The sequence below is a fragment of the Maniola hyperantus genome, chromosome 11 (assembly GCF_902806685.2).
Source record: "Maniola hyperantus chromosome 11, iAphHyp1.2, whole genome shotgun sequence".
Lineage (NCBI taxonomy): Eukaryota > Metazoa > Arthropoda > Insecta > Lepidoptera > Nymphalidae > Maniola > Maniola hyperantus.
The window spans coordinates 14,656,396-14,799,478 of NC_048546.1; the positions used below are offsets into that span (position 1 = coordinate 14,656,396).

Sequence of the window (143,083 nt, forward strand, 5' to 3'; positions counted from 1 at the left end):
CACACGCCACGGTCTTGCGCCATCTGGATCCAGCGGCTCCCTGCGAGTCGTCTGATGTCTTCCGTCCACCTAGTGGGGGGTCTTCCAACACTGCGCCATCCGGTGCGAGGTCGCCATTCCAGCACCTTGGGACCCCAACATCTATCGGTTGTACGAACTATGTGCCCTGCCCATTGCCACTTCAGCCTCGCAACCCGTTGAGCTATGTCGGTTACTCTAGTTCTCCTACAGATCTCCTCATTTCTGATTTGATCACTTAGAGAAACTCCAAGCATAGTTCTCTCCATCGCACCTGAGTGACTCTGAGCTTTCTTATGAGGCCCTTGGCTTCAAAAACTACAAATTTGTTTATTTATTTTTAATGCTGTAAAAATTAAAGATATTCTTAGGGAATTACGAGAGCCAAAACACGATTGGCACAATTTGTCTCGATACAAAAAACTCGCGAAGTTTCCGCAGAATACGCATTTTGTATACGACCATTGGGAGAAAAACCAGTTTTATTCGATTGATATAAAACCAATTTCAACAGAATTTCGTGTTTACATTCATTGCCTAATACACTAAGGGATAACGGTATTATTTTATTTATTATATTATAAGTATTGATTACATCGAGCACTGTCCAAAGGTCGCGTCAAGCAAAAAAAAATACATATATAAAATCGCATGAATGTCGCGTCAAGCACGTAAATGCTTGACTCAAACGTCAAGCAAACTTTGTATGATTTTTGCCAGTGAAAAACTTTAAATCGGAAATTTCACTTTAAAAAATGTATAAAAGACACTTAAAATCTTATTATTATTTAAAACTTACACTTACACTTATTATTTAAAATCTTAGGTTCCGATGTAATCTTGAATTTTAAGCCTAAAATTGTAATTGGTACTTAATAGTTCTAATAATTTTTTTATTGGATTAATGATTCTAGACTAATTTCGTGGTTTAACGATATGAATGTATATGTAACGGGTAATATGTAACGGGTCACGATAAGCAAGTTTAGGTGTCGATATGTCGACCCAGTGTCATGGTGGATATTGTAAATTGTTCTTTAAATACGTCTTCCCTTTAATGATATTTGGGTAAAATCCATTTTTTCTTAACTGATTTATAAGGTAAACTGTAGCCTCTCGCTAAAACTCGTATGAGGCGTATAAGTCCCGCAAATTGCTATTGCGCTGGAACCATGTCTCATTAACAGAAATGATGTCATTTTGACGTCAGCCGAAATAAAAATATACCTTCGGCTCGAAACTTCAGTCTAGTGCTGACGTCACTAAAATGGCGGCCACGCGCATTAGCAATTTGCGGGACGTCTACTATACGCGGCCTGTAATGAATAATTATTCTTAAGCCGCTCGCTGTATAGATTTTCATCAAACTTGTTATGTACTTTAACCACCACTAGGAAGAAGAAAGAAAGAAAAGACGTTTATTTACAAAACTGTGCCACACATCACATCTTAAAACTAAGAGCTGGTTATTCCACTAAGCAGCGTCGGCTCTTCGCAAACAGACTTGGGGATCCAACTCTCCACCTCCACCACTCGGCAATCACAGCTTTACCCACAGAATACATACAGATAAATATTAAATAAGTAGAGATCGTAGATAGAGTAATAAAGGTAGATTGAAGTACTGTGTAACCGCGCATGAGATAGCGATAGCACGACGTAACGATGAATAACACGACAATTATTACCATTGTTAAGTAGTCAATATTAGTATTAACCGATCAACAATATTTGTATTAAACGTTTTTTATGTGAAAACAAGTAAATAACTAATGAGAAATACAATTACGCCACGAATTCTCAAAGTTTGTTTTGCAACTAAAGTTGCATTCCTTGTATGTATTCTTGAAAAAAACCAGTTACACGATAAGGGACAAAAAATAGGTTAGCTGCGTCTCTGTTTATCACATTAGTAACTTTATCTGTGCTCTCTTTTTAGTGTAAATGAGAAAGCAAACGTTCATGTATCTACCTTTATTACTCTATCTACGGTACAGATTCAGTTTTGCCTATCTGGAGTTTTATTCTTTGATTGTACAGCATAAAAATTAAAACAGAGAACAACATTGACATTTAGTGCGACAAGGCTATCTTGGCGCGTGGCAAAAATCGGAACTAATGTTGCCATCAAGTGTCCCCTTTGTTCTTGTTTGAATAGTCTAAGCCTTTGTTCTCCAACAGCGCCCCCCTGTCAATGTCACTCAAGTGCCAAGAGAGCCTTGTCATACTGTACTATGTATAAAATTGTGAGAAGTAACGAAATAAATAAATATCTTGACGTTAATTTGCAGATGTGGAAGTTAGCCCGAAATCGTCTTTTCCTAGAATTTTTAGAGCCTTTTAGATGTCTTTAATCTTGTAGTAAATTTTCACTTCTATGGGTCCAAAATAGATTGCGTTGTTGGGTACAGGGATTAGGGGTTATTCACACTACGCCCTGCAGGCTAGGTATTGTCAATAGTTTATGATAGTTTTGGACGGACGGATGTGGGCATGCCTATGGTTTTATATGAACTATTCATGGAGTATGAATAGTTTATATAAAACCATAGGATAAATGGGATGATGGCTGATGCCTATGTAAAAATAAATTATTTCTTACAAATTATTAAACAGAGGGTCTTCCAAAATTCGTAAAATCCACGTCCGGTGTTGATTTTATGTTTGCTAACCATTTTAAATTTTATTATCGATCTAACTACAAAAGTACGTCAAATGTGTATGACGTCACATCTACGTATTTCATACAAGCTCCCATACTAAGCGATCGGTTTACGTTTGATAAAAAGTCGCTGATTTGACTAGTAGTCATCATCCCTATTCACTGGTTCGATCCCTGCGTAGTATATTATAAATCCACCCTTGGGATATGGGATTTGTGTGGGGTTTTGTGTCTTGTGTGAGGCGCACGTTTGGGTCAAATCGCGTTTTATTAGTATGTTTCTGCCCTTACTATAAGTCATTTTATTAGTTTAAAAGGCCAATTTTTGTATTTTTTATTTTAACTACGGGCCGGTTTTAAACTTTTCTTTGGATTGCGGCGGCTTCGTGGAGCGTTGTCTCTATCACTCATACCTATGTGACGTTTTGTCGGTCTCAATGACAGAGACAATGCTCTACGAAACCGCTTTTTCTAAAGGTCGATGTACAATATTTCAAGCCTGCTATAAGTACATTTCCTAACAAAAATTTAATTTTCATGTTTCTATTAGTTTTAGTATTTAACTTAAGTTATTATAATTAAGTGATTTTATCGAAATATTGTGGAATGGTAAATAGGTTTGATAGATTAGGGTTATAATTATTTTACTAGATATTTCAGAATTGTTTCCTAATTTTTAAAACATACTTAACTAAGCGTGTTTCAGTGTAACGGCGGATACGCACTCATCCGATCCGAGTCCGTAAAAATACGTTCCCATTTTTTTAGAGAATTGCTGGTATTCTCACGGATGACGGATAGAACTCAGAAGACTGAAGTGCAGTGCGTAATCGCCGCTACTCGATAATCTGAAAACCAATTTTTCTTTTACAACATAATACAATAATAATACTCATTATGTTCTTTATATGCATAGAAAAAGATACCTACGTACTAAATCCACACTAATATTATAAGTGTCTGTCTGTCTGCTAGCTTTCATGTCCCATTCATGTTACCGATTTTTGTCCCGGAAAAAGTTCCCACGGGATTTTCAAAAAACCAATTATCCACGCCGACGAAGTCGCAGGCATCATCAGTACGCTTAGTACGAGATTTTATGTTGATAGTACTCGAGTGTCGAAACACTTCCGAGTTATAGTAAACTGGATCTTAACTGCCTTGTTTTAAAGCTCAAGTTTGTCTACACATCCACAGCCAGCGCTCCAAGCGGTATCGTTGCGAAATTAAAATCAGTGGCACCGAATTTTTGACTTCAAACTCTTTAGGCCCATTTTACTTTGACGTTATTGTGTTTCGACTCTCGAATTCTAGCAACGTTGGTGAAACCTTAAATCTTATACTAAGCGTACAGTAATATACAAAATTCAAACAATGTTTACAACTGTATATCGTGTCAAATTTTAGGTCAAAAGTACGATTTTAGTCCCTATTCTAAAGGTGGAACCGTACGTTTGACATGACAGTTGACCTATAGAGTTAAAATGGCGCGTGAGAGGTAATTTGGTACGGACTATACTACCGTATATTTTGGTCGCTAAGTTCATGCAACATAATAATATTTTATTATTTCAATGCAACAAAATATTTTTTAACGTTCATATCGTTCGAATGCAACGCTAATACATTCCTCTTATCATTTTAAATAGGTACCTATACCTATTAATTAAGTTTTTTTTGATTCTAAGATTCTTTATTTGCGGAAACATTTTATATCTCCAGTAGAAAAAAGTATAGTACGCGACAGGTTGAAATGGCAATCGGGAAGGGAACGCCACGCACACCCGCACATCTCCCGCGTCAACCCGGTGCGGGTGATGTGCGGGTGTGCAGGGCGTCCCCCCGCCTCATAGCCCGATCGCCATCTCGACCTGTCGCGGACTATAATTAGTTTTAAGTTTTGTAAGTTTTTTAGATGCTTGGTGAGTGTTCCCTGTGCCCCTCGTATACGTTGGCCTATCGTTTTTGGAGAATGCATTCGGCGAATGTGTGCAGGGCACTTGACGTAGGTGTTTGCCATGTGTCAACATCAATGATTAATGAATCTTTACCCAGTACGGAATTGGCTCTCACACGTTCAACGAATACGTTGGACCAATGTTAACAGGACGACGAAAAAATCTGCGTAGATGTTACGAATGTAAAAATATGACCGTTCTATTATACAATGAACCAAAAGCTTAATTTGCTATAATCCGCTGAAACAGGTAGAATCTGTATGGATGTTTCAGCGGATTATAGCAAATTAAGCTTTTGGTTCATTGTAATATTTGGCATCATTTCATTTTAGTCGTTTATGATACTCGGTACAGAGATACCTACTTTTTATTCCGAAAAATCAAAAAGTTCCCTCAAAAACGTAAATCCACGCATACGAAGTCGTGGGGATCATCTTGTTTTTAATACGTAAATTGCAGGCACGGCAGGAATCTATACTAATATTATACTAAATATCGATGTTAATTTTCACGATTCATTACTAATTAAAGCGTGAACCTGCAAACCAAACCGGACTAAATCGATGCTCGGGAACTTTGCCCAGAGGGGCTATGGAAAGTGGAGATACCACTAGAACTGAGACGGCTTGATCCACTTTGCGAACTTTGCCACTAAACTCCTGTAAATACACATTAGCCCAATGCGTTCGGCAAGTGTTGGCCAACGTGTAAACGTTGTCTCCTAATTGATGAAAATCTTAAAAAGTTCGCAAAGTCGGAGAGCGCTTGCATCACGGTAAATATATGTACGCCAAGTTCGCTGCACGGGTTCGCCGAATAAATTCACCAAGTGCGTTGGGCCTATGTGTTCAAGGCCTTTAGCATATTATAGTCATACACAAACTTACGTATAAAAATATACCTAGGAAAGTTTTCACTCGTTAATGCTCTGAGGCTTAGAATGAGTTTGCATATCGCTTGGCACTATAAGGTCAGTGGAAAATGAACCTAAACCATCTTGTTTTAAGGTTCGATTTCATCCATACATTTACAGTCAGCGCGCGCCCCCAACCCCTTCCTTTTTGGAAATCGGTTGTAGCTACTGAATAAACGACTTTAAAACAAATGTCAGGTACTGATTCTGATCGCAACTAAATTTTAGAGTGTAGGTACGCATCTTTTTCTTACCAATGTAATAAGAAAAGGACAGACAAACTTAATTTAAAACTGTCAAACCTCGTGACTTTAAGTGCCGTGTTTAAATTTGTAGAGAAGCACTATAATTTGGAGTCTAATTTAAAAATCATTTTCCGTCCCTTTTATAGCAATATTAAAAAGAAAAAGATGCTATAAATTAAGTCTAGAGAAAAACATCAGATTAGACGCCAATATTTAGGTCCAATGTACCCTGACGTTTTTGTTTCGATAGGTATTCGAATCGAAAACTGACCACGTTGTCGAGATGCGAAAACTCGTTTTAAGACTAGGTGAGTATACCATGGGTATAGTTGTGCTCTAATTGATACCTTTTGTATACCTTGTATAGAGACGCAAGTACACTATATATAAAATAGCTGTTGTATATAAATAATTCAAAGTATAGAAATCTTTATAATTAATATAACTTTTTAAACCTGTTGTTCCCTGTGTACACTCTAGGTAGATGTTTTCGCATTTGATGTTGACTGTACTGTACATAATATATAAAGTTTGAACATATAATGTAAAAGTGTAATAATTATTATGTTACATAAAATGTTTGTTTGATTTTCATATTCCTTATAAGTTTTTCTTAGCTGTTGTGTGGCTGTTATATGCCAAAGCAGGCAGAGAAGTGTAGAGTAACAAAAGTATTAAGCCAAGCAATCTTCCTACCTAAAGTAGGGCAAAAGAACCGGCCAAGTGCGAGTCAGACTCGCGCACCGAGGGTTCCGTACCTACTACAGTAGTATTTTTTCAAAATTTTGCACAATAAATCAAAAACTATGGTGCGTATAAATCTGTTTTAGAATGCACAGGTGAAGCCCTTTTATATAATACCCACTTGATATAGTTATCTTAATTGAAAATTGAAAATACTAATATTTGTTCATGAACACATTTTAATTTTGTTCTGTGATGTCACCACAAATTCACGGTTTTCGGATTTATCCCTTTACTTGTGCTATAAGACCTATACCTTCTAACCTACCAAAGGAGATCGCCCGTGAACGGGCCCTCTTTTGTGGCGTCGTGTCAAAACTTAAATTAATTTTTTTTTAATGTGTTATTTTTTTACGATTATGTTTTATAACGACTTTTTATCACTCTATTATTGAAAATATCCACAATTACAGTTAGAATCGTAAACATGCATTTATTTTGAAGAAGTATTAATTAAATATAACCTCAATATCAGCAATATAAAAAATAAGATTTCTTTATAACCAGGGTGAATAAATAGAAATCGTTTGCAGAATATAAAGAGTTAATTATTTGTCTACAAAATAAAATTAAAACCATGGTGACCAAAAGTTCCTAAGAAAATGGGCAATCTCTTTTCATGATTCTAGGTCAACGGGAAGTACCCTATAGATTTTCTTGACAGACGATGGACAGACACAACAAAGTGATCCTAGGGTTCCTTTTTTTTGAGGTACGGAACCCTAAGAAGGTGAAAAGCTAAAGATTTGTAATGATGGAGATACAGAGTACATTGGTAAGGTTAATAAAATAGTCCGCAACAGGGTGAGATGGCAATCGTGGTATGAGGCGGGGGGATGTCCCGCACACCCGTTACCCGCACGGATTAGCTCGAGGGCTGTGCGGGTGTGCGAGGTGTTCCCTCGCCGATTGCCATCTCGACCTGAAAAAAAAACTGATTTCGACATTTTTCAAGAGCTGATCATACCTTTACGAAAGAATACTTATTATTCGATTGGCACCTCGATAACACTATCCAGATGCCCTCGTACTGAATTTCAAGTAAGTACCTACTTACAATAGCACAAAAGTATATTACACTAGCTTATGCTCGCGATTTCGCCCGCGTGGACTACACAAATTTCAAACCCTTATTTCACCCGCGGATGCCTACGTCATAATAGCTATCGGCATGCCAAATTTCAGCCCGATCCGTCCAGTAGTTTGAGTTGTGCGTTGATAGATCAGTCAGTCAGTCACCTTTTCCTTTTATATATTTAGATAAAGAATACATTTTAAAGATTTCGACGGTCCAGGTTCGACTTCCAGCTGCGTTACTAACGATCCAAATTCGTTCATTTTCACCCGACTGCGGCGAAGCCCTTAGAAAGGAGGGTTATGTGTTTGAGCTGTATGTATGTACGCCCGTTCCTATCTCCGCTTGTAACTACTGAACGGCTCAACCGATTTTGATAATTCCGGGTTAGCGCGGGGACTGTGCAGGGCGTTCCTTCCCGATTGCCATTTCGACCTGTCGCGTACTAATAAAAATCTGATTAATAATTAGGTACTTAGATAGAGGTCGCTGGTCATTACTCGTTGGCTTTATTTTAGCGTTCGGGTCGCCATAGACGTAAATGACGTCATGAGAAGTTCAAAATGGCGGACGTGAAGAAAAATGAGAAAAACTGCCCAAGGAAAATAAGTAGGTACTTACTGAAGTATGATTTCAAAATACTTTCTGTTGTAGAATTATATTTTTGAAGTAAAACTTAGAATTTTATGTAAGTAGGTGGTGCTTTAAGTCGCTTTCCAGTTTCCTATTGGTATGATTTACCTACACTATAAAAATTATTTCCTACAAAGTAGCGGAATTGCCGTAAGGCTATCAAGAAAGAATCCATAGTAAGTAATTACTTATTCTCTATTATGAGGAAGAAGGATGTCTAGGAAGTTGACGAAATAGTGACAACGGTAGGTAAGTTGATAAGACATCCAAGAGACAGTCAGTATCATAGAATTCCTTGCAGTAGGACAAACAATACGTAAAATACCTACTTAGTTAAAGAATTAAAGACTCAGACATTTTATCAGATAAATCTTATAAAAACATGATAAGGTTATGTTTTCAAACAAATAACAAGTCTCGCTTTATAAGTGGACTCTACATAAAAATGAAAATTAAAGCAGTTTTTATACCCATATAAGGGTAGGTACAGCACGCGGCCGAAAGTAATGTACATCGGCCTTTAGAATGACATTTCGGCTTTGTAGAGCGTTGTCTCTGTCAATCATACCTCTATGATGTTTTGTCGGTCTCAGGTCTTAACGTTGGGACAGCGCTCTATTTGCTATCTCCTTCTAAAAGTCGATGTACATTACTTTCGGCCGCGTACTGTACTTATATACCTACGGATAATATAAGAAACGAGATCACAAGAAAAAATTTAAAAGAACAGCATCATAGCATCATAGCAGCATCAGCAGGTTCCCGTCCATGCATAGGTAGACTACGTCTAAGTACCTACAATTATTTATCTCAAATTTCACGTCAAAAGTACGATTTTAGTTAATGACAGTTGACCCATAGACGTGAGGAGTCATTTTGTACCATTTATTTTGTACCTACGGACTGCATAGTACCTACGCGACAGGCCGAAATGGCAATCGGGGAGGTAATGCCCCGCACATCCGCACAGCCCCCGTGCTAACCCGGTGCGGGCGAGCGCGGGTGACGTGCGATTGTGCGGGGCGTCATGTAGGCATCCCTCTACCTCATATAGTCCGCCCGATTGCCATCTCAACCCATCGCGGACTATAGGGTATAGGTATATTTCCGGGAGAATGCAGAACATGACAAAGAAGTTCTGTTTATAATATTCTCTATGATGATAAGGAAATGTTGACAAATGACAATATGGTAGACAATCACAAGTTGATAAGAACGTACATATCTACGAAAAATTTCATAAAGATTTAATGCATTTTAGAGATAAATTTAATAAAAACGCGAGACTATATTATTATAATAGTTGAACCCATTACTTCTATTGAATTAGTTCTACATAAATAATTAATTTTAAATAACTTTGGTATACCTAACTGATGCCTACGTAGTGATAAAGATCGCAAAAATAACATATAAAAATAATATATTAGTTTATGATAAAAATACACCTTTCCCTATGCACAGTAAATAAAAGCAGGGCTAGAAAAATTAGACACAGAAATGTGAAGTGCCAGACAAAAGCCAGACTCTACAGAAAACTTTTAGTGAAACCGTGAACAACAGGAACATAATATTTAGGTGAACTATAAAGTGCCAGACATAAACCAGATTAAACTGCTATGAGTGATGCCAACATACAGAGGCGATGTGAACCTGGACGAGATCCTAGTGGAGATCAACCAGTACGGGCGCTACCAGATGCAGAACTACCTCCTGGTCCTGGTGGTGATCATTCCTTGCGCTTTTCACAGAAGCCAGTTCGTGTTCGCCGCTGCAGGTGTTAAGGCAAGGTAAGAAAGACTTTGTCCAGAAGGAACGAAGTCGCCGTGAAATGTTTTGCACGTATAGGTAGTACCTACGCGACAGATCGAGATAGCAATCGGGGAGGGAACTCCCCGCAAACCCGCACGGCCCCCGCGCTGACCCGGGGCGGGCGAGCACGGGTGTGCGGGGCATCCCCCCGCCTCATACAACGATTTCCATCTTATCTGTGGCGGACTATAGTATGTACGGGCGTGCGTGTAATATAATACGTTATTTTTTATTTATTCAAATAGGTAGGTACAAATTAACACTTGACAGCAAGCTCACCTGGTGGTGAGTGAATAGAATAGAATAGAATGTTTTTTTTATTCATGTAAACTTTTTAAAAGTGCTTATGAATAGTCAGGTAGTTTTAATTTACCACGAAACACTCTGTGCCCAGCTGGCACACCTAAAAGCCAATAATTGGGAATTGAATTGAATTAATTTACCACTGGTTCGGAATGCCGTTCCTACCGAGAAGAACCAGCAAGAAACTCGGCGGTTGCTGAAGATGTGAAGATGCAGTCTAAGCTGGTAGCGGGCTAACCTGGCAGGGGTATGGCAACTAGCACCGGGCGCGCGGCGGCACCACCTAAGGTGGTGAAATAGGGGTTTGAAATTTGTGTACTCCACGCGGACGAAGTCGCGTGCATAAGCTAGTATGGTATATTAATCTTACTTTGAAAGTTGAAAATATTAATTATTTGTTCCTAAACACATTTTAATTTTTCTTTATGATGTAACCACAAATTCACGGTTTTCGGATTTTTCCCGTGTGCTATAAGACCTACCTGCTTGCCGAATTTCATGATTCTAAGTCAACGGGAAGTACCCTATAATAGGTAGCAGACAGATAGACAGACGACGAAGTGATCCTATAAGGGTTTCATTTTTTTATTCCTTTTGAGGTACGGAACCCTAAAAAATGTAATTAAGTTAGTAATTAAGATATTCATAAAAAAATGAGTAGGAACACTCAATATTATTATTATCTCGTACCTACTTACTAGCTAATCTTCGATCTATCATCGTTTTATCGTCAAATTGCGACCAACGCCGAATACCTGGCGATTATTTCGCGCCTACCGTAATCCATCCTTGAATTAGCGCATTGCTCGTCAAGTCTTCAGTCGGCGTGATACTGACAATCCACAGGTTGCCGCCAGTCGTCGCGGACGAAGGTGTGCGAAACAGTGCAAAAAATATGCTAAAACGAAACTCATAACATAAAACAAACTAAAATTATAACATAAATTTATCATCAATATGAGAAACTTACCTAATTTAATAGGTATTATCAAGTGTTAAGGATTTAAGTAAAAGTTACAAAAAGTCACAGAAAAGCAAGAAAAATTCAATAACTAAAATACTTAGTTAACTTTAAAAAAGTGTCGATCTTGTTGCGTAGGTATATTGTGTCGGACGTGTAAATTATAATAAATTATCTACAGCCGCAAAAGAAAACCTGTACAAATATTAACATACTTAACTCGATAAGGAAAAATTTGTCCTTATAGAAATATTACAATTAAAATACTTGTATTAAGTGTAAAAAAAGTAGCAAAAAATCCTCAAAATGAACTAAGTAAGTAGGAATATTCTCGTAAGTGTTCGAATATTATCATAAAAAGACGTGGTTTTTACAAAATTGAAGTGCGATATTTGGAAAAAATGAGTAAAGAGAAGATAATAGACCTGGACGATATCCTGCTGGAGCTGGGGCAGTTCGGGAGGTACCAGCTGAAGAACTACTGTCTGATCCTGATACCGATCATGTTCAGCGCGATCTACAACAGTCAGTACATCTTTGCGGCTGGCAATGTGCCTTATAGGTGAGAACACAATACGTATTTCCATGAAAATTAGTGGCCCGCCCGCCCTGGCTTTTCTGACTTAGTCAACCCAAAAAATCGACCAAGAGCAAGTCGGACTCGCACATGAAGGGGTTCGTACAAGAAATAGCACATTTTTTTAAATTTTCATGGCGGCCTTTTGAGATTCATATTGTTTGTTGTTATAGCGGCAAATGAAATACACATTCTGTGAAAATATCAAGCCTTTACCTACGAGTATTGGGGCGAAGCCACGTAACACTGCGGTGCGACACGCGAAAGTGTGTTTGTTTGTTGGTTTGTCCTTCAGTCACGCGCAACAGCTCAGTGTTTAACATTTTGACGACCTCCCTGGCGCAGTGGTGAGCACTGTGGTCTTATTAGTGGGAGGTTCCGGGTTCGATTCCTGGCAGGGGTTTGGAATTTTATAATTTCTAAATTTCTGGTCTGGTCTGGGGGGAGGCTTCGGCCGTGGCTAATTACCACCCTACCGGCAAAGCCGTGCCGCCAAGCGATTTAGTGTTCCGGTACGATGCCGTGTAGAAACCAAAGGGGTATGGGTTTAATAAAAACTGCCATACCCCTTCCAGGTTAGCCCGCTATCATCTTAGACTGTATCTTTACTTACCACCAGGTGAGATTGCAGTCAAGGGCTAACTTGTACATAATAAAAAATAAAAAAATTCTATGAAAGCCAACGAGTTCATTTGACATTGGTTGGTTCTACATTGCTGCTTCACTGAGTGATATTAAGACATTTTTTTGTAGAAAACCTTCAATGGATAAAAAATAAATGTAAGCTCGGTGGCTAGCATTCAGTTTTAGACACAGTACTTTAGTACTTTTTATCCCAGAAAATCGAAGATTTCTTACGGGATTTTATAAATCCACACAGATGAAGTCGTAGGCATCAGCTGGTAGGTAACAAATAATAACAAACTATAAGATACTAGCTGACACGCCCCGGCTTCGCTCGGGTGGAGTTTAGAAAATTGAGGGGGAGGTTGAATTAAATTTTTCTCCCCGTAAGAACCATCCTCGTACTTCAAGGAATATTATAAAAAAAGAATTAGCGAAATCGGCTCAGCGGTTCTCGAGATTTGCGTTGACCAACACATTTAATGATTCATTTTTAACCGACTTCAAAAAAGGAGGAGGTTCTCAATTTTTTTTTTTTTTTTTTTTTTTTATGTATGTTCCCCGATTACTCGAAAACGCCTGGACCGATTTTGAAAATTCTTTTTTTGTTTGAAAGGGTATACCTACTTCAAAGTTGGTCCCATTTCAATTTGGTGAAGATCTGATGAAAATCTTCGAAGATAGATACTGGAACTCCTCAACGGATAAGAGTAAATTGCTCGCGATCAGTGTAATAGCTTAGTAAACAGTAGATTTTTAACCAGTCATAGCATAATTCCATGGAGCCACTAAAAATTGTGAAATAAAATTTTTTTACAAAAAAAATAAAAACCGACTTCGTTACACAAACACTAAAATTGAAAAATAATTTAATTTATTACCGAATATATTATGTATACAAGAGTTAATATAGTTCCATAATAATATTTTTTGGGGTCGGTGCCAATGAGGTGCCATTGTGGAGTCCCATAAAAATATGAAGTCTAGACGATTCGCGCAGCTAAAGCTAATTGGCACCGGCACCAAAAAGTATTATTATGGAACTATATTAACTCTTGTATACATAATATATTCGGTAATAAATTAAATTATTTTTCAATTTTTAGTGTTTGTGTAACGAAGTCGGTTTTTATTTTTTTTGTAAAAAAATTTTTTATATTATAGATTATAGACATTGCTAGACATCAAACAAACAACTCTAGGTATCATATCAGTCATAACAGCCACTCAAGTAATTAACTAAGTAACAGAAACTTACTGGATTTTTATGGCAGATTAACTTCCTTACATTGTTGAAGTTAGTAATTATTTGAATTATTTTTATGTAAATTTTATACTGTGAATAGATTAGTTACAAAGATTGTTGCAAATATGTGGAAATAATTTTAGGTATTCTTTAAGTAATTTTTCCAGCGTTCAGTACCTATAGTATAGGTGTAGATAGGTATAGTATAAGTATAGATAGGTATATATAATTGTTACCATAACAAAAGAAAATTAATTAATTAATCATGTATTTTCCTATTCAAATTCAAGTTCAAATTTTTAATTCAGAATAGGTAACATGTTACGCTTACCTACTGATAATCAAAATTGTTAATTTGTAAGATGATATACTTAGTGGTGATAATAGGCTACTTGACTCATATCTAATTTCGTCCAATAAATGATTATTTATTATAGTATTTTGCTTAAGACAACGAAATATATCAATAACAATTATTAAAAACGCAGGATGGATATATAAATCCAATTTAAAAAAATACAATTTTTATTTTTATTTGAAACGCAGAAAACGCTGTCAGTCATGATGTGACAAAAAAGAAAACAAAGAAATGTCATCCCTATGTCACGCGGGGACTAACGTAGTATCCATATATATAAAATTTAGAGTCCTGACTAACTTATATATCAACGCACAGCCTAAACATCTAAACAGCTGGTCCTAGATACATGAAATTTGGTGGGTGTGTTCTTTGTAGGTAAAGAGAAGGTATCCACTAGGAAAGGATTTTTTGAAATTCCACCCCTGAGTGGGTTAAATGGAGGTTTGAAATTTATGAAGTCCACGCGGGCGAAGTCACGAGCATAAGCTAGTTTTTATATATTTCTAAAAACTCATAGTAAACGTAAAAAAATATCGTTTTCTCGTTATAAATTGAATAAGTTATTAAGTAAGACTTACAACAAAGTGATCTTTGCAAAAATAAATTTGGGTTGAAGTCGTTAGTCATATAGGATCCCTTTAAGCAAGTCTTTGCGTGTTACGTACCTATATTTATTTCACTGGGCACTCTAATTCACAACTTTCCTGTGGTCTTTATCGATGCGTTTTTTACATTCTTGGATGATAGGTACAATAACGATAATTACTATATTTTTCATGTAAACTAGTATAGAAGTCATGTTTATTAAACTTTGGGAGGTTATGCTGTTGTTTACAAATGCATGACGTCAGAGCACAGATAATCTATCGGCCAAACATGGCCGACAGTGTTTTTACCTGTCTAAGAAAAAAATATTTTTAAATTAAAGTTTTACGGTTTTTAGGGCGCAAAAAAATATAGTGTTAATTTTTTTGATATAATAGGACAAATATTAACCATTTAAGACCAACTTAAAAAAAATGTCAAGTAGCCTATTATATACTTACGTAGGTACTTAAAACTAAAGCTACGAGGGTTCTAAACGCGATTTTCGATCACTGAATAAGTACAAACTTGAATCAATTTTCAAGCAAAACGGCCTAAAACTACTAAAATCTAGTCCAAAGATCGTGATTTCAATCACTGACATAATATATTTATCATCACTGATTACAAACTTGAACTCATTTCCAAGCGAAACGGCTTAGAACTGAGTCCAAAGTTCGTGATTTCGATCAAAACGGTATACAAATACAAATACAAATTTCTTTATTGCGAATCTGGGTAAACAGTGGAGATGTTACAAAACAAAAAGGTACAGCCAAATTCTGCCTATTAGCATGCAATATGTTATGATATTCCTAACAACGTGTACATAGTTTTGATAAAATTAGCCAAATTTAATACTTAGTCACAAAAGAATAAAAAAACAAGATAGTACTTAATACAAAATATGTCAAAAGGTAACCATCAATACACACTAAAGGAAAAAATGACATCTTAGATATTCGTCAACACTATAAAAATATTTTTAATTAAATATTCGAATAACTTCTTTTTAAGACTTTCTATTTTATTTATATTTACAAGTTCTCTTATTTCCAAACGGTACAAATACAATTGCAGTAAAGTTGCAACAGCTTCTATTCAGTTTTTTGCTCCTCCTGTAAAATTTTATTTCGTGCAAATTGCAATTGCTTACCTATTACTATTACATTTGTCAACTCTTCAAATTGTACAGTACGTGGCTGAAAGTAATGTACATTTTTGTACAAAACAATGTACTTTGTAGAGCACCGTCTCTGTCGTTGAGATCGACAAAACGTCATATAGGTTTGAGTGACGAGACAACGCTCTACAAAGCCGAAATGTCATTCTAAAGGCCGATGTACATTACTTTCGGCCGTGTACTGTACCTACCTAACTAATACGTTGATAACTTTTCCCATACCTAAGCCGAAAGCTTTTAAGTACACAAGTACTTGATAATAATAATAATTAAGTATGTGGGATGAGGGAGTTCAATAGATACCGAACTTCATTATTGAAATTTGACGTAGGTACTTGAGCATTCGGTACCCCGATATACCTACCTTTGTACTGCTATCTGCATAGGCTTGATAAACAAGGCTCTGTCATAAGGCTTGGCGTCCATTGTCAAACTATTAAATAGAGGGTCTTCCAAAATTCGTAAAATCAACGTTCGCTAAATAGTTTCAAATTTGCTAGCCATTTCAAATTTCAATAAGATTTATAAATTTAATTAAATAATAGGAAGCCAACGGTATACAAAGATTTTTTTTTAAATATCTAAATTAAAAGTAAAACCACAGCGTTAAAAATATAAATTAAATTAAATCCTTAAAATAACATTAAATCTAAAACCTCATCAAGACCACCGCAGCGAGGCACTGTACCCAAGATGCTGAGTGCTGGCAGCATTACCCCTTTGGATGGCCAAACTAATTTTATGACCAAGGTAGCTGCCAGCTCTCGGCTCCCCGGTTGACTCGATAACCCTTTTCGAAATTTCCTCCAAAAGACTTTTAAATTGTAAATGAATTTACCTTAATTGTAATTGCCTGATTCTTTTATTTAATTTTTATTTTATTTATTATAGGAAAATCAACAGCGAAATAATACAATAAGTTTCTTAAATGCTACTTACAGAAGTATGGCCAATTACAGATTTTCTCGAAAAATTAACAATATATAAGAGTGAGTTAAAATTATTTCATACAGAGGAACAAAATTAAAGAAAAAAAAAACAACAAATATTGGCTAAGTACATGACATAATATCAAAACTAAGTGGATGAAGGAAATAAAAACATAGCTATCCTTGGAAGCCTAGAGTAAAAAGGAAAAAATAAACAAGTAAATTATGAAACAAATATAAAGTGTGTGTGCGTGTGTGTGTGTGTGTGTGTGTGTTCAGTGTATGGGTAGCGTTAATTACGCGTCCATGTATGTGAAGTTGAAGAATATCCTTTCTATCGAGGAGAACCAGCGAGAAACTCTTTTCAAACACTCTATTAACAATGTTATGGCATGTAGGTACGTACCTACGTACTGTACCTAATTGCTGTCATAAAGTAAAGTAATTGCCTGCTCATGTGTGCCACCGTGGATATTTTGCACATGCCGACTCTCATGCTGTCGTCCCATCGCTCATCATTGACTAAATTATAATATTTTTGCACTAACACTACTTAGGATTACTTTGGTAAAAAGATAATGGTTAATTATTTTTAGATACCTACCTACTTGAATTGAGGAATGCTATCAATCAATACGGACTGTTATCGAATGATGTTTTATTTACTTTAACATCGTTATTGTCGAGTTTATTGATCTTAGGTTTACCTAAGTACCTACGTACCTGCATCTTTAAAGTGGTTTTGAATAGTTTGTGATTTATCGGTCGATTTGTTATAGTACCTACCTACCTATAACTAGTACTTTTTTTTTATTTTTTTTTTAATCTTTTATTAACAGGCTTTAACTAGTACTTTGGTGTACAATATTACCTATTGTGTTTTGACTTTTGATGCAACAGAATTACTTATTAGGTATGTCTAGTTCATTGAATAAGTAAGGATTTTAAAATTTAGGAAGAATTCATAATTTGCTTGTATTACCTAGATACATTACTTTATCTAAAAGAACGAACTATTTATTATCTTATTTAATTAATTAGAAAGATTAGATATCAGTCTGTTAGGAAAATAATTAGATTTTTACACGTCAATAATTATTTTACATATTTAAAGTACCTAGATAAATAAATTATAAATCGTTGGCAATTTTAAATTCGTGGTTTTATAGAAAAGTGGTTTAGGTTATAGTCCACCACGCTAGCTCAGTGTGAATTGGCAGACTTCACAAGTTCACACACCTTTTACTCACGATATATTCCTTCCCTATTAAGGCATGTGACCTATTTGATTTTTTAGGGTTCCATACCTCAAAAGGAAAAAAGGAACATATAGGAACTTATAGGAACCTTATAGGAACATTTTGTTGTCTGTCTGTCTGTCCGTCTGTGCGTTGTGTCTGTCAAGAAAACCTATAGAGTACTTCCTATTGACCATATATATCACAAGTAAAGGAATAAATCCGACAACCGTGAATTTGTGGTTACATTACGAAAGAAAATTAAAATGTGTTCATGAACAAATAAGTACCTAGTTAGTATTTTCAATTTGCAAACTAAGATAGCTATACCAAGTGGGGTCTTAATATTATGAAAGGGCTTCAGCCGTACATTCTAAACCAAATTTTATTTATTTTTATGCATAATACCTACCTTCTTAGTTTTTGATTAATCGTGCAAAACGTCTGTATTACGGAACCCTCGGTGCGCGAGTCTGACTCGCACTTGGTCGGTATTTTAAAACTATTAAGTACAAGCGGATGCCCACGACTTCGTTCGCGTGGAATTAGGTTTTTTAAAAATCCCGTGGGAACTCTTTGGTTATCCGGAAAGAAAAGTAGTCACTCTACAGGTCTTTGTCTATACCCATGCAAAAAATCACGTCAATCCGTTGCACCGTTGCGACGTGATTGAAGGACAAACCAACAAACCAGCAAACCAACAAACCAACAAACAAACAAACAAACACACTTTCGCATTTATAATAAGGGTACTGATGGATCTACTTCGTTTTATCTGAAGCCAGATATTAATGTGCTATTGTTATAAAAACGTGCCGATGACCCTTTATTGCATCGTTATTATCGCCGATGTTATTATCCACGCCCTAACTTTTATTGCGACTACGATAATTGCATGAAAAGCGAAGCGATAAGTCAGTCGATGATAATTAATTTTGTTCTTTTCGGAGCGTCGAGTCTCGCGTCAGTACCCGTAGTACAAGATTTTACGTCTCACCAAACGAAACCAAATTCGAGAGTCGAAATACTTCCGCGTTACAGTAAAATGGACCTAAACAGCCTTGAATTGAAGTCAAATATTCAATGCCACTGATTTTAATTTCACAATGTTTCCGCTTGGAGCGCTGGCTGTAGAAGTGTAGACAAACTTGAGCTTTAAAACAAGGCATTTAAGATCCAGTTTACTGTAACGCGGAAGTATTTCGACTCTCGAATTTGGTTTGGTTTGGTGAGACGTAAAATCTTGTACTACGGGTACAGGACTCAGGACGTCAGTGGCCCCGTCACGAGTAGATATCCCTATAGAGGGGAAGCTTCCTATACTGTTCAAAATTTTATATCTATAGGGTTGTCACCTGTTGCAAGTGAAAGATTAAAAGAAAAAAAAAAACTAAATATAAGTCCCGCAAATTGCTAATGACATGACAGACAGACAGAATGACAGAATGACAGACAGACAGACAGACAGACAGACTGACAGACAGACTGACAGACTGAATGACAGACTGACAGACTCATAGACAGACAGACTGACTGATAGACTAACAGATTGACAGACTGACATAATGACAGACTGACAGACTGACAGACAGACTGACAACAGAATGACAGACCGACAGACAGACTGACAACAGAATGACAGACTAACAGATTGACAGACTGACAGACTGACAACAGAATGACAGACTGACAGACAGACTGACAACAGAATGACAGACTGACAGACAGACTGACAGTACCTAGGTAGTAGGTACTAACTTACTGTAGTAAAATGAATGAATTCTCTCGAAAACACGCGCACGGCCCACAGCCCTGACGAACCGACCACCTCTGAGCCAAATCGTCACATCGCATCGGCGTAGCGTCGTCCGTGACAACGCGCGCCGGTGAGCGCATGTGTGCGTGAGCGGCCGCTATGAGTGAGTATACCTACAGAAAACCGTTTGTATGAAGCTTCCTCTCTGGTCTACTCTGTGGCTTGAGCCTCCCTTCGCTGCATGCCTGCCACGAGTTTAGGCTTTGGTTCTCGTCCTGTCATCAGTGCTGGATTAAGCCAGCGCTGATTCTGTAGCAAATTCTATCAAGGGGCCCTTGGATTGCTTTAGGTTATCAAGTTTACAGTGTTAAATAAAACAAAACTGTTACAAACAAACTTTTCTGGATTTAGATTGGCCGAATTTACAAAGATTACTTTTCATATCGATTTCTCTAAGTACATCGTATTCAATAATATTCATTAAAAAAATGAGGTGAATGAGGTGATTAAGACGTTTTTGGCTCATCGTGTTCCTTGACTAATTTTTAACAAGTTTTAATGTTATGAAAGACGTAGTTACATACTTTTTTACGGTCAGAAAACGTTGACGCGCGGGGCCCCCAAATGTGCGGGGCCCGTAGCATTTGCTACTTTTGCTACGTGGCTAGTCCGCCACTGCCTGTCATTTTAGTTTAGTTTAGAGATTGTGTACAGCAGAAACAGCCACAGAGGTTGTTGATTGCAGATGCACAAATCAATAGGTAATATTGATCGTTTTATTTCTAGAAGTCTAGAACGCTAAAGAGACGTATCTATTTCAAAGAGATGTCTGACACTCAAGGTGACGGTGAGGAAATTGGAAAAGGAAGTGTTTATTTAATGATGTCCACATTAAGATCTATTCTCATGGCAGGCAAGTGTCGGAAGGGCTGAGTGGGCCAAGGCGTTATCCTTCTCGTTGCTTTTCCGTAGTTTGTGTTTATGGAAAGACTATAGCTGATGCCCGCAACTTCGTACGCGTGGATTTAGTTTTTCAAAAATCCCGCGGGAACTCTTTAAATTTCCAGAATAATAGTAGATTATTCAACACGGGGGGTAATGTAATGTCTTACGTCACGGACGCCGGGATAAATCCCAAGCGTAACGAGGGATTCTATAGAAACTCTAAGTAGACGAGGACAGGAGAAGGGAAGATAGGATAGGAAGATAAAGATTACATTGATATTACCTATTATAATACACCAAAATTAGGTAGATAGGTATGTAATTTTTTTTTAATTTATTTATGTAATATTACAATAAAACTTAAAGCTAGCCTTATCTAATTACTATATAAATCATGACCGCGTGGAATGGCGCCAAGAATACTGGCTGCATTTCCGCTCTGGACAGCCAGGCTGATCCGTTGCGCAAAAAATGAGCCAGCCCTTCTGTCACCAGATGAGGCTATTAATCGCGGTGAAATGTCTCGTAAAAAATTTTTAGCACTAAGACTCCATGGCCCCAGGGTCTCCACGGCAAACGGCACAAAAATGTAACTCTCTATAAGAGAAGCATACTTGCGCCGTAATGTAATTTGATGAGACAGGTAATTTAGTAATCGGTAAGTTTGCATGTGAAAATGTAGAGCCAGCCAGAATAACCATTTCGGTAAATAGACTGCTAAAATCATAACCCTTCTTTTGGCTTTGCCGTAGTCGGGTAAAAATAAAAAAGTCACAGTGGTCTAAAAGCCTGTCGCTACCGTTTGTAGGTATTCAACGAATTACGTTTATTGGAAGTACAAAGGGAAGAATGACCTGCAATCAGATTAAGAGGTCAGATTCATTACAAGTATCGTCCTAACCACTAGGCTATCACAAGCCGTGATCTGAATATCTGCCAATCCGCACTTGGCCAGCGTGGTGGATAATGGCTTTCTCATACTGAGAGGAGATGGCTATGGGTTGATTACCTAGTAGTAGACCAGTTATGACCTAGGCCCGGTTGTAGATGCGTGGATGACAATTTAAAGATTTTTCTTGCAGTTGTAAATGATTTATTGAGCGCAGACCGTTGGTTAGTTTTTAACAAAAAAGAACAAAGGAATTTATGAAAACGTCAATTGATACAACAAATATATAGAAAATTGCGGGTGGTTATAAAAATATTATGTTGCATGAACTGACATTTGGAAAAGATAATAAATGTGTGATTTTAAATTATTAATGTTTGATTCCAAAATATTAAACATGAGTTATAAAAGTGACTAATTTATATATATACAATAACAAAAATAATATAAAGAAACAATTAAAATTAATTAAGTGAACGATAAATAATAAGAAATAAACAAAAAAGCATATTATACAGTCGCAGACTATGTAAACGATAAAAAAGCTTGGATTTGACTCGCTCCAGCAATGCACGGGGCTGCAATGGCTTGTATAGTACGGTATAATAACATTGTAAATTGAAAAATTAAAAAGAGCAACCGCCGAGTTTCTTGCTGGTTCTTCTCGGTAGGAACGGCATTCCGAACCAGTGGTAAATTAAACCTGACTATTCATAAGCACTTTTAAAAAGTTTACATGAATAAAAAAAACATTCTATTCTATTCTATTCTATTCTATTCTATTCTATTCTATAAAATTATGAGTCGACGAATTGGTACGCATTTGCTACGAAGATGTTGTAGGCGCTTCAACAACGGTACTACCTCGGTACGATGCCTTGCAGAAATCATAAGGATATTGATAAATAACTGCCGATAAAGAAATAAAGGGGCTATTGGCATTCAGGCTAGCTATAACTTCTAGCGTCTTAAGTATTAGATTTAGCAGTATAAGTACCTACTACTTAGAATCTAAGTAGCATACTGCTACTAATAGTATCTTACTCTTAGATACTATAACCACATGAGATCGCTACCATGGCATCGAAAAAACTAAATTGTTGTTACAATATTTACCTACTTTATCAAATAGTTATCTCATTTCATTTCAGATGCAAGGTCCCAGAATGCGAGTTAGACCCGCCAAAGTTCGAAACGAATGGGTGGGGCAACTGGGCCCTGCCCGACGGCAGAGGGCGCTGCGAGCGGTACGTCCCGGTCGGCACCTCCTGTGCTGCCGACTCCTTCCATCCCACCGACACCAAGCAATGCTCCCGATGGGTGTATGAGAACCACGACACTATTGTATCCACTGTGAGTTTATCTTTTACCTTTCTTGAGGTCGTCCTTACTGACCATCGATGTATACTGACCCTTGAAATTTTAATTGGACAGATTGAACGGTACCACTGGCTGATAGATAATGCAGCTTATATTATACTAGCTTTTGCTCGCGACTTCGTCCGCGTGGACTACTTAAATTTCAAACCCCTGTTTCACCCTCTTAGGGGTTGAATTTTTAAAAATCCTTTCTTAGCGGATGCCTACATCATAATAACTATCTGCATGCCAAATTTCAGCCCGATCCGTCCAGTAGTTTGAGCTGTGCGTTGATAGATCAGTTAGTCAGTCAGTCAGTCAGTCAGTCACCTTTTCCTTTTATATATTTACTGCATGCCAAATTTCAGCCCGATCCGTCCAGTAGTTTGAGCTGTGCGTTGATAGATCAGTCAGTCAGTCAGTCAGTCATTCAGTCAGTCAGTCACCTTTTCCTTTTATATATTTAGATACTGGACGGTTCGGGCTGTTTAGCATGCAGATATCCATTATGACGTAGGCACCCGCTAAGAAAGAATTATTGAAAATTCAATTCCTAAGGGGGTGAGATAGGGGTTAGAAATTTGTGTAGTCCACGCAGACGAAGTCGCGAGCATAAGTTAGTCCTACATAAGCCGGTATATTTCCCAGAATGTCAAATATCTTAAGAAGATTTCCCCTATTAACAAAAAAATTTAGGCAATAGGCTAATTTATGAAAATATTTTCAGTAATAGTTTCAACGGCGTATAACGTTTTGGTTTCCACATGTTTCAGTTCGACCTGGCGTGCGAGGAGTGGAAGCGGACGCTGGTGGGCACGCTGCACAGTGCGGGCATATTCCTGGCTCTGCCGCTCACGGCCTACATCTCTGACAAGTGGGTTTAAATGTTGTATAGCTTCTAGATAACATGGATGTCAAAAGGAGGCTCAAAAGAACCAAGCCGTTCGAATTAGTGTTAAAAAGTACATAAGTGCAGCGTTTGTGTAATAGTGCTTGTGCTACTTTATTTTTCTAGGTCACAAGAACATAGTGAACTGTAAGTACGTGTTAGAATAAACTAAGGACAGTTATTGGACTGTAAATTAGATTTAAAAATTAATCATAAGTAGAAGTTTAAGCTAGAATAATATTACTTATTAGCCCATAGGCTAGATGGTAGTAGTAATAAAGCTGCCATTTTATAATGGTGCTTTATGGTAGGAAAAAAAAAAATGTTGTATAGAAGCAGGCGTCACTTTGCGGAAGTCCATGATATACAATGAACCGAAAGCTTAATTTGCTATAATCCACTGAAATAGGTCGAATCTGTATAGTGCAACATGCAGCATGTGAAATGCACCGCGGTGTCGGGGCGAAACGTGCGTCGAGTGTGTTCTGGGATTTGTGTGGTGCTGCGTGGTGGTGGTGCGTATTGCTTGCTGAGTGGCTGCTTTTCCTGCATGGTTAGCAGTGGGGGGGCGGGCGGTTGCATTTCGCATGCTGCATGTTGCATCATACAGATTCGACCTGTTTCAGCGGATTACAGTAAATTAAGCTTTCGGTTCATTGTATAAGTGGGTTTAAATGACTTATTGCAATGTAGGCACAGTACGCGGTAAAGTAATGTACACTGACCTTTAGAAGGAGACAGCAAACTTGTAAAGCACTGTCTCTGTCGTTGAAACCGACATAGGGTAACATAGGTATGACGTATGAGTGACAGAGACAACGCTCTACAAAGCCGAAATGTCATTCTTAAAGCCGATAAGACAGAGAACTCATGTCCATTATCATGCGAAGGAAGCTCGCTTTCTTTGGACATTTCCAAAGAGGAGCCCAATTCTCATTTCCAAAATTAGTTTTGGAAAGAAGAATTGAAGGCAAAAGGCCCTCAGGTCGCCAAAGACGCGATAAGGCGGTGGACAGAGCCCGAAGTTAAAAGAGCCGGCTTTAAATAGAGAAGCTATTCGCATGATGACGTCCAAACTTAGTTTCGAAGAAGGCACGCGATGATGATGATGATGATACTTCTTAATAGATACCTACTTTTTCACTTCCAGTTTCGGTCGTCGAGTGGCCTTCATCCTGACAGCCGTGGCCCCGGCGGCCGTGGGGCTGGGACGTTCCTTCTCCCAGAACTACATCACATACGTGAGCTTAGAATTCTTTGAAGCTGTCGTTGCTGCTGGTGTCTACAGCTCTGGCTTCATTCTCGGTAAGTCATTATCATCATGACCAACCCATCGTCGGCCCACTACTGAGCACGGGTCTCATCTCAGACTGACAAGGGTCTGCCACATTGGCCAAGTGGGAATTGACTGACTTCACACATCTTTGAGAATATTATGGAGAACTCTCAGGCTTGCAGATTTCCTCACCTTGATGTTTTCCTTCACCGGTAAAGCAAGTGATATTTAATACCTCGACCTTTCAAATAAATTCCTAATACACTTTCGCATAATACTATAAGTACGCAAAATCCTCAACACAGGAATGATCATAATTGCATTTTTAATGTTCTTCTACTATTCGCTTAGTTAGGTTAGTACACACGCAAGCTCAAAACATACATTAAATTATATGTTTTCATTTCAGCTCTTGAAATGTTGGGGCTGAACAAGCGGGTTCTGGGAGGCAACCTCATCTCCTGCACCTTCGCAGTCGGTCAAGCAGTGGTCGCGCTAGTAGCGTGGGCTGCACCCAAATGGAGAACCCTCACCAGAATCCTCTACGTGCCTTCCTTCCTCTTTATATTCTACTACTTCCTAATAGAAGAGAGTGTCAGGTGGTTGCTCAGCAAGGGAAGGAAGAAGGAAGCGGCTGCGATTATTTTTAAAGCAGCAGAGGTTAACAACAGAAAACTTTCTCCTGAAACTATCAAAATGTTGACAGACGACACACCAACGACAACAGACCATGTCAAAACGCCAGCGGAACCTGAGGAGAAACAAGAAAATCTTGCGTTACAAGTGTTAAAGTCCAAAGTGTTAATATCGAGGTTGTTTATATGCTCGTTCTGGTGGATCACAGTGACGTTCATCTACTACGGACTCTCGATAAACTCGGTGTCTCTCGCGGGGAACAGCTACGTGAACTATATCCTCACGGCGTTGATTGAGATCCCTGGTTACTGCATCAGCGTTTTAACCCTGGACCGTTTTGGAAGGAAGAGTTCGATTATGACCGCTTTCTTCGTTTGTGGAATCTCTCTAGTTTGCTTGCCCTTCATTCCTGATCGTGAGTTTGCAACTATTTATGACGAATAATAGTTTTGGTAACTTTTGCAAATTTTATGTAGTAGTATTTTCCACATTAACTTCGTATTTGTAGAAAGTCATATAAACTGAAATCGTGTGCCAATATTTTATATGATGGTGTTATCATCATTTTTATTTTTATCATTTAATTTAATTTCGTCTTCGTTTATCTGCATTAATTTATTATTTAACTTAAGTGCACTTACAAACTTTATATTAAGTACTTAATTATTACGTAGGATGTAGATATAAAACTTTAGCTAGCTTATGCTCACGACTGCGTCCGCGTGGACTACACAGATTTCAAACCCCTCTTTCACCTCTTAGGGGTTGAATTTTCAAAAATCCATTTTTAGCGGATACCTACATCATAATAGCTATCTGCATGCCAAATTTCAGCCCGATCTGTCCAGTAACTGGTTTGAGCTGTGCGTTGATAGATTAGTCAGTCAATCAGTCAATCAGTCAGTAAGTCACCTTTTCCTTTTATATATTTAGATTTTAGGCAAAGTTTTTGGAATATAAATGAAAACGTAATGTAGAATTCATTCTTGGCAAATTCTTAGAAATTTTGTTTCATTAGTTTCTTAGATTATCATGTAGAGTGGAAAGTAGCCTAGTCATCACTTTACAGATCTGCTATGGCTGCAGACTTGCCTGAACTTGCTGGGCAAGCTCTGCATCAGCATGGCGTTCAGCAGCATCTACATCTACACGTCGGAGCTGTACCCCACCACGCTGCGGCACAGCCTGGTCGCCGTGTGCTCGATGGCCGGACGGATTGGTCAGGTTGTCGCACCACAAACACCTCTTTTGGTCAGTCCTCAATTTTTTTATCATATCGATGTTTTAATAACATTTAAGGTATTAAAATTTTTTCATAAGTACAATCATCCAAAGTGTGTCTGTCTGTTACAGAGTTACCGTTAAAAGTCACAAAAAGTTAAAAGTCACGACTGAATCAATCTAAATAGAATTTAGCAGATGTATATTATAACTGCTGCGCGATTGCGGGAGAATGACAGCTACAATTTCACGATCTCTGTCGAATCTCTGATTGGTTAACGCTCGCTCACTATTGGCTACAATGCATTGTTGCAACAAGAATCGCACAAATTTTATTATTCTGAACCTTTTGACAATGGGGATTGGCAGAGAGGTTTTGAAATTTTAACTTTGCTTAATTTCTCGCTTCTTGGGGCCTCTATTATGGTCGGGGCTTCCATATCCATCGTCAAATATGGATTACGAATCACGTGCCTTCATGGTGAATTTCGATGGAGTCTTCAAATGTGATTGCACTGAAATCAGCGCTGACCATAGAGTTGACGATGATGAGCAAGCTGTTCATTAGTATGGTACTTGCCACGTAGGCGTATGTCTGTCTGTCAGTTGTCTCATCACTATAGACTGCCCTTGAAGTAGGTCCTCAGGTGTGTGATGAGTTGATGACCAACAGCGGCGCTGACGGTAGCGCTGACGATGACGGGCAAGCTGTGCATCAGCATGGTGTTCGGCTCCATCTACATCTACACGCTGGAGCTGTTCCCCACGCAGGCGCGCCACTCGCTCATGGGGTTCTGCTCCATGGTCGGCCGCGTCGGCTCCACCGTCGCGCCCATGACGCCTCTGCTAGTCTGTTCTGACTTCTGATACCTAGTATAATGCAGCAGTAGAGATTCGTCTAGCCATTTCTAGTGATTTGATCATAATGTTGCCTACAACATGGCCCTAGGTGCCTTGACCCTAGGTCAAGAGAGTACACCTGCAGTGGCGTGCAGGTCATAGAGGCATAAATGCACTGCTTACCCCAGTTGTAATGGCTCAATGCATATTTTCATTATCACCTGCCAGTAAATAGGTTCCTACCTAACTAATGCTTACCCTGGCTTCAAACACTGTGCACGCCACTGTACACCTGTATACTTAGTTCTGTATAATGTAGTGTACTGTATAGTTAGTAAGGTAGTGTATATTTAGTTCTCTATTCTGGTAGTTAGTTGGTATGCAGAATGTATTAATTAAAATTATTGTTATTGCATTACCCGTGGGTACTTTTCTGGAGTGCTTTTGTGTACCGCTAGTAGCCAGTGGCGTGCAGGTCATAGAGGCATAAATGCACTGCTTACCCCAGTTGTAATAGCTCAATGCATATTTTTCATTATGACCTGCCAGTAAACAGGTTTCTACCTAACTAATGCCTACCCTGGCTTCAAACACTGTGCACGCCACTGCTAGTAGCTCATAGAAGACTACGTAGGTAGCTATCATTCATTTAGTTTGTTCTAGTATGAGCGCATAGTACCTACCTAGCTAGGTTTTGAATAGATTTAGGAGTTTTTTCTGGTAACATGAAGTAGATAAAGGTATTTTTTTCGTAAACCTACCCCTGATCTTACGAGTCAAGACAAAGCAAACTGCCTTGGCCAACCTAAAAACAATAAAACTAAGGTATTGTTGGATAGCAGGATGTTGGATAGGAAGTAGGCGAGACTTTGCAAAGTCTGTGATATAATATAAAGAACTACAAGCTTAATCTATATTCTATATGTATAAAAGGAAAAGTTGACTGACTGATCTATCAACGCACAGCTTAAACAACTGGACGGAGCGCGCTGAAATTTGGCATGCAGATTGTCTGTTTCACCAGATGGCGTACATGGAATCGCTGCCCTACCTGCTGTTCGGCGTGATGGCGGCCACTGCAGGGCTGCTGATGCTGCTGACGCCGGAGACGCTGCACATGCGGCTGCCGGACACCGTGCGGCAGGCCGAGCGCATCGCCGTCGTGCCGCGCTCCACAAGAACCACCGACGTTATTGTGGACTAGACTACACATACCATAACTATGAAGACAGTTGTTGAAATGTTCATGGGCGGCGGTAATCACTTAACATTAGGTGACCCGCCTGAACGTTTGCTCGCTATCTCTATTTAAAAAAAAAATAGAAACGCCATGGAACTCCGCTGATCTAACCCTATCTGACACGCACAACTTTTACTTAGGCTATCATCTATAGACCAAAACTACTTTGTTTCAATTAAAACGCGACGATATATAAATTTTAGCTTGGGAACTGTTCGCGGCCATACATAAATCAATTTTGTATATACTGCTATACCTAGTCTATAGTCTATACCTAGACTTGGTATAGTATATCTATAACTATACCTAGTCATTTTTAACTTAAGTTGATTAGTTAATTTATAATACAAGTTAGTAGGCACCTATGTATACTACTACTTTATAATGTCATTTACTTATAGATACTACGTATTAGTTAATTTTCTTTCTTAATATTTAATAGTTTTGAATAGTGTAAAAATACTAAGGAGTAAACAAGGATTACACAAAAATATTTCAAAATAAAGTATTTTAATTTAAGTAACACTTTTCCTGTATTAATTACCAGCTAATGCGACTTTCGTGTGGATTTAGGGTCTTTAAAAATCCCTTGGGAAGTCTTTGATTTTCCGGGATAAAAAGTAGCATATTATGTCCTTCCCCGGGATATAAGATAACTCTGTACCAAATTTCATCAAAATCGGTTAAACCGTTGAGCCGTAAAAAGCTAGCAGACAAACAGACAGACACACTTTTGCATTTATAATATTAGTATGGATTGTTCGCTCAAAACTAAGTATTACCTAGGTGCATCCGTTTGTCTTGCTATTATTTAGATTCAACATTGAAAGAAATATTAAATTACAGCCTCGAAATATACACCAAAATGACAACTCTGGGCATAAATAAATAAAATTAGGAGTATGAAAATTCTAAAACAATTTAATTTTAAACATAGTTTATTTATTTATTAGTTGAAATACCTTCACTTAACAAACATACGTTTAGTAGTTTTTTCTCAAAAACACTTTTCCTAAACCCTTTTCGCGCGCTTGATTTCGGTGAAAATCATCGTGCCTCTCACCTTTCTCATACAATGTTACTTGAAAAGCAAACAGGTTACTCACGTGCGCCGCCAATTTCGGTCGAGCGTACTGCGTCAGCGTTCAAGAAGCTTCGAGATGTCTTCTTGTCCAAAGTTCCTCAGTGCTTGAAGACCAAAGTCTTCGAACAGTGAGTGTTGCCAGTGATGACGTCAAATGGATCCGAGACATGGTCGCTAACTATGGGCCTCATAAGAAAGCTCAGAGTCACTCAGCGGGCGATGGAGAGCTATGTGCGGAGTTTCTCTACGTGATCAAATCAGAAATGAGGAGATCCTTAGGAGAACTAGAGTAACCGACATAGCTCAACGGGTTGCGAAGCTGAAGTGGCAATGGGCAGGGCACATAGTTCGTACAACCGATAGATGTTGGGGTCCCAAGGTGCTGGAATGGCGACCTCGCACTGGTAGACGCAGTGTTGGAAGACCCCCCACTAGGTGGACGGACGACATCAGACGAGTCGCAGGGAGCGGCGGCGCAAGACCGTGCGTGAAAGTCCCTACAAGAGAGCTATGTCCAGCAGTAGACGTGTTTCGGTTGATGATGATGTACTGCGTCACCCTAAGCCATGGCCGTGGCCTCAGCGACGGTGTCCGGCAGCCGCCGCCGCAGCGTCTCCGGCGTGGCCAGCGTCAGCGCCGCCGCGGACAGCGAGGCGCAGCCGAACAGCGCTGTGGGCAGCGCGCGCCACCATTCACTCTGAAACAAAACAGTATTGAAAATATAGAAAGAAATAACCGGCCAAGTGCGAATCAGACTCGCACATGAGGGTTCCGTACTACAATCGTATTTTATCGACATTTTGCAGCGATAAATCAAAAACTACTTACTAGATCTCGTTCAAACCAATTTTCGGTGGAAGTTTGCATGGTAATGTACATCATATATTTTTTTTAGTTTTATCGTTCTCTTGTTTTAGAAGTTACAGGGGGGGGGACACACACACACACGCACACTCACATTTTACCACTTTGGAAGTGTCTCTCGGGCAAACTATTCAGTTTAGAAAAAAATGATATTAAAAACCTCAATATCATTTTTGAAGACCTATCCATAGATACCCCATCCCACACGTAGGTATGGGTTTGATGAAAAAAAATATTTTGAGTTTCAGTTCTAAGTATGGGGAACCCCCAAAATTTATTGTTTTTTTTCTATTTTTGTGTGAAAAACTTACCAAGTTTCAAGAGTACCTATAGCTCTTATAGTTTCGGAAAAAAGTGGCTGTGACATACGGACAGACAGACAGACAGACATGACAAATCTATAAGGGTTCCGTTTTTTGCCTTTTGGCTACGGAACCCTGAAAAGTGACTTACTGACTGACTGATTTATCAACGCACGGCTCAAACTATTGGACGGATCGGGCTGTGGTATCTATCATGTCTAACTATCATGGTTCATGAGTTACAGTCTAGTGACAAATGGACAGTCAGGCGGATGGACTGCAGAGTCTTAGTAACAGGATGTTTCACTTACCAATAGAGGAGTAAGTGGAGCCAAAACCGTGCCCACTCGCGCAAGCATAGAGCAAGTACCAACTAGAGAGCCCCTCGCAGATGTGGGCACTAACTCTGACGTGTACACATACACTGCATTGAAACATGCCGATATTGACGTTTTCCCGATCAAGAATATTGCTATTGAAGTGGTTTTGTAATCTGAAACACAAGTACATAGGTACAGTATGATTATAGTACACTAGCTTATTCCCGCGACTTCGTCCGCGTGAACTACACAAACGGACCCCTATTTTACTCCCTTAGGGGTTGAATTTACAAAAATCCTTTCTCAGCGGATGTCTACGTCACAATAGCTATCTGCATGCCAAATTTCAGCCCGATCCGTCCAGTAGTTTAAGCTGTGCGTTGATAAATCAGCCAGTCAGTCAATTAGTCAGCTTTTTCTTTAATATACTTATTTAGACAAGGAGTCCATAAACTTAATGTTACTACCATAGCTGTGAGTTCTTTAAAATAAGGTGTGTGAAGTCAGTCAATCTCCAATGAACCAGCGTGGCAGATTATATGGCCTAAAACCCTTCTTATTCTGAGAGGAGACCCGTGCTTAGCTATGGCACCCATGCCGCGTTCATCGGCAACCTCCAACGCGCTTTTGGACAATAATGCTCAATGGGATCCATTCAATGACAGGTATAAGTTTAATGCGGGAGTTACTGAAGTAGGCGGAGAACATTGCATGAATATGTCATTCAATGTTCTCAGCGTACATCTTTTAATATTTTGTTTTTTGTGTTTGTATTTAAATTTACCATTAACTAGCTGACCCGGCGAGCTTCGTACCGCCTAACAGTCGATTCTTTTACAGGATTTTTAAAATTTTTCTCTCCGTATAAACCATCCTCGTACTTCAAAGAATATTATAAAAAAAAGAATTAGCGAAATCTGTTCAGCTGTTCTCGTGATTTGCGATCAGCAACATATTCAACGATTAATTTTTTTTATATGTATAGAGACAATCTAGTTAGTGTAGTGGCACTGCCGTCCCAATTAGATGTAAAATAAATAATAACAATATTACCTTGAGGAATAAATCCGCTAGAGACACAGCAAATGCCACAGAACACGAATCCGCCCAGCAGCGTCTTCTTCCTCCCGAGTCTATCCAACGTTATGACAGCAATGACGTCGCCGGGTATCGTGGCGAGCGACGACAGCGCGAAGTTGGTGAACTTGTTCCCCGGCAGCGCCACCGAGCTGATCATCAGCCCGTAGTACACGAAGGCGGCGGTGAACCACCACCAGGAACACACGATCACTCTGTTCAATATAAATACCTGCATTTACATAAATAACAATGGCAGAGAAGTCCACAAACTGATCACGAATGCCTCAAATACAATATACATACGATCTTAATAATGAATTCTAGTCCCATAAACTGCCGCCATACAAAATATCACGTCATTTTATTACTACAGTCCAAGACATATTGCTTTTAACTTGATGTCCTGTGCCTTACTTATTTTAAGAGCTTCATTTAACTTGATTGTTGTTCAAATTACCTAAGAATTACCTATCTAGTGCGTACAGTACCACCAGAACAGTTCCGTTGAATTGAACACAATGAATTCCTTTAGAGGTCATTGTGCAACATATCTTCTTTGCACCATTATTCTGCCTACTCCTAGGACTAGCTTTAAAGTTAGAGGAGCAAAGAGAAAAAATATTACTCGGTTTAGCATGGTTACCTTTGATCTTTCACTTGACTCCATTATCATAAATATTTACCCATGCATTTTATGAGTGCCATAAATAACTGTATGTTGCTTCTCACAGCCTAGCTGTTGTGAGTGGATAAGAGTCTGGTAAAAGAGCCAAACAAGAATTTGACTATATTATCAGACGCTGATAGGGCATTTAAGAACTTGGGTAGACCAGCTTTTAAACCACTTTGAAATTAGTTTTAAGTTTCAGAAATAGCTTACTTACATTAATTCTTACTGTAATCAATTTGCCAAAAAAAATTATTGGTGGACACTTTTTAAAGATCTGTAGACATTCTTCTCTATTCTATGTACAAAAGTAGTTAAGCTTGTGGTTAAGCCTAATAGGTAATTAACGATTACAATTACCTTTTGAGTAACGCAGGTGACGAGAACAGCAATTTTACATTAAATTTTTCCGTAGCAATGTTCCGACTCGCTGCCCCTTTCGACTTTTTTGTGATTTCATCGATCACTTTATCTGATACTGCAAAATGATTCCAGCTGGCAATTTTCTGTAGAACCATCACAGCTTCTCCACTTCTCCCGTTAGTTAGCAACCAACGCATGCTTTCTTCTAGAATGTAAGGGTATAGGAGGAAGATTGGAGCAGGAGAGGCGACGAGAAGTAGAAAATGTCGCCAGTAAGGAATGTTCCATACAATAAAGGTGAGGATTAGTTCACCGACTGCTACCGAAATACCCACGCAAGCAGAACCGATGGTTCTTTTGTCGCTTCCAATGAGCTCCACAACTAGAATTAAGAAAAATTTTTAGAGACATAGCGCGCATTTTATATTGTTTTGTGACGATATTTTCCTTTACCATTAAAAATCCCGTGACACGTGGAAATTTTTTTTCCGTCTCCAGGATGCAACGTGTTTCTATGCCGGGGTTTGAATATTTTAGCATGGAGCCTGGCCTACCTACTTGTTTGCCATTTCCTTTTTTTTCAAAATAGTAGTGGTTTAGTCTCATACTATAGGTACATGTTTGTACTGATGCCAGCTATTGATTAATACTGGTTTTATGAAAAAACTATTTTGAAAAACTATTTTTTGTCGCTATTTTGAAAAAATAAAATGGCGGACTACTTGGGTAGGCCAAAATTTTCAAAGCCCTTTTTTCGTCAAGAATGGTTCTGCGATTGAGCCAAGAACAGGTAACAAGAAAACTACTAGCCAAATACCCGTGACTTCAACCGCCTGGATTTACGTATCTTATAAATCCCGTGGAAACAAAACGATCACAAAAAAGACTCTTGAGAGATATTTAGACTTTCGGAATTATAATATTTGTATGGACTATCTAGCTCACGACAAAAGTGCAACGGGTGAAGTTTGAACTGTCGACCAAGATTGAGCTATTGACGCTCCATTCAAAATTACTTTTTTTTTTTAAATAGAGATACCGAGCAAACGAGCACCGGTCACCTGTACCCGTAGTACAAGATTTTACGTCTCACCAAACCAAACCAAATTCGAGAGTCGAAATACTTCCGCGTTACAGTAAAATGGACCTAAACAGCCTTGAATTGAAGTCAAATATTCAATGCCACTGATTTTAATTTCGCAATGTTTCCGCTTGGAGCGCTGGCTGTAGAAGTGTAGACAAACTTGAGCTTTAAAACCAGGCATTTAAGATCCAGTTTACTGTAACGCGGAAGTATTTCGACTCTCGAATTTGGTTTGGTTTGGTGAGACGTAAAATCTTGTACTACGGGTACTGATGTTAAGTGATTACCGCCGCCCATGAACATTTGCAGCACCAGAGGAACCGCCGATGCGTTGCCGGCCTTTTAGGAGTTTGTTGGTCCGCCCCTTGAATAACCCCATGTTGTAATCTAGTGACTTAGTGATTATGAAAACTTACTCAAAACGAAGCACGTGGTGTAAGTACCAGTCACAAGAACAGCTTCGAGAAACTCAATCAGTATGTACGTGATGTAGCCATCCTGGCCAGTTCCTGCTAATATCTTCAACGCTCCTATTCCGAGGCATATCCCACTCACACCTATCGCTTTCCGACGACCCCATCTGAATAGAATAGAATAGAATAGAATAGAATGCTTTTTATTCATGTAAACTTTTTAAAAGTGCTTATGAATAGTCAGGTAGTTTTAATTTACCACTGGTTCGGAATGCCGTTCCTACCGAGAAGAACCAGCAAGAAACTCGGCGGTTGCTCTTTTTAATTTTTCAATTTACAATGTTATTATACCGTACTATACAAGCCATTGCAGCCCCGTGCATTGCTGGAGCGAGTCAAATCCAAGCTTTTTTATCGTTTACATAGTCTGCGACTGTATAATATGCTTTTTTTAGGAGCATACTTTTAACACATTTTTTAAACTTGTGTAAAGGCAAGTCTAAAATTGGTTGTGGAATTTTATTATAAAATATTACACTCATTCCCACAAATGACTTTCGCACCTTCCAGAGGCGGAGCGCAGGCCAGCTTATTTCTGTTTCTAGTTTGCCTATCATGGAGATCACTGATTTTTTTGTAACTGTGAATGTTTTGTCTTACAAAAATTATATTATTGTAAATATACTGAAAAAATGGAGTTGTAGTTTCTAAGTACTTCCTAGTTTTTTAACGTTGCTAAAAGCGGCGATAGCCTAGTGGTTAAGACGTCCGCCTTCTTTTCGGGAGGTTGGGATTTGATCCCGGGCACACACCACTAATTATTCGGAGTTATACCTATGCGTTTTAAGCAATTATCACTTGCTTTAACGGTAAAGGAAAAAAACCGGCCAAGTGCAAGTCAGGCTCACGCAATGAGGGTTCCGTACTACAGTCGTATTTTTTCGACATTTTGCACGATAATTCAAAAACTATGATGCATATAAATAAATAAAAATCTGTTTTAGAATGCACAGGTGAAGACCTTTCATATGATACCCCACTTGATATAGGTATCTTACTTAGAAAATTGAAAATACTAATTATTAGTTCATGACCACAATTTAATTTTTTTGTGTGATGTAACCAGAAATTCGCGGTTTTCAGGTTTTTCCCCAAATGTCAGATATAAGATCTACCTACTTGCCAAATTTCATGACTCTAGGTCAACGGGAAGTATCCTGTAGGCTGTAGGTTTCTTGACAGACCGACAGACAGACAGACAGACAACAAAGTGATCCTATAATGGTTCCGTTTTTCCTTTTGAGGTACCCTAAAACTCAAGAACAAACGATGTTTTCCTTCACCATTAAAGCAATTGATATATTTTAATGAAGAGGTTTCTAGGCTACGTTCGAGAAAATTTTCATACATGGCGCTGAATACTACAAACACTAAAGATGAAAAATACCTACCTATAATATCTATATGATCTATGCTTTAATGTTTAGATCGTGTGAATCAATGACATAGATGAAGAGTAACAGCTAGCGTGCACTGCAATTTTCCTTACGTTTCTTCCCCACAAAATGTGTGAACTATAATAGAAGTAATTAATGAATTTCGCATCCGATTTAAATTTAAAAATTTAAAGCATAGATGATATAGATATAAGTATTATTTTTCATCTTTAGTGGTGGTAGTATTTAGCGCCATCTATGAAAATTTTCTCGAACGTTGCTTGGAAACCTCCTCATTGCTTGAAACGCACTTAACTCCGAAAAGTTACAGATGCGTACCGAACCCTCGACCCCCCGAATAGGAGGCCAATAGGAGTCATTTGCCGCTTTATAAAATACCTGTCTGAAATGTATCCCATTAGAGGCATCGAAATTAATACTCCGAGGTTGTGCACTGTGCCCACCAATGTGCGTTTCCATTCATGACATGCCAGATCAAACTGAAAAATAGAACTCAAATAAAATGTGAAAACGGAAAAACTGTGTTGTATAATCATGAGCATGATGAGTGTATTTTTTCCTAGCACTAAGTAACATACTTATCAGAACCCTCAATAAATGCGAAAGTGTGTTTGTTGGTTGGTTTGTCCGTCAATCACGTCGCAACGGTGCAACGGATTGACGTAACTTTTTGCAAGGCTATAGATAAAGTCCTGGAGAGTAACATAGGCTACTTTTTCTTCCGGAAAATCAAAGAGTTCCCACGGAACTTTTAAAAATCTAATTCCACGCGGACGAAGTCACGGACATCAGCTAGTTATGTATAAAAATCTAAAATTTCTTTTGTATTTCTTTGGTTCTCCAGATTGTTTGACCGATTTTTAAACAAGGTGTACATAGGTATAACTACTCTAAAACAATGAATATACAAGGAATATTATGTTTAATTGGCTATAATCCGCTAAAATAGACAAATTTTTATGGTTGACATGCTATTTGCACCGCCCGCCCTCCGATGGCTAAATTTGCAGGAAAAGCAAGCCACCACGAAAGCAAGATGATCGAGCTATCGCAGTTGCGGCTTTTTGGGCCCGTGTTTGAGGTGACCGTCGACTCGAGAAGAAGAAGTTGCCGACTAGAGTTGTGATGAGCAAAGGTCAAAAGTTCTACCTCGTTAACAACAGAGTCTCTCGTGGCATAGATCCACTGGTCACATTCCTCTGCATGCTCCAACTCCTCAGGGTTACAGGTGGAGTTGTGTGCGTAGAGCGGGCGGCTGCAGCGCACATCGGTGACGTTGGCCGGCCACCACGCAGGTGTTGCTGAAGATGCATTCTTCACTTCACATTGTGGTACTGCACATCTGGAAGCGGCACAGTTCTTGCAATTCACGAGGGCTACTGAACTTTACTTGTGGTAACGTCGTTTACATGGTCATTGCGTAAGTGTGCGTGTATGTCGGACCAATCAGTCGCGAGCAAGCGCTGTCAAACGCACACATTTAGTGTACCTTTCGTATACCGATACGACTTAAACACAAGCATGAGTCAGTGGCCTTCGTGAAATGCAAGAACTATAACAGCATTTAAATTTTTAGGGTTCCGTACCTCAAAAGGAAAAAAGGAACTCTTATAGGATCACTTCGTTGTCTGTCTGTCTGTCTATCTGTCTGGTCTGGACTGTAATGTACATCAAGACAACATCTTGCTATACAATTGGATAATTACTGTCCTAAAGATTCTTGCTCCATTTTAAATATCTACTATAATAATAATTATATGAAGAAAAATAAAGTTTGCCAATTCGCAGCGTGGTGGATGGGCTCAACCATTTTCATTCTGAGAGAATGCCCGTGCTTAGTAGTTGGCCAGCGATGAGTTGAGATGATGATGATGATGATGGCGATAATAATGATGATGATGATAATGTAGAATCCTAAAGGATTGCAGTGTAATTAAAACAGCTGTTTATATTTAGATTATATGGTAACGTATTTCAACGGATCGTGCTTTACGTTTTTTTTTTAATTTATGGATCAATTATTATCGTAAATTTAGAGGGTGAGAAGAAGGGGGAGACAATTTAAAAGGTGGGAGGATGACATAAGAAACTTGGTTGGTGGTATGTGGACAAGGTTAGCCAGAAATAGAACCATTTGGAAAAGTTTAGAGGAGGCCTATGTCGATGGACACGCAGAACATAAAATAAAATAAAAAACAACAAAAAATGTTAATGTAAATAATCCTTAATGCAATAATTTTTAAGTATTCAATGCATTATTTACCTAGTAATAAGAAAAACCTGTAAATACTTAACACTGCAATAAAGGCTCTTTTTATTTATTTTATTTATTTATTTTATTATCGTAAAACAATAGATAAAATATCCGATAGTCTTTATTGCTGACACTATAAAATAATTTAAACTAATGCATAGAAACAATTTTGTAACAATTGCCAAAACAAATAATCGTAAGCTAATAATAAGCTATACCTAATAAAAGTAACTAAACCATCATCATCATCATCGTCACCTCAATCACTAAGCATCAGTCCTCTCAGTCTCAGGATGAGAAAAGCTATGGCCATAAGTAGTTCACCACGCTGACCAAGTGCAGTTTAGCGAATTTTGAGGATATTATGGAGAAATCTCAGGCATGCAGGTTTCCTCACGATGTTTTCCTTCACCGTTAGTTTAAAAGTTGCTTAAAACGCACATATTATAAATCCGAAAAATGTAATATGAAGCTGCGATAGCCTAGCGGTTAGGATGTCCTCATCCTAATCGGAGGTCGGGGGTTCGATCCCGGACACGCACCTCAAATTTTTCGAAGTTATGTCCGTTTTAAGTAAATAAATGTGAGGAAACCTGCAATGCCTGAGAGATCTCCATAATGTTCTCAAAGATGTCTGAAGTCTGCCAATCCGTACTTGGCCAGCGCGGTAGACTATGGCCAAACCCTCCTCACTCTGAGGGGAGACCCGCGGGGTGATTACGTAAAACTGTTGCAGTAGCGACAGCAACGCGACAGCAGTAGCAATGCGACGAATCATTTGCTGTTTCTCTTCTTCTTCTTCTCTCTAGCCGCTGTTACGAGTGACGTTTGACAGTTGATCGCGAGATTTACGCCTGCCGCAAGCCTGTCACGAGACACGTAATCACCCGCCGTGCTCTGTAGTGAGCCGGCGATGGGTTGATCATGATCATGATGCTGCAGCGGTACCGCTCAGGCTACCTACCTGTAATCGATAGCAGCTGCTGCAAATACAAAGTTGGTATTGCTCAATGCAGTGCAGATAACTGGGATGATCGCTAGGAGACACTGCCAGATCTGATACCTCCCGAACCCGCTCACCAGGTCCGCTAGATCCTCCTCGATCGATACCTTCACAACATCCTCGACATTCTTCATCTCCATTATCAATAGATCCAACCAGTAAAGGTATAAGAGTAAGAATTTATCATTTCATCATAACTCCAATTGCTACGTACGCTTTGGTCTCAACAAAACTAAACTAAAACTACTAACAAATTTTCGCGATTCTAACTAATATCATGCAAGGGTAATTTTATGTACTTATCAACTTAATGGCATAAGTGTATCCATAGAATAGCTTGGCATAATGGTGTAACAAGGTGTAATTTGTAATCTGTTCAAATCACCACAATACTGGGCATATGCCATAATATGCATACCATATCATTAGTTTAGTAAACATCACAGGTATCTTTACATAGTATATATATATATATATATAGTTATATATATATATATATATATATATATATATATATATATATATTCAGTGTGTCAGTGAGATGTCAATGAGAAAAATTTGCTCGTTTCAAAATTTTTATTTATTAAATATTTGGCTCGGTTATTCTGGAATAATATTGGCATCAAATTGGCACTTATTCGCGAAATACCCCGTGGTATTATTTTCACGCCTGATATGCGATACTAACAGCACTTTTTGTTTCAGGGGCCTCAACGGGCAGCGCCTGCTCTGCAGGCCTCCTGGTTGCCGCTGTCGGGGCTCCGCGCGCTTATAGACGCTATTGTGTAGTGTTTTAGTGTTTTTATTTTTACGTGTTTCGAAGTATGAACCCCAGTGCTTCTCAAGGTGAATACCTAGAATGCCCCCACTGTAGCGATGGCAGGCAGTTTAAGGGTCGCAAAGGCCTTAATATTCACATCGCACGTTGTCACGGACCGCCTACACGGCCTCTTACTTGCCCAAATTTGATGTGCGATCAAACCCAATCAGGAAGCGATAACCAGGTACCATTTGAAATTTTATTATCCAAATACAGTCAAAATATTCCATTAATAAAACGCATTCCGCGAGGAGCTAGGATATCGTTAGCTAGATCCTTATCACATACAATCCAAAATGTGCTATCAAATTCACTTTTAGATTGGCAAAACCTCTTTTTTTTTGCATATAGACATTTCTATGTTAATAAGTCAGAAATCGGGTCGCTATGTACAAATTAAAAAAAATAGTTTGGCTGATTCGCGTTTTTCCAATCCCTGACTGCTCATTTCGAACACAAAATTACAATTTGAAGAAAATTGTGGAAAACAAGGTTATGGATGGGGATCTTAAAAACGCCGCCCGCATTTTTGTTTCTAGTGATACACTGGCTCCATTCAATGATATAACGCTGGAAGCCTTACGTGACAAGCATCCCTTACCAAATACCGATTCTGTGCTGCCAGATCCACCTTCTAACACTTCTTATTTACAGATAAAGGATGAAGAAACTTACGCTGCGATAATGTCGTTTTCTAGTGGCTCTGCTGGTGGCATGGACGGCATAACGCCACAACATCTTAAGGATCTTGTGGGAGTTACTGCTGGGGACGCCGGCAAGGCGCTACTGAGCGACATTACCAGACTATGTAATTTCATGTTATCTGGCGAGGTAAATTCATCCTTTCTACCATTCCTTTATGGCGCGAGGCTTTGTGCTTTCAATAAGAAAGATGGTGGCATCCGTCCCATCGCTGTTGGCTGTACTTTTCCGCCGTTTGGCGTCAAAATTAGCGTGTAGTCACATAGTCTCTACCCTAAAGGATAAATTCCAACCTATTCAAGTTGGATTCGGCAGTAAAGGAGGTTGTGAAGCAGCAGTTCATTCGGCTCGTACTTTCTTAACGAATGGCGAGGTTGAGGTACTGCTGAAAGTAGATGTAAGAATGCTTTTAATTCTTTGGACAGGGCAACTTTGCTGACAGAAGTCTCAACGCAACTTCCTGAAATTTACCCATATGTTTGGCAATGTTACAGCTCTGCTTCTAAATTATTCTTTGGAGATAGCGATATTAAGTCTTCTGTAGGCGTTCAGCAGGGGGATCCTTTAGGTCCGGCCTGTTCGCTTAGGGATCCATAACCATATCTCAAATTTAACATCTAAATTTAACATATGGTATCTTGATGATGGAACCATTGGGGGCAACGTGGATGACGTTCTAAAAGATCTTAATCATATTAAGCAACAGTTTGGGAAAATTGGTTTAGAACTTAATTTTCGAAATGCGAATTGTTTTTTACAGAAAAACTGTCGCAAGAAAGAATTCTATTGGCCTCTGAATTATTCAATGAAATTTCACCTAATATTAAAATACTTGATAAACGTTCACTTTGCCTTCTCGGTGCTCCTCTTTATAATGAATCCATACAACCACTCTTGGATCAAAAAGTCAGAACATTTTCGGCTAATACCGACAAATTGGGCACTCTAAATTCTCACATTGCATTTTCGATCCTAAAATATTGCCTTTTTGTACCTAAATTAATTTACATTCTCCGCGCGAGCCCAATTTGGAAATTTCATGGACTACTCGATAACAGGGATGCCACCCTTAAAAGTACACTAGAACAAATTCTAAATTTAACTTTGATGAGCACTCCTGGAACCAAGCAACTTTACCGGTCAAGTACGGTGGCATCGGCGTGAGGAAAATTTCCAGTGTAGCTCTTCCGGCTTTTCTGTCCTCTGTGCATAGTATAAAAGAGCTTAGCTCTCAAATTCTCAAATCCAATTCATCATTGACCTATGCCACAGAGGCCCTAGAGAGTTGGAAGGTCAGATGTCCCAATGTCGACATCCCGAAGGAACGTACTACACAAAAACTTGGGATTTGCCATTGGTTCAACTGACACATACGAATTTGGTTCAAATCTTACAAGTGACAGAGATCGTGCCAGGCTTCTAGCATTATCCGAAAAGGAATCTGGGTATTGGCTGCATGCCTTGCCATCAAAAAATCTCGGCACACTTTTAGATAACGAAAGTTTTCGTGTGGCTCTAGGTCTCAGATTGGGAACACCACTGTGCCATCAGCACAGATGTCCGTGTGGAAAAGAGGTTGATAAATTTGGAATCCACGGACTCTCTTGCCAAAGGAGCTCCGGTAGGCTGTTTAGGCATGGCTCTCTTAACGATACAATTAAAAGAGCTCTTGCCACCATAAATATTCCTGCGCTCATTGAGCCGGCAGGGATTAGTCGGGATGATGGCAAGAGACCTGATGGATTGACGCTGGTTCCCTGGGAACGGGGACGGGCGCTAATGTGGGACGCAACTTGCGTTGACACATTGGCCCCGTGTCATATCAGGAAGACAGCATCAAGACCGGGAGGCCGCAGCAGAAACAGCTGAAAACGGCAAGCGGCGCAAGTATGCCTCTCTATAGAGAGTTACATTTTTGTGCCGTTTGCCGTGGAGAACCTGGGGCCATGGAGTCTTAGTGCTAAAATTTTTTACGAGACATTTCACCGCGATTAATAGCCTCAACTGGTGACAGAAGGGCTGGCTCATTTTTTGCGCAGCGGATCAGCCTGGCTGTCCAGCGCGGAAATGCAGCCAGTATTCTTGGCACCATTCCACGCGGTCATGATTTATATAGTAATTAGATAAGGCTAGCTTTAAGTTTTATTGTATTAAAAAAAAAAAAAAAAAAATATGGAAAAAAAAAAAAAAAAAAAAAAAAAAAAAAAAAAAAAAAAAAAAAAATATATATATATATATATATATATATATATATATATATATATATATATATATATAGTTAAAAATATTAATAGCTGGAATTAGAGCAAATCATAAATTTGATTCAAAGAAAATTTATTGCTTTGATAACTTCGATTTTCTTTCACAAAAAAGTTTTTCAGATGAATTACTGGCACGGCATCCCGTCTCTGCTGTTCGGCGGTATGGGCATCCTGTCGGGGCTGCTGGTGCTCACGCAGCCGGAGACCCTCGGCGCCATGATGCCTGACACGCTTGCTAAAGCTGAGGCGCTGGGGAGACCAGACCAACGTATTTATAGTTAAAGGCAGCTTTAGCTGAAATTTGATCTGTTTGCTTATATTGTATAATATTATTTTCAATTATTCAATTTTTAGTTTTTAATTTTTAAAGGATCACATTCCAACTAAATTCAATTTAGACGTTTTTAATTGAAGCAAGAGCTCTCTTTTTCAAAATTAAAATGAAACTTTAGTGGATTTTTAAAATATCCTTTCTTATTTAAAAGTACCTATTTTTCAAATTTCAAGTTAAAATAACAATAATTAAAACTTTTCGATACTAAACTTTCATCCCCTATTTTACCACCTTTAAGGGGGGATTTTCCAAAATGGCTTATATAGATTTTTATTATTTAAGGCTTTTAACCAAAATGTTTATTTTCACGTAGGACTGTCATATAAACTTCCAACCCCCACTCTCTTAGGGGCGGATTTTGTCAGAACCGTTTCTTAGCTGACATCTACATCCTAGTATGATTTTCCAAATTTCGGGTTTGTAAGCTTTATAGTTCCTGAGGTTTCGTGATTAGTCAGTCAGTCAGTCAGTGAGCGAGTGAGTGAGTGTGTGAGTGAGAGGTATTTCGCTTTTTTATATAGAGATGATTAAAGACTTAAAAATAATCTTTTGGATTATCCATGTTTTATTGAGATTTGATAATACTAACCGTTAACAAAGTACAATAATACTACATCAAATTAATTACATTTCATGGGCATACACATTTAAATATTATCAAGAACTAATGTAACAGACAATGCCCGACATGCCTGATGCCACTTTGTATGAACAACTCGCATGGCGCCCATTGATGATACTTGATGTCAGAAAACTTCCCGCAACACCTAACAACAACTGTACATAGTATCATCGCAATCGAATAACTATTGTAAGAACGTACAAACAAACAAGCAAAAATACATTCATTCTTATTAAGTTGTTTCAATATAGGTACAACTACAGGGTTTCTTGATAAAGTTATCAAATTTTTATTTTCGTATTTATTAGGTAATGGCGGCCTTAATTATTTTATTAAAACAAATTCATTCGATTAGTAATCGTATAGTACAACACCGGTGTGAGAAATAGAATAGCTGAAATAATATTTGAACGCTAAATGTTTGAAGAAGAAAAAAACAATTCTATGGAAACAGAACCTGATAATAAAAGAGGTGGGATCAATGGCAGAAAAGACAGTGTTTTCCAAAAGCCGTTGGACCTTGACGCAGTGTTGACCACTGAGCTAGGCCAGTTCGGTTGGTACCAGCAGCGAAATATTCTTCTGGTCGCTTTACCAATTATATTATCAACATTTATCAATGAGTTCATATTCTCCGCTGCTGCAATACCACACAGGTAAAGAAAGATTCACAAATTAAGCTAAGATACTTAGATACCATTCTTCAGTGCGTGAAGACCAAAGTCCTCGAACAGTGCGTATTGCCTGTGATGATACAATGGAGACATCAGACATGGTCATTAGCTCTTGGCTCAATAAGAAAGAAAATTAATGTTTTCGCAATCAATAAGTTGAGGTCCTTTAGTTTTCAAGCACTGAGGAAATAAAATTCCTCAGTGCTTGAAGACCAAAGTCTTCGAACAGTGCGTGTTGCCAGTGATGACATGGATCCGAGACATGGTCTCTAACTATGGGCCTCATAAGAAAGCTCAGAGTCACTCAGCGGCCGATGGAGAGAGCTATGTGCGGAGTTTCTCTACGTGATCAAATCAGAAATGAGGAGATCCGTAGGAGAACTAGAGTAACCGACATAGCTCAACGGGTTGCGAAGCTGAAGTGGCAATGGGCAGGGCACATAGTGTAAAAAACCGATAGACGTTGGGATCCCGAGGCGCTAGAATGGCGACCTCGCACCGGAAAGCGTTGGCAGACCCCCCACTAGGTGGACAGACGACATCAAACGAGTCACATGGAGTCGCTTCATTTCGCACAAATCTCTTCATTTCGCATTTGATCACGTAGAGAAACTCCAAGCATATGCTTATATGCTATATTATAATATATATATGGTGGATATCCACCGTCCGCTGAGTGACTCTTTCTTATATGCGGCCCATATTTAGCGACTATGTCTCGGATCCAAATTATGACGTCACGGGTAACACGCACTATTCAAAGACTTAGATCTTCAAGCACTGAGGAATTTTGGACGAGAAGATTTGTCGAAAAACTATTTTTTTATTTTATTTTTGTCAATATTAGATGTCGAATCACTGAATGCGGTGAGTATGGCAAATCGCACGTCTACGATCCTGAATGGATTTCGAATGCGGTGCCAGAATCTGGCTCAGGGTTCGCCAGCTGTGAGAGATACGTGTCTAGTAACCCTGGCATCAACGGTTCCTTAGATTATTGCCCGGAGAATTTATTTGATAAGTCCTCTACTACTGGCTGCGAGGGGTTTGTGTATGCCCGTGACAATACTGTTGTATACGATGTAAGTCACACATTTACCTACTATTAAAACTTATACCATTACCAACTAATACCAATCAAACTCAATGATGTAGACAAGGTCTACAAATTAAAATTTCTATCTATGGTTTGTTTTGTGTTTTTCGTGAAAATGTACTTATTTACATGATTTCAAATATTTGTGTGAATGAAATCTTTCTCTAAAATCAAATCATTGGAACTCAAGAAAAGTACAGGTTGATCGAAATTTTATGCGATTAAAAATATTTCATCCTGGAAGTTTATTTTTAGTGGGTTGATAGATTTAGGCTCACTGGCAAACTGCTTAATTTAATTAGTTCCTCCAACGCTAATAAATAAATAAGCTTAATTTAATTATACGTAGGTACTGATGACTAGCCTATGCCCTCGACTTCGTCCGCGTGCATTATCCCCTGTTGATTTATCCCCTTAGAGGTTTAATTTTCAAAAAGCCATTTTTAATTCATGTTTACGTCATATTAGCTACCTGCATGCCCAGACCGATCTGTCCAGTAGTTTGAGCTGTGCGTTGACAGATCATTCAGCCACCTTTCTTCTTCTTCTCTTGTTTAGTGGCTTCAGTCGCCTTTTTTGGATTTGTTTTAGTTTGATCTGGGATGTCAAGAATGGCTGCGAGCGATAGCTGGCACGATGAGCAGCGTGGGCACCCTGCTGGTGCTGCCCATCACCGGCTACATCTCCGACCGCTTCGGTCGAAGGTTCGCCCTCATCATCAGTGTCTTCAACTTGGGGCTGTTCGGCCTCATCCGGGCCTTCTCCGTCAGTTACCCCATGTACTTGGTGATGCATCTTCTACAGACCACATTTGGATCTGGTGCTTACAGTTCGTCTTATATTTTGGGTACTTATTTCAACTATTAATATATTATGTGCAAAAAATTTAGGGATTATCGTTCACTCTGACTTATTGAAGTTACCATCATCAACGTATCGCCGGCTCACTACTGAGCACTGGTCTCCTCACAGAATGGGAAGAGACCAGTATACCACCCTACCACCATGTTCAAGATTGGCAGACATTACACACATTTGAGAACATTATGAAGAATTCTCAGGCATGCAGACTTCCTCTGAGGATGTGTTCCTTCAACGCACATAACTCTTAAAAGTTAGAGGTGCCCGGGATTGAACCCCTGACCTCTCGAATAGAAGCTGACGACGTTTTAACCCCTAGTCTATCACCGCTTTTTAAACTACTGCTCAAGGTGCCACAACTGCTGGCAGCGTGCTATGTTAAACAATTAACCATCTAGTCTAAAATAAACTGAAGATATGTACATAGATTGACACCAAGATTAAACTGTGGTGTACCATACCATGTATCCAAAATAATTTTTACTATTTCAGCTGCCGAACTGGTTGGCCCCAAATACCGTGTTATAACAAGTGCTTCAGCAGCATCTATGTTTGCGACGGGACAGGTGATCCTGGGCGGAGTGGCCTGGCTGATACCCAACTGGCGACACATGATCATCGCCCTCCATGTCCCTTGCTTCCTCGTCATCGTCTACTACTGGCTGCTTTCCGAAAGCGTGCGGTGGTTGCTATCGAAGAAACGGTACACGGAAGCGGAAAAGATATTGCAAACTGTGGCGAAGGCGAACAAAACGTATATCAGTGAAAAGTCGATGCTAGCACTTATGAATCCTTCAGAAACTGCGGTCGTCTCTGATGTAAGTGAATTGCCTTTTCATGATTTTTAAGGTTCCGTTTCTCCAGGGGAAAAGGAAGCCTATTCGTTGTCTGTCTCTCTGTCTGTCGTGTTTGTTGATCATCGCCCTCCATGTCCCTTGCTTCCTCATCATCATCATCTACTACTGGCTGCTTTCCGAAAGCGTCAGGTGGTTGCTGTCAAAGAAACGGTACACGGAAGCGGAAAAGATATTGCAAACCGTGGCGAAGGCGAACAAAACGTATATCAGTGAAAAGTCGATGCTAGCACTTATGAATCCTTCAGAAACTGCGGTCGTCTCTGATGTAAGTGAATTGCCTTTTCATGATTTTTAAGGTTCCGTTTCTCCAGGGGAAAAGGAAGCCTATTCGTTGTCTGTCTCTCTGTCTGTCGTGTTTGTTGATCATCGCCCTCCATGTCCCTTGCTTCCTCATCATCATCATCTACTACTGGCTGCTTTCCGAAAGCGTCAGGTGGTTGCTGTCAAAGAAACGGTACACGGAAGCGGAAAAGATATTGCAAACTGTGGCGAAGGCGAACAAAACGTATATCAGTGAAAAGTCGATGCTAGCACTTATGAATCCTTCAGAAACTGCGGTCGTCTCTGATGTAAGTGAATTGCCTTTTCATGATTTTTAAGGTTCCGTTTCTCCAGGGGAAAAGGAAGCCTATTCGTTGTCTGTCTCTCTGTCTGTCGTGTTTGTTGATCATCGCCCTCCATGTCCCTTGCTTCCTCATCATCATCATCTACTACTGGCTGCTTTCCGAAAGCGTCAGGTGGTTGCTGTCAAAGAAACGGTACACGGAAGCGGAAAAGATATTGCAAACCGTGGCGAAGGCGAACAAAACGTATATAGGTTAACGTAATAACGTATAAAGGCGCGTTTGGAACCCTCGTAGCTTTAGTTTTAAGTTTGCGAAATAATTATCACCACTATATCTTAGAAATCCAACATCTGACTTTCAAAAAGAGTTATTAATTACCTATTTTGAATAAATCATTTGACTTTGACTTTGACTTTGACTTTATACTGTCACAACCCTAGCCTAGGCCACATATTACTGAATTGCTATTTCCAAATTGACAACAATAACAAATTGTCAATCAGCGATATGAGGTCTATAAAAACGCTTCATCTCGACCAAATCAATCAGTTATCAGTTCATCGGTCTCATCTTCCCTAGCTACGGACCGGGTTCCTGCTCGCCGAAAGAAAGACTGGGGGAGAGAAGCTCCGGCTCGAAATAACCCTTCACTGAGGTCCTGCGAGTAGTGTAATCCAAGTATCCATTATTATTAATTCTGTAACAATGTGAAGTGGGTTTCTACTTCCTAACATCTATGATCAACATACAGTAGGTGGCGCGCGAGTCGCATTGCAACGCATGCCGGCCATTAGCTAGTAATTTATGAAACTAGGTATTTCCACGTAACTGATCATAATAATATAAATATTTTATAACACAAATAAAGATACAATATACCCTTGAAAATACATGATAATCAATTCAATTACCTGCTGCTCGATTGCAGTAGAATGACAGCTACAATGTCACGATCGCAATCACCACTGATTGGTTGACGCTCGCTCACTATTGGCTACAATGCATGGTTGCTATAAAAATCGCACAAATTCAACCAATCACAACTATTGAGATTGTAATTAGATAGAGCCTCAATAGCTCAACGGGTAAAGGAGTGGACTGAAATCCGAAAGGTCGACGGTTCAGACCCCGCCCATTGCACTATAATTGTCGTACCTACTCCTAGCACAAGCTTACCGCTTAGTTGGAGAGGAAAGGGGAATGTTAGTCATTTAACATGGCTAATCAGTACCCTTATTATACATGCGAAAGTGTGTTTGTTTGTTGGTTTGTTGGTTTATTGGTTTGTTGGTTTGTTGATTTGTTGGTTTGTCCTTCAATCACGATGCAACGGAGCAACGGATTGACGTGATTTTTTGCATGGGTATAGTTGAGAGTGATCACCTGGAGAGTGACATAGGCTACTTTTTATCCCGGAAAATCAAAGTGTTCCCACGGGATTTTTAAAATCCTAAATCCACGCGGACGAAGTCGCAGGCATCAGCTAATATTCTTTATAAAAAAAAAAATTATGATTGATGCAGGTTTTACGAAATCTATGTATCTATAGACGTAATGTAATTTTGTTTTTTTTACACTATCGTACATTTTGTTGTCCATTTTAGGGAGAAAATCCCGGATTAGTACGGACCATAATACGTTCTCCAGTTCTACTGAGAAGAGTTTGCACGACGCCAATATGGTGGATCACCATGACCTTTGTCTACTACGGCCTCTCCATCAACTCCACGGGGCTCTCCGACACCATGCATCTGAACTATATCTTGACATGCGCCATAGAGATCCCTGGTTACGTCACTGCAGTTCTGGTCCTGAACAGAATTGGTAGAAAGGCTACTTTATCGTCTGGTTATTTCCTCAGCGCGGCTTGCAACATCGCTTATATCTTTGTCCCTAACCGTAAGTGCAGCTCTTACCATTCTAGGAGTAAAATTACAGAATAGATTAGTCTTTTAAACTATGAAAGTAGAATGAATGAGCGAATGAGCTCTGCACTCGAAATTGTAGACGAGTATACCTAGGACACACAATCCAGTTGGGTAGAACCAATTTCGAGAAAGAGGTCAACCGCCGAATCCAACTCGGTTGGGCTGCGTTCAGGAAGCTTCGAGATGTCTTCTTGTCCAAAATTCCTCAGTGCTTGAAGACCAAAGTCTTCGAACAGTGCGTGTTGCCAGTGATGACATATGGATCCGAGACATGGTCGCTAACAATGGGCCTCATATGAAAGCTCAGAGTCACTCAGTGGACGATGGAGAGAGCTATGATTGGAGTTTATCTACGTGACCAAATCAGAAATGTGGAGATCCGTAGGAGAACTAGATTAACCGACATAGCTCAACGGGTTGCGAAGCTGAAGTGGCAATGGGCAGGGCACATAGTTCGTTAAACCCTATCGTTTAACCCTATCGGACGTTGGGGTCCCAAGGTGCTAGAATAGCGACCTAACCTAGCGTTCGAAGACTTTGGTCTTCAAGCACTGAGGAATTTTGGACAAGAAGACGTCTCGAAGCTTTCGGAACGCTGCCCAACCGAGTTGGATTCGGCGGCTGACCTGTTTCCCGAAATTGGACTTGATATTAGGGTTAGTGGAACTGAAAATCCTCTAGGATTTGTTGAGAATGCCAAGTTTCTTACCAGCTATTTTTGCTTCGGATTCGATGCGATTTGAATTTTAATTTCGTTTTCAGATATGAATGTCCCTCGACTTATCCTCTTCCTAGTGGGCAAGTTCGGTATATCGGTGGTGATGACGTCAGTGTACCTGTTCACGTCGGAGCTATATCCCACCGAGTTCCGACACACTCTGCTGGCGTTCTCTTCTATGATTGGTCGGATTGGCTCAATTACGGCTCCCTTAACGCCAGTTCTTGTAAGTCTATAAATATATAAAAAGAAAAGCTGACTGACTGACTGATTGATCTATCAACAGCTGAAATTACTGTACGGATTGGGCTGAAATTTGGCATACAGAATGATAGCTATTATGACGTAGGCATACGCTAAAAAGGGATTTTTGAAAATTCAACCCATAAGGGGGTAAAATAAGGGTTTGAAATTTGTATAGTCCATTCGGATGAAGTCGCGGGAATCAGCTATAAAGAAAAGATTTGAGAAATTCCTACGGAAGTTTTAAAAACTTTTTTACTAAAAATTAAGTTCGAAATCGGAATCGATCTTGAACTTGCGTTAGGTGATATATCGACTACATATTTGGTGTCTCCTTAAAAGGCCTCTGACCTTGTACCTGCACAGTGGGTGATTTATCGATGTATGCCTAGAGCATCCACAATAACCAGAACAGGTATGGAAGTGAAAAGTTCAAATGTTGGTGATTTGTGTGGTGCTGCGTGGTGGTGGTGCATATTGATTACCTGGTGGCTGCTTCTTCCTGCGTGTTTAGCAGTGGGAGGGCGGGCGGTGCATTCGCATGCTGCATGTTGCACCATACAGATTCGACCTGTTTCAGCGGATTATTGCAAATTAATCTTTTGGTTCATTGAACAGTTCAAGATAAACGAATGTTTCAGATGGAGTACTGGCACGGCATACCATCGCTGATGTTTGGCTTCATGGGCGTCCTCTCCGGCCTGCTAGTGCTCACGCAGCCAGAGACCCTAGGCACTAAGCTACCCGACACTCTCGCTGAGGCCGAAGCGCTGGGGAGAGCAGAGTCTAAGCTAGACCCTACTAGTTAATAATATTACTTAGATCTTGATAGTTAGTTTTAAAATAAAGCCTCAATACCTCAACCGGTAAAGGAGTGGACTGAAAACCGAAAGGTCGGCGGTTCAAACCCCGCCCGTTGCACTATTGTCGTACCTACTCCTAGCACAAGCTTGACGCTTAGTTGGAGAGGAAAGGGGAATATTAGACATTTAACATGGCTAATAAATATTCTTTAAAAAAAAATTAATTAAATTACTTGGCATCATCATCATCATCTTAACCCTTCACAGACTCACTATTGAGCACAGGTCTCCTCGGAATAAGCAAAGCTTAAGCCATAGTCCACCACGCTGGACAAACTTCATACATTTTTGAGAACATTGTGAAGAACTCTCAGGCATGCAGGTTTCCTTACTCTTTTCACAATCATTTTCACCGTTAAAGCAAGCGATATTATGTGATTGCTTAAAACGCACATTTATTTAGAAAAATCAGAGATGCGTAGCCGGTATTGAACCCAGACTCTCCCGACTAGGAGGCCGTCGTCTTAACCTATCACCACTTCTTCTTCTTCATTTGTTATTTATAGTAAAGTTGTTAGTTTTATTAGGAGAATATACCTAATATAATTGTTAGAAATTTTAATTTAGTCAACAAAAATTCTGGTTAGTTGTATGAATATAATAATTTGCGAAACTGGTTTTAAATGATGTCAAAACGATAGTAAAAGGTGTGTTACATATTTATAATAAAGTGTTTTCGACGATGAAATAATTTGTATTATTTTAAACTCGCGACTTCGTTTGCGTTTCAACACCAATTTAAAACTCTTATTTTACCCTTCTTGAATGTTCAATAATCCTACGTTATAATAGCTATCTGTATACTAAATTTCAGGCAGATCCGTCCAGTAGTTTGAGGATACTTAGATTCAGTCTGTTAGTCAGTCACCTTTTGCTTTTATATATTCAGATATTCCATGCGAAATAATTGATGATTTAACATTTTGGTGTTGACGAATTATTCTCAAAGATAAATAGGTAAGACTATAATCTATTGCCTATTAAATTTCTAGATTAAAAGCGTCCCGATAGGATTATTACTAAGATATATTTATTATCCTTACTAATCCATACTAATATTATGTATTATAAATGCGAAAGTGTGTCTGTTTGTCTGTCTGTAAGTTTTTCACGGCCCAACAGTTTAACTGTAAAATTTGGTACAGAGATAGCTTACATTCCGGGGAATGGTATAGGCTACTTTTTACCCCGGAATATCAAAGCTTCTTCACTTATTCTCCTAAGAGATTATATAGCACATTCTTTATAGCACAGAAATGATATTCATCTCAAAAGTTTCATCTCGAAAACAGCTCGGGCGCAACTTCGTTTAAACAATCATATAGTCCATACAAAATGACTCCTCACGCGCCATTTTACCTCTATAGGTCAACTGTCATATCAAAAGTACGGTTCACCATTAAAATAAGGATTAAAATCGTAGTTTTGACATGAGGACACATAAAGATAAAATGGCGCGTGAGGAGTTAAATTTTACGGGTTTATAAATCGTTTTTTTTTTAAAACATGCTGTATAGTAAAATTGCCTCTGGAGCTCCAGCTCTTGTTAACCAACCTGTATCAGAGTCACACGTTGTGATAACAATCAGTGGACAAATTCATTCGACGATAGCATGCGGTGCAGATCGCAGTGTTTTTATTTATTTTTGAAAAAAGAAAAATTTGGAAATGGTCGCAGAATCTACACGGCCGTCGGAAAAAAATGGAAATGACAGAAAAGGGAGTGTGTTCAAGAAGCCTATAGACCTGGATTATGTGTTGACCAATGAGCTGGGACAGTTCGGGTGGTTCCAGCTGCGCAACATCGTGCTGGTCGCGATACCTATCATGATGTCTGCGTTTATGAGCGAGTTCGTATTTTCTGCTGCTGCCATACCACACAGGTAAAAAAACAGTTCTTTTAAAATAAAATCTATATATATATAAAAGGAAAAGGTGACTGACTGACTGACTGACTGAATGACTGACTGACTGATCTATCAACGCACAGCTCAAACTACTGGACGGATCGGGCTGAAATTTGGCATGCAGATAGCTATTATGACGTAGGCATCCGCTAAGAAAGGATTTTTGAAAATTCAACTCCTAAGGGGGTGAAATAGGGTTTTGAAATTTTGTAGTCCACGCGGACGAAGTCGCGAGCATAAGCTAGTCTAAATATATAAAAGAGAAAGGTGACTGACTGACTGACTGACTGATCTATCAAGGCACAGCTCAATCTACTGGACGGATCGGGCTGAAATTTGGCATGCAGATAGCTATTATGACGTAGGTATCCGCTAAGAAAGGTTATTTGAAAATTCAACCCCTAAGGGGATGAAATAGGGTTTTGAAGTTTGTGTAGTCCACGCGGACGAAGTCGCGAGCATAAGCTAGTCTAGGTTTTATATCTTCATCATCGCTATCCTCAATCCATCGCTAGGTCACTATCAGCGCCAGTCTCCTCTTAGAATGAGAAGGGTTTAGGCCATAATCCGCCAAGCTGACCAAGTGCGGATTGGCAGAGACTCTCCGAATAGCAGGCCGATAAAATCACAAGGCTATATGACCATACCTTTGACTAATATTTAATTGCTTAAAATCACAATTAAATATCACTAATTGCTTTAACGGTAGGAAAGGAAAACATCGCGAAGAAGCCTGCATGCCTGAGAGTTCTTCATAATATTCTCAACTAGCGACCTCGATCGCGATATATAGCGATAACGATCTGTGCTCAATAGTGTGCCAGCGATGATTTGTTGTTGATGATGATAAAGTAATCTGTAACAACTTTAATTTTTTTTTATTTGTACCAAAAACATTTACAATTACAAGTCCCGCAAATTGCTATTGCGCTGGAACCATGTCTCATTAACATCGAAATGACGTCATTTTAACGTCAGCTGAAATAAAAATATACCATCAACTCGAATTCAGTCCAGTGCTAACGTCACTAATATGGCGGCCACGCGCATTAGCAATTTGCGGGACTAATACAATTTTACAATTTTGATTAGATGCCGTATACCAGAATGTGGTGAAGAAGGGAAATCGCACAAGTATGATCCGGAATGGATCCTGAACGCCGTGCCCGAGTCTTCTTCAGGATTTGCAAGCTGTGAGAGGTACACCCCCCGGGTTGGCACTAATGGGACCCTGGACCACTGCCCGATAAACTTGTTCGACCAGTCTACCAGCACCAGATGTGATGGGTTCGTGTACGCCAGAGACAATACTGTGGTATACGAGGTACGTACCGCATCAATACCCAGCCACTTAGGGTGAGATCTATATCTCTGACTTTGCTCAGACCTGAGACAGAGTTAAAACAAGACAGAGCTATATCTCTCACATAAATCTCTCTCGTTTTAACCCAATCGTAAGTCTGAGCAAAGTCAAATAATAATAATAAATAATAATAAAATAATTTTATTTCAGGCAATGAAAATACAAGTTACAACCCATAACAATATACACACAACATGGAGCAGATTACATTAGATATTAGAATTGAATTGAATAACAATATAAATGTAATAATAATGGAGCTAACAATTTAAAAATAAACTAATCTAAGTAAAGGTGTTATTATCGCACCGATGCAGGTTGAACCAATGTTTTGTAAAAGGATTACTAAGATCCTCTACAATAGCACATAAGATAGCGTTGGTACTGTATGTCAGTCTTTCCCAGTAGGAAGCCGTCCTTGCTCGGAGTATGGCGAAGAAGTCAGGGACTCTTGCAGCAGCAAACATAGCTTTAGCACTGCAGAAACGCGGGTGCTTCATTAGGATGCGGAAGGCGTTGTTATATTGTACCCTAAGTGCATTATAAGTGCAAAGTGCGCTCTATAGATCACAGCCTTAGGGCCAGCCCCAGACAAAACTGCAAACAGCTCCGTGGTCATCATCATCATCGTTAGCAATCGATGGACGTCCACTGCAGAACGTCTAGGTCTTGTAGGAATTTCCAAACGCCACGTTCTTGCGCACCAGCTCTTTGCGACTAGTTTGATGCCGTCGATCCACCTAGATGATGTCTACCTAGCACTTTGTAACCCCAAAGTCTATCGTTTTTTCGAACCATGATGTGTCATGCCCATTGCCACTTCAGCTTTGCAATCCTATGAGCTATGTCGGTTACACTAGTTCACCTACGGATCTCCTCATTTCTGATTTGATCACGTAGAGCAACTCTAAGCATAGCTCTCTCCATCGCCACAATAAAATAGTACCTAATCAATTTCCAGTTTGATCTCGGATGTCAAGATTGGCTGCGAGCATTAATTGGCACCATGAGCAGCGTGGGCACACTGCTGGTGCTGCCCATCACTGGGTACGTGTCCGACCGCTTCGGCCGCAGGTTCGCCCTCATCATCAGCGTGTTCAACCTGGCCCTCTTCGGCCTCATCAGGGCCTTCTCTGTGAACTACACCATGTACATAGCTCTGCAGCTTCTTCAGACTACATTTGGTGCCGGCACCTTCAGCTCGTCGTACATCTTTGGTGCGTATTCACAATTTTATTTTACTTTGTAATGCAGTTCAATCAAGTCTTTATTTGCTTAATTTATCTAGTAACTAACTGATGCCCGCGACTTCTTCCGCGTGGAATTAGGTTTTTAAAAATCCCGTGGGAAATCTTTGATTTTCCGGGATAAAAAGGTGCCTATGTCACTCTCCAAGTCTTTATCATACCCATGCAAAAATCACGTCAATCCGTTGCGCTGTTACGCCGTGATTGAAGGACAATCCAACAAACAAACACACTTTCGCATTTATAATAAGGGTACTGAGTACCTACTGATTATGTCTACAACTAAACAATTGGGTATAGCACGCGCATGAAAACTAGGTAGGTAACAACTCAAGAAAAGAGAAACAAACCAAAATCGACTAGTATTTAATCGACTAAAGTATAAATCGACTAAGTATAAATGTTAAATTATTTGTCAATTCCAAACCATTATGGCAGTAAGTAGTGTGGGACGCCCTCCAGCACGATGGACCGATAAAAAAGGACCGAATTTCAATCGTGACAAATGGATGGATGCTACCCTCAGCGTGAAAAGAACATCAGTCGTGGGACAAGGCACTATAAGTGACATAGGCAACTTTTTATCCCGGAAAATCAAAGAGATCCCACGGGATTTAAAAAAACCTGATTCTACGCGGACGAAGTCGCGGGCATCAGCTAGTTTAATACATTTTCAGCTGCCGAACTTGTCGGTCCAAAATACCGGGTGGTAACAAGTGCTACATCCTCCTCCATGTTCGCGGTGGGGCAAGTCATCCTCGGCGGAGTGGCCTGGCTGATCCCACAGTGGCGCCACATGATCATGGCGCTCCACATCCCCTGCTTCCTCATCATCATCTACTACTGGATCCTGTCTGAGAGTGTGAGATGGCTGCTGTCGAAGAAACGTTACTCGGAAGCCCAAAGAGTACTGGAAACAGTTGCGAGAGTCAACAAAACGTATATCAGTGAAAAATCTCTGCACGCTCTCACGAACCCTCCTGAACCTGCACAAGCCACGCCAAACGTAAGTTCAGCTTTAAAATGAAGTTCAGTGCCCGTAGTACAAGATTTTACGTCTCACCAAACCAAACCAAATTCGAGAGTCGAAATACTTCCACGTTACAGTAAACTGGATCTTAACTGCCTTGTTTTAAAGCTCAAGTTTGTCTACACTTCTACAGCCAGCGCTCCAAGCGGAAACATTGCGAAATTAAAATCAGTGGCGTTGAATATTTGACTTCAATTCAAGGCTGTTTAGGTCCATTTTACTGTAACGCGGAAGTATTTCAACTCTCGAATTTGGTTTCGTTTGGTGAGACGTAAAATCTTGTACTACGGGTACTGCAACAAATCGTAAATGAAAATAGTAAAAAATACCCTGCTTAAAAATGAACTAAAAAGTAAATTTTGTAAATTTGAAAATGACATAAGTAGATGTCATTGAAATAAAATGCTCAAAAAGTGAAATAAGTGCTTCAAATGCGGCCCGAAAAATATCAGTCAAGAAGCTTATTTCGTATTACCTACTCAAATTTTTAGACTTATTGCTTAGGTATTAAGTTTTATTTCAGAATAAATATTTTTATAGTCATTTGAAAAATTCAAAATTTTAAATTTACAGTCGATAACAAGAGGTCTTAAATATAAATATTTAGCAATCGTTATTAAACTTTATGTTCAAGTATTAAGGTTTACAATAAACTGAAGTTGTTGATATTATGAAACTTTTTTCTACATTTCGTAATAAGAAACATAGAAATGTATATGCGTGCAAACCGGGGTACTTGAGCGATGCCAATTCGTTTGTGAGCCCTCATCTATAACTAGTAATTATAAGTGAATGGTAGGTATTTAAAATTATAGCCAATTCACTCTGGATGTTGTAAGGATTCTAACAATACCTCATACATTCAAATCTATTGAAGCATTTAGAAAATATGGTGGAGTACAGAAATGAAACCACATGAAGAAAATAAATACATCCATTAAAACATTACACTGCTTTTTTTAGATGGTCGTATATACAGCGTTAATTCATTTGTTTTCTGAAACCAGCCGATAATAATAGATGTATAAAAATTTGTTTTCAATTTTCATTTCTAAATCCGCGACTATAATATAAACGTGTAAGTTTAGGTCATAGATTAGGACCAATCACCGATAAGTTTTTATGCACTGCAATAAAAAAATTATCAGGAATTTTTACATAAACTTATTGTCGTAATTTATTGTCTTTATATCACACGTCGTAATATTATAAACCCACTCGTATATATCTTTGCTATAATACGCACGACCTTGATCACCTATTAATATATAGTACGGTATAATAACATTGTAAATTGAAAAATTAAAAAGAGCAACCGCCGAGTTTCTTGCTGGTTCTTCTCGGTAGGAACGGCATTCCAGTGGTAAATTAAAACTACCTGACTATTCATAAGCACTTTTAAAAAGTTTACATGAATAAAAAAACATTCTATTATATTCTATTCTATTCTATTCTAATCTATTGCCTTTCAAATAATTTATTATCTCTGTTATGATTTATGAAAGCCTAGTGTTTAAGACGTCGGTCTCCTATTCGGGAGATTGAGAGTTCGATCCCGGGCACGCACCTCTAACTTTTCGGAGCACAGATTAGTGTACTTCTCTAATCTGTGTTTCGGAGTTATGTGCGTTTTAAGCAATTAAATAATATATAACATCGTGAGGAAACCTGCATGCCTGAAGTTTTCCACAATGTTCTCTAAGGTGTGAAGTCAGCCAATCCTCATTTGACCAGCATGGTGGACTCTGACCTAAGCCCCTCCCATTCTGAGAGAGAGGAGACTGTGCTCAGTAGTGTATAAATAATATTTAACTGCATTTTTAATGCACTTATCGATCGAATAAAATTTTGGTGAATTTTTCGGTCGTTTATTCTTATCTTATCTATCTTAGTTTAGGTTTATCTTAGGATCAAATTAAGACACCTTTCAGTAAAGGGTAAACTACCCTATTCTAAAGAAAAATTATGTTACTTTTCAGGCGGAGAGACCTGGCCTGATTCGCACTATAGTGAGCTCTCCGGTGTTGCTCAGAAGAGTATGCACCACCCCGATCTGGTGGATCACTTCAACTTTCGTCTACTATGGACTGTCGATCAACTCGACCGGTCTCTCTGACACCATGCATTTGAACTACATACTGACGTGCGCCATCGAGATCCCCGGCTACTTCACAGCGGTTCTTATCTTGGACCGGATCGGTAGAAAAGCCACACTGTCTATTGGATATTTTCTCAGTGCAGCGTGTAATATTGTCTTCATATTTATCCCGAACGGTAAGTTCATATGGAATTTAGATTTGGTATTTTCTCAGTGCAGCGTGTAATATTGTCTTCATCTTTATACCTAACGGTAAGTTCATATGGAATTTAGATTTGGTATTTTCTCAGTGCAGCGTGTAATATTGTCTTCATCTTTATACCTAACGGTAAGTTCATATGGAATTTAGATTTGGTATTTTCTCAGTGCAGCGTGTAATATTGTCTTCATCTTTATACCTAACGGTAAGTTCATATGGAATTTAGATTTGGTATTTTCTCAGTGCAGCGTGTAATATTGTCTTCATCTTTATCCCTAACGGTAAGTTCATATGTAATTTAGCTTTGGTATTTTCTCAGTGCAGCGTGTAATATTGTCTTCATATTTATCCCGAACGGTAAGTTCATATGGAATTTAGATTTGGTGAGTATTATCAAAACAACAAAAATCTTAATTTTCTAAGGTCATTTCAAATAAATTCCCCTGAAAACCGTATATGCATAATTCAAGAGGCAATACTCGATATTATTGCGATTTGAAATACTTATGAGGAAACATTTGAGTACACTTAGGGGTAAAAAAGAACTTACTAACTCCGTGGGAACTCTTTGATTTTCGGAGATACAAAGTAGCCTATGTCCTTGGGAGGTAAGCTAACTCTGTACCTAAAAATCGGTTAAACTATGAGCTGTAAAAAGCTAGCAGACAGACAGACACACTTTCGCGTTTATAATATTAGTATTGATTATTATTATTAATTGTATCTATGTAATATTTTATATTATACCTACTTTTCTTCATGTTGCAACATTTTCTTTTCAGAAATGACTGTTGTTCGACTGATAATCTTCTTGTTAGGCAAGTTCGGTATATCAGTGGTGATGACGTCAGTCTACTTGTTCACATCAGAGCTGTATCCCACCGAGTTCCGACACACTCTGCTGGCGTTCTCTTCTATGATTGGTCGGATTGGATCTATTACGGCTCCTTTAACGCCAGTTCTTGTAAGTTGGTTGGGTATTTACCTTCTTCATCCCAGGATATTTTGACTTTTGATACACCGCGAAAAGAACCCGCTTAACTTTCCTTTTTCCAAAATATATCCGTCCTGATTAATGACCACATGGAGAGCTCTTGGGTATTGAAATCTCACCCAACCTCAATTTCGGGAAATGCATCTTCAATGCAATTTCCACCGGTTGTTTCTATTTTTAACCGACTTCAAAAAAAGGAGGAGGTTCTCAATTCGTCGGAATCTTTTTTTTTTATAAAACCGGTGAACATCTTATACGTTAGTGGGTACTATTATTATATTCTGAGGTCTTAGTTCCATTCTATAATGACATAATCAATAGCATAGCATAACTAGACGATAATAACAATAGAGAATATGCATGTATAATTTTTTATAATTTTAATTCACTTTTTACATTGTTATACTTAACATAGTAAAAAATATAAATATTGTTTGAAATGCTCAAATTATTTTTTAAATAATATTTAAAGATCTGTTCAAACGCCGCCACTTTACGCGGGTTTTGAATGACGTCACGATTCACGTCAGTCACCTGTCACGTGTCAGTATTGCTATAGAAAAAAATTTTGACAACATGAATCGTGACGTCACGTTCCGTTTCGATCCTTTGGTCGAAGCGCATCATCAGTGATGCGTTTTGCAAATGTAAATTTCGCTCGCTTATTTTGCATAATTTATGTAATTAAAAATGAACTAAATAAAAAAATAATGGTTGCGATTTAATGTCAGGACAAAGATTCGGGGAAGAAACAATCAAGTAAAAAACCTGACGCATATTCCTTTATGTGATCGACTTTTGTATTCTAGTAAATGTACTTCATTGTAGCTAATGTTTTCAGATGGATTACTGGCACGGCTTCCCGTCTCTGCTGTTCGGAGGTATGGGCATCCTGTCGGGGCTTCTGGTGCTCACGCAGCCGGAGACCCTCGGCACCATGATGCCCGACACTCTCGCTGAAGCTGAGGCGCTGGGGAGACCAGAGTCCAAACTAAACTTCGTTAGTTGATTCAACTAAACTATTGACCTATTGCTACTGATTCTAATAGCAACAAAATTTTGGAATATTTTAATCTTTTTCTTACCATTATAAAAAATGACAGACAAAAGAGTGACATTTAAATAATATACATGTACTTACCTACCACATCTGAGCAAAATAAAACCTAAATGATTATGATTATGACAGATCCTGGCCCACCAATTTACACACAATATAAATTAATGATAACTATCTTAGCATTAAATAATCACTTAAAAATTAAATATTGTGATTTTAAACTTGCGGATGTTTTTATTAGTTTCCATTTAGTTTCACAATATTATAGGTAAATTGCTTATAACATAGAATCATTGTGACTTAAAGTTAGATTTAATGAAAAACCGCAAGTTCTAGAGGTGTTAAATCCTATGTTTAGTTATCAGTGATGAACCAGCAACAAAAGGATCCATAAAGCATACGTATAAACGACTTTTATATAACTAATAAAATGGGTCACGGTTCTATAGAAATTCTGTCATTATTGTCCTTTAATTTAATTTACTAATTGTTTTTTGTATACCTACTAATAGCACCAATATTTAGAATTTTTAATTTAAACCCTATTGTTTAATTTAAAGTAGGTAAAGTAGCACTAAAATGTAGAGCCTTTAATTTGAATTTCATTTTGTTTCATTTTTTAGCAATAATAAAAAGAAAAAGATGGCGATAAGTTTAGAGAAAGATATAAGAATCGACGCCATTGATCTCCTCGTTAAACCTAATCTTAAGTAATATAAAATTGTTACATATAATTATGTTATTATTTAAATAGAAATATACGTTTTTATTATTTGCGTTACTTTTATTTCTGTTGGTGTAACAAAAACCCAATTGGGTTAATCCGCATACCAACATTCGTAGCAGTCATGGTATTACTATTAGGATTCGGCAAAAAATGATTCGACTTCAGGCTACGATAATTCGGCATTTGGCAAACCAACTGGCCACACTATTGGGGATACGGCCGATACGGGTTTGGCCATACCATTGTCAAATCAGCTGATCGGCAGACGCGATATTCTGTGACAGCAAATAGTCCTCCCTGTGGGGTATTAGATATTATCCCGGAGAAACAAAGAGCTCACGCGCAATTTTCCAAAATCTATATTTGCGCCAACTAGGTATTCAGGCGTATACGTCATTATTTTTGACGACCTCCCTGGCGCAGTGGTGAGCGCTGTGGTCTTATTAGTGGGAGGTCCCGGGTTCGATTCCTGGCAGGGATTTGGAATTATATAACTTCTTAATTTCTGGTCTGGTCTGGTGGGAGGCCTCAACCGTGGCTAGTAACCACCGTGCCGCCAAGCGACTTAGCGTTCCGGCACGATGCCGTGTAGAAACCAAAGGTGTATGAGTTTATTAAAAACTGCCATTCTCCTTCCAGGTTAGCCCGCTCCCACCTTAGACTGGATCGTCACTTACCATCAGGTGAGATTGCAGACAAGGGCTAAACTAAAAAAATAAAAAAAATTGCCGCCGACCACGTATGATCACTATAATATCACGAACCATTTGCCGAAATGGTCCCCCGAAAGTGGAGCCCAAATAGCAGCTGGACTGGATTCATTAGACGAATAAAAAATTAGTACATTTGCAAGACGCAGTGTTGGAAGACCCCCACTGGGAGGACGGACGACATCAGACGAGACGAGCAGGGAGCCGCTGGATTCAGGCGGCGCAAGACCGTGGCGTGTGAAAGTGCCTACAAGAGATCTATGTCCAGCAGTGGACGTCTATCGGTTGATGATGATGACGATGAAGTACATTTAATTTTTGAAAAAGTTTGGTAGGTATATTAATTAATCTGCTGCAAAGTAGCAATCAGTGAGCCGACAGTACCCTGTTTTGATATCGTCCTTCTATTCAGGAGATCCAGGGTTCGATGATCGATAACTTTTCGGTGCTATGTGCGTTTTAAGCAATTAAATATGACTCACTTTAGCTGTGAAGATCACACATCGTGAGGATACCTGCATGCCTGAGAGTTCCTCACAATGTTTTTAAAGGTGTGTAAAGTTTGAAAATTCATACTGACTAGCATGGAGGTTTAGCCCTTTTCATTCTGAGAGGAGATCTCAGGGGGCTGGCGATTGCTTGAGATTAATGATAATGATTTTGATCATCTGATAAGAAGAAAAAACCGGCCAAGTGCGAGTCAGACTCGCGCACTGAGGGTTCTGTACTACAATCGTATTTTATCGACATTTTTCACGATAAATCGAAAAATATTATGCCTAAAAATAAATAAAAATCTGTTTTAGGATGTACAAGTAAAGCCCTTTCATATGATATCCCACTTGGTATAGTAATCTTACTTTGAAAGTTGAAAATAGCAATATTTTTTCAGAAACACATTTTTTTTCTTGTGATGTAACCACAAATTCACAGTTTTCAGATTTTTCCCCTCATGTCTGCTGTAAGACCTACCTACGTGCCAAATTTCATAATTCTAGGTCCACGGGAAGTACCCTATAGGTTTCCTGACAGACAGACAGACAACAAAGTGATCCTATAAGGGTTCCTTTTTTCTTTTAAGGTACGGAACCCTAATAAGATAAAGATGCGTGCAGAATAACAGGCAAGGTTTAGTCTCGGGTAATTTATCAATATCGACTCTTGATAAGCTGATAAGATCAACTACGCTCGTGGTTGAAAAAAGATGCAGAATCTTAATACTAAGTCAGATGTGCAATCGGTAAGATTAGCGAAATGCGTTAACGCATAAGTACCTACTGTCGATTTTTTTTCAAAATGTCTAAGGATCAGAAAAATAGTGAAGCAGTAACGTCTTCAGAAAGGAAAACCAGTGAAGAACAAGGAGTTAAAGGAGATGTGTATCAGAAAGTGCTGGATCTTGATGACGTGTTGGCTGACGAGCTGGGGCAGTTCGGCTGGTTCCAGATACGAAACATTCTCTTGGTAGCTTACCCCATTGTAATTTGTGGCCTTATGACTGAGTACATATTCTCTGCAGCGGCTACACCACACAGGTATATATAAGTGCATTTACCCTTTCTATCTGTAGTACACTATAATTTTTTGATAGATTGTCTATTTATCGAGTAAAGGCCTCCTCCAGATTTTTCCAAGTCTGACTACGTATCTAAACTCTTACATGATTGGTTGAGCATTTCAAGTGCAAATTTAGATGTAGAGCAGTTCATCTGAAGGGTTGTGGTCTTTATCTCCCACGGGGACCGACCGTGTTGGCAGATGTAGAGAGGTCGCTGTTTTATGTTATTTATTTGAAGAAGTTTCAGCCGGCTGGTGTACAGGGTTCTTGTTGTGGCTATTTATTTATGGGTTGATTTCTCAAAAGATATTGCGATATATTTTCCTATTTGTTTCTCTTCTTAAAGTCTTTTTTGTCTATTTTATTATTTATTTGCGCTTCACGTAATGTAATAAACACAGATTTCCGGATGCAATCTTCGCAGTTTGATAGTAGGTATTTTAAATCAAAAACTGCTCTAACTTTGAGTAAAATAATGGTCTAAGTATTAAAATTTGAGATACAACTTGATCTGAAATTCACGCTGGTAAAGAATTGATGTATAAAATCTAGTATATAATTTTGTAATAAACACACACACAAAAAAATGCATGCTAATTTTGGTTTTGTTTGTTAATAATGTTTGTTTACTGAGTAGGAAGGGACCCTGAGATACAGATTTTCTAACTTCGACCGAACTAATTGTTCCCGGCACACTTAATTGAAAAATTACACATATTAAATAACAATGAATTACATATTATTATCCTTTTACTAAAATTTTGTTTAACTGTTCGTTACATGGCTGAAATTCTAGATGTCGTATCCCAGAATGCGGCGAAGATGGAAAGTCGCACAAGTTCGACCCGCTATGGATCAAGAACGCAGTTCCAGAATCTGGTTCAGGGCTTGCCAGCTGCGAGCGATACGCTCCTCGGGACCTTGGAACTAATGGGACCTTGGAGTACTGCCCTCCCGAGCTGTTCGATCAGTCCAAGACCATTGAATGTGACGGTTTTGTTTACGTCCGAGACAACACAGTGGTTTATGAAGTTAGTATCGAATGCCACTTTCATAATATTTATCTAGGACGAGTAAAATGGCATGATTCTCGTAATCCTCGTAATTAAAAAAAAGTCGTGACGTGGGGCAATTACACTCATGTCTACTAAAATAACGAAACTATAAGAGCTATACTGTTGAGACTTGGTAAGTAGATGCATTCTATAAACCGCATTAAGATTTTTACAAAAAAAACAAAAAAAACAAAACAATTAATTTTGGGGTTCTCCATACTTAGAACTGAAACTCAAATTTTTTTTTCATCAAACCCATACATATGGGGTATCTATGGATAGGTCTACAAAAATGATATTGAGGTTTCTGATATAATTTTTTTCTAAACTGAATAGTTTGCGCGAGAGACACTTCCAAAGTTGTAAAATGCGTGTCCCCCTTGTAACTTCTAAAATATAAAACTAAAAAAAATATATGATATACATTACCATGCAAACTTCCACCGAAAATTGGTTTGAACGAGATCTAGTAAGTAGTTTTTGATTTATTGTGCAAAATTTCGATAAAATACGATTGTAGTACGGAACCCTCAGTGTGCGAGTCTGATTCGCACTTGGCCGGTTTTTTTTTAAATTCCAGTTCGACCTCGGATGTCAAGAATGGTTACGGGTCCTTGCAGGCACTTTGTACAGCATAGGCACATTGCTAGTGCTACCAATCACGGGCTACATCTCGGACCGCTATGGACGGAGGATTGCCTTGATCATCAACATCTTCAACCTCGGCTTGTTTGGGTTCATCCGAGCCTTCTCCGTCAACTACCCGATGTACTTGGCTCTGCAAATTCTGCAGACGACATTTGGCGCCGGTGCTTATAGCTCAGCGTACATTTTCGGTTAGTAAAACATTTGCAGTATAACTCCTGCAAATTGCTAATGCGCGTGGCCGCCATTTTAGTGACGTTAGCACTATTGTATAGAAGCAGGCGTAATTTTGCGGAAGTCCATGATATACAATGAACCAGGGGCTTAATTTTGCTATAATCCGCTGAAACAGGTCGAATCTGTATGTTTTTTTTTTTTTTTTTTAATCTTTATTTTTTTGGGACTTGCCCGACACGGACACGCCAGCCCCATCGTAACCTAAATTACAATCTAAATTTCAAAATGGAGTGCAACAGATAGACCCGAAGAGATATTACTGCTTATGCAGGAATATTTCAATAATTGATTTAAAACTTTCCGTTGTCGGTACACTGAGAAGACTCGTAAAACCACCTATGTCATATTTATTCATGTTATATTTCTGCACCAGCATCTCCCTCCGCAAGTTATATCTGCTACACTCCACTAGTACGTGCTGGACATCATCTGCCATACCACAAATATCGAACTTGTCAGATTCAGCTTTTTTCATCAAAAATGCGAATTTATTAGAAGGATAGTGCCCAGAACGCTGTATGATGCATCATGCAACATGCAGCATGCGAAATGCACCGCCCGCCCTCCCACTGCTAACCATGCAGGAAAAAGCAGCAACCAGGCAAGCAATACGCACGCGGGGGTTCAAACCCCCTCCCGAAATCCCAGAAAAAAGGGATTATTTTTGAAATGGCTAGAATTTACCTATTTTTTGTTGTTTCTATATCAAAATTTTTAATTTTTTTGTACTTTGAAAAAACTTTTCCTTGTTTTAGCTGCTGAGCTGGTTGGACCCAAGTATCGCGTTATCACAAGTGCCACTTCGTCTTCAATATTCTCTATAGGCCAGGTGTTACTCGGCAGCGTGGCGTGGCTGATCCCAGAGTGGCGCTACATGATCATAGCACTCCATGTGCCTTGCTTCGTGATCATCGGGTATTACTGGATCCTCTCTGAGAGCGTGAGATGGCTGCTGTCGAAGCAGAAGTATCCAGAGGCTAAGAGAATATTGGAAACCGTTGCGAGGGTGAACCAAACGCAGATCAGTGACAAATCTATGGAAGCACTAATGAGCCCTCGTCAACCTACGATTACTGTACCTAATGTAAGAATGTTTTCAGTACAATTTTTTTAAATTCATAGACTAGCGCTTGGCTGCAATGAGACCTGGTGGCAAGTGATGATGCAGCCTAAGATGGGGCGCGCTTGCCTAGAAGATGCCTATTCACTCTGGACTTGAAGGCACCACTAGGAAGGATATATTTTAATTAATTAAAACGCACATAATTCCGAAAAGTTAGAGGTGCCAGGGCTTGTAGATGGACTTTTATATCTATTCTTTACTTTGCACTTGTGTTAGCGTTAAACAATCTGATATTTTTTTTTAGGTTCAGAGACCTGGATTGATCCGCTCCATACTAAGCTCTCCAGTTTTACTTAGAAGAGTGTGCACGACTCCAATCTGGTGGATCACCATGACCCTGGTCTTCTATGGGCTCTCCATCAACTCCACTAGTCTCTCTGACACCATGCATTTGAACTACATCTTGACCTGTGCCATCGAGATTCCTGGCTACTTCACAGCAGTCTTACTGCTGGACAGGTAAATTAGGTGGTTTGATAGATCCAGCCACGAAAATTCAAATTTTGGTTAATTTTTCGAAAATAGTAGACTAATCGCACATCGAATGCTTATGGTAATGAGTCTTGCGGGCATAACATTTATGCATCTACATGTTTTTCCATAAAAACTTTGGTCAAAAATACTCATTTACTTCATATTTGTTCCTGAAAGATATTTTCTGAATTGTCCCAGATTTGCACAAATATGAAGTAAATGAGTATTTTTGACCAAAGCTTTTATGGAAAAACATGTAGATGCATAAATGTTATGCCCACAAGACTCATTACCATAAGCTTTCGATGTATGATTAGTCTACTATTTTCGAAAAACTAATATATTCTATTTTATTCTATACAGGATTGGCAGAAAGGTCACCCTGTGTTGTGGATTCTTCTTCAGCTCTGCGTGCAATATAGCTTTTGTGTTTATCCCCATGGGTTAGTACGGAATGAGTCATTTTACTGATCTAAAAACATAAAAAGAAAAGGTAACTGACTGACTGACTGATCTATCAACGCACAGCTCAAACTACAGGTCGGCTCGGGCTGAAATTTGGCATGCAGATAGCTATAATTATGACGAAGGCATCCGCTAAGAAAGTATTTTTGAAAATTCAACCCCTAAGGGGAGGAAATAGGAGTTTCAAATTTGTGTAGTCCATGCGGACGAATTCGCGAGCATAAGCTAGTTTAGTTATAAAAGTTGAAATCTAATCGTCTTTACAATATTATTTTATGCGCTTTATAATAATATCAATTTACGTAGGTACCTAATATAGATTATAATGTGCACTATAGGTAATATTAAATGGCTAACGGCCGAAGTTAATATTCAATCTATCTGTAATCTTAATATATAAAAGGAAAAGCTGACTGACTGACTGAATGATAACAGCTCAAACTACTGGACGGATCGAGAAGAAATTTGGCAGGCAGATAGCTATTAGGTATGACGTAGGCACCTGCTAAGAAAGGATTTTTGAAAATTCAATTCAACAAGGGGTTAAATAGAAGTTTAAAATTTATGTAGTCCACGCGGACGAAGTCGCGAGCATAGCTAGTCACTACCCCTATTAAAAATGCAAAAGTATGTTTGTTTGTTGGTTTGTCCTTCAATCACGTCGTAACGGAACAATAGATCGACACGACATGATTTTTGCATGGGTATAGAGTGGCATAGACTACTTTTTATCCCGGAAAATCAAAGAGTACCTGGGTTTTTAGAAAGCGAAACGAAACGAAGTCGCGGGCATCAGCTAGTACTAATATAAAAAAACCGACCAAGTGCGAGTCAGGCTCACGCAACGAGGGTTCCCGTACTACAGTCGTACCCTGTAGGTTTCTTAACAGACAGACAGACAACAAAGTGATCCTATAAGGGTTCCGTTTTTCCTTTTGAGAGACGGAACACTAAATAGTACAACTTTTTAAAGAAAAGGCTTGCGACTCTGTTGTCAGATCTCACAGTTCTGAGGCTGGTGGTATACCTGCTGGGGAAGTTCTGCATCTCCACGGTGGTGACGTCCCTGTACCTGTTCACGTCGGAGCTGTACCCCACCGAGTACCGCCACAGCCTGCTGGCGTTCTCCTCCATGATTGGTCGCATCGGGTCCATTGCTGCACCGTTGACGCCCGCACTTGTAAGTACGCCAACTAGCAACTTATATTGTTCAATCCAAACAACCTGGGTCGCGCCGGACTACGAGACCTCACAGATCCTCATCGGACACGGCTGTTTCCGGGCGCGCCTGCATAGGACGACGTTGTGCGAGAGCCCGGCGTGCGAGTGCGGCTTTGGCGACGAGGATAGGCACCATGTGCTGTGGGAGTGTCCCCTTTATGAGGACTTGTGGGTGACGATGTTGGATGGGATCGTACGCGGGGAAGCGGGGCCGGTCTTCTACACGGACCTCGTCTCATCGGCGGGGAACTACAACCGGCTACGGGAATTCGCGCACCATTGGCATACGAGGCGAAGCAGCTCGGAGCGTACAGGTGCCAGGCCGGCACCACGGAGGAGCAGCAGCGGAGATCACAGCTGTGTTAGTGACGTCTAGCCCCCAAGGGGGGAGAGTGAGCATAAGGGACAAGGAAGAGACAAAAATAATTTGTAGGGAGTCAAGAAGGCGCCCCGGGAAAAATGCCAAGAGCAAGTACCGAACGGGCGCCCTCCCGCGATTCGGCCCATATAACCGAGAGGTTGGTGGGGCCATGGGAGGTGGAGGGTTGTTCAATCCAAACAGCGCCCTGCTGGACGGGATCGTTCGTGAGGAAGAGGATCCGCGTGGTGATTACGTATTTCGCGACAGGCTTGCGACAGATGTAAATCTCGCGTTCATTGCTGTCAAACGTCCGGCTAGCGAGAGACAAAAATTGCCTCAAAGCGAAATAAGAAGAAGAAGAGAGACAGCAAATGCACTGTCACATTGCTACAGCTGTTGCGTTGCTGTCGAACTGCAACATTTTACGCAATCACCCCGCCGGTCTACTACCAGGACCTCGTTGCATCGGCGGAAAGCTTCGGCAAGCTATGGGAGTTCGCGCATCACTGGCACAAGAGGCGGAACAGCTCGGACCGTGATCGTAGACCAGTGGGTGCTTGAGGAAGGATCCGGACCGCGGGGCACGCGGGGATCTGCGTTTTTGTGTATGTCTGCCCCAGAAAGGGGAGAAAGACTCAAAGGGATAAGGAAAGGATAGCAAGAAATTGTAGGGAGTCAACATAGTCCGCACATCGCCAGGACTGGTACACCTACACCTTTGAGAACACTATGGAGAACTCTCAGGCATGCAGGTTTCCTCATGATGTTTTCCTTCACCGTTATAGCAAGTGATATTAATTACTTAATTAAAAAGCACATATATCCGAAAAGTTAGAGGTGCGTGCCCGGGATCGCACCCCCGACCTCTGATTAGAAGGCGGACGTCCTAACCACTAGGCTATCACAGCTTATAAATTATAATGCAATTAAACATTTATTATTTATCGCCAACCTGCTTGGCCAATGCCCTCTCTTCCTCTACGACCTTGTATATTACGCGACAGGTCGAGATGGCAATCGGGGTATGAGGCAGGGGGGACGCCCCGCACACTTGAACATCACCCGCGCTATCTTGCACCGGGTCAGCGCGGAAGCTGTGTGGGTGTGCGGGGCGTCCCTACCCCGATTGCCATCTCGACACATCGCGTACTATAATCGTACTAAAAAAAGTGCTTTGTACTGTAGCTGCTGCCTTCTCATCTAACAGTATCGCGACTTCATCCGCGTGAACTACACAAATTTCAAATCCCTATTTCACCCCCTTAGGTGTTGAATTTTCAAAAATACTTTCTTAGCGGATGCCTACGTTAATAATAGCTATCTGCATGCCAAATTTCAGGACGATCCGTCCAGTATAGTTTGAGCTGTGCGTTGATAGATCATTGATAAATCAGTCAGTCAGTCAGTCAGCCCTTCAGTCACGTCAATCACCTTTTCCTTTTATATATGTACTAGCTCATGCCCGCGACATCGTACGCGTGGAATTAGGTTTTTTAAAAATCCCTTGGGAACTCTTTGATTTTCCGGGATAAAAAGTAGCCTATGTCCAGGTCTTAAACTATACCCATGCAAAAAATCACGTCGATCCGTGGCTCCGTTGCGACCTGATTGAAGGACAAACCAACAAACATACTTTCGCATTTATAATAGTGGTAGTGATTTATATTCCGGTTGAACTTTTCAATGAATATTTTCAGATGAGCTATTGGCACGGCATCCCGTCGTTGATGTTCGGTTGCCTGGGCCTCGTCTCCGGCCTGCTGGCTCTCACGCAGCCCGAGACCCTGGGCTCCAAGATGCCCGACACTCTGGCGGAGGCGGAAGCGATCGGAACACCAGGATCTAAGATACAAAGGACGAGTTGATCCTGTTGATCTCGCTGAAATTACATGTCTTCAAGTGATTACGGCGTTGAGCTGTCAAACATCAAGTTTTAATGTAATAATAATATGGTGCTTTTACTTTCAAAAAATGTTCTTATCTCCTCTGAACGTTTTATCTCATCTCCTCTTATGTAGTATGCGGAGGGATCACCACATTATTATCCCAAGAATACACATATTTTCACTGGGAAATGCATTTACGCATCCCTGGCACGCACTAGCTCTTAGTCCATTAGAGAAGATCTAGTAAACAGTTTCGGAGATGACGGACGGCACTCCTCAACGAGTAACAGCAAATCAATCGCGATCGGCTTAGAAAAAACCGGCCAAGTGCTAGTAAGGCTCGCGCACCGAGGGTTCCGTACTACAGTCGTATTTTTTCGACATTTTGCACGATAAATCAAAAACTATTATGCATAAAAATAAATAAAAATTTGTTTTAGAATGTACAGGTGAAGACCTTTTATATGATACCCCAATTGATAAAGTCACTCACTTCGAAAGTTGAAAATACTAATTATTAGTTCATGACCACAATTTTTTTTTTGTGTGATCTAACCCTAAATTCACGGTTTTCAGATTTTTACCCAAATGTCAAAATCAAAATCAAAATCAAAATCTATTTATTTGTTGAAATAGGTATATGTAAGGTGTTGGTACAATTTTTATGTCACTCTATTTCATGCCTATGTGAGGCGTACAAATTTTAGCCTTAAAACTATAAAAGTATACAATTACGTCGACATAGGTTGCGCTAACAATCAACTATATTATTATAATTATTATACATCTAATCTATAAGCTAACATTAATTTAAATTAATTTTAACTATTACTTTAATATTTACATACTTTAATCTTTACTTATACTAACTTTAACCATTTTAAAAATAATAAAAATAAATAAAAATTTGTTTTAGAATGTACACGTAAAGCCCTTTCACATGATAGGAACCCCACTTTATATAGTTATCTTATATTGAAAATGGAAAATACTAATTATTAGTTCATGACCACAATTTTTTTTGTGTTATGTAACCACAAATTCACGGATTTCAGATTTTTCCCCTAATGTCTGCTATAAGACCTACCTACCTGCCAAATTTCATGATTCTAGGTCAACGGGAAGTAGGTACCCTGCAGGTTTCTTGACGGACAGACAACAAAGTGATCCTATAAGGGTTCCGTTTTCCTTTTGAGGTACGGAACCCTAAAAAGTAGGGACCTACTACTAAACTAAGCTAATAATGGACCTGTCGATTTTGGTAGAAATATTTGGTATCTGAATTTGTCAGCGCAATTCGGTACGGAGAGCGTAACCGTGAGCACGTATACCTACGTGCCTCGTAATTTGATGTTTAACAACAGTACTTAAAAATTTATTTTTTGCCTATTTTACCTTATCAACAAAGTTCCTATTACGTCAGTAAGTAAAGGCAAGTGTGTGAATAAATAGCGAAAAGTTTCAGTTTAGAAGTGAGATTTACAAATAAGTAGGTACCTAATTTGTTGAGTCTAACGAATTACAAGTGGTACAAGTTAACTAACTAGTGTCAGTGACTGAGTGAATGCATCAAACTTGACTTGACCTTAAGTCTCAGAATAAATACCTTTAGAAGTAGCCCTAATGTGACTCTTACTGTTAAAACGAGATAGCTAAATGCATTTAAGCTCTTATTAGAACGTGACAAAATAATTGTTTTTGGCCTTATCACCCTGGCCATTTTTTTTGTTTGTCAAGATGTCTTTGGTTGTGCGATCTTGACAATCAACGTGAAGTGAGGTTATGTTGACTCAAGTGTTTAAAAGAAATAATTGATTTGTTTTGTTGTTTTTTGATTTTGAAGTTATTATAATATATGCAATGGTGGGTTTAAGTATACTAACTAGGCTACAATAGCCGAAGCGAACGTTAAATAGAAGGAATAACATTTCACAAGCAAGTACCTCTGCTTGAGCGAGAGGGACTGAGGGGGCCACGCTAGTTGCATATCTGAGTGTATATCTGTGGAGTGAATGCATCAAACTTGACTTGACCTTAAGTCTACCTTAAGGCGTCAAGGCACAGAGTGGAGTTGTTCGAGGCGCGGCTACGTGTTTTTATCAACTTAAACTGAGCTCTTTTACTTTGATATACGGTTGAAATTGTTATGATGAAAAAAAACAGGCCAAGTGCGTGTCGGGTCACGCGTAGTGCAGGGTTCCGTAGTCACAACTTAGCCATGATAGTTTTCCTTTAAAATTGATTATATATACTAATGCTGTGAATTTTTTCACATTCCTATAATATATTTACTACCATTTGGCAGAAAAAGGTGGGGGCACTTGACTCTAATAAAAATTAGCACTTTAAAACATCATATTTTACAAACAGATCTAGAAATCGAAAAATGATGTTCCCACACCCACAGTATTTTCAAAAGACCTATTCAACAATACCTCGCATTATGGGGTAGACGAGGAAAAAAAATCATGCCCACTACATGTAGAGGAGCTAGCCTAAAAAAAATATTTATCACAATTTTATTTTACCACTTTGTCGGCGTGATTAATATTATTATACCCATGCCAAATTACAGATTTCTAGCACTAATACAAATAGTCTCTGAGATTAAACGGAATGTCTGTCGGTCTGTCTGTCAAGAAACCTACAGGGTACTTCCCATTGATCTAGAATCTAGCTAGAACCATGAAATCATATGAAAGTGCTTCACCTGTGCATTCTTAAACAGATTTTTGTTTATTTTCATCATAGTTTTTGATTTATCGTGCAAAATGTCGAAAAAATACGACTGTAGTATGGGCCCCTCGGTGCGCGAACCTGACTCGCACTTGGCCGGTTTTTTATGTTTATTGGTCTAATTCATAAAACCAATACTGTAAAGTGCCACTGACGTTCTAATTAAATGTAGGTAAATAAGCAAAAATAATAATGGTATAAAATATAATTGTGAGTTGAGTCAGTCACACCGTTCACTCCTACCTACCTACTACCTATATCTATTTATATCTATAGTGACTATGGCTCACGATACATGGTAGGTACTTCTTTGGATTTTTAGAGTTCCGTACCTCAAAAGGAAAAACGGAACCCTTATAGGATCACTTTGTTGTCTGTCTGACAAGAAACCTGCAGGGTACCTACTTCCCGTTGACCTAGAATCATGAAAATTGGCAGGTAGGTAGTTCTTATAGCAGACATTGGGGGAAAAATCTGAAAACCGTGAATTTGTGGTTACATCACACAAAAAAAATTGTGGTCATGAACTAATAATTTGTATTTTCCATTTTCAATATAAGATAACTATATCAAGTGGGGTATCATGTGAAAGGGATTTACTTGTACATTCTAAAACAAATTTTTATTTATTTTTATGCATAATAGTTTTTGATTTATCGTGCAAAATGTCGAAAACATACGACTGTGTTGTTTGTCTGTCTGTCTGTCCATCTGTCTGTCTGTCAAGAAACCTACAGGGTACATCCCGTTGACCTAGAATTATGACAATTGGCAGGTAGGTAGGTCTTATAGCAGACATTAGGGGAATAATCTGAAAACCGTGAATTTGTGGTTATATCACACACAAAAAATTAAATTGCGGTCATGAAATAAAAATTAGTATTTTCAATTTTCGTAGTAAGATAACTAAGTATAATATCAAGTGGGGTATCTTTATATGAAACGGCTTCACCTGTGCATTTTAAAACAGATTTTTATTTATTTTTATGCATCATAGTTTTTGAATCGTGCAAAATGTTGGAGAAATACGACTGTAGTACGGAACCCTCGGTGCGCGAGCCTGACTCGCACTTGGCCGGTTTTTTAAAATTAGAATGTTCGCGCTTATTATGTGCCTATTATCATATTCACTGACAAATTACTCCGCACAAGACATTTATTGTGGGACAGTACAGTACGTGGCAGAAAATAATGTACATCGACCTTTAGAAAGTGATAGCGGCTTATGGAGCATTGTCCCTGGCCTTGAGACCGAAAAAACGTTACATAGGTATGAGTGACAGAGACAACGCTCTACAAAGCCGAAATCTCATCCTAAAGGTGAAATGTATGGAAAAGTCTGGGCCGTCCGGGCGCAAAGTTGCACGCTTTTTATAAATATTTACATTTAAAATTCTATGTGCTCTGGTACCTTTACCTTTCGTATTTACGTTACGTTGAACGTAAATACGAAATTTTATTGAAATTGGTATCAATCAAATAAAACTGGTTTTTCTCCTAACGGTCGTGTAAAAAAATGCGTATTTTGGGGAAACTTCGCGATTTTTTTGTATCGAGCCAAGATGTGCCAATCGTGTTTTGGCTCTAGTAAACTAAAGAATATCTTTAATTTTTTATATTATATTAAAAAATAAAACAAACAAATTCGTAGTTTTTGACTTGATTCTTTGCGCCTAGCGCCTTAATTTCTGCCGCATATTGTACCTACATAAGTAAGTCAACACTGATAAGTGTATTTTTGCACTTGTGTTTTAAACAATGTGGTCTCAATGCATAAGTAAGTAGGCTTTAAATGAGTATGAGAAGAATCCGCGAAATGAGATAACGTATCGCTTATAAATAAAACTTTATTTGCAAAAAAATTTGGCACAAAAATTTTTAACCATGCTCCCAAAGAAGTAAAAACTGTGTCATGCGAGCCAGTGCCTTCCCATAAGTTAGTCCCATAGTTAGGATTACATAGGATTTTTTCTACTGTGCAAAACACTTATTTTATTATCTAATTAACTTATATAACTTAATAATAAAATCTAAATGAAAATAAAAAATTACATATTTACACAAATTAAAGAGAATATACCAAAATAGTAAAATTCACAAAATGATTTTTTTATAAAGAATACCTATTAGCCATGTTAAATGTCTAATATTCCCCTTTCCTCTCCAACTAAGCGTCAAGCTTGTGCTAGGAGTAGGTACGACAAAAGTGCAACGGGCGGGGTTTGAACCGTCGACCTTTCGGTTTTCAGTCCTCTCCTTTACCCGTTGAGCTATTATACCCGTATCAAAAACCAAGTTTATATCTCGATTTGAGAACAATGAAAAGTAATGTGAAAACAAGTGGAGGCGAGGAAGATACAAGTGTATATCAGAAGCCTTTAGGTCTTGACGATGTTTTGTCCACCGAACTGGGCCAGTTTGGATGGTTCCAAATGAGGAACATGCTGCTAGCAGCTTTGCCTATTATACTTTGTGGTATGATGAACGAGTACATATTCTCAGCGGCTGCGATACCACACAGGTGATATGATTGGAATTATTTTTAGAAATAAAAATAGAAATAGAAATATTATTCACTAGCTTATGCTCGCGACTTTGTCCGCATGGACTACACAAATTTCAAACCCCTATTTTACCCTCTTAGGGGTTGAATTTTCAAATATCCTTTCTTAGCGGATGCCTCCGTCATAATAGCTATCTGCCAAATTTCAACCTGATCCGTCCAGTAGTTTGAGCTGTGCGTTGATAGATCCGTCAGTCAGTCAGTCAGTCACCTTTTCCTTTTATATATTTAGATTCAAAGAGAATAGCAGATCCTGACCCAACAAATTACACACAATGTAAATTAATGATAATTATCATAGTATTAATTAACCACTTAAAAATTAAAAATTGTGATTTTAAACTTGCGGATGTTTTTATTAGTTCCACAATAATATTATAGGTAAATTGCAATATAACCTAGATTCATTATGTGACTTAATCTTAGATTTAATGAAAACCGCAAGTTCTAGAGGTGTTAGATCCTATGTTTAGTTATCAGTGATGAAACTGCAACAAAATGCTGCAATTATACCATACATGTAAATATAATATAATAAAATGGGTAACGGTTCTATAGAAATTCTGGCATTGTCCTTTATAAGTGTATATAATAAGTATATTATTGTATTATTACCAGCTATTGTTACAAGTGCTTTTGAACCATCAAAAAAATGTACCATTGGTTCGTTATGCCTTTACTACCGAAAAGAACCAGAACAAAGAAACTGGACGGTTGCTCGTTTCAAATATTCAATTTTAAATAATACTATGCCATTATTGTATAATAATTAATGTACTTAATTGTAGACATTACTGGACGTATCTAGTTAAGTATACATAACCATTTTTGCCGGTAAATAATAAAAATTTAATTATTCCACACGTTCTGAATAGTTCTCATTACTTTGGTAAGTGCATTTTTTATTTTACCTTGTTTACGATAGTTTGAAGTACGGAATCATGCATGCATCATTATTACGAAAACAACATTGAAACTGGGAACATTGGATCGTGGTTGCTTTGAAGAGTTCTTGCAGTTCACGAAGGCGAGTGAACTTTACTTGTGGTTACGTTGTATACATGGTCATTGCGTATGTGTGCGTGCATGTCGGACCAATCAGGCGCGAGCAAGCGCTGGCAAACGCACACATATTTTAGTAGGACACCTTATTATCACAAGCATGATCCACTCGCGCCGTCGTGAAATGCAAGAACCGTTCCGTTACGATGCTGTGCAGAAACCAAAGGCGCATGGGTTTAATAAAAACTGCTTTACCCCTTCCAGGTTACCCCGCTTCCATCTTAGACTGCATTCATCACCTACCAAGGGTGCAGTCAAGGACTAAGGGATGATTCATGCCAACACGTGGCGGGCACGAGCCGTGCCACGTACAAGTTCATATTACACTTGGTGTAATAGGCACGTACGGAGCGCGGAAAACTCGTACAAGGCTCGTGCCCGGCACGGTGAAGCATAAATCATCCTTTACTTGTATCTGAATAAAAATATATAATATGTAAAAATAAGTAAAAAATCCATCGATATAAATGACAAGATACATACCCAAGCGAACAAAATTTTTCACGGTTTTGGAACCAAATAAATCAGCGCCACCTCTTAGATACTAATGAACGACTCGTTTGAAATCCACGTCAGACGTCACTGAGGTTGCATTGGTGCTAAATAAACATTTTAGGACCAATGAGTCGGTGCCATTTTGCTTGTTCAATGAAAAAATCTTATATTTTAGGTGTCGCATCCCTGAATGTGGTGAAGATGAGTATAGATTACAAACATTTGATCGTGAGTGGATCAAAAACTCGACTCCAGAATCGGATACAGGGGTTAAAAGTTGTGAAAGGTATGCCCCTGTGAATGACGTAGAGTCTATGGGGACATTGGAGTCCTGCCCTGCGACTCTGTTCAACAAATCCAAAACTATACCTTGCGACAGTTTCGTCTACGCCACGGATAACACAGTCGTATATGAAGTTAGTATCCACAAGTTCATTAATTTATTAGTAACTGGCTGACCCGGCGAACTTCGTACTGCCTAACAGTAGTTTTTTTTAATACTTACAATTTTTAATTTTTTCTCTCCGTAAGACCCATCCACGTACTTCAAGGAATTATCATAAAAAAGAATTAGTGAAATCGGTTCAGCTGTTCTCGAGATTTGCGCTTAGCAACACATTCAGCGATTCATCCATACTATCCATATCCATACTAATATTATAAATGCGAAAGTGTGTCTGTATGTCTGTCTGTCTGATAGCTTTTCACGGCCCAACCGTTTACCCGATTCTGATGAAATTTGGTACAGAGTTAGCTTATATCCCGGGGAAGGATATAGGCTACTTTTTATTCCGGAAAATTAAAGAGTTCCTTAATAGATCAGTCAGTCAGTCAGTCAGTCACCTTTTCCTTTTATATATTTAGAGATTAACTAGCTTATGCTCGCGACTTCGTTCGCGTGGATTACACAAATTTCAAACCCCTATTTCTTTAGAGGTTGAATTTTCAAAATTTTTTTCTTAGCGGATGCCTACGTCATAATAACTACCTACATATCAGCCCAATCCGTCCAGTAGTTTGAGCTGTGCGTTGATAGATCAGTCAGTCAGTCAGTCACCTTTTGCTTTTATATATTTAGAGTTTTATTTTATGTAGTTCGACCTTGGATGCCAAGAATGGATGCGAGCACTAGCTGGTACCATGAACAGCCTGGGGACCCTGTTCGCCTTGCCCGTCACGGGCTATATCTCGGATCGCTTCGGCCGAAGGACAGCTCTCATCATCAGCGTCTTCAATATGGGGTTGTTTGGAGCCATCCGAGCCTTCTCTGTCACGTACCCGATGTACTTGCTTCTTCAATTCCTGCAGACTACTTTTGGGGCCGGCGCATATAGTTCAGCGTATATTTTTGGTAAATATTTCTTAAATAATACTTTGTACTATGCGTTTTAATTATTAAGAAGAGCCCCACTGTTATTTGATTAATGCCAATCGTGTACATATTTGAGCTATTTTTTATTTTTGTTTTTATTGTTAACCATAAATCTGCATATGCAATTACGAATTTTGCAAAATCGCGAATTTGGAAAACGAATTTTTGGTTAAATAATAAAGGAGGCTGGCGAGAATGGACCCACATTAAAACATTTGTTAGTTAGATTATTTGGCAAATGTTTCTTTTGTTTTGCGTAATTTGTTTTGTGTGATTTGATTAGTTTTTGAAAACGTTTTTTGATGAAAATATGATCATTTGTTTTACGTTTTTTGTCAATCATTAGTGAACCGTAATTTTGTTAATTGAAATACCTACTCTTTGATTTAAACTTAATCTGTTTCTTCGATCCAGCACTATTCCATGTTCTATTACGTAAACTTACAGGTATTAATATGAGTCCCTAATAAATTGCTAATGTGCGTGGCCGCCATTTTAGTGACGTCAGCACTAGACTGATGTTTCGAGCTGATGGTATATTTTTACTTGAATATACGTAAAATGACGTCAAAAAGACGTCATTTCGATGTTAATGAGATACGGTTCCAGCGTAATAGCAATTTGCGAGACTTATGAGTGGTTGCCTACTCAAAATATTTTGTTGTTTCAGTCGCAGAACTTGTTGGCCCAAAATATCGAGTACTCGCAAGTGCAGCTTCAATCTCACTGTTTGCAACAGGAGAAGTGCTTCTGGGAAGCGTGGCGTGGCTGTTCACCGAATGGCGTGCAATGATTATGGTCATTCATATCCCGTGTTTCATTATCGTCGCATATTACTGGTTGCTAACGGAAAGCGTGAGATGGTTGCTCTCGAAAAAGAAATTCACGGAGGCTAAAGAAATTTTGGAAACAGTTGCCAAAGTAAACAAAACGTATATCAGTGAAAAGTCTCTGGATTTGCTTACGAGTTCTACACCAGATTTGCCTACAACAATTAATGTGAGCATTATTATTTATTTATCAGTACCCTTATTATAAATGCGAAAGTGTGTTTATATATATATATTTTATATTTATTTTTATTTAGACAAAACGAAAAGTGAATAATTTACACCACACTTTTAGACCAAAGCACTAGATAAAAAGCCGAGACTGGTGTTAGCAGTTTGCAGCCCAAATAGACCGTAGTCTGTGCTGCGTAGTTTGTTTGTTGGTTTTTTAGTTTGTCCTTCAATCACGTCGCAACGGTGCAACGCAATCAAAGAGTTCCCACGGGATTTTTAAAAAAGCCACGCGGATGAAGTCACGGTCATCAGCTGCTAGTAAAGTAATATGTTTTTTTTATCGAAATCTTGCATTGAAGGAAGTTTCCAGATAAATGCAAATCCAAACCTTGACTTCAAGTGCATTAAAGCACTCATATATAAAACAAACTAGCTGATGCCCGCGACTTCGTTCGCGTGGAATTAGGTTTATTAAAAATCCCGTTTAAACTCCTTGATTTTCCGGGATAAAAAGTATGTCACTCTCCAGGTCTTTATCTACACATACAAAAAATCACGTCAATCCGTTGCACCGTTGCGACGTGATTAAAGGACAAACCAACAAACAAACACATTTTCGCATTTATAATAAGGGTACTAATTAGAATGCATCATGTATATCATAGTAGAAGTTAATATTTTATATTTTATGTAATAATATTATATTATTCGCTTATGCTCGCGACTTCATCCGCGGGGACTACACAAATTTCAAACCCCCATTTCACCCCCTTAGAGGTTGAATTTTCAAAAATCTTAATAATAGCTATCTGCGTGCCAAATTTCAGCCCGATCCGTCCAGTAGTTTGAGCTGTGCGTTGATAGATCAGTCAGTCAGTCACCTTTTCCTTTAGACTACATAAAATATGCTTGAAATTGGTGCTGGGCTAGACTTTTCTTATCTAACTAGGCCCTTCGGCCGCGTAATTGTAGGTCGTATTATAGGTAAAAAAAACAAGAAAAAAACAAAAACAAAAAAAAACAAAAGGCGACCTTATATATTTTTTGCAATGAAATGTTCATATTGGTTTATGTTGCTGTTAAAACCATTATACCATTATATATAAAAAAAAAAAATTAATAACCACCAGTGGCGTACAGGTCATAGAGACATAAATGCACTGCTTACCCCAGTTGCTCAGCATATTTTTCATTATGACCTGCCAGTAAATAGGTTCCTACCTAACTAATGCCTACCCTGGCTTCAAACACTGTGCAGTGTGCACGCCACTGATTACCCACTTATTTTTTAGGCAGAGAGTCCTGGATTGGTACGCACTATAATACGCTCTCCAGTTCTACTTAGAAGGGTGTGCACAACCCCAGTGTGGTGGATCACTACAACCTTTGTGTTCTATGGACTGTCCATCAACTCTACGGGTCTCTCTCACACCAAACACCTCAACTTCATCTTGACTGCCCTCATCGAGATCCCTGGTTACTTTATCGCGGCGTTAGTTCTGGACAGATTTGGACGAAGAGCTACCGTCTCTACGGGTTTCTTTTTTAGTGCCGCTTGCAATATTGTTTTTGTCTTTGTGCCTTTGGGTAAGTTTTGTCTAATGACAGAGAGAATTGAGTATTTTACTACTTTTGAATTTGATAAGTATTATTACTTTATTATAAACTAGGATGAAAATAATGACGTACCTACGCCGAAAAAAATATCAAAATCCAACAAAGATTTACAAAGTTACAGGCTACAAGCATTTTAATTTTGGAGTGGGAGGGTCTTCTATCCCTTTCTCGCAAAACGAAAATTTGTACGAAACCGCACGAAGCTACTATGGCATTTGTCAAAATGACGTCATTTCTATATCTGTCTATGCTATCTCTGTCTAATCAGAAATATTTAAATGCTTAAAACTTTTTTATTATTTGATCGATTTAATTAGTTTTTTCAGTTTACGTCATTATTTTTATTCTAGTTTATAATGAAGTAATAAAATATTGGAGTCAAATACCCAATTCAACGTCAAGAGTAGGTACGCATCTATACAGTACGCGACAGGAATTAATGAATGACATTTCGGCTTTGTAGAGTGTGTCTCTGTCACTCATACCTATATGGCATTTTGTCGGTCTCAACGACTCTACAAATCTGCGGGGTGATTACGTAAAACGTTGCAGTAGCGACAGCAACGCGACAGCAGTAGCAACGCGATAGTTCATTTGCTGTCTCTCTTCTTCTTATTATTATTTTGTTTTGTGACTGTTGCTATCTCTTATTTTATTTAATAGGAAGCCAACGGTATATACAATGAAATAATCCATACTAATATTATAAACGCGAAAGTGTGTCTGTCTGTCTGTCTGTCTGACAGTCTGCAAGCTTTTCACGGCCCAACAGTTTGACCGATTTCGATGAAATTTGGTACAGAGTTAGCTTATATCCTGGGGAAGGACATAGGCTACTTTTTATCCCGGAAAATTAAAGAGTTCCCAAGGGATTTTTAAAAATCTAATTCCACGCGTATGAAGTCGCGGGCATCAGCTAGTTAATAATAATTAATAATTTTTATTATAATAATTGTAGGCTATACGATTCCACGGCTGATCACGTACCTGCTGGGGAAGCTGGGCATCTCCGTGGTGGCGCTGTCCCTGTACCTGTACACGTCGGAGCTGTACCCCACGGAGTTCCGCCACACGCTGCTCGGCTTCTCGTCCATGATCGGTCGGATTGGAGCCATCACGGCACCTTTGACTCCAGTACTTGTAAGTTTTTAGGGTTCCGTACCCTGTTGAGGTAAGCTGTGATAGCCTAGTGGTTAGGACGGCCGCCTCCTAATCGGAGGTCGGGGGTTCGATCCCGGGTACGCATCGCTAACTTTTCGGAGTTATGTGCGTTTTAAGTAATTAAATATCACTTGCGCGCGCGCGGACGGACTCCCTTGAAAAAGGACCCCGTATGGGTTCGAAACTAGTCGGGCTAACGTCGACTACACACGTGAGTAAGCCGGGACAGATAGTATTTATAAATATCATTTGCTTTAACGGTGAAGGAAAACATCGTGAGGAAACCTGCATGCCTGAGAGTTCTCCATAATGTTCTCAAAGGTGTGTGAAGTCCACATGGCCAGCGTGGTAGACTATGACCAAAACCCTTCTCACTCTGAGAGGAGACCCGTGCTCTGTAGTGAGCCGGCGCGGCGATGGGTTGATCATGATGATGATAGGATCACTTCGTTATCTGTCTGACTGTCTTTCTGTCAACTAACTCTAGCGTCCAGTTTGTTTTACTTTGACGTCATTTGAAGTAAAAATATATCACAGCTTGAAACTTCAGTCTAGTGCTGACGTCACTAAAATGGCGGCCACGCGCATTAGCACTTATAAAAAAAAAAAAAAATCTTTTTTATTCGTATAAACTTTTACAAGTACTTACGAATGGTCGGATGCATCTACCACTGGTTCGGAATGCCTTTCCTACCGAGAAGAACCAGCAAGAAACTCGGCGGTTGCTCTTTTCAAATATTTGCTATATATACAACAGTGACCCTCTTTCGACAGTAAATATAAATCCATTTAAAATTGCCGCTTCGTTTCCAGATGACCTATTACCATGGCATCCCCTCGTTGCTGTTCGGTGGTATGGGCATCATCGCCGGTGTGCTGGTGCTCACGCAGCCGGAGACCCTGGGCTGCAAGATGCCTGACACCCTGGCTGAAGCGGAAGCCATCGGGAAACCAGGACCTGCAATAATAACAACTACTGTACATAAATACTAGTTATCAAATCTTCGATTGAAGTTTATTATAATTCAAAATGTTGTTCGTCTAGTGCAGGATTGCGATATAACCTGGCGATAAGTATGACGATTTAGTTTAAGATGTTTACGGGTTAACCTAAGAGGATATAGCAGTAATTATAGAGCCTCAATAGCTCAACGGGTAAAGGAGTGGACTGAAAACCGAAAGGTCGACGTTCAATCCCCGCCCGTTGCAATATTGTCGTACCTACTCCTAGCACAAGCTTGACGCTTAGTTGGAGAGGAAAGGGGTATATTAGTCATTTAAAATGGCTAATATTCTTTACAAAAAAATAAAAAAAAAACAAAATGTTGTTCGTCTAGTCCAGGATTTCGATATAACCTGGTGATAAGTGTGACGATGTAGTTTAAGATGTTTACGGGTTAATATAAGAGGACATAGCAGTAATTATGAAATCCATAGACCAAAACCTACATCGTACCTAAACGACATCGTACTAGTACACTAAATCGCTTTCCCAGTAGGGTGGTTTTGTATGTAACCGAATTTGGCCACAGCAGCCAATCTCCATAGAGATTAGCAGACTGCGCGGGATATATTATAGTGCACAAGTGTGTGAACAAACACTGGAGCACTCTGTATTTAGGTACTGACTCTTATAACCCGATGGGACGAAAATCTAACACGACCGGAGAAAGATCAGGTGCAGGACCGATGGCTTTACGTGCTCTCCAAGGCACAGAGTTAACAGTTGAGACCCCCAACTTTCAAACTCCCAGGCTCAGGATACAGAATTCTGAGCTCCCAGGCTAGCACTGAGAATTTTTTAGACCAATGTAAGTTTTCCTGGTTTCGTTGATAGTGGTGTGATGATGATGCTTCTGACTTCGTCCGCGAGGATTTAGGGTTTCCAAAATCTTGTAAGAGTTCCGTATGCCGAATAGCTCAAGTTTTATATGGAAGATGTTGAAGAAATGTCCTTGAATGTTTTGCAAGAAAGATATTGGTAAAGTTTAACTTGCCGCGCCGAGTTACTTGCTGGTTCTTCTCGGTATGAACGCCATTCCGAACCAGTGGTAAACTAAACTAGTTGTCTTCTATTCTATTCTAGAACAGTTTCAAATAGCTATGATGCTATACAGGTTGTAACCAGAACGCTGGGAAAAACGAAGTCAGGTAGAAGTACTGATGATTACTGATAATATTATGATACCACAAAAAAGAAAGCGAAAAAATATATAAAAATTCCTACATTTTGTGAAAGTTTACGATATATTATATTAGACCGACAGATAGACAGACAACAAAGTGATCCTATAAGGGTTCTGTTTTTCCTTTTGAAGTACGGAACCCTAAAAACGCGATTCTTTTATAAAAAAATCCCATATTTTGTAAAAGTTCACGATATAACTAATGCAAATAAAACATCTGACTGACGCTAGAGGTCAACGAACGTTGCGTAAGTAGGCCACTTGGAGTCAATGCCGCGTCGCAAGTGGGGCATTGACCCGACTTGTGCACGCTATACATTGCGGATTTGAAAAATACTAAATCGCTAAATCTACAAAATGTGGTAAATAGTTACTGGTATTGGATTGTGTTTAGGTAGTATAACAATAGCGCCAAGTTTTTGTTAGCGTTTTGGTTACATCCTGTATATTATCGACTTGTATGAGACTTGTACTAGATGAAGCCCGCGACTGCGTTCGCGTGTATTTTGGTTTTTTAAAGATCCCGTGGGAACTCTTTGATTTTCCGTGATTAAAGATTCTTCGGCCTTCTAGGATACAATATATCATCGCGCTAGTACAAATTGGTTACACTGCTGAAGCTGGGCTGTGAAACGAAAACAGACGGACAGACAGACATTGTAGCATTCATAATATTAAAGTGTGGACTATGTAATGAATAAATATGATGTATGTTAAGAATAGATATAGTTCAATTATTAGGTATACTATTAATTTAAGTAAGCAATATAATTAAAATTATGCCCAAAATTAATATTAGTGTTTTTTTGTGGAGCCTAGTTGAGATTTAACCACAAGGTTTTAGGATTTTCCCCTTTAGGCAGTGTGCTATAAGTCCCGCAAATTGCTATTGCGCTGGAAACATGTCTCACTAACATCGAAATGACGTCATTGTGACGTAAGCCGAAAGAAAAATATACCATCAGCTCGAAACTTCAGTCTAGTGCTGACGTCACTAAAATGGCGGTCACGCGCATTAACAATTCGCGGGACTTATATACCTGGCAAATTTCATTATTCTTGAAAAAAAAAAAAAAAAAATGAAAAAAAAATTTATTTACCATAGATCAATCAATTATAACACTGTGTTATGGTACCCACACTTGGTCAACGACTCGGTCCCTTGACGGGTCTTGACACAACAGACAGACAGACAAACAACGGAATGATTCTATAAGGGTTCCTACAAGCAACGAAATTGCTGACATTCTGGGCAAATCAAGCGCAAAGGCACGACAGATTGGCCTAGAGCCTGTCTGCAGAATACCTGAGCATCTGGTTCAACTTACCCTTCTTACCTATTGCTATTCACGCAACCGCTGGAGAAACTTGCCAGGGTTAAACCACTCGAACCCCCGACCTCCGATTAGGCGGCGGACGTCCTAACCACTAGGCTATCACAGCTTATTACAATATTTTATTATTATGTCATATAATATTTTATTATTTTACATTATCAGTGAATTTACGCAGATAAGTTTTATGCGATGTCTGAAGGTAAAGTAAACGATGAGATTAAGTAGATATTTAACATTGTATAGTATTTGCCGAGAGCTTGTGTACCATGCTAGCGATTCTCTCAATAAAATAAATAAAAAAACAACATAAACACAAATCAAAATGAATGAAAGCAGTCAGAAACATGGTGACGTGGAAACTGTACAGGAATCAAGTATAGATGAAGACAGGAATGCGAATGTGGCTCAAGAAGCTATAGACCTAGATTATGTCCTGACACACGAGCTTGGTCAGTTTGGTCTGTTCCAGCTGAGGAACTTCCTCCTTATTGCTGTAGTTATCATCATTTCTGGCTCAGTAAACGAATATATATTCTCAGCAGCAGCAATACCACACAGGTAAGAAAACTATGTATTGACTATAGGCTCCGTTAGGCTCATAATGTGGCACCATTTTCACCGCAATTAGGCACATAATGAGACGTATAATGAAACTGTGACTTTTTCATTGCTATTATTCACAAGTGAGTTATAGAGTTTTTTATTGGTTGAATTGCATTGTTCTTAAAAAAGTTTCGATACAAAAAAGATCGTGTTCAATAGTAGGTACACATAAATTAATGTAGGTAACTATTGCTTGCTCATTTCATACAACTTCCTTCTTAAATAGATAATTTCAACTTGTGTGCAGATTTTTATTAGAGTCAAGTGTCCTCCCTTTATCAGCCAAATGGTAGTATATAGGAGCATGAAAAAATTCACAGCTGTAGTATATATAATTAATTTTTAAAGAAAACTATCATAGCTAAGTTGTGACTACGGAGCCCTATACTGCGCGTGGCCCGCCACGCACTTCGCCGGTTTTATATCACCATGATATTCATGATCAACCCATCGCCGGCTCACTACAGAGCACGGGTCTCCTCTCAGAGTGAGAAGGGTTTGGCCATAGTCTACCACGCTGGCCACGTGCGGATTGGTAGACTTCACACACCTTTGAGAACATTATGGAGAACTCAGGCATGCAGGTTCCTCACGATGTTTTCCTTCACCGTTAAAGCAAGTGATATTTAATTAATTAAAACGCACATAACTCCTAAAAGTTAGAGGTACGTGCCCGGGATCGAACCCCCGACCTCCGATTAGAAGGCGGACGTCCTAACCACTAGGATATCACAGCTTTTTGAATAATACTTATTGTTTATTATCTACACGGGTAGATGTCGCATCCCAGAATGCGGCGAAGACACAAAACTGCACGAATTTAGTCCTGAATGGATCAGCAATGCAGTTCCAGAGACTAGTTCAGGCTTGGCCAGCTGCGAGCGATACGCGCCAGTTGGTGCCGGCTCCAATGGCACCTTGGAGCACTGCCCTGAGCACCAGTTCGACCAGTCCAGGACCATTCGCTGCGAAGGTTTTGTGTATGCTGAAGATAACACCGTGGTGTATGACGTTAGTGTCAAACATTTATATTATTAACTTAAAAGATTAAACAATAGAATAGAATAGAATAGAATGTTTTTTTATTCATGTAAACTTTTTAAAAGTGCTTATGAATAGTCAGGTAGTTTTAATTTACCACTGGTTCGGAATGCCGTGCCTACCGAGAAGAACCAGCAAGAAACTCGGCGGTTGCTCTTTTTAATTTTTTAATTTACAATGTTATTATACAGCTAATTATATATTAAAACTGTAAATACACAAATATAAAATTAGATAAAGATAGATAAAATTTCTAGTAAATTATTTTATTACTAGCTGATGCCCGCGACTTCGTACGCGTGGATTTAGGTTTTTGAAAATCCTGTAGGAACTCTTAAATTTTCCTGGATAAAATGTAGCCTATGTCCTTCCCCGGGTTGCAAGCTACCTCTGTACCAAATTTCGTCAAAATCGGTTGAACGGTTAAGCCGTGAAAAGCTAGCAGACATACAGACAGACACAGACACTTTCGCATTTATAATATTAGTATGGATATGGATTTTAGAAAGAAAAGAAAGAAAGAAAGAAAGAAAGAAAGAAAAACGTTTATTTTTTAAGGCTGTACCACACATTACCAGCTAGACATTAGCTGGTTAGGTTAGGTTATCCCGGCGCCTCTTATACTTGAGACGTTACAGAGTTTGTTGCCCTTTCCACGGTTTTATTTGTAACACGTCAGTTAAAAAAAATGTGTTTCTAGTTCGACCTCGGATGTAACGAATGGCGGCGAGCGCTTGCTGGCACTTTGTTCAACGTCGGGATGTTCCTCACACTCCCCATCACTGGATATGTCTCGGATCGCTTCGGCCGAAAGGCAGCCTTGGTCGTCAGTGTCGTCAACTTGGGCCTGTTCGGTTTGCTGAGAGCTTTCTCCGTCAGCTACACTATGTACCTGTCTCTACAGATTGTACAGGCCACTTTAGGAACTGGACTCTATAGTTCTGCGTATATTATGGGTAATTATTTTAAAAATGATTTTCTTTATCTTGGTTTATTAGATAGAATAGGTATCTTAGGTTATTAGATAGAATAGATAGCATATATAAGTACAATTAAAACTGGCCAAGTGCGTTCCGTACTACAGTCATATTTTTTTGACATTTTGAAGGATAATTCAAAAACTATGATGCATAAAAATAAATAAAAATCTGTTTTAGAATGCACAGGTGAAGACCTTTCATAATATCATATTATGATACCCCACTTCATATAGTTATCTTACTTAGAAAATTGAAAATACTAATTATTGTTCATGACCACAATTCAATTTTTTTTGTGTCATGTAACCACAAATTCACGGTTTTCAGATTTTTCCCCAAATGTCAGCTGTAAGATCTACCTACCTGTCAAATTTCATGATTCTAGGTCAACGGGAAGTACCCTGTAGGTTTCTTGACAGACCGACAGACAGGCAGACGGACAGACAGACAGACAGACAACAAAATGATCCTATAAGGATTCCGTTTTTCCTTTTGAGCTACGGAACCCTAAAAATTAATGTTTGCCTATCGCAAATCACTACCCCTATAATGCGAAAGTGTGTGTGTTTGTTGGTTTATTGGTTTGTTGGTTTGTAGGTTTGTTGTTTTGTAGGTTTGTCCTTCAATCACTTCGCAACGGATCAACGTATCAACGTGATTTTTGCATGGGTATAGTTTAAGACCTGAGTGACATAGGCTACTTTTTATCCCGGAAAATTAAAGTTCCCATGGGATTTATAAAAGCCTAAATCCACACGTATAAAGTCGCGAGCATAAGCTAGTAAAAAATGAAAATAAAAAATTGCAATAATATGTCTGGTCAATTAAAATTTATTGTTTAATCAACTTTTGTTGTTTCAGCTACTGAGCTGGTTGGGCCGAAGTACCGTGTTATCACAGGTGTGACATGTACTACCATGTTTGTGTTAGGAGAGATGACACTGGGCGGGATCGCTTGGCTGATATCACCATGGCGCTACATGATCATGGCACTGACTGTCCCATGCTTCTTCTTCGTCTCGTATTACTGGCTCCTCACGGAAAGCGTAAGATGGCTGCTATCGAAAAAAAAATACACCGAGGCTAAAGAAATATTGCATACAGTTGCGAGAGTCAACAAAACTAAAATAACCGAAAAGTCTTTAGAAGCGCTTCTTAATCCTCCACAACCTTCCACTAAAATTATAGCTAGTGTGAGTTTGATTATTATTATATCTTTGTCGGGATTAGGCGTGCTGCTTTTATAAAGATGATGATGATGATTGATGATTAACGGGATAAGTCAGGATTACAATTTATAAAACAACAACATTTATACAATACTAGCTTATGCCCGCGACTTCGTCCGCGTGGACTACACAAATTTCGAACCCTTAGTTGATAAATAAATAAATAAATAAATAAATAAATAAATAAATAAGCCTACCTCTAACTTTTTTTTTTCCTTTAACTTTCTTTCAAATTATTAATACCTTTTTTTTTTAAATATTTCTTATAAGGTATATCTAGCTCTAATAATGCAGAGGTCATCGCAACCCAAACGCGGGCAAAGGCCTCCCCCTTTTTCTTTCAGGTATCCTTGTTATAAATAGGGATTGAATTTTCAAAAATACTTTCTTAGCGGATATCTATTGTCTACGTCGTAATAGCTCTGCATGCCTTTCAGCTCAATCCGTCTGTTTCAGCTGTGCGTTGATAGATCAGTCAATTCGCCAGTCAGTCACCTTTTGCAATAAAATTGAATTTTCAGGCTGAGGGACTTGGATTAGTTCGTACTATATTACGTTCTCCAGTTTTACTCAGAAGAGTTTGCACAACGCCTATTTGGTGGATCACGATGGTATTCATCTACTACGGGCTGGCCATCAACTCTACCAGTCTCTCTGACACCATGCACCTCAGTTATATCTTGACGGCTGCTATCGGAATGCCTGCTTTCTATATATCAGTGTTCGTGTTGGGCAGAGTTGGCAGGAAAGCTACTGTGAGTTGCGGTTTCTTTATTTGCGCCGTTTTCAACATCAGTTTTGTCTTTATTTCAAATGGTAAGCATAACCTAGTTATTATATAGTTTATGCTTCACCGTGCCGTTTTTCTGTAATAGAGATGCTAACGAGTAGGCGGGTCACCTAATGTTAAGTGATTACCGCCGCCCATGAACATTTGCAGCACCAGAGGAACCGGCGCGCCGATGCGTTGCCGGCCTCTCGGGAATTTGTTGGTCCGCCATTGAAAACCCCCATGTTGTAATGTAAAGGGAACACCGCCGAAGGGAATTGATTCCACAGTTTGCATGTGTGTGGAATTTTTTCCACCCGGTTCCGTGTCCGTGCACGGACACCACACGGTGAAGCATTCTTGACTTGACTGTTTCAAATTAAATGTTCGTTGTATATAAGCAGGCATTACTTTGTTGTATGTTGTACTTGTAAAATATTCGTCATGTTTTACTAGGTACTGGAAAGGGTCCACAAAGACAGAACTCTTGTCCACTATCATGCGAAGAAAGCTCGCTTTCTTTTGGCATTTACAAAGAGGAGCCCAATTCTCATTTCCGAGATTAGTTTTGGAAGAATTGAAGGCAAAAGGGCGTCGCCAAAGACGCGAATGGTTGGACGATATAGGGGGGCGGACAGGGCTTAGTTACCCGAAGTTAAAAGAGGCGGCTTTAAATAGAGAAGCTTTTCGCATGATGACCTCCAAATTTCGTTTCGAAGATGGCTGATGATGATGTCTTGAATCCGTGCCTCGTCCGCGCCTCGTACGTCGCACGGCCCGCACCCGCCACATGTTGGCAAATCATCCCTTGTCCATACAAAAGAGTGTAATTTCTCGATATAAAATTCGATTCAGGCGGCGCAAGACCGTGGCGTGTGGACTGTGGAAGTCTCTACAAGAGACCTATGTCCAGCAGTGGACATCTATCGGTTGATGATGATGATGATGATGACGATATTAATAGTTATAATATATACATGTCAACATGTGTGATAATGTCAACAGTTCCATCGGTCTTTGTGTCACCGGTAGTTATTCGTCTAGATAATTTCGTCTTTAATTGCACAGATACAACCTTGGTTTCGCCAAACAAGTCATCAAATTATACCTACTTATTATCAACCCGTACCCTTATTTCAGTACTAACCTTTATATCAGTACCCTTATTGTAAATGCGAAAGTGTGTTTGTTTGTTGGTTTGTTCTTCAATCATGTCGCAACGGTGCAACGGATCGGCGTGATTTTTTGCATGGGTATAGATAAAGACCTGGAGAGTGACATAGGCTACTTTTTATCCCGGAAAATCAGAGTTCCCACAGGATTTTTAAAAAACCTAATTCCACGCGGACGAAGTCGCGGGCATCAGCTAGTTATTATTATGTATGGCTTTAATCATGTTTCTAGAATACCGTACTGCTCGCCTGATAATATATCTGCTTGGGAAGTTTTTCATCGCGTCAGTTGGGACGTCACTGTATCTGTACACTGCAGAGCTGTTCCCAACAGAGTACCGACACACTCTACTCGGCTTCTCGTCCATGATTGGTCGCATCGGATCTATCTTTGCGCCACTGACACCAGCTCTTGTAAGTATCTCTATACCTATATAAAAATGAATCGCTGAATGTGCATGGTCATCCCATCCGGCCTCTTGCCGTCATCCCTGAACAAGCTGGAAGGTTCTAGCTGAGCTGGGATGGAGGCAACGGCCAGAGCGCGACGAACTATATCATTAGTAGTGTTGCATATGTGTGTAACGATTGTACATGTGTGCGATGGTGCCTCATCGTTATGTCTCTTATTTTATTAAAGCAGTGTGACTACAGCTACCGTGTTTCTCACTCGTGTTTCCCCGATGTAACAGTGGCGACGAGCGAGCGCGATAAAGTACCTACGTCCGGAAATTGTAAAAAAATGTCGGCTGAAAAATTTGGAATTTTGTCGACTTTTGACCACAGTATCCACTCGTGGAAGTCGTATAAAGGCCGGCTTTTACAGTGGTACATCGCGAATGATATAAACGCAACAACAGATGCGGCGGGGATTAGGCGCCGGGCTATTTTGCTGAGCGCACTAGCAGAAAAATCATACCAACTGGCGGTGGATTTGGCCTTGCCGAAAGCGTTAGAGGACGTGCCATTCGAGGAGATTCTAGATACGTTGGACGCGCATTTTACACCCAAACGGTTGGGCATCGGTGAGAGACACAAATTCTACGTTGCTACACAGCAAGCGTCGGAGTCGCACACAGAATGGGCGGCTAGACTGCGAGGGCTGACGGCTCACTGCAATTTTAGCAACGTGGAAGAAGCGTTACGGGATCGCTTCGTGATAGGCATGCGGTCGGGACTCGAGAAGGAGAAGCTGTATGCCAAGGACATCACGGAGCTCACACTCACAAAGGCAGTGGAGCTGGCGGAAAGTATACGCTGCGCGCACGCTGGAGGGGCTAGCAGCTCCGCTACAGGCATCAATGCGAGCGTGGTTGATGAGGAGCGCGGCGCCATGTTCAAGATCGAAGGAACGAAAAGTGATAAAAAAAATAGTGCGAGTGCGAGTGCTAGTGCGACAAAGTCTAAATGCAGCGTCTGTGGATTTTTCCATAAATCAAAAATCTGTAAATATAGGAATTTCGTCTGTAACCGGTGTCATGTCGCCGGGCACCTTCGTAGGGCCTGTCCTCAGATAGGGTACGTAGCCACAGGCGGTACCGCCGAGGACGACGATGACGATGGTAAGTTATATAATATACGTTCGGTGAAGGGCGAGCCCATGGTGGAATCGGTGTGCATCCGCGGAGTAAAAATAAAGTTCGAAATCGATAGTGGTTCATCAGTAACTGTTATATCCGAGGATACCTACACAGAGCATTTTAGTGACATACCGTTGACAAAAAGTAACAAAAGGCTCATAAGTTATACAGGAGATAACATTTTATGTGTAGGTATGATTCGCGTACCTGTCTCGTTTGACGGACGCTCGCGTACCCTCGACGTATTTGTTGTACGCGGCGGCGGCCCACCGTTATTGGGTAGGGATTTTATTTCACTTTTTAGATTGGAGCTAACTTCGGTTAATTATTGTAAAGAAACCGAAAATCAAGTTGAAAAGCTTCAAACGCAATATCCTTATATATTTTCAGGTAGATTAGGATGCTTTAAGAAATATAAAGTGTCATTGACCTTAAAAGACGATTCGAAACCAGTTTTTTTTAAGGCTAGGCCGCTCGCGTTCGCCTTACGAGATAAAGTTAATAAGGAAATCGATAGATTGCTCGAGTTAGGCGTACTAGAACCCGTGGAGCATTCTGAATATGCCTCGCCAATTGTACCCGTGCTCAAGCGAAATGGCTCAGTAAGATTATGTGCTGATTATTCGGTCAGTATAAATAAACAATTAGTTATTGAAAAGTATCCGTTGCCCACAGTGAGTGAGCTATTTTCAAAGCTTCACGGGGGCCAAAAGTTTACAAAGTTGGACCTCTCTATGGCTTATAACCAATTTGTATTAGATGAGGAATCTCAGAAAATTACCTGCATTAACACACATCGTGGGTTATATAGATACACTAGGTTAGTGTTTGGGCTAGCCTCTGCACCGGCTATTTTTCAGCGCGCAATTGAGAGTGTATTGTCAGGCATGAACGGGGTACTTTGTTTATTAGACGATGTTTTAATAACCGGGGCCAACGATGGTGAGCACTTGGATCGGTTGCACGCGGTGCTGCAAAGGTTACAGGAGGCAGGGTTAACGCTACAAAAGGAAAAATGCGAATTTTTTAAGGATGAAGTAAGCTATTTAGGGTACATTATAAACAAAGACGGGTTGAAAAAATCGCCTTCTAAGGTCAAGGCTATTGTAGAGGCATCGGTTCCCACTAATGTTAATCAGTTACAGTCATTTTTAGGCCTAGTTAATTACTATCGCAGTTTCGTGCCCAGTGCATCAACAATCTTAAGTCCCTTATATGACTTGTTAAAAAAGGGCGTTAAGTGGAATTGGGGTCAACTTCATAGTAAGGCATTTAATACAATTAAAAGGCTGTTAGCGTCGGATCAAGTGCTTACTCATTTCAATCCTAACGCAAAAGTAATTTTAACGGTCGACGCATCCCCAAGCGGGTTAGGTGCAATTTTGTCCCAAATCGGAAGCGACGGAACCGAAAAACCGGTGGCCTTCGCGTCGCGAACGCTTAGCGTTGCTGAGAAACATTATTCGCAAATCCAGAAAGAAGCCACGGCTATAATATTCGGGGTCCGACGCTTCCACCAGTATTTGTATGGTAGGGCAGATCCCTTCGTACTTCGTACTGACCATAAGCCTCTCATATCAATATTCGGTCCACACAAAGGTATTCCGGAAGTATCGGCGAACCGCTTACAGCGATATGCTATGTTTTTGAGTGGCTATAACTATACTATAGAATACGTACGAAGTCAAGACAACAGCGCGGACTACCTGTCACGCGCGAGCCTCCCCACCCCCGCGTCCGGGGGAAGCGGGCCGGGTGCGGCGGAGGGGAGCGCGGGGCAGTGCGCAGACGCAGCCGCGGCATTGCATGATCGCGCGGCCTATGTATGCTTCGTAATCGACGGGTCGCTCCCGGTGTCGCTAGACGAGTTACGTAAGGAAACGGAGAAAGATGCGATACTGTCGCGAGTGTCGAGGTATGTTTTACGAGGCTGGCCGCCTAAGGTAAATGATATCGAAATAAAGCCATATTATTTTTGTAGGATGCAACTCTCGCTGGAAAACGGTTGTCTTATGAGGGGGCATAAGGTCGTAATTCCAGGCACGTTAAGAGCGAAGGTACTTTCGGAACTACATTCTTCACACCTAGGCATGGTAAAAACTAAAGCGGAATGTAGGTCGCGTTTCTGGTTTCCCGGAATCGATGCCGCTGTAGAAAATTTAATAGGTACTTGTAACATCTGTCAACAGTTACGACCTGCAGCACCTCGGGTACCCATTTCGCCTTGGGAGTTCCCTTCGCACCCCTTCCAACGCGTCCACATGGATTTCCTCGGTCCGATTAACGGTCGTACCTATTTAGTTATAGTAGACGCGTATACCAAATGGGTGGAAGTATACGATATGGTCACCACTACCACAACGGCCGCGGTCATTGAAAAGTTATATGAGTTCATGTCACGATTTGGGTTAATGGAATTTCTTATAACAGACAATTTTGCCTCTTTTTGTTCGCAGGAATTTTTAAAATTTTGCGAAGTAAACGGTATCACGCACTTGACGTCGCCCGCGTATCACCCGGCTAGTAACGGCCAGGCAGAAAGCTATGTCAAAATAATAAAAAAAGGCATTAAATCGAGTCTAATGTCTAGTTGCAGTTTAAAAGAATGCAAACTTAAAATGTTAAAATACCTACTCGACTATCGAAATTCCGTACATTCCACCACGGGGTCGTCGCCGGCGCACCTAGTTTATGGTCGTAAATTAAGAACACGATTAGATTTGATAAATCCAATGTCATCGCCGCCCTCGTCTGTCGCCTTGGCTAATTTTGTTAAAAATCGACAGTATACGCAAGTTAAAGATCGTGGAGGAAAAGTGCAAAAAACATTTTCGTTGGGTGATAATGTCTTATACAAAAAATATAGCACAAATAACAAGTTCATTTGGTGCAAAGGAGTAATTGTTAAAAAGCTCGGTAGAGTAGTTTATTTGGTTAAGGATTGCGAAACGTTATCAGTTGTAAAGAAACATAAAAATCAAATGGTTTTAAGTAAAGAGACAATTAGTAACAACCTCGACTTCTGGGACGATGACAATATGGGACAACAGTCAGCATCCATTAACGTTTCTATGCCGACACAAACCGACGGCGGTGGGAGTAATGAGGAACCGGCAACGCCACCCGTGTCGTCCGGCACGTCGGGCTCGGCTGGCACGGCCGCTGCGGCCCAGACGCCGATTGCGGAGCCGGCATCAGTACTCGAGGCGTCCGACTCGACCGCGGCATCCGGAGCACCCGCCACGCCGCCGTCACCGCCAGCAGCAGACATTAGGTCGCCAGACCCATCTAGCAGAGTAACGATGACCAGAGGAGTCCGTCGACCCGAGACATCCGACGATGAGAGCCGGGAGTTCTTCGAGTGTATAGAGAGTGGTATCCGGAGGCCCTCTGCTCGAACTCGAAGGAGGTTGTTACGTCAGCGTCTCGATAATTAGATTAACAGTATTACTAAGTATAGATATTACACGGGATTGTCAATCTAGGGGGAGGAGTGTTGTATATGTGTGTAACGATTGTACATGTGTGCGATGGTGCCTCATCGTTATGTCTCTTATTTTATTAAAGCAGTGTGACTACAGCTACCGTGTTTCTCACTCGTGTTTCCCCGATGTAACAAGTAGCACCATGTCGATGGCCTACACTCCGAATACAACTGAGTCTCTGTCAACTTGAGTCTGAGTCAACTGCAAGGGCATAATGAGGCTCACATACCTTGATTCTCAAGCGTAGGCAAACGGCCACACGAAGCGCTGTGTGGCCGTTTCCTCGGATACCGCAAAAGTTAGGGCTTTATCCGAGGTACATTGGCACCGATTCTAAGCACAACCTAATTTTAGAGTATTCGCACCCTCTTCTTACTATTGTAATCTGAAAAGGACAGAAGCAGTTTGACATTTCTAAATTTAATTTTTAGATGGTAAAACCCGTGATTTTAGCACGCACTCGCGAACCTACTGTTTAAATTTGTATTGTGCACTAAAATTTAGTCTTTAAATGTGAAAGTCATGTTCCGTTCCTTTTTTAGCATTAGTAATAAAAAAAAATTACAAAAAAAAATAAAAACCGACTTCGTTACACAAACACTAAAAATTGAAAAATAATTTAATTTATTACCGAATATATTATGTATACAAGAGTTAATATAGTTCCATAATAATACTTTTTGGTGCCGGTGCCAATTAGCTTTAGCTGCGCGAATCGTCTAGACTTCATATTTTTATGGGACTCCACAATGGCACCTCATTGGCACCTCCTTTTTTTGAAGTCGGTTAAAAAGAAAAGGATGCTGATACTCTAAATTTAGTTTAGAGAGAGACTAGAGAATCGGGGCCATTGTGCTACTAGGTCCGCGTGTGTCAAGATAACACGCGGTTTGTCCCAAAGGCCCTGACATTCCACTAGGATAATCCTTACCAGGACAAGACGCACTCCAAGCCAACTTAGCCTCCGTAAGACTCTCCACTACAACATCAGTCGGACTGGGCAGATTCAGGATCTGACTGATGAGAGTGATAGAGCCAGAAGCAGAAGATAAGATAGCCAGAAGCGCAATGCTTGAAATGGACCGTATGCCTAGGCCCCAGTATTTCATATGATAAATATATTATTACTTTATTATAAACTAGGATAAAAATAAATGAACGCTGAAAAAAATATTAAAATCCAACAAAGATTTACAAAGTTACAGGCATTTTAATTTTGGAGTGGGAGGGTCTTCTATCCCTTTCTCGCAAAACGAAAATTTGTATGAAACCGCACAAACCTACAATGGCATTAGTAAGGTGTGACGTCAAAATGCTATATCGCTATCTCTGTCTGATCAGAAATATTTAAATGCTTATAACTTTCTTTTTATTTGATCGATTTAATTACTTTTTCAGTTTACGTCATTATTTTTTATTCTAGTTTTTAATAAAGTAATAAAAAAATTGGAGTCAAATACCCAATTGTAAATTTAGAATTTTGCCAAGAGTGTCTTTAAGTGACACGTCTAGGACCGAAATCAAAGAAGGGTATTTCCAAAAGGGACTGCACCGCAATAAATACATGAATTTACGAGCAAATAAACATAAACGTAAAATATACCATGTGTGGCGGCTTTATATCTAAAAGACGATGCGAAAATTTATTATAATAATATTATCTAATTTACAATTTAGGAGGATTACCATCCATCTCGAATACCTTTATTAGGTTTTAAATTAATATGTATCTATGCAATTAACTTTAATGGTAGGTAATTCCTTTAGAAATGATTAAAGAGTTATTAAAACCAGCCCAGGGTTTTTTCGGTAATAAATACTTAAATCGCTAGTAAATACTAAATTGACAAGGAAAATTCTCATATTTATTCGAATTATTTACATAACAAATAAACTATTAATAAACTTAAATCTAAAAAAAAAGAAAACAATATTAAATTAAAACTAAAATAAATTAAATTAAATCTAAAACCTCATCGAGACCACCGCAGCGAGGCATTGTACCCAAGATGCTGGCAGCATTACCCCTTTGGATGGCCAAACTAATTCTTTGGCCAAGGTAGCTGCCAGCTCTCGGGTCCCCGGTTGACTCGATAACTCTTTTCGCAATTTCAAATACTAAATAATCGTTTCGGAATAAAAACCTCCTTTTTCAAAGCCGTTGAAGACGGCTATAACGTACCTACAGGATGTCACGCTGGCAATAACGAAGACAGATGATAGTACTGATATCATAATTATCACAAAAACGCGAAAAAAAATATTTAAAAAATCCTATAATTTTGTAAAAGTTTATAATATATCGCAAGTAAAACATCTGATTGAAGCTAGATGTCAACGAACGTTGCGTAAGTAGACCACTAGGAGTCAATGCCACATCGTAGGCTGGGCATTGACTGATTTTGCGGGTTTGAAAAGTACTAAATCACTAAAACTACAAAACGAGGCATATGGTTATTGGTATTGAATTGTGTTTAGGCTAGCGATGGGACCCGCCTGCCAGTTCGTGGCGGGTCAAACCTGGCGGGATCGCTAAGCGATACCCGCGCAACCGCTAGGCTGTCGAGGGAGGAACACTGGTTTTAGTGGGTGCAAGCCCCTCTGTTTCCCCTGACGGAGGGGTATGCGTCAGGCATTTCCTCTGTATAAAAAAAAGTATAACAAAGTGTATAACAATAACGCGAAGTTTTTGCTAGCGTTCTGGTTACACCCTGTATTATGTAATTTAAGTGTGTGATTCTGTGAGCGGTTGTGTCACAAATAAATAAAAATAAAATTATAATTGGAAGGCAACTAAAATGATGATCATAATTGCATAATTTCCAGATGACCTATTACCATGGCATCCCGTCGTTGCTGTTCGGTGGAATGGGCATCATCGCCGGTGTGCTGGTGCTCACGCAGCCGGAGACCCTGGGCTGCAAGATGCCCGACACTCTGGCTGAAGCGGAAGCTATCGGAAAACCAGAATCCAAAATAATAACTGGTTTATCTAGATAATATCACATCTCAGTTTATAATTAAGTTAAACGTTATTTTTTATTGTTTCTCCTATATTATGGATATTATTGAATTTTTATTGTTAATAATGTTACGTGTGTAATAAAACAAGAATATCTAATTTTGTTACCTTGTTTCAAAAATGTATCTTTTCCTCTCTTGTTAAACTTCAAACATTGGGATGCAATAGCGAATCCCTTATTATAAATGCGAAAGTGTGTTTGTTTGTTTGTTGGTTTATTGGTTTGTTGGTTTGTCTTCATTCCTAGAGGTATTAGGATACCGATTCTATCTTTTTATGCTAAAACTAGCTGACCCGGCCCGGCGTCGCTCGGGTGGAATTTAGAAAATCGAGGTAGGGTTTGAATTTCCAAAAATCCTGGAACACTTATTTCTTCATTTTGTGACCGACAACCCAAATACCAATTTTCATGAAAATAACTCGAAAAATGACGGACTTTCATACAAATTTTCATCCCCTATTTAACCCACTTAGGGGTTGAATTTAGTAAAAACCTTTCTTATTGGATATTCACTCTTTACAAAGAACACACTCTCCAAATTTCATGTCTCTAGGACCAACGGTTTAGGCTGTGCGTTGATATATAAGTCAGTCAGTCAGGACTTTGAATTTTATATTTATAGAAGAAGATATCGAAAATGGTACCTAACTAAATGAAAGCGACCAAACGAGCAGGTGGGTCGCCTGATATTAAGTGATTACCGCTTCCCATAAACATTTACAGCAACATAGGAACTGCCAATACATTGCCGGCCTTTCCGGATAAGATATTTTTGTCATTAATTACGTATCCTATCTTTTGCGATTTTTATCATAATAGTATTTTGCGACATCTTCAATAGCATAAAAAACTCGTGAAATCTTGTTTCATCAAAATCTCTGTAAAGTAATTGAAGCATTCAACGCGGTAATGTAGGTATTCTATTATAATGGTAATCTGCATTAGCATATTAATAACAAAATTTTATAGAACCTATGTTAGTGATTTTCCTTAGTCATTTTGACTAATGCCATAGTAGCTTCGTGCGGTTTCATGCAAATTTTCGTTTTGCGAGAAAGGGATAAAAGACCCTCCCACTCCAAAATTAAAACTTTGTAAATATTTGTTGGATTTTAATATTTTTTTCAGCGTACGTCATTATTTTTATCCTAGTTTATAATAATATTTATCAAATTTAAAAGTAGGAAAATACCCAATTGACTATAAAAATATACTCATACATTTTCCTACAGAAAAACCGGCCAAGTGCAAGACTCGCTCAAAGAGGGTTCCGTACTACACTCGTATTTTTTCGACATTTTGCACGATAATTAAAAAACTATGATGCATAAAAATAAATAAAAATCTGTTTTAGAATGTACAGATGAAGACCTTTCATATTATGATACCCCACTTGATATAGTTGTTGATCACTGCAACACAGTTTATACTTCTGCAGAATCATTGTTCCCATTTGTTATTGTTTTGTAAAATCAATGTGTAAAAATAAAGATTATTTATTATTATCATTATAAAAAAAATAGTTATCTTACTTCGAAAATTGAAAATACTAATTATTAGGTAGGTACTTGATAAGCACAATTTAATTTTTTTTGTGTGATACCACAAATTCAAGGTTTTCAGATTTTTTCCGAATGTCTGCTATAAGATCTACCTACCTGCCAAATTTCATGATTCTAGGTCAACGGGAAGTACCCTGTAGGTTTCTCGACAGACCAACAAACAGACATACAGACAGACAGACAACAAAGTGGTCCTATAAGGGTTCCATTTTTCCTTTTGAGGTACGGAACCCTAATTATCAAATAACTGCTCACACATAATATTATTATTGGAACATCTGCGTGACATATGCGATCAAACAGTGGACAAAAACTTACATCTGTTATCAGAATAAATATGCATAGTTACAGATAACTTTTATGCAACGCCTGAGGTTAAGATAACTACTTAGATATCAAATAAGATTGTCTCCTAGTATGAGCATTTGCCAAGAGTTCATGAAACAGTTTTCATTAATACTAAAGTTTTCCTTAATAAAAAAGTAAAGAGATTAAACGATATGACTGAAAATCAAAGTAATGGTGACGTGGAAATACAACAGCAAAAAGAAACAAATAAAGATCACGAGACGAAAGAAATTATAACTCAAAAACCTATAGATCTAGATTTCATATTGACAAATGAGTTAGGTCAATTTGGCCGGTTCCAGCTAAGAAACGTCTTCTTGCTTGCTCTATTTATTATAGTCAGTGGAACAATGGGCGAGTTTATATTCTCAGCAGCAGCTACACCACACAGGTAATCACAATTTTTTTAGCAGGTTTACCAAAATATACATGAAAAAATGCACACCACTTGCTCGACAATGCCTCATCACAGACCTGTTACTAAAGGCAAAATACGTAGTTGTAATGTTGTACTGAAATCCAGTAATTTAATTTGAATTTAGAACGTCCTGCATCCGAAGCAAATAGGCTACTTGACACTTTTTTTAAGTTGGTCTTAAATGGTTAATATTTGTCCTATTAATCAAAAAAATTAACACTATATTTTTTTGCACCCTAAAAACCGTAAAACTTTAATTTAAAAATATGTAGGCGTGTCAATGTTATAATAGGTTTTACTGTCATAGATTCCGTGAAAAGAAACGTTGCATGAAGGAAGCTTTACTCTGTGAAAAGAAGCCATCTTGGATTAGCCGGCAGAGTTGGATTTTGACAGACACGCGTAGGTTGTCAGATTCAGAATTCACTCTAGCCTTTTTATTAGAATTCAGATTAGCTTAGGTAATTCGAGATAGGTAGCTTTTAGCGTGAATAATAATGATCGTGATGTTTAATTCTGTGATTGTGATAATGTAGAATGTTTGTGTTAAATCGTAACCTTAAAGTAATTCTAACCTTTAATGCTATCCGGTGACTTTGTCTGCAAAGCACTATTAATAATGTTCGCGTAGTTGTTAGACGAATGTGGAATATTAATTATATTGGTGAATATTAGAGTAATTCGTGAGTTAACGGTTGGCTCAGTGGATAGATTATTATAATGACATCCGTTAAGGTTATTTCTGCAAACGCTAGTAATTTAGAGTGTAATTGGAGATATACCGGCAGTTGAGATAATAATTAGTTTAAAGTGATAGTTTAGTGTGATAGTAATTTGCAGTTAACTTTGATAGTACCCGCTTTAGAAACGTATAACCCGTTTGGTTAAGAATCATTGATGACTCTTGTGTAGGGTAGACACTACCCTACACAAGAGGTAGGGTAATCGGACAATGAGTTTCCCATTAGATCGAATAGCTTGCATTCTGGTGGTTTCGAGGAAACCGGGCACGAGCTGGCGATCCCTTGAGTGGGATTCGCGTAGGTAGGTATAGTGTGGCGATTGCATGCTTGGATGAATAGTGTTCGAGGCGCCGTAGCGCACGATGCTATGGCATTCGGTATGTAGACGCGCATAGAGTGGATAAGGTAGAGCTATTGTGATATTGCGAGTTAGTAAAGAGGAGTCAATAATATGATCTGGTTTAGATAGTGAGTGTCAATGCAATGATTATTTTAAGAGTGTTCATGAAGTTGAGATTGATGATTGAGCTAGTCGCCACGCGAGTTTCTTGCTGGCTCTTCTCGCGGTAGGCTGTAGCATTCCGAACCAGTGGTAGATTGTCTTTAGATGATCAGATAAAGAAATGGCTAGTGATTTGATTCAGAGGTTGCAATAGCAATTGTGCCCTAATCACATGATGCGATGATGCTATGATGATGATGATGATGATGTTGAGATTAGGTTAGAGTGAGGTGAGGGGTCGCTGTGAGGGGTGGTTGGAGGCGACCTAGGTAGGGTTAGGTTAGGTTTACCTCGTTACCTTGCGTTGATAGTTTCCCTGTGCTATACGTGAGAGTTTCCATGATAATAATTGAGGATAGTCCATGTAATTTGATAACACAAGAATATCGTTAGTTCACATATGCGGCCTGGTTCATTTTAAGAAAGTAAATCCCGACTCATCCAATAGGTTGTTTAAAGTGCTGAGAACTAATTGTAAAGATCATTGATTAAAGTACCTAGTGGTTAATTACTACGTTCTGATACGTTCTGATGTCGGCTGAGGATTAATAATAATAATTATCGGTCATTCTCCTTCCTATTTCTGATGTACGTGACTAGCGCGCCTACATCAGAAGTGGGATGAGCACATGCCCACATTTTTGAAAGTTATGCCCACAGTTTTGCAAATAATGCCCACATTAGCCTGGTTTATAAAAGGATAAAGTTACGAGAAAAGATGATATTAATTTGTTTAAAGAAGAAGAAAAGTTTTCCAATTTTAATACCCACAATTAGGCTTTGTTGTAAAAATTGCAGAAAAAGATTTCGGGGTTTTATCTGAGAGTTAAAAGATCCTTAATATTTCGGATTGGACTCTCACTGCCTCTGAACGTGAAGAGTAGTAAATGGTGTGTGAAATGATGCTTTGTGTAAACCCCGTGATGCAGTGCATGTTGGTATCTATCTGGTATGGAATACTGGCAAGTGTGGTGTAGTTGATCGCAGGACTGGCCTATGCGAGTCAATGTTCTGAATCAGACTACGGTTTGACTATGACAATGTTGACTGTGGTGTAGTTGATTGAGGGACTGGCCTATGCGGGTCGATGTTCCGGATCAAACTACAGTTTGACTATGACAATGATTATTTGATGGTGAACTGGGTGGCAAGTGAATAGTCTAAACTCTAACACCCTTATTAATAAAAAAATGCTTACTTCAAGCATTATCCTAAGCTACACTTGGACTAGTTACTTCCAGGACCAACGTAGTATTAACAACGTTATTAATAAATATGGAGCTACCTGGATTTAACAATGCCAGCCTTCGGGATGAAAGCGTGCACGTGTGGCTGCCCCTTTTATTGAAAAGTGAAAAGAGAGAGTCAGCGAACGAACTGAATGCTGTGTGTGACAGTGACAGACGATTTCTCTACCTGGACCTATAACTGTCGACAGTATTTTGGGTTCGACTTGACTTCACAGCGAGTTTACAGCTGATAGCTTGCACCGCCATTTTTGTTTTGCAATTTTAACCGGCTTTCCAAAAGGAGAAGGTACTCAATTCGGCGCGTTTTTGTAAACCGATTTCTCCGAGGTTTCTGACCGATTTGCATAGTTTTTTTTTTAATTAGTAGAGGAAGTTCGCGAGACGTTACCATAAAAATGTTTGGATCCAACTATTTAATCCTGACGCTGCAAGAGTGCTGCACTCCTAAGCCATGGGACTTTGGAAAGTATTGGTGGCAATTACTTAATTTATTACCCAGAAAATGTTTCAGTTTCACTTCATATTATCAATGAAATAATCTGAATTGATCTTGTAGATCACTTCGTTTGTGGCAGCGTGTGAACTTACGACATTCCACACTGATGGATGAGACGCTGACGGGATGTGTCCGGTCCGCTTCAGTATGTTGTTAGTTGACGTAATGGACAGATGTGACATTGAGATCATGACTAAATGGATGACCTTTAAATTGTGAAACATCAGGGACTCTCGGTCCATGTGTATGCTTGTGTGTTGTGGGACTTGGTTGAAGGAACACACTGCTTGCAGATGTTATGTTATAGTAAGTTCATGAGTCTATCCTGGTAAGGAAGTGTCCTTCCAGATGTTATGAGTCTATCCTGGTAAGGAAGTGTCCTTCCAGATGTTATGGAGTTTATCCTGGTGGGAGTGTCGTCCGGGCCAGACTCGCAAGAGTTGGTTGAGGGGACACACTTCTTCCAGATGTGGAGTCTATCCTGGTAAGAGAGTGTCGTCCGGGCCAGACTCGCAAGAGTTGGTTGAGGGGACACACTTCTTCCAGATGTTGTGGAGTCTATCCTGGTAAGAGAGTGTCGTCCGGGCCAGACTCGCAAGAGTTGGTTGAGGGGACACACTTCTTCCAGATGTTGTGGAGTCTAGCCTGGCTGGAGGGATGCACTCGCTCAGTCCAGATGATGTTCGACCCTGGTTGAGGTGTATCGTTCGGGCCGCACCTGAAGAGGTCGGTTGAAGGGATGCACGCGCTTGCTCCAGATGTGTTAGATGAATGGACAGTGTCGTCCGTGCCAGATTCTTATCGGTTGCTTGAAGAGATGTGCTCGTCTTGTCCAGGTTGCACGCTTTTGTTGTGACATGCGTTGGTGACATGTTATGGTTGCGACTTGCTATGGTTGCGAAGTAATTTGGTTGTGACATGCTTTGGTTGTGTTATGCATGCTTTATAATATGTAGTTTTTGTGCTTGTGCTGATCGTCAGGATGGACGAGCGGATGTTCTGACGATTGGAAATTGTTTGTGCTTGATTACTTACTAGCTCCCGTGGACGGTCGCATGTCAGAATGGCCGTGTAGGCGTGTCAATGTTATAATAGGTTTTACTGTCATAGATTCCGTGAAAAGAAACGTTGCATGAAGGAAGCTTTACTCTGTGAAAAGAAGCCATCTTGGATTAGCCGGCAGAGTTGGATTTTGACAGACACGCGTAGGTTGTCAGATTCAGAATTCACTCTAGCCTTTTTATTAGAATTCAGATTAGCTTAGGTAATTCGAGATAGGTAGCTTTTAGCGTGAATAATAATGATCGTGATGTTTAATTCTGTGATTGTGATAATGTAGAATGTTTGTGTTAAATCGTAACCTTAAAGTAATTCTAACCTTTAATGCTATCCGGTGACTTTGTCTGCAAAGCACTATTAATAATGTTCGCGTAGTTGTTAGACGAATGTGGAATATTAATTATATTGGTGAATATTAGAGTAATTCGTGAGTTAACGGTTGGCTCAGTGGATAGATTATTATAATGACATCCGTTAAGGTTATTTCTGCAAACGCTAGTAATTTAGAGTGTAATTGGAGATATACCGGCAGTTGAGATAATAATTAGTTTAAAGTGATAGTTTAGTGTGATAGTAATTTGCAGTTAACTTTGATAGTACCCGCTTTAGAAACGTATAACCCGTTTGGTTAAGAATCATTGATGACTCTTGTGTAGGGTAGACACTACCCTACACAAGAGGTAGGGTAATCGGACAATGAGTTTCCCATTAGATCGAATAGCTTGCATTCTGGTGGTTTCGAGGAAACCGGGCACGAGCTGGCGATCCCTTGAGTGGGATTCGCGTAGGTAGGTATAGTGTGGCGATTGCATGCTTGGATGAATAGTGTTCGAGGCGCCGTAGCGCACGATGCTATGGCATTCGGTATGTAGACGCGCATAGAGTGGATAAGGTAGAGCTATTGTGATATTGCGAGTTAGTAAAGAGGAGTCAATAATATGATCTGGTTTAGATAGTGAGTGTCAATGCAATGATTATTTTAAGAGTGTTCATGAAGTTGAGATTGATGATTGAGCTAGTCGCCACGCGAGTTTCTTGCTGGCTCTTCTCGCGGTAGGCTGTAGCATTCCGAACCAGTGGTAGATTGTCTTTAGATGATCAGATAAAGAAATGGCTAGTGATTTGATTCAGAGGTTGCAATAGCAATTGTGCCCTAATCACATGATGCGATGATGCTATGATGATGATGATGATGATGTTGAGATTAGGTTAGAGTGAGGTGAGGGGTCGCTGTGAGGGGTGGTTGGAGGCGACCTAGGTAGGGTTAGGTTAGGTTTACCTCGTTACCTTGCGTTGATAGTTTCCCTGTGCTATACGTGAGAGTTTCCATGATAATAATTGAGGATAGTCCATGTAATTTGATAACACAAGAATATCGTTAGTTCACATATGCGGCCTGGTTCATTTTAAGAAAGTAAATCCCGACTCATCCAATAGGTTGTTTAAAGTGCTGAGAACTAATTGTAAAGATCATTGATTAAAGTACCTAGTGGTTAATTACTACGTTCTGATACGTTCTGATGTCGGCTGAGGATTAATAATAATAATTATCGGTCATTCTCCTTCCTATTTCTGATGTACGTGACTAGCGCGCCTACAAATATATTTTTCTTAGACAGGTGAAAACACTGTCGGCCATGTTTGGCCGATAGATTATCTGTGCTCTGACGTCATGCATTTGTAAACAACAGCATAACCTCCCAAAGTTTAATAAACATGACTTCTATACTAGTTTACATGAAAAATATAGTAATTATCGTTATTGTATCATCCGAGAATGTAAAAAACGCATCGATAAAGACCACAGGAAAGTTGTGGATTAGAGTGCCCAGTGAAATAAATAATATACGTAACACGCAAAGACTTGCTTAAAGGGATCCTATCCTATATGACTAACGACTTCAACCCAAATTTATTTTTGCAAAGATCACTTTGTTGTAAGTCTTACTTAATAACTTATTCAATTTATAAAGAGAAAACGATATTTTTTTACGTTTACTATGAGTTTTTAGAAATATATAAAAACTAGCTTATGCTCGTGACTTCGCCCGCATGGACTTCATAAATTTCAAACCTCCATTTAACCCACTCAGGGGTGGAATTTCAAAAAATCCTTTCCTAGTGGATACCTTCTCTTTACCTACAAAGAACACACGCAAAAAATTTCATGTATCTAGGACCAGCTGTTTAGATGTTTAGGCTGTGCGTTGATGTATAAGTTAGTCAGGACTCTAAATTTTATATATATGGATACTACGTTAGTCCCCGCGTGACATAGGGATGACATTTCTTTGTTTACATATTAATGACGTCACATCATGGCTGACAGCGTTTTCTGCGTTTCAAATAAAAATAAAAACTGTATTTTTTTTAAATTGGATTTATATATCCATCCTGCGTTTTTAATAATTGTTATTGATATATTTCGTTGTCTTAAGCAAAATACTATAATAAATAATCATTTATTGGACGGAATTAGATATGAGTCAAGTAGCCTATTCTGTTCCGAGTTTTGAGTTCATCAACTATTGATGTTTCTTACATACGCTTGAGATTTATCCCGGCGCTAGTGACATAAGATATTGCGTTAGCCCCGTGTTGAATAATCAACTATGATTACAGTGTAATAATTATAATATGCTTATCATTATATTCACATGGTACCTATCCTCAATTTTAAAGCTTGGAACAAGTTTAACAACAATAATCAGAAATGCAATAAGAAAGCGGTTTTATTTAGATTATAAACTAGCAACAATAAAAAATGGTCTAAGATCCCGATATAGGACGACCTTCACCGAGCTGGTTAATGGATGAAACGTATTTTATATTCAATTTAATATGTCAATAAATGTATTGCATATGGGTTGCCTAAAAAATTTCAGTCCAGTATATGATTAATTAATAATTAAAAAAAAATTTTTTTAATTATTTCACCGGTTTTTTTAATTGACAAATTCCATACCAATCGAAAGTATGAAGCCCATAGAATATGCTTGGTTATTTTTCCCCGGATAGGCAGGTATAAGCAGGTAAATCGATACTAGTAACTTGCACCGCGTTAATGAATTAAAGTTAAATGAAAATAAACATTATTTCATTGACCTACGTTTGCATATCCTATGGGCTTCATACTTTCGATTGGTATGGAATTTGTGAAATAGTTAAAAAAAATATTTATTGAATTTTTTTAGGCAACCCATATGCAATATATTTATTGACATATTAAATTGAATGCAAAATATTATGTTTCATCCATTAACCAGCTCGGTGAAGGTCGTTCTATAGCGGGATCCTATACTAAAACTTTTTATTAAAATATAGATGTCGTATCCCAGAATGCACGGAGAGTGAAAAGTTGCACGAATTTAACCCAGAATGGATTACAAATGCAATTCCAGAGACTAGTTCAGGCTTTGCGAGTTGCGAAAGGTATGCCTCTATGGGAACTAATGGGACGATGGAGTACTGCCCTGCCGATCTGTTCGATCACTCCAACACTGTAGCTTGTGAAGGTTTCGTGTATGCCAATAATAACACAGTTGTGTATGAAGTGAGTATTATTTGGCGTACTCCTTTTCTATTAATATAAGTTAGGGATCTCTTAAATTAGGCTAATAACCACTAGCTGACCCGCCTCGGCTTAGCTCGGGTAGAATTTAGAAAATCGAGGTGGGGGTTGAATTTCCAAAAATTCTGGAACACGTATTTCTTCATTTGTGACCGACAACCCAAATATCAATTTTCATGCAAATAACTTGAAAAATGACGGACTTTCATACAAACTTTCATCCCCTATTTAACACACTTAGGGGTGCGAAAAATCCTTTCTTATTTTTTACACACCTATTTTTTACAAAAGACACCCTCAAAATTTCATGTCTCTAGGCTCAGCGGCTTAGGCTGTGCGTTGATATATTAGTCATTCAGTCAGTCAGGACTTGAATTAATTTATATTAATAGAAGAAGATATCGAAAATGGTAACTAAATGAAAGCGACCAAACGAGCAGGTGGGTCGCCTGATATTAAGTGATTACCGCTTCCCATAAACATTTACAGCAACAGAGGAACTGCCAATGCGTTGCCGGCCTTTCCAGAATTTGTTGGTCCGCCCCTTAAAAAACCGTATATCTAAAATCAAACAAAAGTCACGTCAATAAAGCTTTTTTTTTTTCGGTAACTTACACTCCGATTACAACTTTTATTATTATTAATCGATAAGAAAACATAAACGAGCATGCTATGAATATAAACCAATGAAGTTTTATTTTTTCTGCACACGCGCCATAAAACTTTCGTAATGCGGTGTTATTTTTGTTCCTAGTTTGACCTTGGATGTAACGAGTGGTTACGAGTCCTTGCGGGGACTTTGTATAACGTAGGGATGCTGCTCGCATTACCCATCACTGGATATGTCTCAGATCGCTTCGGCCGGAAGACAGCATTGGTCATCTGTATCTTCAATTTGGGTTTATTTGGTGTCATGCGTGCGTTCTCTGTTAACTACACCATGTATCTGATACTGCAGATTGTGCAGACCACTTTTGGATCCGGAACAATAAGTGCCGCATTTATCATCGGTAAGTACCTAATGTACAAAGTGTGATATAATTTTTATAGTGTTTTACCTATACTTCAAGGAAATTTATAAATAGTTTTAAACTACACATTTCAAAAATTGTAGACTGGCAGGATTTGAACCCGCGTCTTCTGGGATCGCGCCCGACGCTCTGACCGCTAAATTACGGTTCGCCTGCAGCTGCCAGTAACGAAACTTGTAATATGTATGTTCACTACTGAGTGAACATAATATATATTACAAGTTTCAGTACTGACTGAAGCGAATGTTAATGCAATCTAGTTGCGACACTTTGCAGCTATCGAAACTACTTTCAAAGGCCCATTTTACAATGCAGCTCTTTGAACGAGAAATTACATAATATTTGTTTTTTTCACTATATTTTATGGGCCTTTGAAAGCAGTTTCGATAGTTGCAAAGTGTCGTTACTAGATGGCATTAACATTCGCTTCAGTAGGTACTGAGTGAACATACATATCACAAGTTTCGTCACTGGCAGCTGCAGGTGAACCGTAGCTTAGCGGTCAGAGCGTCAGCCGCCATCCCAAGAGACGCGGGGTCGAATCCTGCCGGTCCGCAATTTTTGATATGTATTTAAAATTATTTAGAAAGTGTGATTATAACATGAATTTGGTTACTTTAGTTTAATATACTCATGTACTTATCATTGATTGTTTCAGCTACTGAGCTCGTTGGACCGAAGTATCGTGTTATCACAGGTGCGACTACTTCTGCAATGTTTGCATTAGGAGAGGGAGTATTGGGAGGTATCGCTTGGCTCATCTCGCCGTGGCGATACGTGATCATGGCCACAACTATTCCATGCTTCCTCTTCGTCTCATATTACTGGCTTATCACAGAAAGCGTAAGATGGCTACTTTCGAAAGAAAAGTACGCGGAGGCTAAAACAATATTGCATACTTTTGCGAGAGTTAACAAAACACAAATCAGTGAAAAGTCTCTCGAAGCACTCCTTAACCCTCCACAAGCTAAGATCACAACAACTACTGTAAGTTTAGTTATCTTAAACATTTTATTCTTATTTGCTTTATAATTAATTTTTTTCCAGTAGGTACCAGTTTATACAATTGGGTATTTGACTCCAATTTTTTTTTACTTTATTATAAACTAGGATAAAAATAATGACTGAAAAAGTAATTAAGTCGATCAAATAACAAAAAGTTATAAGCATTTAAATATTTCTGATTAGACAGAGATAGCGATATAGAATTTTGACGTCACACCTTACTAATGCCATAGTAAAGCTTCGTGCGGTTTCATACAAATTTTCGTTTTGCGAGAAAGGGATAGAACACCCTCAGAGTCCAAAATTAAAATACCTGTAATTTTGTAAATCTTTGTTAGATTTTAATTTTTTTTTTCAGCGTACGTCATTATTTTTATCCTTGTTTATAATAAAGTAATAATATTTATCAAATTCAAAAGTTGGAAAATACGTAATTTACCAATATTTTTCAATGATTTTGTGATATCAAATTTATTCAATTTTTAGGCTGCAAATCTGGGATTAGTTCGCACTGTAATACACTCTCCAATTCTGCTTCGAAGAATTTGCACGACGCCATTCTGGTGGATAGCAATGACATTCGTCTACTACGGGCTGTCCATCAACTCCACCTCTCTCTCCGACACCATGCATTTGAATTATATCTTAACGACTCTTGTCAGTATTCCTGGTTTTTACACATCTGCATTCGTCTCAAATATAATTGGTAGAAAACTCACTGTGACATTCGGTTTCTTCATAAGCGCTGCTTGCAATATCAGCTTTGTCTTTATACCTAGAGGTAAGGATATTACTAACCTTTTTAAGGGTTCCGTACCTCAAAAGGAAAAACGGAACCCTTATAGGATCATTTAGTTGTCTGTCTGTCTGTCTGTCCGTCTGTCTGTCTGTCAAGAAACCTACAGGGTACTTCCCGTTGACCTAGAATCATGAAATTTGGCAGGTAGGTAGATCTTATAGTTGACATTTGGGGAAAAATCTGAAAACCGTGAATTTAGGGTTAGATCACACAAAAAAAAATTAAATTGTGGTCATGAACTAATAATTAGTATTTTCAACTTTCGAAGTGAGTGACTATATCAAGTGGGGTATCATATGAAAGGTCTTCATCTGTACATTCTAAAACAGATTTTTATTTATTTTTATGCATCAAAGTTTTTGAATTATCGTGCAAAATGTCGAAAAAATACGACTGTAGTACGGAACCCTCATTGCGCGAGCCTGACTCGCACTTGGCCGGTCATTTATTAATACAAAGTTAGAAAGAAAAATATTATGGTAAGTAGTATAAAAGGAAAAGCTGACTAACTGACTGACTGACTGATCTATCAACGCACAGCTTAAACGTATTAAATTGTTGGTTAACTAAAGCGTAACCACTATAGTAGAAACTATATTATTCATGAAATTATTGGCTAACTAAAGCGTAACAATGAATTATTCTTGAAATTATATTTTTCATGAAATTTCCATCTTGATGTATAATGAGCCACATTCCAGGCTTTGTCATACCACGTCTTGTAGTGTATCTTCTTGGAAAGTTTTTCATCGCGGCCGTCGGAACTATGCTATATATCTACACATCGGAACTATATCCAACAGAGTACCGACATACTTTGCTTGGCTTCTCTTCCATGATTGGTCGTATTGGATCTATTTGTGCACCACTTACTCCAGCACTTGTAAGTATAATACAACAAAAATGGTTATCATAAGTTGGTTGGCATGGTTTATTTGTATTCTAAAGCCTGTATAACGTTATCCGCAAGAATCCAATTGGCTGGTTAGATTACGTACCTCTTAGCATAGCATTCTTGGTGGCAACGATCCAGGCTTCGTTCATATTATACTTACGAGTACTTCTCATCAAAAAACAAGTTTTTAAATCTCACAGCACCTTTTACTTTGGAATTTTTTAGATTTTATTGATGAGAAGTATAAAATGTCAAAGTTTTCTTTGTGAAATCATCTAAAATCGTTTAAGGCGAAATAGGATTGAAGTGGTACACGGGTGCTCTCTAAGGGCGAGATCTATAGAGCGCACTCGTACTTAGCTTAGACGTAAGACACAGTTAAAACGAGACAGAGCTATAATCTCCCACATAAATCTGTCTCGTTTTAACTTAATCTTAAGTCAGAGCAAAGTCAAAGTGCGCTCTATAGATCTCAGCCTTAGACGCGTTGCGGGCGACCGGGAGCGGGAGTCTGGGCCGCCCAAACGCAATTTTTTTGTAATAACAAAATTTTGTAATGCTTTAATTGTAATGTAAAAGTAGTAGAAGGTAATTAAGTTACATAATATTGTGTTAATACTGTTAATAAATATTATACACTTTCAGATGATCTATTATCACGGTCTTCCGTCGTTGCTGTTCGGTGGTATGGGTATAGTGGCCGGGCTGCTGGTGCTCACGCAGCCGGAGACCCTGGGCTGCAAGATGCCCGATACCCTGGCTGAGGCGGAAGCTGTCGGGAAACCAGAGTCCACAATAATGACTAGTTTATCTCGCTGATATCAGATCCCCTCTTAGATCTATCAGATCTTGGAGTTAATGACTAAGATAAATGTATTGTAATATGTATTTGTATTATTTCAGCAATCAAACTAAGTACAACCCATAACAATATAATATTTTGACAAAAAAAGAACACGAGCAAGTTTGAACATTAATTTATTTTTAACTTTTAGTTTAAGACAAAACTAAAAGTTAAAAATAAATTAATGTTCAAATTGAATGAGAATAAAAATATGGTAGGTACATGTAAAAATGGAGCTAACAATTTTTATAAATCTACTTAATCTAAGTAAAGTTGTTGTCGCACCGATGCAGATTGGACCAATGTTTTGTAAATTTATAAAAAATATTTTTAGGGTTCCGGTGCCAACCCTCGTAGCTTTAGTTTTAAGTTTACGTAAGTAATTGATTATCACCACTACACCATTGTATTGCAAATTCAGCAAGTTACAATCAGAAAGTGTATAAAATAATACACTAATACGCAATCTGAATAAATGATTTGAGTTTGAATTTAAGACAAAAAGCTTATTTTATTAATCAAAAACCCCAGGATTATTCTTAACTAGTGATAACAAACTTGAAATTCCGAAGAAGAAATAAAATTCAGGCCTCCAACATTAATAATGTTTATCCAAAAGCACAGGCATGCCAATTAAAACAATATAATAAACGATATTTTTAGCCAAAATTTTCTGCCATATTATTGTATACTAGCTTATGCTTGCAACTTCGTCCACGTGGACTACACAAAATTCAAACCCCTATTTCACCCTCTTAGGGGTTTAATTTTCAAAAATCCTTTCTTAGTGGATAACTACGTCATAATAGCTATCTGCATGCCAAACTTTAGCCCGATCAGTCCAGTAGTTTGAGCTGTGCGTTGATAGATCACTCAGTCAGTCAGTCAGTCACCTTTTTCTTTTATATACATATTTAGACTTAGTTGAAACTGACTAACTGACTGACTTATATATCAACGCACAGCCTAAACCGCTGGTCTTAGAGACAAAGACATTTTAAGGGGGTGTTCTTTGTAAAGAGTAGGTATCCACTAAGAAAGGAGTTCTCGAAACTCCACCCATAAGTGGCTTTAATAGGGGATGAAATTTTGTATGAAAGTCCGTCATTTTTCAAGTGACTTGCATGAAAATTGATATTTGGGTTGTCGGTCACAAATGAAGAAATAGGTAGGTACGTGTTCCAGGATTTTTGGAAATTCAACCCCCACCTCTATTGTCACCTCGAAATTCCATCCAAGCGAAGCCGGGGCGGGTCAGCTAGTATAGGCATAATAATGCAAAGAAACAATGCATGAAAACTTATATCTATTATCAGAAAAAATAAGCTTAGGAAGAGATAAATTTTATGCAACGCTTGAGGTTACGATAACTATTTAAGTATTAGTATAAAATTGTATCTTAATATTATGAGCATTTGTCGGGAATTCATGAAGCAGTTTGCATTAAAACTAAAGCTTCCCAATAAAAAATAAAACATTAAACAACATGACTGAAAATCAAAGGAATAGTGACGTGGAAATACAGCAGGGAAAAGAAACAAATAAAGATCCAGGCGAGAAAGTAGATCTAGATTTCATATTGACTAATGAGTTAGGTCAATTTGGCCGGTTTCAGCTAAGAAACGTAGTTTTAGTTACTATATTTCACATATTCGGCGGAACAATGGGCGAGTTTATATTCTCAGCGGCAGCCACACCGCACAGGTAATATAAATGTGCAATGTTTTTGAGCAATATAAATGTGCAATGTTTTTGAGCAATATAAATGTGCAATGTTTTTGAGCAATATAAATGTGCAATGTTTTTAGCAATAGTTAGCAAAGTATTCATGAAATTTTTAACAACAATGAAATAAAGCTAATCACTATATATACTAACTAATAAATAAAATTGAAGTGTCTGTCTGTAATTTCAATGGTAATTTGAACTGTACCATAACCGAATCACATGTTTTTAAAATTTTTGTCTGTCTGTTTAACGGGCTATTCTTAGGAACCGCTGAACCTATTTCGACGATACTTTCACAGACAAATAGAGGATTAACCAAGGAGTAACATAGGCTACCTTTTTAATCGACTTTCAAAAAAGGAGGAGTTGTGTTTTTCTACCCATGTACACCGAAATCTCCGAGATTTCTGAATCGATTTGTGTATTTTGTAGTCGATAGAGAAACCCTGCAACATTATCCTATAAAAATCGGATTCCAACTCCCCAATCCTGATGCTGCAAGAGATCTGACCAGCTAAACTGATGGCAGTTTCTCCTTCCCATCCCAAATCCCATTCTAAATACCATGGTTTAGAAATTGTCAGTCATAAATTTGTCGTTGAACTCAGAACCCAACTCCTCAACCATGGGTTGGGAATTCCTTAGAATTGCATTCCTAAATCGTGGTGATCCCACGGGATTTTCGAAGAATCATCCATTTATATGTTTAAATTTCCGTTGGAAATGGAAAGGTATCTCTATACCTTGCATCCCGGGGACGGGCTACGACGGATAGGCTACTTTTTCTCCTGGAAAATAAAAATTTCCACGGGATTTTCAAAACCTATATCCACGCGGAAGAAGCCGCGGGCATCATCTAGTCATCATCATCACAATATATGCTCAACTTTATACATAATCCTTGGAACTTTACAAATAATTTTAAGAGTAAAACCTCCATTTTATTACTTAAACTCGATTTGAAAGAGACTTTATTTAGATTGTACAAAGATTTTGCTAGTTACAATAACTTTTTATTAAAATTATAGATGTCGTATACCAGAATGCACGGAGAGTGAAAAATTGCACGAATTTAACCCTGAATGGATTACAAATGCAATTCCAGAGACTAGTTCAGGCTTCGCGAGTTGCGAAAGGTATGCCTCTATGGGAACTAATGGGACGTTGGAGTACTGCCCTGCCGATCTGTTCGATCACTCGAACACTGTAGCTTGTGAAGGTTTCGTGTATGCCAATAATAACACAGTTGTGTATGAAGTGAGTACTCTTTTTTACTAACTTAAGTTAGGTATGTCCTGCTAAACTTCATAAGAAAAGAAGTAAAATACGAATACTAAATGCACAGAAATAAAATTGAAAATGGTTTCTAAATGGAATCAAACGGAAGTTACGTCACAAAGTTACGCCACTAATATCAACGGTGCTCAGTTAACTGATTGACAAATGACGGATAGATTGAATATTGAAATCCAACATTAAAGTAAAACAGACGTTATCAAATTCAAGATTGCGGAGATATTTTTTTAAGAAAACATAATTATTATAAACGGGCGTTCTATGAATGTAAACCAAAGAAGTTTCACTTATATTCTGCATGTATGCAATAGAAACTTATGTAATGTGGCCTAAATTTTGTATAGTTTGACCTTGGATGTAACGAGTGGTTGCGAGCTTTTGCGGGAACTTCATATAACATAGGGATGCTGCTTGCATTACCGATCACAGGATATGTCTCAGATCGCTTCGGCCGGAAGACAGCATTGGTCATCTGTGTCTTCAATCTGGGTTTGTTTGGTTTCATGCGTGCGTTCTCTGTTAACTACACCATGTATCTGATACTGCAGATGATGCAAATGACTTTTGGATACGGAGCGTACACTTCTGCGTTTATTATCGGTGAGCAATGCAGTAACTTTGTTTATGTTTTTGATTACTTTACTATTACATTCACATGTAACATAAATTGTTTCAGCTACTGAGCTGGTTGGGCCGAAGTATCGTGTTATCACAGGTGTGAGTGCAACCGCAATGTTTGCATTAGGAGAAGCAATATTGGGAAGTATCGCTTGGTTGATCACACCGTGGCGATACGTTATTATAGTCACAACCACCCCATGCTTCTTATTGGTTTCATATTACTGGCTTGTCACAGAAAGTGTAAGATGGCTACTTTCCAAAAAAAAGTATACAGAGGCTAAAAAAGTATTGCATACCATTGCAAAAGTAAACAAAACACAAATCAGGGAAAAATCTCTCGAAGTACTCCTTAATCCTCCGCAACCCACGACTACAATATCGAATGTAAGTTTAGTTATCTACAACATTTTACTCAAATCACTTTGTAAGTTTGATTTTCTTTGAGTGCCAGTTCATACAATTTACCAATATTTTCTTAATCATTTTCATTTTAGTAGATAACATATTTTTATGTAACATGATTTTTATTTAATTTTTAGTTTGAGAATCTGGGATTAGTTCGCACTATAATGCACTCTCCCGTTCTGCTTAGAAGAATTTGCACGATACCATTATGTTTGATATCAATGACGTTTATCTACTATGGCCTCTCCATCAACTCCACCTCTCTTTCCGACACCATGCATTTGAATTATATCTTAACAGCTCTTATCGGCATTCCTGGTATTTACACATCTGCATTCTTCTCGAATACAATTGGTAGAAAACTTACTGTGACATTCGGTTTCCTCATAAGCGCTGCTTGCAATATCAGTTTTGTCTTTATACCCAGAGGTAAGGATATCAATAGTATTTTTTACCGTTAGAAAGAAAACTAATAAGTTATGGTGTATAGGTAACTTGTCTTTTATACCACATAAATAGATATAAAAATTGATACAAATTAATACGTTACAAATTAATTAGTAAATAAGTGGTTTAGTGAGATCTAGATCTAACTAAAGCATTTAAGGTATTACAAGAACCCCATAATATTGTTATGTAATTTTGCGAGTACTAATGTACTCGCAAAATTACATATTAATTACGTAAACCACTTATTTTTACTTGTTTTATAATAATTCATTTATGATTTTACTAGCTTATGCTCCTAACTTCGTCTACGTGAACTACACAACCCCTATTTTTATCCCCTTAGGGATTGAATTTTCAGAAATTCTTTCTCAGCGGATGCATGCCAAACTTTAGCCCGATCCGTCCAGTAGTTTGAAATGTGCGTTGATAGATCAGTCAGTCAGTAAGTCAACCAGTCTTTCCTGTTTTATATTTAGATAGATAAAATGACATATACTTCAACATTTGTATATTAAATTGTTGGTTAACTAAAGCGCAACCATTATTTTAGAACCTTTTCATGAAATTTCCATTTTGATGTACAATACCTTCATCAATATTCCAGACTTAGTCATCCCACGCCTTGTAGTATACCTTTTTGGAAAGTTTTTCATCGCGGCCGTCGGAACTATGCTATATATCTACGCATCGGAACTATATCCAACAGAGTACCGACATACTTTGATTGGCTTCTCTTCCATGATTGGTCGTATTGGATCTATTTGTGCACCACTTACTCCAGCACTTGTAAGTATAATACAACAAAAATGGTCTTCTTAAGGAGTATCGTCGCGTTTTATATTCACGTCTACTCACAGAAAGCTTTTCTTACGGTTTCAGCAAAAATATGATTGGTTGGTTTGTTGAGGTCAATTAATTTTTTACTAGTTACTACTTTACTCATTTAATTCTTTTTTTTAATTGAAAACTAGCTGCTCCGGCGAACTTCATACCGCTTAACAGTCGATTCTTTTTCAGGATTTTTTTTTAAATTTTTCTCTCCGTAAGAACCATCCCCGTACTTCAAGGAATATTATGAATAAAGAATTCGCGAAATCGGTTCAGCTGTTCTCGAGATTTGCGATCAGCAACACATTCAGCGATTCATTTTTATATATAGAAGAGAGATGTTATAATGGAATTTGTAGCTAGCCTTATCTAATCACTTACAAATCATGGTCACTAGTTTTTTTTTAATTTTATTAGTTCAAAGCTACAGACATTATCAAATGACACGAATTAAATTAAAGGAAAAAGTAACAACAAATATAACCTTAAAAGTAATTACAAAAATAATTTAAAATATTTAACAATACCGTTTAAATAAAACAATACAAATAAAACAATTCTTTAGGACATATACATCTATCATAGCATTCTCGGCATCCAGAAAATAAGTTTTCAGTAATTGGTTTAGGCTTTTCTTCATAATATTAACATGCCTAAACTTTTTCGTGAAATGTTCTATAATATTATGATGGTGAAAACCTCACTGAAATCTACAAAAAAAATTGTTTTAAGCGAACACAAAGACAATTCATGCAGATTGCTAATGCTTTTGTACTACATATTTAGAGATAAATCGAATTACCAAAATTTTTGTATTTGGTACTACTTATAAAGATACATGGTATTGAGTTAAAACATTTTATACATACTTTCAGATGATCTATTACCACGGCCTTCCGTCGTTGCTGTTCGGTGGTATGGGCATAGTGGCCGGGCTGCTGGTGCTCACGCAGCCGGAGACCCTGGGCTGCAAGATGCCCGACACACTGGCTGAGGCGGAAGCTGTCGGGAAACCTGAATCCAAAATACTAACAACTAGTTTATCTACTTGATAACAGATATCCATTTTAATCAAGTTTATGACCAAAAAATATTAGGTTTTATTGTTTGTAACATTTTATAAATGTTGTTTTTAGGGTTCCATACCTCAAAAGGAAAAACGGAACCCTTATAGGATCACTTTGTTGTCTGTCTGTCTGTCCGTCTGTCTGTCAAGAAAACTACAGGGTACTTCCCGTTGACCTAGAATCATGAAATTTGGAAGGTAGGTAGATCTTATAGCTGACATTTGGGGAAAAATCTGAAAACCGTGAATTTAGGGTTAGATCACACAAAAAAAATTAAATTGTGGTCATGAACTAATAATTACTATTTTCAACTTTAGAAGTGAGTGACTATATCAAGTGGGGTATCATATGAAAGGTCTTTACCTGTACATTTTAAAACAGATTTTTATTTTTTTTATGCATCATAGTTTTTGAATTATCGTGCAAAATGTCGAAAAAATACGACTGTAGTACGGAACCCTCATTGCGCGAGCCTGACTCGCACTTTGCCGGTTTTTTATTTTATATGATATGTATTAATTAACAAACCAAATCAAATTACCAAATGTGTTTCTTTTTTTTTTTTTTTTTTTTTTTTCTACCATAAAGCACCATTATAAAATGGTAGCTTTATTGCTACTACCATCTAGCCTATGGGCTAATTAGTAATATTATTCTAGCTTAAACTTCTACTTATGATTAATTTTAAATCTAATTTACAGTCCAGTAACTGTCCTTAGTTTATTCTAACACGTACTTACAGTTCACTATGTTCTTGTGACCTAGAAAAATAAAGTAGCACAAGCACTATTACACAAACGCTGCACTTATGTACTTTTTAACACTAATTCGAACGGCTTGGTTCTTTTGAGCCTCCTTTTGATGTCCATGTTATCTAGAAGCTTCACAGCCTCCAAATTAACATGATGGCGAAGTCGATGTTGGTGAGCTTCTGCGTACTTTTGGATGATTTTGTTTACGAACTCTATCTTAAGGTCCCTGTGGAGATCGTGATTTCTTACATACCAGGGTGCATTTGTTATTTCCCTGAGTACTTTGTTCTGGAATCTCTGTATTACTTGAACATTGGTCGGTTTAGTACACCCCCAGAGTTGTATACCATACGTCCATACAGGCATCAGAACTTGCTTGTATAGCATAAGTTTATTATGTAATGAGAGCGTTGAATGCCTTCCAAGCAGCCAATACATTTTTTTGTAGCGTAATTCTAACTCCTCACGTTTCTTTTTAACATGAGCTTTCCATCGAAGCTTTGTGTCTAGCGTCATACCCAAGTACTTTGCTGTATTTACGTAGGGAATAAGTTGCCGATTTAGATAAATTGGGTGATATTTTGGTAACTTATTGGTAAAATCTATATGCATAGATTTCGACTCGTTTAGCTTAATTCGCCACTTTATAGTCCAATCGTTGACTTTATTTATGGCAGCTTGAACTTTTTCTACTGCTTCTTCGTGACTCTCTCCAGTTGCTATTATGGCAGTATCATCAGCGAATGTTGCAATAGTGTTATTTTCTAGTGCTGGAATATCACAGGTGTATAATAAGTACAGGACCGGACCTAAGACACTTCCTTGTGGTACCCCAGCTTTAATTTCCTTGAGTTCAGAATACGCATCTTCTTGACGAACTCTAAACCACCTATTTGAGATGTATGATTCAAGAATATCAGCAAATGACTTTGGTAGCATATTTCTGAGTTTATAGATAAGCCCTTCGTGCCACACTTTATCGAAAGCTTGCGCTACGTCTAAAAAGACTGTAGAACACACTTTCTTATTTTCTAATGATTTCTCTATTATGTCAGTAATTCTGTGGACTTGATCTATCGTTGAGTGTTTTTCACGGAATCCAAATTGGTGATCTGGTATTAATTTTCTCTCCTCTAGTATAGGTTTTAGTCTCTTGAGTAACAGTTTTTCAAATAATTTTGAAATAACTGGTAATAAAGAGATTGGTCTGTATGACGTTGTTTCATGGGGTGGTTTCCCCGGTTTAGCGATCATAATAACTTCAGCAACTTTCCATAACTCAGGTACATGTCTCAGTCTAAATGATGCATTTATGAGATTGGTAAGTTTCACTAAAGCTTTCCGAGGTAGGTTTTTTAAAATTTCTCCGGTAATGAGATCATATCCTGGAGATTTTTTTTTGCTTAAATTGAACTTTATTTCTTCAGTTACTTCCTTTGGTGTCACAAGTCTGATATTTTGCAGATCATCTTGTCTTTCTTCATTCTCACTGAAATCAATTGTATGGCCCTCATTTGGTTGGAATATATCTTCCAGATGCTGAGCGAATCTATTAGCTTTTTGAATGTTATTGATAGCCCATTTTCCATTTGATTCTTTAATAGGTGGTATATGTGTGATGGGTCTTTTTAAATTACCTGTTACTTTCCAAAGAGAATAGTCAGTTTCTCGGTCATTGGTCAAGCTTCGTAGGTAATCATTTAACTTAGTGTCATTATGACTTTTGATTGCTTTCTTGATTGTTTTCGCGAGTTTGTTCAGTATTCTTTTGTCTTGTGGTGATCTCGAAGCATGCCATTTTTTTCTCTGCTTTCTCTTTGTTCTAATGAGGTGTATAATTTCCTTAGGATAGGTGGTACCCTTACTCCATTTTTTTATCGATGGCGTATTATTCCAGGCTGATTTTTGTATGTCTGTTATAAATTTAGCTACTTCCATATTGAGCTGGTCTTGGCATTTTAAGGGGACCTTTAGGTTTATAGTACTGTCTAACTCTAGTTTAAAGCTTTCCCAGTCTGTATTGTTATTCACTAGAGTTATCTTGGTTTCTTTGAATGCAATGTTATGTTTATTCAGTATTAACAATATTGGTGAATGGTCCGAATTCATGTCGTATTTTCCTTCAATATTTAGGTACCTTGGTGAGATGTTCTTAGATATAAAAAAGTCTATCAGATCTGGGGTTTTTTGAGGATCAGTAGGCCAATAGGTCGGCATACCTGTACTGATCACGTCGCATCCCAAGTCTTTGATCGCACTCAGCAATTCTTTACCTTTTGTTGTTGTTAGTCTAGAGCCCCAGAAAATATTTTTGGCGTTAAAATCTCCACCAATTATAAATCTGTGTCCATATTGTTTCAAGAAACTTAAGTATTCATATTTTTTTAGAGAATGCCTTGGTGGGCAGTATATGGCTACAATTGTAATTGGGTATCGTTCTGTTTTAATATTTACTGCCACTGCTTGGATTTCAAACTCTTCATATTTACTTTCTTCGTAGTGATAAATACTCTCTTGCTCGCAACTCGACAATAGATGCCAGTGTTTGGAAGTTAGAGCTATAAATAATTAAAATTAACAATCAAGAACCATGAAAAATCAGTCGGTTTAATTGTGTAAATTTTGTTTAGTTTTATATTACTTAGTTTTTTAGAAGTAAAATCAAAATTATCTGTTAGAATACAGAAAAGCTAGAGTCCAAGGCCAAAGTTAATAAAAAAAATATGGTTGTCACTTGTCGATGGTCAATGTCAAAATGACAGCCGATTCCCGCGTATTTTCATTTTTTGTTGTTTTCTGTCTCAGTTTTCTGTGTTGTTTTCAGTTTTTTATTTTGTTTTGAACTTTGATAAAACTTTTTCAGGTTTGCAAATCTTTACTTTTTATTAACTTTATTATGGATCCATACGAAATCGAGTTCATAGGTGAGAACAGAATAGTTAGCATAATACCAAACTTTTCAAACGACAAAATATTTCTGATTTGCGGTGAATTCGGGCCGTTCCGAGCCGGTCTGCCCATGAATGTGCCGCTCTGGCTGGCTGTGATGCTGAAGCAGAAGCAGAAATGCCGGTTGGTTCCACCAGACTGGATGGATATGGATGTTTTGGAGAATATTAAAGAGGAAGAAAAGCGGTCGAGGTAAGTCCGTACTCCTTGCCCAAGTTTCACTTTCTAACATTTGTAAGTAGCTACCTACTTAATTAACGAAACGCTGTTTTTTTTATGAACTACATAGGTACCTATATATTTTGTCCTCTGCCTGTTAGTTTAGTTAGTTGTTCTTAATGTTTTAAAAAATATTGTAAACTGTAATATGTTCATAAAACACAAGAAATCAACAACTCAAGCTAGAATATGATCTAAACATTACTTCTTCATCATCATCATCTACCCATCGCCGGGTCACTACAGAACATAGAGGTTTCCTCTCAGAATGAGAAAGGTTTACTACTCTAGTCAGATGCAGATGAGCAGAGTTCAGACATCTTTGAGAGTTTATGTAGAACTATTAAGCATGTAGGTTTCCTCACGATATTTTCTTTCACTGTAAGAACAGGTGATATATTTTAATTGCTTAAAATGTGTTAGTTAGACACATCTAACTTTCTAAAAAGTTAGATGTGCCTGCCAATGATCATACCCCAAACCCTGCAGTAGCAGTGATAGCATAGTCTAGATTAAGATGTTACTTACATAACAGAAAAATAAAAATTTGCTCATCCCAGGTTCTTCACAAAAATGCCAAACGAACATTACATGGTAGAAGCCAAACTAATCCTAGGCACAGCGTCCGAAGACATTCCGCGTGCAGCAGAGATCAAAACAATTATTAAGGACATTTGGGACATCCGCATGTCCAAGTTGAGGACCTCCATGGATGCTCTCATGAAGTCTGGTGGTTCTTACGGTAGATTGGATCATTTGACTATGATGGAGATAAATTCGGTTAAACCTATACTGCCTGCTGCTATGGATGAGCTGTATAGGATTAAAAAGGTATTATTTATTCCCTTGATAGCCTAGTGGTTAGGAAGTCTGCCTCCTATGTGGAAGGTTGGGAGTTTGATCCTGGGCATACACTTTTAACTTTTTAGAGTTATGTGTGTTTTAAGCAATTAAATATCACTGCTTTTTAGGGTTCCGTACCTCAAGAGGAAAAAGGAACCCTTAAAGGATCACTTTGTTGTTAGTCTGTGACTCGTACTACTCTGTACTCGAAATGTGTTTCTTAAATAATAAAAAAAAATTTTGGGTATCCGTTTTGTAAAATACGTTTTTTTAATCCTTCAATTTATAGGAAGCTCTAATTGCTGCAAACGAAGCAGCGAATAAAAAATATTAAGTGTTTGAATTTGGTTGAGAATTAAATTATAAATATTTAAATTATCATTTAAAATAATAGAATAGGATAGAATTTATTTATTCAAGTAAACTACAGGGATTTATTACAAGTGCTTTTGAATCGTTAACTAGTTTAATTTACCACTGGTTCGGAATGCCGTTGCTATCGAGAAGAACCTGCAAGAAACTCGGCGGTTGTAAAAATGTTTAATAAAATTAAATAAAATTATTATTAATATTATAATATTAAAGAAAATGTTACGCTCTTATGGTGACAAAAAGGACGAGACGAAACAGTAATCGCATGGACAATAATAATAATTCAAATAATTTACACAATGACTTTTATTCTTACATGAGCGATATTAATCATAGAATTTTGAAAATATATTTAATACTAGCTGACCCTGCGAACTTCGTTCCGCCTAACAGTCGATTCAAATTTTTTAATTTTTTTTAAATATCAATTCACTATCAGAAATTCTAAAATCCCCACGATTTAGGACTTCAGTACTTTGCAGCATCAGGATTGAGGAGTTAGGATCCGAAGTTCAATGATGTAGCCTATGCTTGGTACCTACAATATGAATTCACTATGAACACTTCCTGAATCTTGATAACTCAGGCGGGCAGTAACCCTGCAGCATCAGGATTAAGGAGTTGAATCCAGAATTTTTTATGTGACCACCACGAAAACTTTTTTTGTTGATTTAAAAAAAAAAATTTGCAAATCGGTCCAGAAACCTCGAAAAAATCGATGTAGAAAAAAGAACCACCTCATTTTTGACAGTCGGTTAAAAACCGATTACCTTGAAATATTTACGGAACAATTTTTAAAATATCCCCTTTCTAACAAAAAAAGAATGAATGAAATCGGACTACGCGTTAATGAATTACAACTCAGTGTACATTTTAACTTTCATCCCCTCTCCTACGGGAACCATGCTGAATTTCGGGATAAAAAGTATCCTATATTCTTCCTCATAGTATGACCTCAAATCGTACCAAGTTTCATTGGAATCCATTCAGTAGTTTCAGCGTGATGCGCGGCCGTGATACAGACAGACAGACAGACAGACAGACAGACAGACAGACAGACAGACAGACAGACAGACAGACAGACAGACAGATAGACAGACAGACAGACAAAAATGAAAAAAATTACAGTTTTGTGTTCAGTATCGATTATAGAGTGCCCTCGAAAAAAAATTTTCAAAATATCTTCAATGTACAGAATTTGACCTGTTACAGTTTTATTATAAGTATTGATACAGAAATCATCCAATCACAGTTTTATTGAATAGAATAGAATATAATGTTTTTTTATTCATGTAAACTTTTTACAAGTACTTATGAATAGTCAGGTAGTTTTAATTTACCACTATTTGTAAGTATTGTACTATTGTAAGTACCTACAGATACAAGTTTTTGAAATGATAGATTAACTGCGCATACATAATATTATGTATTTAGTTGTGCATCTACAGAGGTATAATGCGGACAAGTAGCGGATAAAAACTTATATCTGTTATCAGATGAAATAAGCCTAGCTACAGATAAGTTTTATGAAATGCTTGAGGTTAAGATAACTAAGATTAATATTGTATTAGATGAACATTCGTCACGAAATCACGATTTGTTTTTTTGATGAAAACTAAAGTTTTTCGCATTAAAAGGAAAATAAATTAAACGACATGACCACCGACATAGAATGTAGTAATTCTTCATCGAAGGGCACTATTGAAAATCAAAAACACGGTGATGTGGATAAACAACATGGAAAAGAAATAAATAAAGATCAAGACGAGAAAGAAAATGTAAATCAACCATCTATAGATCTAGATTACATATTAACCAATGAGCTGGGTCAGTTTGGCCGGTTCCAGTTAAGGAATGTTCTCTTGCTTGCTCTATTAATTTTCTTCGGGGGACAAATGAGCGAGTATATATTCTCAGCTGCAGCTACACCACACAGGTAATCAATAAAATGTAATATTTTTAGATTTTAATAAAGTTTAATTGTTAGCAAAGTATATATAAATTTAAAAAACCTAAATGATAATATTATGCAAATTACTGTATCTACATAATATCCTCAACAAAAAATCTTGAAACTTTACCAATTATTTTAAATGTAAAACCTCAAAAATAATATTACTAACAACGCAATTTTTAAGATAGCTTTATTTTGTTGCATAGCGAACAATCCTATTCAAAATATTTAGACGTAAAAAATGTTGCCAAACCAGAACCTCAGCTTCTGGATCACAAAAATTGTAGGTTAATTGCCAATAATTCCTCAATTTTGTTTTACACTTAAAACTTGTGACTCTAGGTATCATTATGTATAAAAAATAATATGATGCCTCAGAAATCACTCAGCAATATTATTATAGCTGCGTAGATGTTTCTTTTCAGTTCGCTAATAAATTGTCGTCAGGTATATAGCTACATGCCTATAGTACGCGACAGGTCGCGATGACAATGGGTTAGCACGGCCCCCGTGCAACCCAGTGCGGGCAAGCGTGAGTGACGTGCGGGTGTGTGGGGTGTCCCCCCGCCTCATACCCCAATTGCAATCTCAACCCGTCACTGACTATACTTACCTGATATCAGTAATCATTATAATTAATATAGTGATCATGTACCCTCTTCGAAACAAAGTTTGAAGTTCAGAAGGTGGTCGTGATTTATAACACATTTTGTAAGTTTACCAACCGCAAATAAATTCGAGCTGCAGGATTTTTTAACGAAATTTCAAGTTTTCTTTTCTTTATGGACAGGATCTAAACCCTAAACTTTTTATCTTTTCAACAAGCATCTTAGAATTTTTTATATCGGTGAGTCAGTGGCAAAGTACGGAAACTTTGACTTTTTCATATTTCTCGTGAACTGTCATAGGTACAAACTTGTAATATGGGGGTAGGTAGGTTCAGTAAGTACTTTTGGTAGCAGAAATCTCAAATGACCTTTACCCATAATGAAGATACGGGGCTCAAAAATGCCGTTAGTTGTTTCGTGATTGACTAGTTATAATAAACAAACTTTGTTTTTAAATTATAGATGTCGCATCCCAGAATGCAGTGAGGTTGAAAAGTTGCATGAATTTAACCCTGAATGGATTACAAATGCTATTCCAGAGACTAGTTCAGGCTTTGCTAGTTGCGAAAGGTATGCCTCTATGGGAACTAATGGGACGTTGGAGTACTGCCCTGCCGACCTGTTCGATCACTCCAACACTGTAGCTTGTGAAGGTTTTGTGTATGCCAATAATAACACAGTTGTGTATGAAGTAAGTATTATTTGGCGCACTCCTGTTTATTAACAAATATCATGATAGAAACACATTTACTGTACAGCAAAGGGTAATCATAGATGAATTTATTGGTCTCGCTAATGGGTTAAATTCAAAATGGTTGTTAGGTTCTATAAAAATTAAAAACCTACATTTTGAAAAAGTGGTTACGTTAAGATGTTTTTCCCAAAGATTTTTCCAAACCTAGGAAAATTTGAAAGCTTTAAAATGAATTAGTTAAAAATTGTATATATTGATAATGTTTAAGTAACTTATCGACAGATTACAGATAGATTCAATACCTTGAAACCTTGAAACCTGACGTAAGAAAATAATATGCATTATCAAATCCAAAATGGTGGATATGGATATGGTGCACTAAAAAAAGATATAAGCGATCATATGAAGTTTTTTATTTTTATTTTAGTTGATTTTTATATTATAGAGAACACTTTCGTTGTCGTGTCGTGACACTAGGGCTCTGCCTGAAAATCAGCGCTGCAGTAGTCAAATACTGCAGCATCATGTTGAGGCAGTAGCCTTTTCAGCTCAAACAAGACATCATTTTTCTTTTTAGTACTGTCGAGCTCGTAGTTTTAAGCTTCCCTAGTTTTAATTTTTTTAATTTGTAACATTTGGTTTGTATGTTTTGCTTTTTTTTGTCTTTTCTTGTTTTGTGAGCTGAATAAACTTTTATTTATTTATTTATTTATATAAACCAAGGATTTTTTGTGTAAACATAATGGGTAATTGCGTGTATCTATTGCGTTTTTTTCTTTAGTTTGACCTTGGATGTAACGAGTGGTTGCGAGCCTTTGCGGGAACTATACAAAGTATAGGGAATCTTCTCGCATTACCGATCACTGGATATATCTCGGATCGCTTCGGGCGGAAGACAGCTTTGGTCATCAGTATCTTCAATTTGGGTTTGTTCGGTTTCATGCGTGCGTTCTCTGTTAACTACACCATGTATTTGATACTGCAGATTGTGCAGACGACTTTTGGATCCGGAGTATTTAGTGCCGCGTTTATTCTCGGTAAGTAATGCACAAAGTGTGATTTTTTTTTCGTTAGTTTAGTTTAATATGGCAATATGTATCATTAATTGTTTTAGCAACTGAGCTGGTTGGGCCGAAGTATCGTGTTATCACAGGTGTGACAACTACTTCAATGTTTGCATTAGGAGAGGTTGTATTGGGAGGTATCGCTTGGCTCATCTCGCCATGGCGATACGTCATCATGGCCACAACTATCCCATGCTTCTTGTGCGTCTCATATTACTGGCTTATCACAGAGAGCGTGAGATGGCTGCTATCGAAAAAACAGTACACGGAGGCCAAACATATATTGCATACTATTGCGAGAGTAAACAAAACAGAAATAAGTGAAAAGTCTCTAGAAGCAATTCTTAACTCACCACAACCCACGATTACAAAATCTAATGTAAGTTTACTTAACTAAAACATTTTATTATTACGTTGACATGAAAATTATGTACCTACTTGCTGGAGTACCTATCTCTTTCTTTTTTTTGTAGTACATCTATGACATTATTATTACAAAGCTACGACATTACAAATAAAACTATTTAATTTCTAAATGACAAGGTGCTTGGGTAACTTAGTAATTTTTATGCCATTTATAACTAGAATTATCTAGATTCTTTGCCATATTCTGTACACCTATTTTATTATTGTATTGTACTATGCTAATCTGACTTTCGTAAGCGCTTGTTCATGTCTAAATCGAAAAAATAAATAAATACAAATACGAATATTCAAATTGCTTTGTAAATTTAATTCTTCCGTCACCAGTTTATACAGTTAACCTAGTTCTATTTATTATTTGGATTACTTATTATAAAATAATTATTTGGAATATTTTTATAGGCTGATGGTCCTGGATTAGTGCGAACTATAATACATTCTCCAATTCTGCTAAGAAGAATTTGCACGACGCCATTTTGGTGGATGACTATGACGTTTATCTACTATGGGCTGTCCATCAACTCCACCTCTCTCTCCGACACCATGCATTTGAATTATATGTTGACATCTTTTGTCAGTATTCCTGGTTTTTACACATCTGCTTTTCTCTCGAATACAATTGGCAGAAAATTCACTGTGACATTGGGTTTTCTTGTAAGCGCTGTTTGCAATATCAGTTTTGTCTTTATACCTAAAGGTAAGGATGCCGATTCTATTTATTTTAATCAATATTCAAGATGAAATTATAGATGGTAAATACGTGACCTGTCTTTTATGGCATACTGTTGCGGGAATGTTTAAGACACTTTTAGCGTTTCTAGTGCCCCTTTTGAATATGGACATATACAACTAATAACTCTTTTTAGTAAATTTAACTATTGGATAAGTATGGTTTTGAAATGCTTCGTTTTAAAATTCCTAATTCATCCACTTTTAACAAGTTATCAAATGACTAATGATAAGTCATTTTTCGACTGCCTTATGTTAACTTTCTCCGTAGTTATTTTGCTCGTGCGCGTGGATTAAAATGTTCAAAAATCCCATGGGAACTCTTTGACTTTTCGGGATAGAAAGTATCCTATAACAGACACATTTTGCATGTATAGTATTAGGTTATAGGTATTAGTACGGCTTGTTGCGTTACCATTATTATAGAAGCCGTACTATTCATGATGCATATTTTTCATGATAATGTACAATGCTTTTATTGAAATTCCAGACTTTGTCATCCCACGCCTTATAGTATATCTTCTTGGAAAGTTCTTCATCGCGTCCGTCGGGTCCACGCTGTATATCTACACATCGGAGCTGTATCCAACAGAGTACCGACATACTTTGCTCGGCTTCTCTTCGATGATTGGTCGAATTGGAGCCATCTTTGCTCCTCTTACTCCAGCACTTGTAAGTATAATATAATAATGTTATAATTAGAAAGTTTTAATCGATGCGGATTGCGACATTCTTTAAACCGTTTAGCTTTAATAATTTTTCAAAGTAATAATAAAGGCTTTCATCAAGTTGAAATACAGTAGCTTAAGAAAGAGATAGTGGATTTTGTAGAGCATTGTCTCTGTCATTGAGACCGACAAAACGTAACATAGGTATGAGTGACAAAGGCAACGGTCTACAAAGCCGAAATCTATATATATAAAAGGAAAAGGTGACTGACTGACTGACTGACTGAATGACTGACTGACTGACTGATCTATCAACGCACAGCTCAAACTACTGGACGGATCGGGCTGAAATTTGGCATGCAGATAGCTATTATGACGTAGGCATCCGCTAAGAAAGGATTTTTGAAAATTCAACTCCTAAGGGGGTGAAATAGGGTTTTGTAATTTTGTAGTCCACGCGGACGAAGTCGCGAGCATAAGCTAGTCTCATTCTAAAGGTCGATGTACATTATTTTCTGCCGCGTACTGTGGTATAAGATACATTTAAAAAAAAAACACATACTTTCAGATGATCTATTACCACGGGCTTCCGTCGTTGCTGTTCGGTGGTATGGGCATAGTGGCCGGGCTGCTGGTGCTCACGCAGCCGGAGACCCTGGGCTGCAAGATGCCCGACACCCTGGCCGAGGCGGAAGCTATCGGAAAACCAGAGTCCAAAATAACAGCTAGTTAATAGTTAGCGTAAGACGGTGTAAATATTGTCACATTATAACAATGACCATAAGAACATTAATAAAATTGGACCTGCTTTCAGCTTAGGTAGGTATTCTTTTGCACGAGAGAAAAGTTTTTTATTCAACGATTTACTATGTAACTCTGGGTTGACTATTTATACAAAAAATGTCATTGAGTTTGATTGGTTTGTAACTTAATTAGTATTCAAAGGAGAGCCTAACTACATTATTTTGAGCGCACTAACTCCTTTAAACCGTAGGTAAGTGTATTTTGCACGTAATATTATCGGACCACCACCGGGTCCCATAAGAAAGCCCAGAGTAACTGAAGATCCGTAGAAGAACCAGACTTACCCACACAGCTGAAATGATTATCACGCTGAAGTGGCAATGAGCAAGACACATACAACACATGCATTTTTGTTAGGAAAACTATAAATAAAACAATCCACACAAATATCACATTTACAAAAATTAAAACTAAAACTCGTCGAGCCTTATCCTACCCAAAACTAGAACAAATTATGGCAGAAAAACCTATGAAGGAGCTAAACTCTATAACAAAATACCTGCACATATAAAAAATATACAATCATTCAATGCATTTAAAACTGAATTAGCTGCTCACATTATGAGTAATGCGAATGCTGCACTTCGACAAATGCATTGAGTACCTAAATATTGTAAACTATATTCTTAGAATTAAGTTTTCATGTAAGTGACTTTGTCTTTATGAGAATTAAACGTATTTAAACCTAAACCTACATAATACGAAAAACCGATAGATGTTGGGGTCCTAATGATGACTGCTAATGATGATGATGGGGGCTAGATTGGCGACCTTGCAACGGAAAGGGGAGTGTTGGAAGACCTCCCACTAGATGGAAAGACGCCAGAAAATGAATCGCGGAGAGCCCTGGAGAGCCGTTGAATTCAGGCAGTAAAAGACTGGCTGTGGAAGTCCCTACAAGAGACCTATGTCCAGCAGTGGACGTCTATCGGTTGATAAAGATGACCAGATCAACTTCACCAGAATTCTCTTGTTCGTACTTACGTAGATTCCTATGACCTAGGTGCCCATGGCCCCAGAATATAATAGTGCTATTTCGAACGCAATGGAAACAACAATTTTTTCTTACTATTAATAGGTAATAATGTCAAAATAATTAATTGTTCACGCAATGTTGACTGTACTTATACAGGGTGTAACCAGAGCGCAAGCATAAACTTAGCGTTATTGTTATACTACCTAAACACAATCCAATACCAATAACCATTTGCCTCCTTTTGTAGTTTTAGTGACTTAGTATTTTTAAACCTGCAATTTATAGCGTGCAAAACTCGGGTCAGGGCCCCGCCTACGACGTGGCATTGACTCCGAGTGGCCTAGGTACGCAACGTTCGTTGACCGTTTTATATGCAAAATTATAGGATTTTCTTATTTATTTTTTCGCGTTTTTTGTGGTATCATATCAGTAATCATTAGTACTATTACCTGTCTTCGTTTTTGCCAGCGTTCTTGTTACACCCTGTATATTTCCGCTCGATAAACATTATGTGGCACATTACGACGATGTAATTCACGAATATAAGGTCGCGAGGATGATAACTGCTCGAAGGTCTGTGGAATATTAAAAAACTTGTTTCCGAGCGCCGCTCTATGTCGGCTCGATCTATTGTACAGTAGTGGGTAGGTGAGGAAAGGCGGCAATCCACGGTTCGGATTACCCGCACGTATCGGACAGTTCAGTGTTGCCCGTGCTAGGAATCAATCTTAGAATCAACACGATCAAAACAAAATTTGATATTCAGCAAATTAAAATAAATGTTATGAGTAAGAGACAAAAAGTGATGATTTTAAGCTTATTTCGTGGTTTAAAGACATATTTTAATATATATAAAAAAGTCGAAAAAAACGGGTAGTTTTTGTTTTTATTTGTCGATATTTCAACCCAATTGCTCGGTCACGACGGGACCACGACCCGTGCAATTGGGACAAATAAAAAATAAAAAAATCGGGCAATATCGACAAATAAAAACAAAAATTAATCGTGGTATGTACCCATTATACACATTAAAACAAAAAGTGTTTCATGAAACTAAAACAAAATAACCATTCATATTATATTTACACATGATCGTTTTAAAAACGTAGCGTTTTTTGAGCGATCGTTGTTGGATTTTCGGTCAGTGTTTTCAACGTTCGGGGGTAAGCGTGGCATTTAATATGGCTTCTGTTTAGAGGGTTCCGTACCTCAAAAGGTAAAACGGAACCCTTATACGATCACTATGTTGTCTGTCTGTCTGTCGGTCTGTCAAGAAACCTACAGGGTACTTTCCGTTGACCTAGAATAATGAAATTTGGCAGGTAGGTAGATCTTATAGCAGGCATTCGGGGAAAAATCTGAAAACAGTGAATTTGTGGTTACATCACACAAAAAAATTAAATTGTGGTCATGAACTAATAATTAATATTTTCAATTTATAAGTAAGATTGCTATATCAATTGGGGTATCATATGAAACGTATTCACCTGTGCATTCTTAAACAGATTTTTATTTATTTTAAGCATCATAGTTTTTGAATTATCATGCAAAATGTCGAAAAAATACGACTGTAGTACGGAACGTTGCGCGAGCCTGACTCCCACTTAGCCGGGTTTTTTTTTATTGGAAATCTTATTTAACGCGCGTTGAAACGTTCTCGATGAAACAAATGCATCTAATAGAATACAAAATTCTTACAAAGTTTTAAAAAGTGCCTTTAAATCTACTGTCTAGATCTTATACCATCCATAGACAAAATGCATTCACTCCTGGACCTAGTGTAAATCTCTCTACCCTTGGTTTTTTGCATTCAACCAATGCCAGTCACCTTCTTTTGTTTATTTTAAACCAGCTTATTTTAATTTTAAAGAGTTAAAAGTTCAACGTGACAACCCTGCAAACAGCTGATTGCGTAAATAAACTCGTAAAAAACTTGTGTGAACTCGAAAGATCATTTGGATGTTTCTCAAGTAGCACAGATAACGATATAATCTATGGCACTTACTATATTTTGGTACTACGTACCTACCTCATTTGTCTTGTATATTTACCTACACCTCGAGTATAAAGAGAGATAAGCAGAGTCAGGTTAAGTGGAAGGGCGAGGTCTGTGACATGAATTGAGACAATTTGATATAGATAAGATTAAATTGAAAAATATAATAAATACATAATTTATCTATTTTTTCTTCTTTGTTTTCGGTTCTTTGATCTCATTGTGTTGCAATATTATACATACATATAAATTATATGACTTACGTACATTAATTTTTCCTTACGTTATTTATTCGTACCTACCTACCGACTTATTTTGACTCGAATACTACAGTAACTTCTTAGATCTGAGTCATAAAAATTAACATATGTGTTGAATTAATTTTACCAAGCATAAATTAACATAATTTTGTCAAAGACGAACATCTGCAAACATTTTGGAAAAGCCTTGAAATGTTTAACGCCATTTTAAAGGCAAGAGCACTTCTCTGTTTGTCATCAAACAACCTCCATTTTGGCCTTATGTTATCTCTACAGGAAAAACAGATTTAAAATAAAATAAACTCTATACAAATAAAAAATATAAGTCCCGCGAACTGCTAATGTGCGTGGCCGCCAATCAAAATGACGTCTTTTCGATGTTAATGAGACATGGTTCCAGCGCGATAGCAATTTACGGGACTTATAGTACTAATGTTTTTAAAATAAACACTCCAGATGAACGAAGTCGCACAAATAAAATAGTTTCCCTTGAAAACTGCGACCTACTACATTATTTGATAAATGCTGATAAGCTGTGTCTCGTAGACGAGACGACGAGATGACCGCTGTAATAATTAAGATATATTATATGTTCTGAACACTTACATATTTTACGTTGTGTGAATCGTAGCGTAAAGTGTCACTTCAAAAAATATTAGTTTCAAAACTTTAAACAAAAATTTTGGAAAGTCACAAAAGTGATATGGAGCCACAGTTAGAAAATCAAACAACAGACAACGGTAAAGCAGCTGAAGATGTAAGAAAGCCTCTCAGTCTTGATGATGTTTTGACCAACGAGCTGGGGCAGTTCGGCTGGTTCCAACTACGGAATATCCTTCTAGTTGCTATCCCCATTTTGATGTCGGCTTTCCCCAACGAGTACGTTTTCTCGGCAGCTGCTACACCTCACAGGTAATTAAATAAAACTATAAATATTTAAATAATATAGTTAACATAGTTTATGTATTCTGTGGTTATAGTACCTATGTGACAGGTTGAAAATAGCAATCGGGGAGGAAACGCCCCGTACACCCGCACAGCCCCCGTGCTAACCTGGTGCGGGCGAGCGCGGGTGACGTGCGGGTGTGCGGGGCATCCCCCCGCCCCTGTCGAAGACTATACAAGAAATATTTTTAAATAATTGAAGCTTCCAAATAAGTAGTGTGTATATCAAACAGTCCGAAGCCCAACAAATATTAATTTTAGTCAAGCATGAAAAATGAGCAAAATTATTATAGGTACTTTTTCTCTGCGAAAGAGAGAGGCCTGATTTTTCTCTGCAAAAACTTTTTATGAAGAATTGTGTAGGATGGCGTGAACACCTACCACCGACTGTGAAATTAATTTCTGTTGTGCTTTTTTGGATCGTTAACAAGATACAGAACAAGATACAAGGTGGATCGAACTCACAAGATGCAAGGTATTCGATCAAAGAGGACCACTAGTTATGTTATTGTGTTTCTAGATGTCAAATCCCAGAATGCGGTGAAGTTGGCAAGTCGCATAAATATGACCCTGAGTGGATTTTAAACGCGGTGCCGAAGACGAAATCAGGGTTTGCCAGTTGTAAGAGGTATTCTCCACAGGACGTGGAAAGTAATGGAACCTTGAGCTATTGCCCTGCCACCCTGTTTAATACTTCCAAAACCGATGCTTGCGAAGGATTTGTATATGCCAAAAATAACACAGTTGTATACGAAGTTAGTACCACAATCAACAAAATATGTTTTTTAATAGTCTCCACTTACAGTAGGTACGCGGCCAAAAGTGATAAACATCGATCTTTAGAAGGAGAGAGCAAATTTGTAGAGCATTGTCTCGGTCGTTTAGATTGATAAAGCATCATATGGGTATGAGTGACAGAGACAACGCTCTACACAGATGAAATGTCATTCTAAAAGTCGATGTTCATCACTTTCGGCTGTGTACTGTACAAAAGTTTATTATCATAATCTTTAATTATATTTTTTTTTTAGTTTGATCTCGCGTGTCAAGATTGGCTACGAGCTCTTGCAGGAACTTTGAATAGTATAGGTACCCTGCTGGTATTACCAATAACTGGCTACATATCGGATCGCTTCGGTCGAAGGTTCGCACTCATCATCAGTGTCCTTAACTTGGGCACCTTTGGTCTCATCCGAGCGTTCTCAACCAACTACACAATGTACCTGATACTTCAAATTTTGCAAACTACTCTTGGGGCCGGTACTTACAGTTCAGCTTACATTTTTGGTAAATATCACGTCCACAATATTTTCTTTATTATTTTTAGCATTTAAACTATCGTGAGTGATTTCCATTATACATTTCTCAAACCCGGCTTTACTCACGTGTTTAGTTGAATGCCCGACTAGTTTCGAACTCATCCGAGGTAATTTTTCAGAGAGTCAATTCGCACACGCGTCGCGGTTGAGACTGCTGATATTGCTGATGACAGTTTTATTATTTTTGTTACTGAAATTTGGTTCAATGTAAGATTCTATTTTAGTTACAGAGCTGGTGGGCCCCAAGTATCGTGTCTTCACAAGTGCTACGTCCTCTTCACTATTTGGACTTGGCCAGGTGGTTCTTGGCGGCATAGCTTGGCTGATATCACCTTGGCGTTCACTGTTGATAGCTCTACATCTCCCTTGCTTGCTGATTATATCATATTACTGGATACTCTCTGAGAGTTTACGATGGTTACTTTCAAAAAATAAGTTCTCGGAAGCTCGGGAAGTATTGCAGACTATTGCGAGGGTAAACAAAAAGAGCATCAGTGAAAAGTCTTTAAATACTTTGTTACAACCATCAGAACATACTAAATCTCAAGTAAGTTGATTTTATTATCTAAATCTACATTCATTGAGCTAAAAAGTACAAAGCTGTGAGTCGTAAAAGCTAATATTATGATAAGGCAATGCATTTGTTTAATTCGTGTTCCTAAACCATATTTTATTATTTACTTATCACAATTATTATATTGATCAATAAAATAATTATAATAGACGTGATTTTAAATAATTTATTTCTGTTTTTAGTCAGTTGGCCCTGGATTAGTACGTACTATATTAAGGTCTCCAGTGTTACTTAGAAGAGTATGCACCACGCCCATTTGGTGGATCACTGCAATCTTCGTCTACTACGGGTTGTCCATCAACTCTACTGGTCTCTCCGACACCATGCATTTGAACTATATTTTGACATGCGCCATCGAAATTCCCGGTTTCTACACAGCAGTCCTTGTTTTGGATAGGATCGGACGCAAGGCAACCTTGTCCTCGTGTTACTTGATCAGTGCAGCGTGCAATATTGCCTTCGTCTTTATCCCTAAAGGTATGTTTTGTTACTATTATCTATCCAGTCTGTTTAGTATGGCCGTGAAAGGGACAGAAGACTTTTCCATCGGTTTTTTGTCCATACTAAATTGCATATTTATGCACAGTTTACATAAACTTAAAAAATATTCTATCAATCAGCCCCCCGATTGTGTAAGAAAAAGTATTCATCGTCATCGTAATCTTCAAAAAATTCTTCCCTTTGATTGGTTGGTTCGCTGTTTACATTTTTTCACAGCCAATCAAAGGGCAGAATTTGTTGACGACGGTGTGCTGGTACCCTAATTATAAATGCGAAAGTTTGCTTGTTTGTTGGTTTGTACTTCAATGACGTCGCAACAGTGCAACGGATTGACGTGATTTTTGCATGGGTATAGATAAATACCTGGATAGTGACATAGGCTACTTTTTATCCCGGAAAATCAAAGAGTTCCCACGGGATTTTTACAAACCTAATTCCACGCGGATGAGCCGTAAACTCTGTTTGCATGATAAACAAAAACCTCAAAAAGTATCTAGTTATGGATTTAAAACAGATCCTTTTTTATTACAATACTTGATCAATAAACCTATGGTATCCCTGTATAAGACACTGGATTAGAAATGCGGCATAATTTTAATTCCATATAAGTAGGTAAGTTTATCTTCTTATATGGAATTAAAATTATACCGCATATTAATATAGTTATATAAATAGCTACTTTAACAGATTATTGAAGTCATTAGTGCTATCATCCTATCCATATCATTTAAATAAAACAAAGTTGCATCAATATAATATTGTCATAGTAGATGTTACGTGAAAATATTAATTACTAGCTGATGCCCACGATTTCGCCCGTGTGGATTTTCTACTTTCTTTACTTTCTTACTATTTTTCTACTTTTAAATCCTGTGGGAACTCTTATACTCTTCTCTATTAGTAAACTCATAAAAGTTTGATACGGGTTTTATTATCATTCTGAACATTTTACGATGAAGTTTCATACATTATCTAGATTCTAGCTGACCCGGCGAACTTCGTACCACCTAACAGTCGATTCTTTTTTAAGGCAATTTTTTAATTTTTTCTCTCCGTAAGAACCATCCTCATACTTCAAGGAATATTATAAAAAAAGAATTAGCGAAATCGGTTCAGCTGTTCTCGAGATTAGCGATCAGCAACACATTCAGCGATTCGTTTTTATACAGTTTCGTTTGTATATAGA

The 143,083-nt window shown here is 38.4% G+C and overlaps 14 protein-coding genes and 1 long non-coding RNA gene across 20 annotated transcripts in view; 14 read left to right on the plus strand and 1 right to left on the minus strand.

The window, feature by feature from the left end:
• Positions 1-785, plus strand: part of Ttc7 (tetratricopeptide repeat domain 7) — a 24,584-nt gene extending 23,799 nt beyond the window's left edge. Inside the window, exon 18 of the mRNA XM_069501785.1 lies at positions 1-785. This exon is cut by the window's left edge and continues 361 nt beyond it. The gene's annotated coding sequence lies outside the window, so the exon portion shown is untranslated.
• A 10,404-nt stretch (positions 786-11,189) lies between these two features.
• LOC117986499 (organic cation transporter protein-like) lies at positions 11,190-29,612 on the plus strand. Its single transcript, XM_034973337.2, has 7 exons — positions 11,190-11,886; positions 22,809-23,010; positions 23,790-23,890; positions 25,056-25,210; positions 25,591-26,232; positions 26,887-27,068; positions 28,903-29,612. Exons 1-7 carry the CDS (start codon positions 11,726-11,728, stop codon positions 29,080-29,082), a joined length of 1,623 nt encoding a protein of 540 aa, XP_034829228.1. The 5' UTR covers positions 11,190-11,725; the 3' UTR covers positions 29,083-29,612.
• A 301-nt stretch (positions 29,613-29,913) lies between these two features.
• On the minus strand, positions 29,914-40,158 carry LOC117986722 (organic cation transporter protein-like). Its single transcript, XM_034973593.2, has 8 exons — positions 39,971-40,158; positions 37,902-38,094; positions 37,131-37,231; positions 35,299-35,462; positions 33,796-34,180; positions 32,742-32,980; positions 31,680-31,861; positions 29,914-30,899 (listed from the first exon to the last, which is right to left on the minus strand). Exons 1-8 carry the CDS (start codon positions 40,147-40,149, stop codon positions 30,762-30,764), a joined length of 1,581 nt encoding a protein of 526 aa, XP_034829484.1. The 5' UTR covers positions 40,150-40,158; the 3' UTR covers positions 29,914-30,761.
• A 388-nt stretch (positions 40,159-40,546) lies between these two features.
• Positions 40,547-43,370, plus strand: LOC138402956 (uncharacterized). Its single transcript, XR_011237270.1, has 3 exons — positions 40,547-41,013; positions 41,484-41,660; positions 43,051-43,370. It is a non-coding gene; the product is annotated as an uncharacterized lncRNA (long non-coding RNA).
• Positions 43,371-45,165: 1,795 nt separating this feature from the next.
• Positions 45,166-52,500, plus strand: LOC117986723 (organic cation transporter protein-like). Its single transcript, XM_069501749.1, has 7 exons — positions 45,166-45,404; positions 46,270-46,504; positions 47,110-47,365; positions 47,872-48,201; positions 50,411-50,701; positions 51,493-51,674; positions 52,333-52,500. Exons 1-7 carry the CDS (start codon positions 45,166-45,168, stop codon positions 52,498-52,500), a joined length of 1,701 nt encoding a protein of 566 aa, XP_069357850.1.
• Positions 52,501-54,170: 1,670 nt separating this feature from the next.
• Positions 54,171-62,648, plus strand: LOC117986724 (solute carrier family 22 member 1-like). Its single transcript, XM_069501740.1, has 7 exons — positions 54,171-54,437; positions 55,554-55,785; positions 56,786-57,041; positions 57,749-58,077; positions 60,081-60,375; positions 61,181-61,362; positions 62,234-62,648. Exons 1-7 carry the CDS (start codon positions 54,223-54,225, stop codon positions 62,399-62,401), a joined length of 1,677 nt encoding a protein of 558 aa, XP_069357841.1. The 5' UTR covers positions 54,171-54,222; the 3' UTR covers positions 62,402-62,648.
• Positions 62,649-65,185: 2,537 nt separating this feature from the next.
• LOC117986725 (organic cation transporter protein-like) lies at positions 65,186-72,893 on the plus strand. Its single transcript, XM_034973597.1, has 8 exons — positions 65,186-65,424; positions 66,244-66,478; positions 67,083-67,338; positions 68,140-68,468; positions 68,752-68,966; positions 69,345-69,424; positions 70,445-70,626; positions 72,726-72,893. The coding sequence occupies exons 1-8, from the start codon at positions 65,186-65,188 to the stop codon at positions 72,891-72,893; spliced, it is 1,704 nt and encodes a 567-aa protein (XP_034829488.1).
• Positions 72,894-74,217: 1,324 nt separating this feature from the next.
• Positions 74,218-87,894, plus strand: LOC117986726 (organic cation transporter protein-like). Of its 6 annotated transcripts, none has more exons than XM_069501735.1 (8): positions 74,218-74,336; positions 77,900-78,171; positions 79,946-80,186; positions 80,866-81,121; positions 81,813-82,141; positions 83,439-83,733; positions 84,722-84,903; positions 85,738-87,894. In XM_069501735.1, the coding sequence occupies exons 2-8, from the start codon at positions 77,969-77,971 to the stop codon at positions 85,915-85,917; spliced, it is 1,686 nt and encodes a 561-aa protein (XP_069357836.1). In that variant the 5' UTR covers positions 74,218-74,336; positions 77,900-77,968; the 3' UTR covers positions 85,918-87,894. The 6 variants fall into 6 exon arrangements, with proteins under 6 accessions (XP_069357836.1, XP_069357837.1, XP_069357839.1 ...); XM_069501736.1 differs by having other exon boundaries at positions 74,219-74,332; XM_069501738.1 differs by having other exon boundaries at positions 74,219-74,277.
• Positions 87,895-88,703: 809 nt separating this feature from the next.
• Positions 88,704-102,945, plus strand: LOC117986727 (organic cation transporter protein-like). The gene is made up of 7 exons (XM_034973599.2): positions 88,704-89,005; positions 89,827-90,061; positions 90,792-91,047; positions 91,933-92,264; positions 92,822-93,116; positions 94,474-94,655; positions 102,133-102,945. The coding sequence occupies exons 1-7, from the start codon at positions 88,770-88,772 to the stop codon at positions 102,304-102,306; spliced, it is 1,710 nt and encodes a 569-aa protein (XP_034829490.1). The 5' UTR covers positions 88,704-88,769; the 3' UTR covers positions 102,307-102,945.
• Positions 94,856-98,745, plus strand: LOC138402992 (uncharacterized). Its single transcript, XM_069501777.1, has 2 exons — positions 94,856-95,803; positions 98,608-98,745. The coding sequence occupies exons 1-2, from the start codon at positions 94,861-94,863 to the stop codon at positions 98,619-98,621; spliced, it is 957 nt and encodes a 318-aa protein (XP_069357878.1). The 5' UTR covers positions 94,856-94,860; the 3' UTR covers positions 98,622-98,745.
• Positions 102,946-104,324: 1,379 nt separating the features above from the next.
• LOC117986728 (organic cation transporter protein-like) lies at positions 104,325-117,301 on the plus strand. The gene is made up of 7 exons (XM_034973600.2): positions 104,325-104,630; positions 112,032-112,260; positions 113,033-113,288; positions 113,968-114,296; positions 114,801-115,095; positions 115,815-115,996; positions 116,654-117,301. Exons 1-7 carry the CDS (start codon positions 104,392-104,394, stop codon positions 116,825-116,827), a joined length of 1,704 nt encoding a protein of 567 aa, XP_034829491.1. The 5' UTR covers positions 104,325-104,391; the 3' UTR covers positions 116,828-117,301.
• A 1,021-nt stretch (positions 117,302-118,322) lies between these two features.
• Positions 118,323-123,241, plus strand: LOC117986500 (solute carrier family 22 member 7-like). Its single transcript, XM_069501788.1, has 7 exons — positions 118,323-118,556; positions 119,609-119,837; positions 120,221-120,476; positions 120,553-120,881; positions 121,037-121,331; positions 121,957-122,138; positions 123,056-123,241. Exons 1-7 carry the CDS (start codon positions 118,339-118,341, stop codon positions 123,230-123,232), a joined length of 1,686 nt encoding a protein of 561 aa, XP_069357889.1. The 5' UTR covers positions 118,323-118,338; the 3' UTR covers positions 123,233-123,241.
• A 3,517-nt stretch (positions 123,242-126,758) lies between these two features.
• Positions 126,759-128,025, plus strand: LOC117986729 (probable DNA replication complex GINS protein PSF2). Its single transcript, XM_034973601.2, has 2 exons — positions 126,759-127,140; positions 127,728-128,025. Exons 1-2 carry the CDS (start codon positions 126,896-126,898, stop codon positions 128,023-128,025), a joined length of 543 nt encoding a protein of 180 aa, XP_034829492.1. The 5' UTR covers positions 126,759-126,895.
• A 1,914-nt stretch (positions 128,026-129,939) lies between these two features.
• On the plus strand, positions 129,940-135,383 carry LOC117986492 (organic cation transporter protein-like). The gene is made up of 7 exons (XM_034973325.2): positions 129,940-130,318; positions 131,407-131,635; positions 132,420-132,675; positions 132,753-133,081; positions 133,528-133,822; positions 134,345-134,526; positions 135,091-135,383. The coding sequence occupies exons 1-7, from the start codon at positions 130,038-130,040 to the stop codon at positions 135,253-135,255; spliced, it is 1,737 nt and encodes a 578-aa protein (XP_034829216.1). The 5' UTR covers positions 129,940-130,037; the 3' UTR covers positions 135,256-135,383.
• A 3,878-nt stretch (positions 135,384-139,261) lies between these two features.
• Positions 139,262-143,083, plus strand: part of LOC117986498 (organic cation transporter protein-like) — a 10,241-nt gene continuing 6,419 nt past the window's right edge. Inside the window, exons 1-5 of the mRNA XM_034973336.2 lie at positions 139,262-139,470; positions 140,024-140,258; positions 140,535-140,790; positions 141,047-141,369; positions 141,579-141,873. Coding sequence (XP_034829227.1) covers positions 139,262-139,470; positions 140,024-140,258; positions 140,535-140,790; positions 141,047-141,369; positions 141,579-141,873 — 1,318 coding nt within the window. The remainder of the gene's footprint in view (positions 139,471-140,023; positions 140,259-140,534; positions 140,791-141,046; positions 141,370-141,578; positions 141,874-143,083) is intronic.

Bases quoted from the DNA above. Each gene is read 5' to 3' on its own strand.
- LOC117986499 (XM_034973337.2), top strand. From the start codon at position 11,726: ATGAGTAAAGAGAAGATAATAGACCTGGACGATATCCTGCTGGAGCTG. The intron at 23,891-25,055 runs GTGGGTTTAAAT...TTTCACTTCCAG, and splicing joins ACGGCCTACATCTCTGACAA to TTTCGGTCGTCGAGTGGCCT. The intron at 26,233-26,886 runs GTGAGTTTGCAA...ATCACTTTACAG, and splicing joins CTTGCCCTTCATTCCTGATC to ATCTGCTATGGCTGCAGACT.
- LOC117986722 (XM_034973593.2), bottom strand. From the start codon at position 40,149: ATGGAGATGAAGAATGTCGAGGATGTTGTGAAGGTATCGATCGAGGAG. The intron at 35,463-37,130 runs GTATTTTATAAA...TATTCTATTCAG, and splicing joins ATGGGATACATTTCAGACAG to ATGGGGTCGTCGGAAAGCGA. The intron at 32,981-33,795 runs GTAATTGTAATC...TATATTGAACAG, and splicing joins TCACCTGCGTTACTCAAAAG to AGTGATCGTGTGTTCCTGGT.
- LOC117986723 (XM_069501749.1), top strand. From the start codon at position 45,166: ATGTTTGAAGAAGAAAAAAACAATTCTATGGAAACAGAACCTGATAAT. The intron at 45,405-46,269 runs GTAAAGAAAGAT...TGTCAATATTAG, and splicing joins GCTGCTGCAATACCACACAG to ATGTCGAATCACTGAATGCG. The intron at 50,702-51,492 runs GTAAGTGCAGCT...TTTCGTTTTCAG, and splicing joins TTATATCTTTGTCCCTAACC to ATATGAATGTCCCTCGACTT.
- LOC117986724 (XM_069501740.1), top strand. From the start codon at position 54,223: ATGGTCGCAGAATCTACACGGCCGTCGGAAAAAAATGGAAATGACAGA. The intron at 57,042-57,748 runs GTGCGTATTCAC...ATACATTTTCAG, and splicing joins CAGCTCGTCGTACATCTTTG to CTGCCGAACTTGTCGGTCCA. The intron at 60,376-61,180 runs GTAAGTTCATAT...TTTTCTTTTCAG, and splicing joins CTTCATATTTATCCCGAACG to AAATGACTGTTGTTCGACTG.
- LOC117986725 (XM_034973597.1), top strand. From the start codon at position 65,186: ATGTCTAAGGATCAGAAAAATAGTGAAGCAGTAACGTCTTCAGAAAGG. The intron at 65,425-66,243 runs GTATATATAAGT...CTGAAATTCTAG, and splicing joins GCAGCGGCTACACCACACAG to ATGTCGTATCCCAGAATGCG. The intron at 68,469-68,751 runs GTAAGAATGTTT...ATTTTTTTTTAG, and splicing joins CTACGATTACTGTACCTAAT to GTTCAGAGACCTGGATTGAT.
- LOC117986726 (XM_069501735.1), top strand. From the start codon at position 77,969: ATGAAAAGTAATGTGAAAACAAGTGGAGGCGAGGAAGATACAAGTGTA. The intron at 81,122-81,812 runs GTAAATATTTCT...TTGTTGTTTCAG, and splicing joins TAGTTCAGCGTATATTTTTG to TCGCAGAACTTGTTGGCCCA. The intron at 83,734-84,721 runs GTAAGTTTTGTC...TAATAATTGTAG, and splicing joins TTTTGTCTTTGTGCCTTTGG to GCTATACGATTCCACGGCTG.
- LOC117986727 (XM_034973599.2), top strand. From the start codon at position 88,770: ATGAATGAAAGCAGTCAGAAACATGGTGACGTGGAAACTGTACAGGAA. The intron at 90,062-90,791 runs GTTAGTGTCAAA...ATGTGTTTCTAG, and splicing joins ATAACACCGTGGTGTATGAC to TTCGACCTCGGATGTAACGA. The intron at 93,117-94,473 runs GTAAGCATAACC...TCATGTTTCTAG, and splicing joins TTTTGTCTTTATTTCAAATG to AATACCGTACTGCTCGCCTG.
- LOC138402992 (XM_069501777.1), top strand. From the start codon at position 94,861: ATGTCTCTTATTTTATTAAAGCAGTGTGACTACAGCTACCGTGTTTCT.
- LOC117986728 (XM_034973600.2), top strand. From the start codon at position 104,392: ATGACTGAAAATCAAAGTAATGGTGACGTGGAAATACAACAGCAAAAA. The intron at 114,297-114,800 runs GTAAGTTTAGTT...TTCAATTTTTAG, and splicing joins CTAAGATCACAACAACTACT to GCTGCAAATCTGGGATTAGT. The intron at 115,096-115,814 runs GTAAGGATATTA...GCCACATTCCAG, and splicing joins CTTTGTCTTTATACCTAGAG to GCTTTGTCATACCACGTCTT.
- LOC117986500 (XM_069501788.1), top strand. From the start codon at position 118,339: ATGACTGAAAATCAAAGGAATAGTGACGTGGAAATACAGCAGGGAAAA. The intron at 120,882-121,036 runs GTAAGTTTAGTT...TTTAATTTTTAG, and splicing joins CCACGACTACAATATCGAAT to TTTGAGAATCTGGGATTAGT. The intron at 121,332-121,956 runs GTAAGGATATCA...TCAATATTCCAG, and splicing joins TTTTGTCTTTATACCCAGAG to ACTTAGTCATCCCACGCCTT.
- LOC117986729 (XM_034973601.2), top strand. From the start codon at position 126,896: ATGGATCCATACGAAATCGAGTTCATAGGTGAGAACAGAATAGTTAGC. The intron at 127,141-127,727 runs GTAAGTCCGTAC...TGCTCATCCCAG, and splicing joins GAGGAAGAAAAGCGGTCGAG to GTTCTTCACAAAAATGCCAA.
- LOC117986492 (XM_034973325.2), top strand. From the start codon at position 130,038: ATGACCACCGACATAGAATGTAGTAATTCTTCATCGAAGGGCACTATT. The intron at 131,636-132,419 runs GTAAGTATTATT...TTTTTTCTTTAG, and splicing joins ATAACACAGTTGTGTATGAA to TTTGACCTTGGATGTAACGA. The intron at 133,823-134,344 runs GTAAGGATGCCG...TTGAAATTCCAG, and splicing joins TTTTGTCTTTATACCTAAAG to ACTTTGTCATCCCACGCCTT.